Source organism: Mobula birostris, chromosome 13 (assembly GCF_030028105.1).
Source record: "Mobula birostris isolate sMobBir1 chromosome 13, sMobBir1.hap1, whole genome shotgun sequence".
NCBI lineage: Eukaryota > Metazoa > Chordata > Chondrichthyes > Myliobatiformes > Myliobatidae > Mobula > Mobula birostris.
The window spans coordinates 18,150,315-18,272,210 of record NC_092382.1 but is presented as its reverse complement, the minus strand read 5'-3'; the positions used below and the strand labels follow the sequence as shown (position 1 = coordinate 18,272,210).

The 121,896-nt window shown below is 46.0% G+C and overlaps 4 protein-coding genes across 4 annotated transcripts; 2 read left to right on the top strand and 2 right to left on the bottom strand.

Annotated features, from left to right (window-relative positions):
- Positions 1–1,559: 1,559 nt before the first annotated feature.
- On the top strand, positions 1,560–7,986 carry LOC140208479 (uncharacterized). Its single transcript, XM_072277166.1, has 2 exons — positions 1,560–1,626; positions 5,756–7,986. The coding sequence occupies exon 2, from the start codon at positions 6,247–6,249 to the stop codon at positions 7,213–7,215; it is 969 nt and encodes a 322-aa protein (XP_072133267.1). The 5' UTR covers positions 1,560–1,626; positions 5,756–6,246; the 3' UTR covers positions 7,216–7,986.
- Positions 7,987–13,657: 5,671 nt separating this feature from the next.
- Positions 13,658–75,629, bottom strand: LOC140207830 (uncharacterized). Its single transcript, XM_072276389.1, has 5 exons — positions 75,544–75,629; positions 72,073–72,233; positions 68,287–69,575; positions 31,420–31,593; positions 13,658–16,893 (listed from the first exon to the last, which is right to left on the bottom strand). Exons 3-5 carry the CDS (start codon positions 69,250–69,252, stop codon positions 15,580–15,582), a joined length of 2,454 nt encoding a protein of 817 aa, XP_072132490.1. The 5' UTR covers positions 69,253–69,575; positions 72,073–72,233; positions 75,544–75,629; the 3' UTR covers positions 13,658–15,579.
- On the top strand, positions 36,943–45,591 carry LOC140208474 (uncharacterized). The gene is made up of 2 exons (XM_072277153.1): positions 36,943–36,979; positions 41,819–45,591. Exon 2 carries the CDS (start codon positions 42,185–42,187, stop codon positions 43,388–43,390), a length of 1,206 nt encoding a protein of 401 aa, XP_072133254.1. The 5' UTR covers positions 36,943–36,979; positions 41,819–42,184; the 3' UTR covers positions 43,391–45,591.
- A 27,102-nt stretch (positions 75,630–102,731) lies between the features above and the next one.
- Positions 102,732–105,315, bottom strand: LOC140208472 (uncharacterized). Its single transcript, XM_072277151.1, has one exon. It carries the CDS (start codon positions 104,935–104,937, stop codon positions 103,663–103,665), a length of 1,275 nt encoding a protein of 424 aa, XP_072133252.1. The 5' UTR covers positions 104,938–105,315; the 3' UTR covers positions 102,732–103,662.
- Between the last annotated feature and the right edge of the window lie 16,581 nt (positions 105,316–121,896).

The window sequence follows — 121,896 nt, the reverse complement described above, 5'->3', positions numbered from 1 at the left end:
ACCTGGAGTACTGTGTGCAATTTTGGTCTCCAAATTTGAGGAAGGACATTCATGCTATTGAGGGAGTGCAGCGTAGGTTCACAAGATTAATTCCCGGGATGGCGGGACTGTCATATGTTGAAAGATTTGAGCGATTGGGCTTGTATACTCTGGAATTTAGAGGGATGAGAGGGGATCTTATTGAAACATAAGATTATTAAGGGATTGGACACGCTGGAGGCAGGAAGCATGTTCCCGCTGATGGGTGAGTCCAGAACCAGAGGCCACAGTTTAAGAATAAGGGGTAAGCCATTTAGAACGGAGTTGAGGAAAAACTTTTTCACCCAGAGAGTGGTGGATATATGGAATGTTCTGCCCCAGAAGGCTGTGGAGGCCAAGTCTCTGGATGCTCTCAAGAAAGAGATGGATAGAGTTCTTAAAGATAGTGGAATCAAAGGTTATGGGGAGAAGGCAGGAACTGGATACTGATTGTGGGCAATCAGCCATGATCACAGTGAAAGGTGGTTCTGACTCTAAGGGCTGAATGGCCTACTCCTGCACCTATTGTCGATTGTCTAAGTGTCTTAAAAGACCCTATTGTATCCACGTCTACCAATGTCTCTGGCTGTGCATTCCACACACCCACCACTCTTTGACATCTCCTGTGCGCCTGGGTCCAAGCACCTTAAAACTATGCCCCTCGTGTTAGGCATTTCAGCCCTGGGAAAAAGCCTCTGGCTATTCACACGACCAATATCTCTCATCATCTTATACACCTGCATGATTTTCTCCAGGCTGAATAAGACGATGAGCTCCCTGTGTATTTGAAGTTCTTCAGTGCTGTGAAATAATTTAGCTAAACTCCTTCTTCGCTGCTCTTTTCAACGTTTTTGGTCATTTTCACTCATTTCAAAGGACTGTGCCTCAGACAGCTGGGTTGTTGCAATGCGCCTCTAAAGTCTGACAGCAGACTAGCAAATGAATCTTCGATGGAGCAGATTCAGAAACCAATGAGATGCCGGCCTGAGTCAGGGCTTTGAGGCTCCAGAGAGCGATGGGGTCTAGAGTTTATGGGGAGGAGGAGGAATCTGACCAGCAGGATGTGCCTATAAATCAAAGATGAGAAACATTTAGAAACATTGATTGAAAAAAAAAGTGGGTTCTGCAAAATACTGGAATAAATCAGCAGATCAGGCAACGAATGTGGAGAGGAATAAATAGACAACATTTCTGCCGAGCCCCTTCAGCATGCCTACACTGCGTACTCCTCTGCTTAGTCGCTGCCTGAACTGCAAAGTTCCTCTAGCATTTTGTGTGTGTGTCTCTGTACTGTATTTCCAGCAACTGCAGAATCTCTTGTGTTTTATATCTACATTTGTAAGAGGATTGTACTTTGGCATTAGATACACGTTGATATTGAGTATATTGTTTATGGGAGCCGCTTTCTGCGTTAAAACAACTGCTGAATTTTCTATACACACAAAAAAAGCTATGGACGTGGAACTGGTGCTTGCAGAAACTTTTAATGGCACCGTGATTACCAATAAAGCCCTGCGATATAAAGTTCGCCGTCGCCGAAGCACCGATCAAATGCGCAAGCGTCAGGGCTGTTCCGTTGCCGAATATCACGCATGCGCGCAGTACACGGTAAGCTTAAGGAGATCGGCTGTAGGGAGACTGTTGCGGGGTGGGGAGAAGGGAGATTGGTGGGGTTTCAACACCGACTTCGGGACAGTTGCTGTGAGCTCCGGACTCCGTGACGCGAAATCCTGGGACAGTCCTGCTCTCTTCCCTCTCTCTCAGCCCCACCATCCGTACACGGGCTCCGGGGAGCTTCCGGCTGAGAGGGAATGGGAACCGATGGATCTCTCAGACAGAGCTGAGCTCCAGCTGTCTAAATGCAAGGATCGGGAACTCGGAGAAACGGAACAAAATCTTTTACATCAGCTGTTGTGAAAATCACCTTCGTTCTGCCTCCAATCACAACCAAGAGAAAATCTGCAGAGAGGGCACAGTTTTAAGGTGCTTGGAAGTAGGTACGAAGGAGATGTCAGGGGTGTTGTGTTCTTTATACGTACCGTGGGTTACTAATAACAAACCATATTCTGCAGAATTGAACTTCTACTTAACAGCAGCAAAACCACGTCTTACACTGCCATGCTTCTCTATCATTCTTCATTTCTGCTCATGTTAGTAACTCTGTCCAGTCACGTCCTGACACGTGATATCACCACAAGGGGTAAGTTTTTTTACACAGAGTGGTGAGTGCGTGGAATGGGCTGCCGGCGACTGTGATGAAGCCGGATAAAATAGGGTCTTTTAAGAGGATCCTGGATAGGTACATGGCACGTAGAAAAATACAGGGCTATGGGGAACTCTAGGGAATTTCTGAAGTAAGTAATGTCTGGCACAGCATTGTGGGCCAAAGGGCCTGTATTGTGTTGTATAAATGGGGAAGTCACTTACCCATGACCTCTGGTTGTCGTCCCACCCAACATCAGTGGAAAAAGCTGCTTGCATTTACCCTATCTATACCCTCATAATTTTGCCTACTTCCAACAAAGCCTTTTTTTAGGTGAATAAGATGATGAGGGGCATTGATCATGTGGATAGCCAGAGGCTTTTCCCAGGGCTGAAATGGCTAACACGAGGGGCATAGTTTTAAGCTGCTTGGAAATAGATACCGAGGGGATGTCAGGGGTAAGTTTTTTTTACACAGAGAGTGGTGGGTGTGTGGAATGCACTGCCAGCAGTGGTGGCCGAGGCAGATAAAATAGGGTCTTTTAACAGCCTCTTAGATAGGTACATGGAGCTTAGAAACATAGAGGTCTATGTGCTAGGGAAATTCCAGGCAGTTTCCAGAGTAAGTTTCATGGTTGGCACATCATTGTGGGCTGAATGGCCTGGAATATGCTGTAGATTTCTATGTTCTATGTTGAACAGCAAAATTACTTTGGCTACCCTACAATGCTCTGATAACTCTCCCGTCACTAAGGATGAATTAATTATCTCTGCTGGGGCCCCGACGATTTCTGCACTTGCCTCCCATGGGGACCGAGGGAGCACCTTGTCATGCCCTGGAGATTTATCCACCCTCTTCTTTAATCTGTACAGGGTCCACGATTTTAATGCCGCTTTTCCACACTCTCATTGACACTGTGTCCATCTGAGTAAATAGAAATGAAAAAAATATTTAAGATCTTCCCCCATCTGCTTTGGTTCCAGCCATGGATTGCCATTCCGGTCTTCCAGAGGACCAACTTTGTGCCTTGCAATCCTTTTGCTTTTAATCTATCTCCAGAATCCCTGAGGATTATCCTTCATCTTTTCTGCAAGGGGAATCTCATGCCTTCTTTTCGCCATCCTGATTTATTTCTTATACTCCATTTCAACCTGCCTGCCTATCCCTGTTATGCAACTCCATTTTGTGCTTCATCAGGGTCTCAATATCTCTTGAAATCTAAGGTTCCCTACAGTTTCTATCTTTACCTTTTATTCTGACAAGCACATACCCGCTTTGTACTTTCAAAATTTCGCTTTGAAGGCCTCAATTTACCAAGCACACCTTTGCCATAAAGCAGCCTGTCCCAGGCCACAGTTGCCAGATCCTAGTGTCATAATTCCAGGTGTTGATCCATGCCCTGAACACATCCGCCTTTCCTACGCTGCTCCTTGTATTGAAATATACAGGGCTCAGCATATTCACTGCACCATGCTCAACTTTTTCATTCCTGACTTTGTCTGAGGACTGAACAACAACTGTCTCCGCAAACCCTGCACTATCTATTCTGTTATTCAGGCTCCCATTCCCCCTGCAACTTCAGTTTGACCCTCCCCCACCACCACCTCCCATAGCAGCTCTATCACCCCTTTGGCTTTCATCTCCCAGATCAATAAAAAGGAGGTGCATACCTGGTACAGGCAGATTGGAACAAATGGGGTACTTGTGAGATACAGGAAATTCAAGTGAACACTTATGAAAGACAAAGAAGGCATGAGGTTACCCCAGCAGGCAAGATGAAGGAGAATCCTCATGGATTCTGCAGATATGTTAAGAGTGAAAAGATTGCAAGGGAAAAAATTAATCCTCTGCAAGATCAGAATGGTAATCCATATGAGGAGACAAAATAGATGTGGGAGATTTTTTTTTACTCACGAGATGAACACAGAGTCTATAGAAGTGAGGCAAAGCAGCATCAAATTCCTAGACCCTGTACAGATTACAGAGGTGGAATATGGGAGGTGGATCAAGAAGGTTTGGTCACTCAGCACTCAAGATGAGATAGTAAATTGGATGAGACACTGTCTTTGGGAGAAGCCAGTGTGTGGTAGCAGATGGCTGCCTCTTGACCGCATCCTGTGACTAGTGGTGTGCCACAGGGATCAGTGCTGTATCTGTTATTGTTTGTCATCTATATCAGTAATCTGGATGATAGGGTGGTTAACTGGATCAGAAAATTTGTAGCTGACACCAAGATTGGTGGTGTAGTCGTCAGCGAGGAAGAGTATCATGGTTTGCAGTATGATCTGGACCAGCTGGGAAAATGGTTTGGGAAATGGAAAATGTAATTTAATGCAGACAAGTGTGAGGTATTGCACTTTGGTATGACCTACCAAGGGAGGTCTTTCACAGTGACTGGTCAGGCATGGAGGAGTATTGTAGTAAGAAAGGGTCCTGGGAATACAAGTCTTTAATTCACTGAAAGTGGTATCACAGTGAGATAGAGACAGAAAGAAAGATTTCAGCCCATTGGCCTTCATGAACTAGAGTACTGACAACAATAGACGGATGTTATGTTGACTTGTAGAAGGCACTGGTGAAGCCTAATTTGGAGTATTGTGTGCGGTTTTGGTTACCAACCTACAGGAAAGATGTAAAAGAGGTTCAGAGAAAATTCACAAGGATGTTGCCAGGTCTGTAGGACTTGAGTTATAAGGAAAGATCGAACAGGTCAGGACTTTATTCCTTGGAACATAAAAGATTGAGGGGAGATTTGATTGGGGTATACCACTATTATGAGGGACATAGATAGGGATTTTACCACTGAGATGGTGTGGGACTACAACCAGAGGCCATGGGTTAAGGGGGAAAGGTGAAACATTAAGGGGAACATGAGGGGAAACTTCTTCGCACCAACGATCATCCAGGTGTGGAATGAGCAAAGAGCACAAGTGGTGCATGCAAGCACGATTTCAACATTTAAGAGGTTTGAGTAGGTGCCTGGATGGTAGGGGTATGGGAGTGGGCAGTTTAAATAGTTCAGCACAAACCAGATGGCCCAAGAACCTGAAATAATACAAAAATTCACTTTAAGTCCTTTTCACAGCTGTGCAGACCAACCATTCATCTCAGCAGGAATTTTTTAATATGGCGTTAACACTGTGGCACTTTAAGTTAATCATATGTAAAAGAAAATCCCAAATGCATGTCAAGAAAGACTATTTGCGTGATACTGTTTCAGTTACTGTGGGGCCAGGCACCCATGCTGCTCAGCGGGAACAGGGAATAATACCAATGGAGAGAGTCAAACTGAGCCAGGTCACAGATTGGAGATGGCAGAAATGCCCCATTTTTATAGAGACAGGAAGAGCATCAGAGAATTGATGGTCATTCCAGATACCAGCACTGTGCCCATGCAGAAGATGATTTCTCTGTCCATCTTGGGTTGAATCTCACTGTAACAGTGTGATACCAGATCAAACCATGGCAACTCAAGTAATCTCATCTGAAATGTTGTCCTACACACACTAATGGATTTTGTTATTCTTTTTACAGATTAAAAATGAGAAGGAATTTGTCCCCAGGAATCTCAAACACGACACGCCAGTTTTGCTGTCTCTGTCTAGACATTTAAGAAAAGGAGCAAGGGATTCAATCAGCCATCCTTCCTGCTCAGAAGGTGGGGAGGGATTCACTCGTTCATTTGACCAATTGGTACACCCATTATTTTACACAGGGGAGAGGCCGATCACGTGCTCGGACAGTGGGAATGGATTTACTCGGTCATCACAACTGAAGGTACATCAGCAAGTTCACACTGGACAAGGCCATTCATCTATTCTGTGTGTGAGGAAGGATTCAGTCGGTCTTCCCACCTGTCGACACACCAGTCAGTTCACATCGAGCAGAGGCTGGTCATCTGCTGAATTTGTGGGAAAGGATTCACTCAGTCATCTGACACAAAGGCTCACCAGCGTGTTTACACCGGCGAGCGGCCGTTCAGCTGCTCGGACTGTGGGAAGGAATTCACTGAGTCATCCAACCTAATGGCACATCAGCGAGTTCACACTGGGGAGAAGCCGTTCACGTGCTCAGTCTGTGGGAAGAGATTCACTTGGTTATCCACACTACAGAGTCATCAGCGAATTCATACTGGGGAGAAGCCATTCACCTGCTCAGTCTGTGGGAAGAGATTCACTGATTCATCCAACCTACAGAGACATCAGCGAGTTCACACTGGGGAGAAGCCGTTCACCTGCTCAGTCTGTGGGAAGAGATTCACTGATTCATCCACCGTACAGAGTCATCAGCGAGTTCACACTGGGGAGAAGCCGTTCACCTGTTCAGTCTGTGGGAAGGGATTCACTCAGTTATCCAAACTACAGATTCATCAGCGAGTTCACACTGGGGAGAAGCCATTCACCTGCTCAGAATGTGGGAAGGGATTCACTCAGTTATCCGCCCTGCAGAGACATCAGCGAGTTCACACTGGGGAGAAGCCGTTCACCTGCTCAGTCTGTGGGAAGAGATTCACTGATTCATCCAACCTACAGAGACACCAATTAGTTCACACAGGGGAGAAGCCGTTCACCTGCTCAGTCTGTGGGAAGAGATTCACTGATTCATCCACCCTACAGAGTCATCAGCGAGTTCACACTGGGGAGAAGCCATTCACCTGCTCAGAATGTGGGAATGTATTCACTCGGTCATCCCAACTACTGGCACACCAGTCAGTTCACACTGGGGAGTGGCCATTTACCTGCTCAGAATGTGGGAAAGGATTCACTCAATCATCCACCCTACTGACACATCTGCGAGTTCACACTGGGGAAAAACCGTTCACCTGCTCAGTCTGTGGGAAGAGATTCACTCAGTTATCCAACCTACAGAGACATCAGCGAGTTCACACTGGGGAGAAGCCATTCACCAGCTCAGAACGTGGGAAAGGATTCACTCAGTCATCCAACCTACTGGCACACCAGTCAGTTCACAATGAGGAGTGGCCATTGTTATGAATCCCTAGATTTTGTTTCCTGTGGACTGTCATTTTGAGAGAGAGAGAGAGAGAGAGAGAGAGAGAGAGAGAGAGAGAGAGAGAGAGAGATATTAAGATTAAGAATGGAAATCAGTCTGACTTGCAGCTTGTTTAGTTTTAACCGAGGACACAGACACTCAGAGTCAGACTGAGATGAAGGAGGATAAATGGAAGGATCAAAACAAGGGAACTGGTGGCCAAGGGTCACTGTTTAGAACTTTCCTCTGCCCACAAGGGTGCGTTAATTATCGATTCAGCGAACATCAAATGTGAGGTTGTCACCTCGTTTGATCCATACGAGTGGATATGATTTGGGGTATCCTGTGAAGACCACTTATGTGTTAACCCTTGCCTGGGTGTGGTGTGGGAATTCACTTGAAGACGATACCCCTTGTGACAAGTCACCTTCAGTGATAATTTGTATGTGGATTTGGAACGACGATGGATAAAACCTACAGCGACTGTTCTTTCGTTTTACCACTGTGGAATTCGACAGAATTGCCTTCTCTTGACATTTACCCTGCACTACAAATATCTCTCTCTCATCACCTATTCTGTGGTTGAACTGAACTTTCATAGTTCACCATCTCAAGACTCCAAGCCTTGTTTCCCCTGAGCTCAATAGTTTGGGAGTTATATTTACACACAAGTACACATAACACTGTTAACTTTTGTTTATCTTGCTAATTACTATATTGTTAGTAGATACGAATAAAGGTAGTGGATTTAACATCAAAAACAGACTCTAAGTGTAGTCTATTGCTGCTGGCTCATTTCTAAAGCGTTACGGTTCATAACAAAATTGGGACTTGCATCCGGGATAGGAACAGATTTGGAGGCGTATTGATTAATTATCGATTTCATTGGAGAAATCCCTTTTGATTTATTTGTGTGTGGAAAATCAGCAGCAATGGATGTTGATAGATTTCTGGAAGCGCCAACCTCTGAGGCACTAAAGGACACCAGAAGAATTGAGTTGTTGAGTATTGCAAAAAGGTTAAAACTTGCTAAGGTGAAATCGACAATGAGGAGGTCACAGATGCAGAGGATAATAGCTGAACATTATGTATCTGAGGGTGTGTTTAAAGTGGAGGAGTTGGAGGTGTTTCCTGGAAGTAAGCCTAGTGAGCTTAGGCTCCCGTACAAGTTAGAAAAATTAAAGATGGAGGCTGTGGAAAGGCAGAGGCAGGTTGAGGCTAGAGAGGCAGGAAAACAGCCATTACTATTCTGCCATCATCCATGCTAGTGTCCCCTTCCAATCAACTTTGGTGAGCTCTTCTCCCATACCTCCGTAGTTCCCCTCACTCCACTAATAATGATGCATCGTGTTGTACCTTTCCCTTCTCAAAGTGCAGGGTGAATTGTAACATGTTATGATCACCAAGTCCACGTTTCCTTTACCATAAGCTTCGTAATCAAACCTGGTTCATTACACAACACCCAATCCAAAATTAACTTTTCCCTAATGGGCACAATTACAAGCTGTTCAAAAAGGCATCTCATTGGTATTTTCCAAATTCCCTCTCTTGAGATCAAACACCAGCCTGATTTTCATAATCAACCTCCACCCATCCCACTCATGGACTGTTTGTTCCACTCCCATCTGGGTAGACTACGCAGCATCCTCACCAGGACGGCCAGCCTCTGGGACAGCTACTTTCCCCAAGCAGTAAGGCTGATAAATATCTCTACCCACTAACCCACCCTTCCACACCACCAAACACCTCTACTTTATCATTTCCTGTCTCTCATCTTATTTGCAGACATACTTTTATTTATTATTTTATCATTTATTATTATATTGTAATTTGTCCTCTACTGTGCCTATTTTCTTGTTTATTATTTATTGTAGTGCCCTGCACTGTTTTGTGCACCTCATGCAGTCCTGTGTAGGTCTGTAGTCAAGTGTAGTTTTTGTGTTATTTTACGTAGTCTAGTGTAGCTTTGCGTTGTGTCACTTAGCCTAGTGTAGTTTTGTGTTGTTTCATGTAGCACCATGGTCCTGGAGGTATGTTGTTTTTACTGTGCACTGTAACAGCAGTTTATGATCGAAATCACAATAAAAAGTGACTTGACTTGACTATACCGAGTGTCACTTTATGGACATACAATCAATCCGTGCACAGTTTACAAGCTGTGGATATATGTTTTTACTATTGTGTTTTTGTGCTGCATTGGAGCCGGAGTAATAATTATTTTGATCCCATTCATATTTGTCTGCTGGAAATGGAATTAAACTACCTTGAATCTTGAATAAACATTTCAGCAGTCTGCAGCGTCACATTTCTGTCTCTCAGTGTTCCTGCGGCAGAGCGTCACCTGGTGACAATGGAGTCCACAAATCAGGGGCTCCTGTTATTGTGGCAAATCACCACCAAGTGGCAGTGTTGTCCACAAGAGGGAGAGGTTTGCAGTGATATGGAGGGGTGCAGGGGGCTGGAAGCCAACTCTGCAAGTGGATGAAGTGCCAGTCCTGCCCCAAACCACTCTCCCCACCACCAGTCAGGGCCCCAAACAGTCCTTCCACATGAGGCAACTTTTCAACATCGTGCCTGTTGGGGTCATCGACTGTTTCCAGTTTTCCAGGTGTGGCCTCCTCGACATTAGTGAGACCCGATGTAGTCTCTGCATTCTGCACTCTGTCCCGATGAGATTCTGCAGATATTGGAGATGCAGAGTAACAAACACAAAATGTTGGAGGAAGTCAGGAGGTCAGGTAGCTTCTATAGTGGTGGATAAATCAAAACAGAGATTTCCTGCAGAGACCCTTCATCAGGACTGGAAGTGGGGAGAAGCTGGAACAAGATGGTGCGGGAGTGGAAAGAGTCCAAGCTGGTAGATGACAGGTGAAGTCAGGTAAGAGTGAAGGTGAGTAGGTGGGGGAAGTGGGAGATGAAGTGGGTGGGGGAGGTGGGAGATGAAGTGGGTGGGGGAGGTGGGAGATGAAGTGAGACACTGTGAGGTGGGAGGTGGAAAATGCAAAGGGCTGAAAAGAAGGAATCTGATAGGATAGGAGAGCGGACCATGGGGAAAAGAGGAACCAGAGGGAGACGATCCACAGTGGAGAAGAGAAGTGGGGAGACAGAATGGAGGAGACGGGCGTGTGGGTTGATGAAAAGAAAAGGTGGCGGTAGAAGTTAAAGATATCGATGTTCATGCCGTCGGGTTGTAAACTACCCGGATGTAATATGAGGTGTTGCTCATTTAACCTGCAAGTGGACTCATCGAGTTAGTTAAACAATGAACCGGAAGGGAGAGTGGATTAATAGTCTTCCCCTGGCATCCCTATTAAATCATTCCTCTCTCACCTTGAACTGGTGCCGTCTGGTTGTTGATTCCACAAAAGTGGGGCAAAGGACTGCGCACGTTCCCCAGTTCTGTACACTCAGGGTCTGGGACACCTGCATCATGTCAGCCTCAATCTCCTGCAGTTCAAGGTGTGAAGTCCCAACCTGCCCAGCCTCTCTCCAGAACTCAGTCCCTCGAGTACCGGCACCATTCTCGTAAATCTCCTCCGCACTCATTCCAGATTGACGTCCTCTCTCCTACAGCAGAACGACCAAAACTGAATACAATAGTCCAGGCGCGGATACCCTAACCCTAATGCAACCTCACTAGCCTCTTCTTCAGACTATGAGCTATGAGATATGAGACAGAGGCTGCTCAGCCAATCAAGTCTGCTCCACCATTCCTTCATGTCCAATTCATTATCCCTCTCAACTCCATTCTCCTGTCTTCTCCCCTTAATCTGTGAACATCCATTTAAAATACACTCACTGACTTGGCCTCTACTCCATCCGTGGCAATGAATTCCAAAGATTTACCACTCCCTGACTCAAGAAATTCCTTCTCAGCTCTGCTGTCAGTGGATGCTCTATATATTGAGGCCGCGGCCTCTGGTCCCAGACTCACACAGCGTAGGGTGCATCTTCTTCATAGCCACTCTGTCCAGGCCTTTCAATATTTGATAGGTTTCAATGAGATCCCCTCTCTTTCTTCTAGACCAGTGAGTACAGGGTCAAATCCCCTCTCTTTCTTCTAGACCAGTGAGTACAGGGTCAACGCTCCTCATACGTTAACCCTTTCATTCCTAGAATCATTCTCATGAACCTTCTCCGGACGCGCTCCAATACGAGCACATCTTTTTCTCAGACAGGAGGTCGGAAACTGGTCACAATACGCCAACAGCGATCTGACCAATGTGTTATAAAGCTACAGTGTCACATCCTTGCTCTTATATGCGAACATTACAGTTGTCATCCTTAATCAACTCAATCTGCAAGCAAACCTTAAGGGACTCCTGCTCACGGACTCCCAAGTACCTATTTCTGATTTTTGTATTTTCTCCCATTTATTTTTTTTCTCTCCGTCTTTATTCTTTCTACCAATTGTACATGACCGGACATTTGCATACACTGTATTTCATCTGCTACTTCGTTGTCTGTTCTCCAACCCTATCAAAGTCCTTCTGCAGACTCCGGCTTTCCTCCAAACTACCTGTCCTGTACCTATCTTTGTATCAACTGCAAAGTTCATCACCCAGGTATCAATTCTGTCATCCATATCATTCAGATTTAATATGAAAACATGTGGTCTCAATACTGACCCCTATGGAACACCATTAGTTAGCGACAGCAAAACAGAATTCTCCACATTATTCTGACTCTTTCTCCCTTGTCAGTCAGCCGATCCAATCTTCGACCCATACAAGTATCTTTCCTGTAATTCCATGAGCTGTGATCTTGTTCAGCAGCCTCACATGCAGCCCCTTAGAAACATGGAAAACCTACAACACAATACAGGCCCTTCAGCCCACAAAGCTCAGCCGAACATGTTCTTACCCTAGAACTACCTAGGCTTACCTATCGTCCTCCAGTTTTCTAAGCTCCATGTACCTATCCAGGAGACTCTTAAAAGACCCTATCATTTCCACCTCAACCACAACCGCTGGCAGCCCATTCCACGCACCCACTACTCACTGCGTAAAAAACTTACCCCTGATATCTCCTCCGTACCTACTCCCAAGCACCTTATAACTGTGCCCTCTCATATTAGCCATTTCAGCCCTGGGAAAAAGCCTCTGACCATCCACATGATCAATGCCTCTCGCCATCTTATACAGCTCTATCAGGTCACCTCTTATCCTCCATCACTCCAAGGAGAAGAGGCTGAATTCACTCAACCTATTCTCATAAGGTATGCTCCCCAATCCAGGCAACATCCTTGTATATCCTCCCTGCACCCAATATACCTCATACAATGTATTTTGTCTGCTACTTCATTGCCTGTTATCCAAACCTATCGAAGTCCTTCTGCAGACTCTCGCTTTGCTCTAAACTACCTGTCCCATACCTATCTTTGTATCAGCTGCAAAGTTCATCACCCAGGTATCAATTCCGTCATCCGTATCGTTCATATTTAACATGAAATGATGCTGTCTCAATACTGACCCCTACGGAACACCATTAGTTACTGACAGCAAAACAGAATTGCCCACATTATTCTGACTCTTTCTCCCGTCAGTCAGCCAATCTTCGATCCAGACAAGTATGTTTCCTGTAATTCCATGAGCAGTGATCTTCTAAAGCAGCCTCACATTTATTCCACATCTGACTTTAGCTTCTCCTTCTCTAATGTCAGGGTGAATTTGATCATATTTAGATCACTTGCCCCTAAGGGTTCTTTGAACGTAAGTGACCTAATTAATTCTGGCTCATTACGACACCCAATCCAGAATAGCTGATCCCCAAGTGGGCTCAACCACGAGCTGCTCTAAAAAAGCATTCTGTAGGCATTCTAGGAATGCCTCCAGTTGAGAACAATACACCAATTTTCCTTTTCACCTGCATGACAATCCTGCATGACTATTGTAAGATTGCCCTTTTGGCAAGCATTTTTAATCTCCCATTGTACTTTGTGGACCACATACTTACGACTGTTTGGGGGTTTCTATACAATTCCCAACGGGGATTTTTTTTACATTTGCTGTCCCTTAATTCTACCCACAGATTCTACACCTTCCAACCCTATGCAACCTCTTTCTAATGATTTTATTTAAAATTTTACCAACAGAGCCACACAACCCCACTAACAGCTTGTTCTTGGCTTGTTCTTTCAAGAAACATATAAGTATCTGGGAAACAAGAGGACCTGCAGATGCTAGAGATCTAGAGAAATACACAAAGTGCTGGAGGAGCTCAGCATGTCAGGCAGCATCTATGGATGGGATTCAACATTTCCGGCCAAAACCCTACATTGGGACTCTTGATACCCATGTATCTGGAATATCAACAAGCAAAGACAGTAAAAAGTAGTGCGAAACAGGGAAAACATTTGACAAAATATAGTTCAAGGCTTAAAAACCTGCCAATCAGAGCTCAATAGTTAACAAATACAACAACAGCAATAAACAATTTCATCAATACCGACATTGACTTTATTTTAATGAAAATATCTTGATTCAATTTCAATCAGCAAAATTTCCAAAGGTAAATAAAAACTGAAGTGATAACTTTAGAAAAGACTATTTACACTCAAACCCACTTAGATTAACACTACCTTGGACAGAAGGAGGAAGAGAAATAACACACATGAAAAACAAAAATCACACAACAGTCAGATAAAACTTGAAAGTATATTTTTTCATCAAAACTGAACTGGATTCAGCACTCCCTGTGTGTGTCTGCAATCATGATAAGGAATACAGCCCAGAAACTCAAATGAGAGGCTAACTCAGAAAAAATGAATCATCACTGTGGAAGAAAACATTAACCAGTGGAATGAGTATGACCCTCCATGGGAGACATCCCAACGATCTGAGCAGACGAGATGTTGACAAGGAAGCATCGAGCACCTGAGAGTTGGAGACCTCTTCCCAGAAACAGAGGGGTTCCTTGCAGAAATGCAGGACAAGGTGGTTAACAAAAGGAAAAACAAAATTGAAAATACATGAAATACAAACAACGCAGTAAGTGCAGAAAATGCAAGAGAAACCAGACACGATCCAACACATTCCAGGATCCTGCAGCAGTTTAACTCAATCTGATTACTTACAAAGGTACAATCAAGTGGCAAATATCATTCACCAAAATCTTACTTTAAAATACAAACTCATGAATGACCACAACTTCATTGAAGCACCATAAATTCAAGCCTGATTCAGTTTCAGAGTCAAAATCTTACAAATTATATGATAATCAATACATTACTACTAATACTACAAATGATAACCATCCAGATATAATATTACAGGATAAACAAGCAGGAACAACTCCCTCAATAGATATAACCATTCCCCGCACACACATGTTCCTCGACCAGTGGAGCACCTCACCACAGGCATTGTTTGTGTCATCAGTCAGACAACCGAATTATTTTCTCAGTCAATCGGCTTCGAAATATTGCTACTCTGTCATTCGTTGCCACACCCCACTGCTGATTCCCTTCTCCTCACCATGCATTCTTACCCCGACCATCATCCAGAGCCCCAAGCTCTGCCCTGCGTGGACCCGCCTCTGGTTTCTGACCCTGCTCCGTTGAACAACTAACTGATGGCTTCCCTTTCTGCTTTCAGTCTTTAGAGGACAGTGGACAACTCTTTAGAAGCAGGGAAAATGACCCATAATGTGGAAATGAGTCGTGAATAACGATGTTAACTCCCAATGTCATTCTTCTTCAGCCCAGAGATTAGAGGGGCGAAGAACATCTCAAACAGAACTGCAGTCAGCTCAACTTCTTCAGTCTGCAGGAAATTCAAGGGAAACCTCTTCACCCACAGAGTGGTGACTTTTGGAACCCATCACCACAGGGAGAGTGAGAGATGAACAATAGGGGAGGATTTAAAAGGACTGTCATGGAACAGAATCACTGGCAGGGTCCAGCCAGCCTGAGTTGACGCTCTACTGTACACTAGGTATGTTATAAATTCACTAAGTACCGGAGACAGAGTTTAAAATAGAACTGATTTATTTGTCTCAGATCCAGAATATTAAACTCCAGTCCCATTAAAGGTGAACGTGCAGCAGAAGAAACTCCTCCCATGCCCAGTGACCAGGGTGCAGAACTGGGTGTGGTGAGCAGCAGCAATAATTGCAGAGTTCAGCACCGACAGTCACTCTCGAAATTGCATTCAGCAACAGTGATGGACAAATATCCAGCATGCAGCTCATTGAAACTTTCTCCTCAGGTGAACCCGGTAATGTGTCACAAGGTTAGAATATTGAGAGAATCTTTCCCCACATTTACAGCAGGTGAACAGCCTCTCCCCAGGGTGAACTCAATGATGCACATTTGGTGGAAATGGCTGAGAGAAACTTTTCCCAAAGTCTGAGCAGGTGAACAGCCTCTACCCAGTGTGAACTTGCTGGTGTCTCAGTAGATGAGATGACTGAGCAAATCCCTTCCCACACACTGAGCAGGTGAACGGCCTCTCCCCAGTGTGAACTTGCTGATGCCTCAGCAGATGAGATGACTGATTGAATCCCTTCCCACACACTGAGCAGGTGAACGACCTCTCCCCGGTGTGAACTGACTGGTGTCTCCGTAGGTGAAATAATAAAGTGAATCCTTTCCCACAGTCTGGGCAGGTGAACGGCTTCTCCCCAGTGTGAAATTGGTGGTGTCTATGAAGGTCGGCTGATCGAGCGAATCCCTTCCCACAGACTGAGCAAGTGAATGGTCTCTCTCCAGTGTGAACTCGCTGGTGTGCTATTAGGGTGGATGATCGAGTGAATCCCTTCCCACAGTCTGAGCAGGTGAACGGCCACTCCCCAGTGTGAACTCGCTGATGTGCCCGTAGCTGGGATGACTGAATGAATCCCTTCCCACATTCTGAGCAGGTGAATGGCTTCTCCCCAGTGTGAACTGACTGGTGCCTCCGTAGGTGAGATAATAAAGTGAATCCTTTCCCACAGTCTGGGCAGGTGAACGGCTTCTCCCCAGTGTGAAATTGGTGGTGTCCATGAAGGTCAGCTGATCGAGTGAATCCATTCCCACAAACTGAGCAGGTAAACGGTCTCTCCTCAGTGTGAAATTGCTGGTGTATCAGTAGGCTGGATGATTGAGTGAATCCCTTCCCACAGTCTGAGCAGGTGAACGGCCTCTCTCCAGTGTGAACTCGCTGATGTATCTTCAGTTTAGATGATTTAATGAATCCCTTCCCACAGTCCGAGCAGGTGAACGGCCGCTCCCCGTTGTGAACTCGCTGATGTGCCAGTAGTTGGGATGACCGAGTGAATCCCTTCCCACAGTCTGAGCAAGTGAGCGGCCTCTCCCCAGTATGAACTGACTGGTGTCTCCGTAGTTGAGATAATAAAGTGAATCCTTTCCCACAGTCTGGGCAGGTGAACGGCTTCTCCCCAGTGTGAACTTGGTGGTGTCTATCAAGGTCAGCTGATCGAGTGAATCCCTTCCCACAGACTGAGCAGATGAACGGTCTCTCCCCAGTGTGAAATTGCTGGTGTATCAGTAGACTGGATGATTGAGTGAATCCCTTCCCACAGTCTGAGCAGGTGAATGGCCTCTCTCCAGTGTGAACTCGCTGATGTATCTTCAGTTTAGATGATTTAATGAATCCCTTACCACAGACTGAGCAGGTGAACGGCCGCTCCCCGGTGTGAACTCGCTGGTGAGCCATTACATCAGATGACTTAGTGAATCCCTCCGCACAAATTCAGCAGACAACCAGCCTCTGCCCAGGGTGAACTGACTGGCGTGTCCACAGGTCGGAAGACCGATTGAATCCCTTCTTACACACAGAACAGGTGAATGGCCTTGTCCAGTGTGAAATTGCTGATGTACCTTCAGCTGAGATGACTCAGTGAATCTATCCCTGTAGTCTGAGCAGCTGAATGGCCTCTCCCCTGTGTAAAATGATGGGCATGGCAGTCGGTCAACCCCTCCCCACAGTCTGAGCCGGAAGGATGATCGAGTGAATCCCTTGCTCCACTTCATAAATATCTGGACAGAGTCAACAAAGCTGGTGCATTGTGGTCGAGATTCCTGTAGATAAATTCCTTGTCATTTCTAACCTGTAAAAAGATTTACAAAATCCATAAATGGGTGTAGGACAACATTTAAGATGAAATCACTTGAGTTGTCAAGGTGTGATCTGGCACAGTGAGGTTCAGCCCAAGTTGGAGACAGAAATCATCTTCTAACTGGGCATAGTGCTGGTATCTGGAGTGACCATCAAATTCTCAGATGCTCTTCCTGTCTCTATGAGAAAGGGGCATTTCTGCCATCTCCAATCTGTGACCTGGCTCAGTGTGACTTTCTCCATTGGTATTATTCCCGGTTCCCACTGAGCTGCATGGTTTCCTGGCCCCAGAGTAACTGAAACACTCTCACACAAATAGCCAGCAGTGCATTCCACACACCCACCACTCTGTGTAAAAAACCTACCCCTGACATCCCCTCGGTATCTATTTGCAAGCACCTTTAAATTATGCCCCCTCATGTTAGCTATTTCAGCCCCAGGAAAGAAACCTCTGGCTCTCCACACGATCAATGCCCCTCATCATCTTATACATCTAAAAAAGGCTCTAAACATAAACAAGAAATTATACATTGCTTTGAGGATTTGTAAGAAGTATACAAAAATATGAGGGTATAGACAGGGTAAATACAAGCAGCTTTTTCCACTGTGGTTGGTTGGGATGACAACCAGAGGTCATGGGTAAGTGGGGAAGGTGAAAATTTATCTGAAACATTTGGAAAAGCTCTTTACTGAAATGGTCGTGACAGTGTGGAATGAGATGTCAGCACAATTGGTGAATATGAGCTCAGTTTCACCATTTAAAAGAAGTCTGGATGGGAGCCTGGATGGTAGGGGTATGTAGGGCGATGGTCCCAGTGCAGGTAGTTACATTAGACAGCATAAATGTTTTTTCGGCATTGACCAGACGGGCCAAATAGCCTGTTTCTGTACTGAACCTCTCCTTGTTTGTATGACAGAGAAGCTGGACAAACTTGTTTGGAAGGGAAAACTGGTAGGTGTGACACCGGAACAGCAATGTTTGGAGTTTCCGGGAGCAATTCAGGAGGTGAGTGATCGATACATTCCAAAGAAGTGGAAGCATTGGAGACGCAGGAGGACACAACTGACACTTAAATGAAAAGCCAAAGCCAACATAAAAGTCAAAGAAGGGGCAAACAAAAGAGCAAAAACTTTTGGGAAGCTTTCAGAAACCAACAGAAGACGACTAAAAAAAAATCAAATGAGCTCAGGGCGTGGAATGATGATTAATGAGTCAGTCATTAATGAGTCTTGGTAGTACCCAACAGTCTGAGGCATTTAGAGGAACAAAATATCTGGGGCCTCAATATCTCCTAAAAGCCAAGATACCCTGTACCAGTTATCTTTCAACTTTTATTTTGACAGGCACATACAAACTAGACACCCTCAAAACTTCACTTCTGAAGGCCTCCCACTTACAAAGTGCACCTTTACCAGAAAACAGCCTGTCCCAAACCACACTGGTCAGATCCTTTCTGACACCTTCAGAATTGACCTTCCTCCAATTTAGAATCTCAACCCATGATCCAGATCTCTCTTTTTCCATCTATATTTTGAATTTCATGGCATCATGATCACTAATTTCTGTCACCAACCCTAATCATTTCCTAACAGCTTATTTCACACTTCTACGTCGGGAATTCTATGAACTGATTAAGGGTACATTTGACAAACTCTACCCAATCTGGTCCTTTTACAGTATGGGAGTCCCAGTCAATATGTGGAAAGTTAAAATCACTTACTGAATCAACCTTTGTTTCTTGGCATGGTCTGCAATCTCTCTACAAATTTGTTCCTCTAAATCCCTCAGACTGTTGGGTGCAACCAAGTCCTAAAAATGGCTACAATATCATAATTCCCTGTCCTGAGCTCATCTGGCTTTCCTACGATGCTTCTTGCATTGTGATATACACAGCTCAGCACATTCATCGCACCATGCTCAACCATTTGATTGCTGACTCTATCTGAGGTCTAAACAAGATCTGACTGGTGTCAAGAAAACAAACTCTCCCTCATTGTCACAAAAACAAAGGAGCTGATAGTGGACGACAGGAGGAATGGAGACAGGCTAACCCCTATTGACATCAATGGATCTGGGGTTGAGAGGGTGAACTGCTTTAAGTTCCTCGGCATAAACATCACCGAGGATCTCACATGGTCTGTGCGCACCGGCTGTGTTGCGAAAAGAGCACAACAGCACCTCTTTCAACTCAGATGGTTGAAGATCTGGGATGGGGCCACAAATCCTAAGAACTTTTCACAGGAACACAATTGAGAGCATCCTGACTGGCTGCATCACTGCCTGGTATGGGAACTGTACTTCCATTAATCGCAGGAACCTGCAGAGAGTGGTGTGGACAGCCCAGCACATCTGTAGATGTGAACTTCCCACTATTCAGGATATTTACAGAGACAGGTGTGTAAAAAGGGCCCAAAGGATATTGAGGACCCAATTCACCACAACCACAAACTGTTCCTGCTGCTACCATCCAGGAAACGGTACCACAGCAAAAGGACCAACAGGCTCCGGGACATCATCTTCCACCAGGCCATCAGACTGATTAATTCATGCTGATACAATTGCATTTCTATGTTATATTGACTGTCCTCTGTACAAACTATTTATTCTAAATTACTGTAAATTCCACATTGCACATTTAGATGGGGACATAATGTAAATATTTCTACTCCTCATGTATATGAAGGATGTATGTAATAAAGTCAATTCACCCTCCCCACTATCTGTTCTGTCATTCTGGCTCCCATTCCCCCAACAACTTATTTTAACCACATCACCCTCTCCCCACACTAGCACTAGCAAGCCTCACCACTGGGATATTAGTCCCCTCTTGTTCTGTTCCCCTCACTAACGAATCCCCTCTCACCCCTTTGACTTTCCTCTGCCAGGTAATCCCCCCAACAGTTTCTAAAGTGGTTCCACCTGTTGTTGTGCGGGATGGACACAAGAGTACTCTGCGATGGTGATTTAACCTCATTCCCCTTCCCGACTCTCACCCAGTTTCCCGTGTCCCGCACCTTGGGTGTAACTCACCTTTCTTCATGTCATATCTATCACCCCCTACAACTCCCAGCTGATCCAGAATTCATCCATTTCAAGTTCCCACTCTGTAAAGTGCAGGGTTACAAGCTGCAGCTGGATGCACATCTTGTAGGTGAGGGCATCAAGGACACTGGAGGTCTCCCCACCTTCCCACCAATGTCCCCTCTAATTTGTAATGACCAGTGTGCACATAAATCCTGTATTGTGCATTCTTTTATCCAGTGACAACATGTGCACAGTGAATTTTATATAGAGAGGTATTTATTTTAACAGCTAGCAAAGCACTGTCGATAAGAACTTTGATCTCCTCTGGGTTCGATGGAGTTCATCTGCACTCTCACACAACCGATATAGCAGGCCTGTAATGGGTAACGAAGGATTTTCCCACCACAGCTTTTGCATATTGTCCATATGTGGTGTGCTTGCTGAATTATGCTTTAAAAAGTCAGATTTCCAAATACCACTCCACTTCGTCACACCTGTAAATTCTCCAGTAACTCTTGCATCACCACAATAGACACAGGTAACACCAGTTTCCACATTCAACATAAATATTTTCCTGAACCCTCCTGAGGAATTGAGCATATATGAAAAAAAATATTTTGAACCTATGTAACCTCTATCTAAAAGAATAATTGGGACCGAACAGGAATTTTTGAACTGAAGTAAACTCTGCCTTCAGTGGTTAGCTAAGACAAGCTTAATAACAGTTCTCTGCGGCTTGCAGAGAGACACACAGACAGCTGATAACATTATACATTGTACCCTCACTTCAGAAAAGGAAGAATTGATAAATTGTACATCGTACTCTCGTTTGTCTGGGGGAAAGGAGGACTCAATGATACAGACAGGACTGAACATCTGACTGTAATTCAGTCACAGCCTTGCAAAGAGAATAACTGATAAGGACTGGACAGTACATCCATCTGTAAATAAAACTTTGATTTCGCGAACTCTCTTATCTAACTAATTAAATTTTGCACCAACAGACTTGTTGGGTGTACCAATTCAAATAACATCTTGCAAGAGTAATGTATGGGGCTTACTATGTGTAAATATACAGCTGTAACCTGACTAAGTCAATCCACTTGTCAGATGGTGGCAGTGCTTACGTGCCTTCCCTTTGACAACTGGGTCTCAATCTCCCGCAGGAAAATGCACAATAAACTGTGGTGACGATAAGAAGCTGGTCTCCCGTGTTTTATTCAGATTCAAAGTTAACATTTGGCATCATAAAAAGGATCCCAATATAGGGAGTACCAAGCAGACGGGCTGAGTAAGCGGCTGGACCACTCTGGGGACTGCGGAGACCGACCAGGCGCCCAACAGGTATTTTACCTTTTGTCTCTCTCTGTTCGTTCCTTTGGAGGAACAGTCCCTCGCCCGAGGCTGATCGTATACGTTGACGGGATCGGGAAAGAATCTGTCAGGAGGCTCGTATAAGGAAGGCAAAGTTTTACTTAGTGGGCAGGAGGTATTACCTGGTAAACTTTACTCAGTGGACAGGAGGTAGACTTGCCGGGTAAATTTATCAATTGAGCAGGAGATGCCAGCCGGGTAAAGTAATGAATTGGGCAGGATGTGCCGGCCGGGTAAGTTTATCTGATTGTTACTTGAGCAGGAGGCGTTGTGCCGGATAAATTACTCAGAGAACACGGGTCAACTGCAGTCGATTGATACGCTTGGAACAGGAGCAGACCCACACAATGTGTGTGAGAGGTTTCCAGACAAGGAAAAAGATTTGCGAATGTTGACTGCAGTGCTCAGTAAGCAGTTGGGGGACAAAATGTGGCCACTGGGATCGTCTGCAGTACACATTTACCTCATGAGAACAAGCAGTAAATTAGATATGGCACAACAACTGTGGAAAGAAGTGGAAATTGTTGAAAAGGGAATGGAAGGAAAAGGCAGATGTAAAGTGGAACAGTATATTATTAGCAAGTTGGAGGAATAATGCATGTGACAAAGGAATAGAGTTATGTACTGCAGAAGAAACACCAAAGGTTGGGAGACACTAAAAGTGGAGCGTGAGTGGGAGGATGGGAGCTGAAAACAAGAGCAGGAAAACAGCGTAAGCAAACCAAGGCCTAGATAGGAGATAAGGGCAGGAACGTCAGTCTGAAGTTCAGGGGATGCCTCTGAGGAGGAGTGCAAACTGTGGTCCCGGACAACATGCCAGAAAGACCCCGACCTAGGTTTTTGGATCACCCCAGCGGGACAGATTTGTGTTCCTACACAGTTCTTATCAATATTGGTCAATTATATACATAATTGTAGACACCTGGAAAAGGAGGGAATAGTTGGTAACCTGTACCCTGCACACCGGGTACGACTCCCGTACCAGATGGACCTTTTTCGTGTCTACAAGTTGATTTTATTGAATTGCCTAGAGCATATTGCTATAGATACTGCTTAATTATAGATGTGTTTAGTAGCTAGACTGAAGCTATTCCAGCTACCAATAATACTGCTTTGACTGCTGTGAAGGTATTATTATGGGAAATAATTCCTAGGTACGGCCTGCCAGAGATGCTGAGCTCTGACAATGACCCACACTTTGTGGTGAAACTTAACGAAAGGGTATGTAACGAACTAGCTATGAAGCGACAATTCCACTGTGTACACCACCCACAGGCCGCTGCCGTAGTAGAAAGAGCCAATGGCACTCTGAAGAGTAAATTGGCCAAACTAACAGCAGAGACTGGACCCACTTGGTTGAAGGTCCTACTGTTGGCCCTGTTCCACATGAGGGTGACTCCACAGGGGAAAACAGGGTTGTCACCAGCTGAAATCACTTATGGACGGCCCATGAGGACACACTGGGGACCAAGACCTTGTGTACCATTGCTCCCAGAAAGTCTACCAGCAAAATTAGATGTGCATACTCTAGTGGAAGAGATGGGGAAATATATATGCCAACTAACCAAAATTTTCCAAGCATTACATTCACAGCTACGACAGGCTTAGAAGGAAGAGAACTACCCTGCAGAGAGGAGTGACTATCCCACCATAGAACCTGGGGATTTTGTCCTGATGAAGAACTGGGATCGAGGGAATCTCAGACCTCGGTGGAGAGGACCACATCAGGAGTTACTGACCACTCCCACGGCTGTGAAACTGAAGGAGCAATCTCGGTGGATAAATCGAACAGACTGCAAACATGTTACTGAAGGAACTGAGTAGAAGGACTCTCTCGGACTAAAGGAAAATGTATTGGTTGATAGTGGTATCCGTGTTTATGTCTTTGAGTGGGCTCACCCCAGCATCCGGGGGCCCCCGTTTTAACACCTTTCTGTCTCTCTATCACACCTATGCCAAACAGGTAGAACTAGGTGTCTGCTGGGTTTGTGTCACAATTCCGCAGCATGGTAAAACTATGATTCCAATGTCAGTAATCCCGCTCAACCAGAGTGAGGAACACTCAGCCTGGCTTTTCTCAAGTAACACCTGGGGAAGTGAGATGAGGAACTGTGGTCCAGTCAAAGATGACCATGGCTGTCAGTGTTTTGAGGAATGGTATCTCAGGCCCCCACTAAATGGAAATTCCTATACTGGGAAACATGTATCCTGGGCATACTTGCAGGTGCCCAGCAGCGGAGAGGAATAACTGAGACTGAGCGATTTTGGATAATCACTTTTCTCTTCTATGGAGTAGCCAGGAATTCACGAGAGATGATCAATTTGGCTACAGCACTTGAGGAGCTGGCCACAATACTACAGGGGCCCTGACAGAAACACAGGCCCAAGTAACAGAAATATCTACTGAAATGATTGCAATCCGGCAAACCGTCCTACAGAATCTTATGGCTTCAGATTTTATCCCAGCTGAGAAAGGGGGAACCTGTGCTATTATTGACACAGAATGCTGCACCTATATCCCTGATGAGTCTACTAACATTACACCCCTCTCCGAGCACACTGCCGAGGAGACTGCAGCATTAAGAAAGTTGGACAGGATTTACATGGGGTCACCAAAGGGTCAAAATGATGGTCTTCGAAGGCCTGTTCACTCATATGTGGAGCATGATATTGCATTATGGCCTAATAGTTCTACATGTCATTGTTATAATTATTGTTGTACGCTGTTATTACCCACTGATATGTCAATGCTGTACTCGGTTGCTTTCTCTGTGAAAAATTACTGCTTTGTTGATCATGTAATGATCAAAAGGAGGGAATGATAAAGTATATAAAAGGGTTAACACGTTGTTAAACGATAGCAGCCTGTTTTTCTGAAAGAAACTGCTGATGACCAACAGATGTGCTGAGCCACGCTGAGCCATATTTTTTCTTGAGGGTGGCTAGCTGGGGTTTCAGGATGCTTATCTCCTTGTGCACTCATGCACAGAGATAGGACAGCTTCAGTCTGTTCTGTGTGTGTAAGCCATTATGACTATTTTGTAATTTGTCTTTAGCAAATAACTTTGACTCCAGCCTGTCTTGTGTGGGGGGTATCTGGACGGATATATCTGTGGTGTAAGGGGAATTGTTAGTCAGTTAGTGGATTGGGCAGGAACAGTCATGGACTGTTCCTGTTTGAGCGAATAACTGAATAGCCCCGGGTGCTTGGAATAAAGAGTTTGTACTTATACGATCTCTGAGTGACTTTATCCGGATTCGACTTCCACAGAATGGGAGTGGTTTTAAAGGGCTGGGCTGCTGGAAGCACATTACCAGACCTGGAGTGATTGCAGCTGGGTCTGACAGAGGCATAACTGGTTCTTCTGGGAACATTCAGTCTCACCCCAACTATTTCCTATCATCCTTTGTACAAGTATGCAATGTCTAAAGGACCAGTGTTTGAGTAAATGAGACTCACCAAACTTTCCCCTGACTGAATCACTGGATTCTCCGAGTCAGATGGGTCCTCTCCAGCTGATACTCTCAACCCTCGGGCTGATTCACTTGTTGCTGTTCCCTCATCTTCAGTCGTGGTTTGCTTCCAGTTGGGGTTTTTCTTCCAATAAATCTCTCAGCGCAGGTCTAACGTGAAAGATAATGAAGCACAATAACAATAAAAAGGAGTAAAAAACATTTCTGCTTAATGTTACTAAGAACAAAACTCACTGAAATTTAAACATTGAAGGCAGATATAATGATCTCAGCGAACAATCTATTATTGTCCCTCACACGTCACAAAACGATGTGGGATAAGAACAACCCATCATTCAGTCATGGTAAGACATAAGTCACAGGAACAGAATTAAGTGATTCGATCCATCTGGTCTGCCTCACCACTCAACCATGGCTGATTTTTATTCCAACACCATATTCCTGCCTTCCTCCTGTAACCCCAAAGTTACTTAGCAATCATGAATATATTAATCTCTGTCAAAAATATACCCAAATGGCAGCCTCAACCAAAATCTGTGGCAACAAATCCTACAGATCGGACATCTTTTGGCCAAAACATTTTTCTCATGTCAGTTTTAAAGGGAAGCATGTTTATTCTGAGACTGTGCTGTCACATCACAGACTCTCCGTCTAATGGAAACATCCTCTCCATGTCCACTGTATCCAGGCTTTTCAGCTTTCAAGAGGTTTACTTGACCATACATCTCTCCACCACCCCAACTGTCCCTCTGAACTCCATCCAGCACAGGCCCAGAACCAAGAAATTCTCCTCATACATAATACCGATCATTCCTGAGATTATTCTTGTAAACCTTGTTTGCAACAACTGTACAAACACATTTCCAGGAATAATAGACAAATTGGTACCAGGATAATTTAGGGGGAAATGTTGTGCTTTCTTTACTGTTTTACTGTTACATACCTTGTGGGCATCTTGTGACTGTCTTATGACCATGAAGTAATGGAGTATCTTGTGAGCATGATGTAATTGCGTTGTGATGGTGGGGTCAAGTAATTTTCCCGCCAGTGTGAGGTCATGTGATGACCTGTTCCAACAGGTATACATGGGGAAACCCCTGTTGTTACGGAGTTAGTTCGTCAGTTTTGGTTCGTCAGTTACTCAGTCAGTTAGTTTTGCTGCGTAATCATCTCATGACGTAGTTTCGTTTCAAAGCAAAGTTTTACTTTCTATCTTAAGGTAAAAACGTTGTGCTGGCAGTTTCGCCAATCGCTGCCGGGTTTTGTTTGTTTACCTTTGCAGTCTAGTGTCGGAGAGTGAAGACCTTTACCAAACTACAGGAACCTGAAGGATTGAGTAAAGGTTGTGTCATTTGGCAGTTTCATAAAAGATCGACCTTATTGAATCTTCATTCAGAATTAGTGATCTGCATCTGAGATAACCCCTGCAAGCTTGGGAAAGGTTTGTGCAGTGTTCAGCATCCAGAAAAAGGTCAGTTCCTTTAATCCGTTTTATTTCCTTTGACGTGAATCCTTTGGACAGAATCAGCAGTAACGTCACATCTTTGAAGAAATCCGTTTCCAGAGAAGTCTCTCCTTATTGACTGCGTAAATCACTTGGACTTTCAAATTTACCACTTTAAGACTGTGTTCGAATTTACCTCTTTAAGAACTGTTCCAGAGTTTGGCTGTTTGTTAAATTGCCATATAGCAGTTAACTTCCGGTTAAGTTAGTCGTTAGTTTACTTTTCACTATTGTTAAGCAGAGTTTAATAAATATTTAAGTTTGTTTATAAAACCTGACTCAATTCTATATTCATAGTTGCCGACCACGTAACACTGCGATCACAAAACAAGCCATTTCCGTTTCCAAGTGAAACCAGGTTTATTTCAGGAAATATAAACCAGTCCAGGGTGAATGTAATAAAAGGAAACTAGAATTACCAGAAACACTCAGCAGGTAAGGAATAGCTGTGGGGACAGGAACACACTTTACAATTCAGGTTAATAACGTTTCATCAGAATGACTTCAAACATTTTCAGTTTTTAGTGCCAATCTCCAGCAACTTGAGATTCTGTCTGATTTCCACCGAGTGACAGACAGGGGGGATTTCCAAACACAGTTTGAACACCAAACTCATGGGTCTATTTCTACTGCTGTAAACACGGAATAGTCCATTTACTCATAGCCTCTCCTCAGATTAGCAGTCATTGCTTCCAAAGGAACTCCAGAAATAAACATCTGATCCCAGACCAGAAATACTCGCTCAACGCCTCATAAACCCAAGCAGCTCGATCCCCGGGTCCATTTTACCTGGAGCAAAAACTGTGATACCCCAGGATCCAACCTCACACAGCTGAACCTGCCACTCACTGACCCTGAAAATCTCACACATCACCCCCGCAACTCAGACTGGGTAGTGCAATCTGGGATTTCCACACAACCAATGTCCAGCTGCTCGAAATTTCTGCTTCATTGCAGAAGGACGATCATCCTGCCCCATCTGTAGAAGCACTAACCAAAGTCAAAACCGAAACAGTGACAGTTCCATATGCCTGGAATGTAGATCACAGGACTCTCCCAGTACTCTTTGCTGCCAGGAAAATGCTGCAGTGTGTCAGCCAGTCACAGTTCAAAAACCAGCACCTCCACACCAATGCACAACACAACTGGTACCTGATGACCCTCTGGCATTCCAGCTAACAAAAACTGATTCTGGAAATAACTCAGCAAGGCCAAAGGTGCAAAAGAACACTTCACAATAACAACAAGGGTTAGAAGAAAAATTGCTGATATACAACATTGAGGAGGTGGGACACAGGGTGACCGAGGTTGACCCAGATGGTTGATGTATATCGCTGAAGCAGGGCATGGGGGGTGGGGTGGGGTGAGGAGACTGGACAGAGGTTGAACAAGATGGGCAGAGATGAGCACATGGCACCAGGTGGGAGAAGGGATCAAAGACAATCATTGATGATCCTCCAGCAATACACAGATACTGAATTAATAGTACATACTACTGTATAAAAGATCCTAAAATGACAAAGTTAGAACAAACAACAAGAAATTTGCCACATATACTTTGACCCTCACCAAATTTTTATCAACACACCATAGAAAGTTTCTCATCCGGACACTTCACACATTTCCATGGTAACTACTCTACCCGTAACTGTGATGAACTCCAGAGACCTTTGGATACAGATCAGCACATCACAGAAACCATTCTGCCCCCTAGAATTCCCAGTCCCTCGGTAAAGCAGGCAGTGAAATCAAAGATCCCCACGACCTGGGACGTTCTCCTTTCTCACCCACCCCAATCGGGGAGAAGTCTACAGCCGAAAGCTCAGGGACAAATGTGAGGAGCCTCAGGAAGCGAGGCGAGTTGGGGGAAGTTAACGGGACTCAGTGGTCAACATTAGATTTCCCCAACACAACATAGAGGAAACATAGAACATAGAATAGTACAGCACATTACAGGCCCTTCGGCCCACAATGTTGTGCCGACCCTCAAACCCTGCCTCCCATATAACCCCCCACCTTAAATTCCTCCATATACCTGTCTAGTAGTCTCTTAAACTTCACTGGTGTATCTGCCTCCACCACTGACTCAGGCAGTGCATTCCACACACCAACCACTCTCTGAGTAAAAATCCTTCCTCTAATATCCCCCTTGAACTTCCCACCTGTTACCTTAAAGCCATGTACTCTTGTATTGTGCAATGGTGCCCTGGCTATCCACTCTATCTATTCCTCTTATTATCTTGTACACCTCTATCATGTCTCCTTTCATCCTCCTTCTTTCCAAAGAGTAAAGCTCTAGCTCCCTTAATATCCGATCATAATCCATACTCTCTAAACCAGGCAGCATCATGGTAAATCTCCTCTGTACCCTTTCCAATGCTTCCACATTCTTCCTATAGTGAGGCGACCAGAAATGGACACAGTACTCCAAGTGTGGCCTAACCAGAGTTTTATAGAGCTGCATCATTACATTGCGATTCTTAAACTCTATCCCTTGACTTATGAAAGCTAACATCCCATAAGCTTTCTTAACTACCCTATCTACCTGTGAGGCAACTTTCAGGGATCTGTGGACATGTACCCCCAGATCCCTCTGCTCCTCCACACTACCAAGTATCCTGCCAGTTACTTTGCACTCTGCCTTGGAGTTTGTCCTTCCAAAGTGTACCACCTCACACTTCTCCGGGTTGAACTCCATCTGTCACTTCTCAGCCCACTTCTGCATCCTATCAATGTCTCTCTGCCATCTTTGACAATCCTCTACACTATTTACAACACCATCAACCTTTGTGTTGCCGGCAAACTTGCCAACCCACCCTTCTACCCCCACATCCATGTCATTAATAAAAATCATGAAAAGTAGAGATCCCTGAACAGATCCTTGTGGGACACCACTAGACACAATCCTCCAATCTGAATGTACTCCCTCCACCACAACCCTCTGCCTTCTGCAGGCAAGCCAATTCTGCATCCACCTGGCCAAACTTCCCTGCATCCCATGCCTTCTAACTTTCTGAATAAGCCTACCGTGTGGAACCTTGTCAAATGCCTTACTAAAATCCATGTAGATCACATCCACTGCACTACCCTCATCTATATGCCTGGCCACCTCCTCAGAGAACTCTATCAGGGTTGTTAGACACGATCTGCCTTTCACAAAGCCATGCTGACTGTCCCTGATCAGACCATGATTCTTGAAATGCCCAGGGATCCTATCTCTAAGAATCTTTTCCAACAGCTTTCCCACCACAGATATAAGGCTCACTGGTCTATAATTACCTGGACTATCCCTACTACCTTTTTTGAACAATGGGACAACATCCGCCTCCCTTCAATCCACCGGTACCATTCCTGTGGACAACGAGGACATAAAGATCCTAGCTAGAGGCTCAGCAATCTCTTCCCTCGCCTCATGCAGCAGCCTGGGAAATATTCTGTCAGGCCCCAGGGACTTACCCATCCTAATGTATTCTAACAACTCCAACACTTCCTCTCCCTTAATATCAACATGCTCCAGAACATCAACCTCACTCATATTGTCCTCACCATCATCAAGTTCCCTCTCATTGGTGACTACCGAAGAGAAGTATTCATTGAGGACCTCACTCACTTCCACAGCCTCCAGGCACATCTTCCCACCTTTATCTCTAATCGGTCCTACCTTCACTCCTGACATCCTTTTGTTCTTCACATAATTGAAGAATGCCTTGGGGTTTTCCTTTACCCTACTCGCCAAGGCGTTCTCGGGCCCCCTTCTTGCTCTTCTCAGCCCCTTCTTAAGCTCCTTTCTTGCTTCCCAATATTCCTCAATAGACCCATCTGATCCTTGCTTCCCAAACCTCATGTATGCTGCCTTCTTCCACCTGACTAGATTTTCCACCTCACTTGTCAGCCATGTTTCCTTCACCCTACCATTCTTTCTCTTCCTCACCGGGACAGATTTATTCCTAACGTCCTGCAAGAGATCTCTAAACATCAACCACATGTCCATAGTATATTTCCCTGCAAAAATATTATCCCAATTCACACCCACAGGTGTGAGCTTTATAGCCTCATAACTTGCCCTTCCCCAATTAAAAATTTTGCTGTCCTCTCTGATGGTATCCTTTCCATGATAATGCTAAAGGCCAGGGAGCGGTGGTCACTGTCCCCTAGATGCTCACCCACTGGGAGATCTGTGACCTGACCCGGTTCATTACCTAGTACTAGATCTAGTATGGCATTCCCCCTAGTCGGCCTGTCCACATACTGTGACAGGAATCCGTCCTGGGCACACTTAACAAACTCTGCCCCATCTAAACCCTTGGAACTAATCAGGTGCCAATCAATATTGGGGAAGTTAAAGTCACCCATGATAACAACCCTGTTATTTTTGCACCTTTCCAGAATCTGCCTCCCAATCTGCTCCTCTGCATCTCTGCTGCTACCAGGGGTCCCGGAGAATCGCCACCCATCGGGGACTGTGAGCACACACCACGTGATCTTGCGTCACAAAGCGGAGGGCGGGGCTAAATAGCCTCACGTGACCAGTTGGCGGGACTTCCATTTCAATTCTGCGGAAATAGACAGCCTGCGCTCCTGGTTTGGGTCGTTCAATGCAGATTAAGTGAAGTCGACACGTTTCTGACGAGCCCAGATAACTGGGTACTAAATGAGTAATTGGCCCGCCGTTCGGGGCTGACGGCCAACATCAGATCTCCCCGCTCGGGATCGGTCTCAATACTCACCGATGGGAAAGTGATATCTTCGGCCCGCAGACAGTGATCCCGACCCCCGGCTCCCCGACCAAGGAGGCGATCGTCCCTTCCCGATCCCGCAGACAACCCGCTTCAGCACTGAGCGGAAAGGCAAACACCGTCCGTCTGGCGACAGTGAGCATGCGCGGAGAGATTATTGCGTCTCCGGAGGGCGGGGCCTCGGGAACAGACCCGCTGCTGCTGCCCGTCTGCGGTTAAATGGGCGGGGCGAACGGGATCACGTGACCGGTGGGGTCCCACAACCCAGGGAGAGACTCCAGCGACCCGCCCGCCACTCTGTGTTATGTACCGGCAGCGATAGACCACAAACTCAGTCTGTATTAGTATAAACTACTATCTGTATTAGTATAGAGAAAATTAAACAAACTACTCTTCTAAACAGAAGTTAACAGTGTTATGCGTTTTGTGGCTGCAAAAATGTCAAGTTTAGGAACAGTTCTGAAAGTTTCACAATGGCAAGTTTCAGTTTTCCACGGAATGGGGAAACTTGTAAATCCACATTAAAATGCAACGAGGAAGTAATCACAAAGAATTTCGCAGGTTCTACACTGGGAAAACGAAATACAAATCACAGAAGATTTTCAGTTGTCGAACCGTATTCCAAAGTGTGTGTGTGTGTCTCTCTCTCTCTCCCCCTCGTCCTCTCTTTCTCTCTCCTCTCTCCCTCTCTCTGAGACTGACAGCTCCAGCAGTCAGTGTACTGACGTCATACTCCCGCCTCCTGCAGCCTCTCTTAAAGTAACACCCACAGCAAAATGAAACCTCTGATCTCGTAACACTTGCCCCTCACATCTCCTCTCACTCTAAATGTATTAGACATTTCAACCCCCAGGAAAAATATGTCATCTGTCCGCTCTATCTATTCCTCTTGTAATCTTATAAATGTCCATCCAGTCTCACCCCAGCCTGCGCCGCTCTGGAGAAAACAACACAAGTTTGTCCAGCCTCTCGTTACAGCTCTCTCAACCACCCGATCAATCTGTGCAGTCTCTTTCAGGGAGCTGTGAACTTGGATCCAAATCCCTCTGCTCATCGACACTGTTCAGGGACTTTCATTCAACAGTGTACTGTCCCTCTACATTCGACCTACCGAGCTGCCAAGATGATCATCACTAATCAAATCTCACTGAGTTTTCTCAGGTCCTATTAAATGTATTCCCAAGTGCACAAGTATGAGAAGGTACAGGGACAGAGAAACACCCAATCCCCCACCGGGGAAGAGATACAAAATCCTTAAAGTGCGTACCACCAGGCTCATGGACAGCTTCCTGTCTGCGGTTGTAAGCCAAATGAATGGTCTCCAGTCCAATAAAATGGACTCGAACTCACAATGTAACTGGACGTGACCCTGCCCCATATGTCCATCTGCACTGCACTTTCTCTGCAGCCATAATGCTTTGTTACAGTTATTGTTTTGTCGTATATCAGCTCAATGTACTGTTGCAATGTATTGATCTGTGTGGATGGTAGGTCGGGCAAGATTTTCACTGTAGCTCAGTACGTGATAAGAATAAACAAATTCTCCATTTTAATTGTGTGGAAATATTAGACAGACTGAGCTTCTGCTTTGGAACCACAGAGGGAAACTTGACTCAACTGAGGAACACAAATAAATAGAAAAGGCTTCGATCTCGTATTACGATCTGCGGTAACTGGGATCAGGTGACCGGTGATGGGTCTCCCAGACCAATTATCAGAATCAGGTTTAATAGCACCGGCAGGTGTCATGTAATTTGTTGTCTCTGCGGCAGCAATAGAACCTAATTCATAGCAATAGATTTTAACCCCCTCTGTGATGGGGATTTACAGACATTCACCACCCTCAGAATGGAGACATTTCCCGGACAGTCCACCCCCTTTTTTCAGAGACTGGGATCCCTGGTTCAACCGGTAATAATGTGCATTTCAATGTGTTCACCTCTCAGTCCTCGATTCTCTAAATGAAAGGGTTATCGCATTTGATCTTTCTTCATATGATGACCCCACCACTCCAGGGATCAGTCTGGTGAATCTTCATTGCACTCTCTATAACAAATACTCTCTAACCTCTTTGTTAATCCTCTATGGAATTAATTTCCATCTTCTGCAGCCCCGTGTTGCCCCAACCACTCACCTCCCACCCCCGTCACTATTTCCACCTTCCCACCTCCCCCCTCACCTGGATCCACCTCTCACTCCCCAGTTCTTGCCCCATCCCCACCCCTCACCTCTTTTCTCTGACTATTTCCCGTCCACTCTCAGTCCAGAGGGAGGGCCTCGGCCCGAAATGTTGACGGTCCATTTCCCTCCACAGATGCTGCCCGACCCACTGAGTTCCTCCGGCAGTTTGTTCTTTCGTCTGTATGACCCGTGTTAGCGAGGGGAGTGGGATTTTACACCATATTCCAGGTATAGTCTCAACAAAACACAAATAATTGTCACTTTGCCCGGACCATTGGCCCCGCTTGCAGGGCAACAGTCTGCCGGTGTTTGCCCCCCAATGTGGTGAATCCCTCTGCTGGCCACCAACATGGGCTCAGACATTTCCACAGATGAACCCCTCCTGTCCCCACCGGGACAAACATCCTGTCCGCCCCCTCTCTGACCATCTTCATTCTTTCAATAAAATCCCCCTCTCCCTCCCCGGGGAACCGGCATCAAACCGACGGGCCGAGCGGTCTCCTCCTACCTCTCAGCGACACATCAGACTCCGGCCGCAGGAGACGCTTTACAAACGCCCCAACTTCCCTCGGAGGGAAATGGAAATAAATCAGAAAGCGGACATTTACTTCGGGATTTGTTTGGCTCTGAGGAAAGATCGGCGCCGAAGCGGGAGACGGCCTCTCGGCTGGTCCGCCTCTGCTATTGGTTATATACAAACCATAGGCTTGCTCTGCGGCTTGATATTCTAAATTGGAGATCTCTGGGGTACTCCAAACGCTACCTCCTCCCAGTCTGAAAACGACTCCCTCATCCAGCCACACAGTAGCGGCAGTTCATCGATCTCCAAAGAGAAAGCCTAATAACCTACTCCTGAGGGTCAATACAATTGCTGTCTCTGAGTTTACCTCCGTCAAATGCCAGGAGGGACATAGTAATCAATATGTCTCCAGTCGCAGCCGTGTAAATAAAATGTGATATTAGTAGGTGTGTGGCGGATGCCGAGAATGCGAAGGAACAGACAAACTGAGCCAAGTCGCAGACTGATGAAGGGGAGGAATGATCCATTTTGATACAGAGAAAGAAGCAGAGAGTTTGATATTGTGCCTGATGCCAGAACTGTGTCCAGTTAGAAGATGAAGTCTTGTTCCTCCAAATTGTTTTGAGCTGTGACAGTGTTTTTAATCAGAAGACACCATGGAGACTAAAATTATCTGAGTTGAAATGCTGTCCACCCACTGACGTGCTTTGTAAACTTTTAACAGTGTAGAAAAGTCAAAGGATTTGTGTATGGGAAACTCAAACACAACAGCACGTTCGTCCCGCTGTTTCTGTCAGTTCACCAGCGCTTGAATGTCGCCGATCCTTGAATGTGGGGACGGAGATGCTGGAGAAGACGGCGCCCCACTCGCTGCAAGGAGAGCCCGGTCACGTGTCCGTGTCCGTGATCTGATTGGATACATTGCCATGACGTTGATAGCAGTGTGATGTCATCCACTGGCTCTCATTTTGGAAGGGATTCAGTCGGACATCCCAGATACACCAACAGCTTCGCCCTGGGAAGCGGCCGTTCACCTGCTTCGTGTGTGCGAAGAGACTCATTCAGTTAACCCACCTTGTAATGCTCCGGTGAGTTCACAATAAATAGAGGCCACATTTCTGTCCGGAGTGAGCAAAGAGTTTTACTCAATCATCCCAGCTGCTGCAACACCAGCAACTTCACATCAGGGAGGAAGTTCAAATCCGCTCTGTGTTAAATGTTTAACAATCACGGTGACTGAACGCAGCTGTAGGTTCATGAGGGATTGTTACTGCCAGTTATTCTGCAGTTCTTGCGGCTGCTCATCGCACCCAGGACTGAACCCTGGTCACAGAGCATTGGAGGAGTCTGTTCTGCTGATGCTAACCTTAAACTAGATTGGTATTAACATCATGGATCTGTGAAAGATAAATCAGTTCTGTATCAAATCCCCTGTCAGAAGTACTTACTCTCTCTACCAAACTCACAGTTTATACTAGAGAGGCCGCTCGGCCCATCTGGACCCTGCCCATGTTTCTGTTCCACATCAGTATTTTAAAATCTATCCCTGCCGTTCCTCTCTCACCCTCCCTGTGCTGACAAGTTGCAACTAATCACCACTCCCTGGGAAAAGAGATTTCCCTTGAATTTCATAGAATCATAGAAATCTGCAGCACATTACAGGCTGTTCGGCCCACAATGTTGTGCCGACCATGTAACCTACTCTGGAAACCGCCTAGAATTACCCTCACAGATAGCCCTCTATTTTTCTAAGCTCATAAAAGACTCAATTGCATCCGCCTCCACCACCGTCACCTGCAGTGCATTTCGTACACCCACCACACTTTATGGAAAAGCATTCCCTCTGACTTCTGTCTTGCAACTACTTCCAAACACCTTAACACTATGCCCCGAGTGTTAGCCATTTCAGTCCTGGGAACAAGCCTCTGGCTATTCCACGACCAATGCCTCTCAACATTTTATACACCTGTATGAATTCTCTGCATTGTTTTCTCCAGACTGAATAAGACGATGAGTTCCTTGTGGTTTTGACATTCCCCAGGGCTCTGGACTAAGGAGGTTAAACTCCTTCTTCCCTGCTCTTTCGAACGTTTTGGGACATTTTCACTCATTTCAAAGGACTGTCCTTCAGACAGCTGGGTTGTTGCAATGCACCTCCACAGTCTGACAGCAGACCAGCGAGTGAGTCTTCGATAGAGCAGGGTCAGAAGCCAGAGTCGCCAGCACGAATCAAGGCTTTGGGGCTCCAGAAAGAGATGGGGTCTGGAGTTTACAAGGAAGAGGAGGAATCAGACCATCATGATGTGGCTACAAATGAAAGATCAGAAACATTTGCGGACTGGTTGATTGAAAAAAAATCTAGTTATTTTCTGAAAAATACTGGAAGAATTCAGCAGATCAGGCAGCAAATGTGAAAGGGAATAAATAGACAACGTTCCGGCCGAGTCCCTTCAGCACGCCTAGAATATGTACTCCTCTCCTTAGTTGCTGCCTGAACTGCAGAGTTCCTCCAGCATTTTGTGTGTGTGCGTCTCTGTATTACCAGCAACAGCAGAATCTCTTCTATTTTATATCTGCATTTGTAAAGGATTGTACTTTGGCATTAGATACACGTTGATATTGAGTATATTGTTTATGGGAGCCGCTTTCTGCGTTAAAACAGTTGCTGAGTATTCTATATACACAAAAAAAAAGTGAGGTATGGACATGGAACCGGTGTTTGCAGAAACTGTTAATGGCACCGTGATTACCCATAAAGCCCTGCGATAAAACTTTCGCCGGCGCTGAAGCATTGATCAAATGCGCAGGCGTCAAGGTTGATGACGTCGGTGAATATCACGCATGCGCGCAGTATACATTAGGCCTCGGGATCACGGCTGCGGGATCGGCTGCAGGTAAGCGGGTATCTCGGGGCGATGTTGTGACTCCGGACTCCGTGACCCGCAATCCCAGGACAGTCCTGCTCTCTTCCCTCTCTCTCAGCCCCACCATCCGTACACGGGCCCCGGGGAGCTTCCGGCTGATGAGGGAATGGGAACCGATGGGTCTCTCAGACAGAGCTGAGCTCCAGCTGTCTAAATGCAAGGATCGGGAACTCGGAGAAAGGGAACAAAATCTTTTACATCAGCTGTTGTGAAAATCACCTTTGTTCTGCCTCCAGTCACAAACAAGAGAAAATCTGCAGATGCTGGAAATCCGAGCAACACACACAAATTGCTGGAGGAACTCAGCATTAGTACTCTTTTCCATAGATGCTGCCTGGCCTGCTGAGTTCCCCCAGCATTTTGTGTCTGTTGCTTGTTCTACCTCCTCCTGTTCTGGACTTTTCTACCCGTGAGAACATGTTTTTTTTATTTTTTTATTTTATTATTTTCTACAAGCTACAGCGTAGAAGAAAAAAAATCAATAGTGTAAATAGAAGGATCATTGTAATACAGACAAAAATAGCAATAATACATATCTTAACAAATGAGCAAGTCACCCATATTAAAAATGAAAAGTTAGAAAGGAAAGCTCCCAACCCAACCACGATCCAACTCCAAGCCAACCATTATAAGTATAAATATTTAAAAGGACATTTGAAATAAACTTCTATCACCCCAGAACTATATATTGTAGTAAAAAGAGAAATGAATGATTAAAAAAAAAGCAGCCTGCTACCTAATCAAAGAACGCTGGAAATACAGGCTCTGACTATCAAGGGAAGAAAAAAAAATACACTTGTCAATCTAGGTGAGAGTTATGAAAATATTTTAAAAAAAGGTCCCAACACCTCATGGAACTTTATATCCTAATTTAAAAGTGAATAGTAAATCTTTTCAAGATCTAAACAAGACATTCTATCCCTGAGCCATCGAACATGCGTAGGGGGAACTACATCTCTCCACTTAAGGAGTACTGCACGTCCAGCTAAAAGAGAGACAAAAGGCAATGTTTGTCATTTAGCCGGGATCAAATGCTTGTCAGAGTCTTGAGAAATACCAAAAAAAGCGATCAAAAGATCAGGTTCCAAATAACAGGAACATGTTTTGACCCATTCTCTCTGGGTACATAATGAAATCAAACACCTTTGTCCTGGGCAACAAGTAGCTTTCACATCACAAATGTGCCAGACTCCAATGAGACAGACTACTGCCCTTCCCTTCATATTCATTGGCATTGCCATCACTGAGTTCACCACCGTCAGTCACCTGGGGAAATATTTGTGTACAATACAGAAACTGGTGTTACCTGTGTGTATTGTGGTGATGCAAAAGTTGCTGGAGAATTTACAAGTGGGAAGAAGTGGAGTGATATTTGGAAATCTGAGTTTTTAAAGCGTAATTTAGCAAGCAAACCACATATGGACAATGTGCAAAACCTGTGGTGAGAAAACCTTCATTACCCGTTACAGGCCTGCAACATTGGTTGTGTGAGAGTGCAGAACTCAATCAAAGCCAGAGGAGATCAAAGTTCGTACTGACAGTGATTTGCCAGTTGTTGAAATAAATACCTCTCTATAGAAAATTCACTGTGCAGATGTTGTCACTGGGTAAAAAAAAAAAAAAGCACAATACAAGCTTTATGTGTACACTGGTCATTACAAATTTGAGGGGAGATTGGTGGGAAGGTGGGGAGACTTCCAGTGTCCCCGATGCCCTCACCTACAAGATGTGCATCCAGCTGCAGCTTGTAACCCTGCGCTTTACGGAGTTGGAACTTGAAATGGATGAATTCCGGATCATCCAGGAGATAGATATGACATGAAGAGAGGTGAGTTACACCCAAGGTGCAGGACACGGGAAACTGGGTGAGAGTCAGGAAGGGGAATGAGGTTAAATAGCCATCGCAGAGTACGCTTGTGTCCATCCCACACAACAATGGGTGGAACCACTTTAGAAACTGTTGAGATTACCTGGCAGAGAAAAATCAAAGGGGTGATAGGGGATTCGTTAGTTAGGGGAACACAACAAGAGGGGACTAATATCCCAGTGGTAAGGCTCGCTAGTGCTAGTGTGGGGAGAGGGTGATGTGGTTAAAATAAGTTGTAGGGGGAATGGGAGCCAGAATGACAGAACAGATAGTGGGGAGGGTGAATTGAATTGAATTGCCTTTATTACATACATCCTTCCGATACATGAGGAGTAGAAATCTTTATGTTACATCTCTGTCTAAATGTGCAATGTGTAATTTATAATAAATAGTTTGTACATAGGACAGTGAATTAATCAGACTGATGGCCTGGTGGAAGATGATGTCCCGGAGCCTGTTGGTCCTTTTGCTGTGGTACGTTTCCTGGATGGTAGCAGCAGGAACAGTTTGTGGTTGTGATGAATTGGCTCCCCAATATCCTTTGGGCCCTTTTTACATACCTGTCTCTGTAAGTGTCCTGAATACTGGGAAGTTCACATCTACAGATGTGCTGGGCTGTCCACACAACTCTCTGCAGGTTCCTGTGATTAAGGGAAGTACAGTTCCCATACCAGGCAGTGATGCAGCCGGTCAGGATGCTCCCTGTAGAAAGTTCTTAGGATTTGCGGCCCCATCCCAAACTTCTTCAACCGTCTGAGGTGAAAGAGGTGCTGTTGTGCTCTTTTCACAACACAGCCTGTATGTACAGACCATGTGAGATCCTCGGTGATGTTTATGCTGAGGAACCTAAAGCTGTTCACCCTCTCAACCCCAGATCCACTGATGTCAATAGGGGTTAGCCTGTCTCCATTCCTCCTGTCGTCCACAATCAGCCCCTTTGTTTGTGTGACAATGAGGGAGAGTTTGTTTTCTTGACACCAGTCAGATGTTGTTCAGACCTCAGATAGAGTCAGCAATCAAATGGTTGCGAATGGTGAGATGAATGTGCTGAGCTGTGTATATCACAATGCAAGAAGCATCGTAGGAAAGCCAGATGAGCTCAGGACAGGGAATTATGATATTGTAGCCATTATTGGGACTTGGTTGCACCCAACAGTCTGAGGGATTTAGAGGAACAAATTTGTAGAGAGATCGCAGACCATGCCAAGAAACAAAGGTTGATTCAGTGAGTGATTTTAATTTTCCATATATTGATTGGGACTCCCATACTGTAAAAGGACTAGATGGGGTAGAGTTTGTCAAATATGTCCTTAATCAGTATGTAGAATTCCTGATGTAGAAGTGTGCAATAAACTGTTAGGAAATGATCCAGGGCTGGTGACAGAAATTAGTGATCATAATGCCATGAGATTCAAAGTAAATATGGCAAAAGGGAGGTCTGGACCACAGGTTGAGATTCCAAATTGGAGAAAGGTCAATTTTGATGGTATCAGAAAGGATCTGACAAGTGTGGTTTGGGACAGGCTGTTCTCTGGCAAAGGAGTACTTGGCAAGTGGGAGGCCTTCAGAAGTGAAATTTTGAGGGTGTCTAGTTTGTATATGCCTGACAAAATAAAAGTTGAAAAGTTACAGGTGCAGGGAACCTTGGTTTTCAAGAGATATTGAGGCCCTGGACATTTTGTTCCCCAAAATGCCTCAGACTGTTGGGTGCTACCAAGACTCATTAATGACTACAATATTATAATTCCACCCCTGAGCTCACCTGACTTTTAGTCGTCTTCTGTTCATTTCTAAAAGCTTCCCAATAGTTTTTGCTCTTTTGTTTGCCCTCTCTTTGGCTTTTATGTTGGCTTTGGCTTCTCATATCAGCCATGGTTGTGTCCTCCTGCGTTTTCAATGCTTTCACTTCTTTGGGATGTATCGATCACTCAGCTCCTGAATTGCTCCCAGAAACTCCAGCCATTGCTGCTCCGTTGTCACTCCCACCTTTTCCCTTCCAAACAAGTTTGTCCAGCTGCTCTGTCATAGAAACATGGGGAAGTTCAGTGCAGAAACAGGCTATTTGGCCCATCTAGTCAATGCTGAAAAAACATTTAAGCTGTCTACCTGCACCGGGACCATCGCCCTCCGTACCCCTACCATCCAGGCTCCCATCCAAACTCCTTTTAAATGGTGAAACTGAGCTCATATTCACCACTTGTGCTGGCATCTCATTCCACACTCTCATGACCATTTCAGTAAAGAGCTTTTCCAAATGTTCCTGTTAAATTTTCACCTTCTCCACTTAACCATGACCTCTGGCCATCCCACGCAACCTCAGTGGAAAAAGCTGCTCGCATTTACCCTATCTATACCCTCATAATTTTGTATATTTCTAACAAATCCTCAAAGCAATGTATAATTTCTTGTTTATGTTTGGAGCCTTTTTTGGTGTATAAGATGATGAGGGCATTGATTGTGTGGATAGTCAGAGGTTTATTCCCAGGGCTGAAATGGCTAACACGAGGGGGTATAGTTTTAAGGTGTTTGTTAATAGATACCGAGGGGATGTCAGGGGTAAGTTTTTTACACAGAGAGTGGCGGGTGCATGGAATGCACTGCCAGCTATTTGTGTGAGAGTGTTTCAGTTACTGTGGGGCCAGGAACCCATGCAGCTCAGTGAGAACAGGGAATAATACCAATGGAGAGAGTCAAACTGAGCCAGGTCACAGATTGGAGATGGCAGAAATGCTCCATTCTTATAGAGACAGGAAGAGCATCGGAGAATTTGATGGTCACTCCAGATACCAGCTCTGTGCCCAGTTAGAAGATGATTTCTCTCTCCAACTTGGGTTGAACCTCACTGTAACAGTGTGATGCCAGATCACACGTTGACAACTCAAGGGATCTCATCTGAAATATTGTCCTACACCCGTTGATAGATTTCGTAAATATTTTTACAGGTTAAGAATGACAAGGAGTTTGCCTATGGGAATCTCAAACACAACACGCCAGTTTTGCTGTCTCTGTCCAGATATTTAAGAAGAGGAGCAAGGGATTCACTCGATCATCCTTCCTGCTCAGACTGTGGGGAGGGATTCACTCGATCATCTGACGGACTGGCACGCACATCATTTTACACAGGGGGATCCCATTCATCTGCTCAGACAGTGGGAATAGAAACACTCAGTCATCTCAACTGAAGGTACATCAGCAAGTTCACATCGGGCAAGGCCTTTCACCTGTGGACACACCAGTCAGTTCACACTGCGCAGAGGCTGGCCTTCTGCTGAATTTGTGGGGAAGGAATCACTCGGTCATCTGAACTAATGGCTCACCAGCAAGTTCACACTGGGGAGCGGCCGTTCACCTGCTCAGACTGTGGGAAGGGATTCACTCGGTCATCTGACCTAATGGCTCACCAGCCAGTTCACACCGGGGAATGGCCGTTCACCTGCTTGGACTGTGGGAAGGGATTCACTCAGCCATCTCATCTGATGGTACATCAGAGAGTTCACACTGGGGAGAGGCCATTCACCTGCTCAGACTGTGGGAAGGGATTCACTCAGTCATCTCATCTGATGGTACATCAGCGAGTTCACACTGGGGAGAGGCCATTCACCTGCTCAGACTGTGGGAAGGGATTCACTCAGTCATCTCATCTGATCGTACATCAGCGAGTTCACACTGCGGAATGGCCGTTCACCTGCTCAGACTGTGGGAAGGGATTCACTCGGTCATCTGAACTGAACGTACATCAGAGAGTTCATACTGGAGAGAGGCCGTTCACCTGCTCAGACTGTGGGAAGGGATTCACTCAGTCATCGCATCTGAAAGTACATCAGCGAGTTCACACTGGGGACAGGCCGTTCACCTGCTCAGTGTGTGGGAAGGGATTCACTTCATCATCTACAGTGAAGGTACATCAGCGAGTTCACACTGGAGAGAGGCCGTTCACCTGTTCAGAGTGTGGGAAAGGATTCACTCAGTTAGGCCACCTACAAGCACACTGGTCAGTTCACACTGGAGAGAGGCCGTTCACCTGCTCAGACTGCGGGAAGGGATTCACTCAGTTATCCACCCTAATGACCCACCGGGAAGTTCACACCAGGAAGAGGCCATTTACCTGCTCAGTCTGTGGGAAGGGATTCACTTTGTCAAATCAGTTACTGAGACACCAGTTCGTTCACACTGGACAGTGGCCATTCACCTGCTCAGACTGTGGGAAGGGATTCACTCAGTCATCTGAACTGAAGGTACATCAGCGAGTTCACACTGGGGAGAGGCCGTTCACCTGCTCAGAGTGTGGGAAAGGATTCACTCGCTCATCCCACCTACAAACACATCAGTCATTTCACACAGGGGAGCGGCCGTTCACCTGCTCAGACTGTGGGAAAGGATTCACTCAGTCATCAGAGCTACAGAGACATCAGCGAGTTCACACTGGGGAAAGACCGTTCACCTGCTCAGCATGTGGGAAAGGATTCACTCAGTCATCCCACCTACAGAGACACCAGCAAGTTCACACTAGGTAGAGGCCGTTCACTTGCTTAGGGTGTGGGAAGGGATTCACTTGGTCATCTCAACTGCAGAGACACCAGCAAGTTCACACTGGGTAGAGGCCAACCTCCTGCTTGGACTTTGGGAAGAGAATCTCTCAGCCACATCAACCGGGTTTGCATCATTGAGTTCACACTGGGGAAACCCGTTCACCCTCTGTGAATGTGGGAAGCGATTCACTCAGTCATGTAACCTTGCAACTCTTGCTTCGGCTGGCAGTTCAATGTAGGGGATGATAGCTCCCGGCCCGGCCAAACTTAAGAAATCTCATTTGGGTGGATGCTGCACGATGTGTCCCCTGTTACAAATCCGTACCCCGAAATAACAAGCAGTACAGAATATGTGATTAAATGATTGAGCTTTATAATTTTTACTTTGACTATAGGGTTAGTAAAGAAAACAAAAAAAAAGAAAAAGGGCCCACTCCATTTGCGTCTTCTCATCTCTCCCCGGCAAAAGAACATGAAAATATCTCTTCCAGACTCACAAGGAAGAACATTTCTGACACTAGATCGTCCCACACTCCAAAACCCTGTTATCTCTAGTTGTAACCTAAACACTGCTGCTACAGAGAAACCATTACCTCAGCAGTGAAACATTACAGAGAGGCCATTACATTAACAGTGAAACCTTACAGCATGTTATACTTGTGACACACTGCCGGATTCACACTGGGGAGAATGTTTCAATAACCTGCATGCTGGATATTTGTCCATCACCGTTGCTGAATGCTATTTTGAGAGTGACTGTTGGTGCTGAACACTGCAATTATCACCACACCCAGTTCTGCACCCTGGTCACTGGGCATGGGAGGAGTTTCTTCTGCTGCATATTCACCTTTAATGGGACTGGAGTTTAACATTCTGCATCTGTGGCAAATTAATTAGTTCTATTTTAAACTCTGTTTCTGGTACTTAGAGTATTTATAATACAACTAGTGTACTCAGGCCTGCTGGACCCAGCCAGTGATACAGTTCCACAACAGTCCTTTTAAATCCTCCTCTGTTGTTCACATCTGTGGAATGGGTTCCAAACAGTCACCACTGTGTGGGTGAAGAGGTTTCCCTTGAATTTTCTGCAGACTGAATAAGTCGAGCTGACTGCAGTTCTGTCTGAGATGTTCTTTGCCCCTCAAATCTCTGGGCTGAGAAAGAATGACATTGGGAGTTAATCTCCTTATTCGGGGCTCATTTCCACATTATGGGTCATTTTCCCTGCTTCTGAAGGGTTGTTGAAAACACTCTCCTCTAAAGACTGAAAGCAGAATGGGAAACCATTAGTTGGATGTTCAGTGGAGCAGGGTCAGAAACCAGAGGCGGGTCTGCACAGGGCAGAGTTTGGGGCACTGGACGGTGGTCAGGGAAACAACGTATGATGATTAGAAGGGAATCAGCTGCCGGGCGTGGCAACGAATGACAGAGTAGCAACGTTTGGAAGCTGATTGACAGGGAAAATAATTCAGTTGTCTGACTGACACAAACAATGCCTGTGGTGAGGTGCTCCACTGGTCGAGGTACGTGTGTGTTGAGAATGGTTATATCCATTGAGGGAGTTGTTCCTGCTTATTTATCCTGTAATATTATATCTGGATGGTTATTTTAGATTATCCTATCTGTAATAATGTATTGATTATCATATAAATTGTGAGATTCTGTCCTTAGCTGGATCAGGCTTGAATTAAAGGTGCCTTAATGAAGTTATGGTGATTATTAATGAGTTTGTATTTTAAAGCAAGATTTTGGTGAATGATATTTGCCACTTGATCGTACCTCTGTCAGTAATCAGATTGAGTTAAACTGCAGCAGGATCCTGGAATGTGTTGGATTGTGTCTGGTTTCTCTTGGCATTTTCTGCATTTATTGCCTTGTTACTTTGTATGGTTTGTATTTTTGATTTTTTTTTTTCTTTTTGTTGACCACCTTGTCCCGTATTTCTGCAAGGAACCTCCCTGTTTCGGGGAAGAGGTCTCCAACTCTCAGTCAGGTGCTCGATGCTTCCTTGTCAACATCCAGTCTGCTCAGATCGTTGGGATGTCTCCCATGGAGGGTCATACTCGTTCCACTCGTTAATGTTTTCTTCCATAGTGATGATTCATTTTTCTGAGGTAGCCTCTCATTTAGGTTTCCTGGTCTGTGTTTCTTATCAGAATTTCATATACACACATGAAGCACTGAATCCTGTTCATTTTTGATGAAAATATATACTTAGAAGTCTTATCTGAGTGTTGTGTGATTTTATTTTTTTCATGTCTGTTATTCCTCTTTCTCCTTCTGTCCAAGGTAGTATTAATCTGAGGCTATGTCCACACTGGACCGGATAATTTTGAAAACGACGGTTTTGAGTAAAAACGACAGGCATCCACACCAGGCGTTTTCAAGATATCCCTGTCCACACTAAAATGGATATTTGGGAGAATCTCCTCCTACTGGGCATGCGCAGACACATCTACAGAAAACAAGCGAAGAGGAAACGGTATAATATTTACGTTTCCGCGGTGGCGTTGTGCTATTTCCATTGGTCAAAAACAAGAGTACCTACAACAACAGCGAAAGAAAGTTTTCAAAAATGTCTTCGAGGAATACAAAGAAAACCTCCACTGGAAAAAGCAGACGGACTTCTTCATTTAGACAGACAATGAAGTCGAGCTGTTTCCGCGAGTTACAAACAACTACAAGGTCAGCAAAGCAGTGGAGAACGTTGGAGGGAGATGTTTAACTCCGAAAAAGCTATTAACATAGAGAATAAAGTAAACTACACATGCATAAAGCCGTCCTCTACCCAAGATCAACAAGAGTGGAATCTTCTGCCGCCAGACCTGCACAGTATTTCTGAGATTAATATTTTTAAAGATAGACTGAAATCAATTTATGGGATCTGGTCAATAAAGCTCACTTCACAATTTACCTCTCACGCTGTTCACACTGACTGCGCGTTATAACAACCATCCGGCAGTGCTTGCACAGTACCAAGCAGCAGCAAAAAAAACTTTGTTGTTGTGGTGTTGTCATGACAGCGTTTTTAAACATCTCCGTTTACCCCGTCCACACTTCAACGCAAAGCAATCGTTTTCAAATTTACACACTCTGGAGAGTGTTTTCGAAAATCTCCATTTTCAGGGGAGGGAAATGCCATTTCAGTGTGGATGGAGGGTCAAAACGAAGAGAAAAAGCTTTGTTCTCAAAATTATCCGGTGTAGTTTGGACGTAGCCTAAGTGGGTCTGAGTGTAAATAGACTTTTCTAAAGTTGTCATTTCAGCTCTTATTTATCTTTGTAAGTTTTACTGATTGAAATGGGACCAAGATATTTTCTTAAAAAAATGTCAATGTCTGTATTGATGAAAGTGTTTATTGCCTTTGTTGTGTTTGTTAACTATTAAGCTCTGTTTGGCAGGTTTTTTTAAGCCTTGAACTAAATTTGGTCAAAGGTTTTCCCCATTTTGCACTACTGTAGCGGTGTGCGACACATAGCGCTAAAATAACCACACGGAGTCGGTGAGTTGGGGTTGCGGTTAAAGATTTATTTAACTTCGCGGCCTGCTTTAAAGCCTTCCCGTTCCCGCCCTCTCTGGGCGGGATTGCTGTGGGGAATGCATATTCCCAGCCCCTTTCCGCACGCGGGATTTTCCCCCTGCTGGTGAAGATGGCCTGGCGGCCTTTTTGGGGCCGGCCCTCTGTCTGCGCGCGCTGTTTCGTGAGCCGGTTTGTGTGTGCTAGAAAGTGGGTCGCCACATAACCACGCCCCCCAGAACCGGCGATACCTCCCCCAATGTCCACAGTCTGGATCGGCCTCTGTTTGGGAGGTCTGCCCCTGCGCCGCGGTGCCTGAGCCTGGACCGGCTGCGCCAAGTCCACATGGGCCGGTTTGAGTCGGTCCACCGTGAAAACCTCCTCTCTCCCCCCAATGTCCAGCACGAACGTGGAGCCATTGTTCCTGATCACCTTAAACGGCCCCTCGTAGGGCCGCTGTAGCGGTGCCCGGTGTCCGCCCCGTCGTACAAAAAGAAACTTACAGTTCTGCAGGTCTTTGGGTGCGCGGGTCGGGCTCTGTCCGTGCTGTGAAGTGGGGATGGGGGCCAGCTTACCAAGCCTCTCACGTAGTCTGTCCAGGACTGCTGTGGGTTCTTCCTCTTGCCCCCTTGGGGCTGGTATGAACTCTCCTGGGACGACCAGGGGTGCGCCGTACACCAACTCGGCCGACGAGGTGTGCAGATCCTCCTTGGGCGCCGTGCGGATTTCCAGTAGGACCCAGGGAAGTTCGTCCACCCAGTTAGGCCCTTCCAGGCGGGCCATGAGAGCCGACTTCAGGTGACGGTGGAAATGCTCCACTAGTCCATTCGACTGTGGTGGTAGGCAGTTGTGTGGTGTAGCTGTGATCCTAAAAGGTTGGCCATAGCCGACCACAGGCTGGAGGTGAACTGGGTGCCCCTGTCGGAGGTAATGTGGGCCGGTACCCCGAAGCGTGCTACCCAGGTTGCGATCAGTGCTCGGGCGCAGGATTCGGAGGTGGTGTCGGTGAGCGGGACTGCCTGTGGCCATCTCGTGAACCAGTCTATCATAGTTAGGAGGTACCGCGCTCCTCGTGACACTGGCAGGGGCCCCACGATATCCACATGGATGTGGTCGAACCTCCGGCAGGTGGGTTCGAACTGCTGCGGCGGAGCCTTGGTGTGCCGCTGCACCTTGGCCGTTTGGCACTGCATGCACGTTTTGGCCCATTCACTGACCTGTTTACGCAGTCGATGCCACACGAACCTGTTGGCGACCAGCCGGACAGTTGTCCTGATGGAGGGGTGCGCTAAGTTGTGAATGGATTCGAAAACCTGCCGGCGCCAGGCTGCTGGGACGATGGGGCGGGGTTGGCCGGTAGCTACGTCACATAGTAGGGTCCTCTCACCTGGGCCTACGGGGAGGTCTTGGAGCTGCAAACCGGAGACTGCAGTCCTGTAACTGGGGATCTCAGCGTCTGCCTGCTGTGCCTCTGCCAGCGCTGCATAGTCCACCCCCTGGGACAGGGCCTGTATGGTAGGTCTGGATAGTGTGTCCGCCATGACATTGTCCTTTCCCGGACATGCCGGATGTCCATCGTGTATTCGGAGATGTAGGACAGATGTTGCTGCTGGTGGGAAGACCAGGGGTCGGACACCTTAGTGAACGCAAAGGTAAGCGGTTTGTGGTCTGTGAACGCAGTGAAGGGCCTATCTTCTAAGAAGTACCTGAAATGCCGGATTGCCAGGTATAGTGCCAATAGCTCCCAGTTGAAAGCACTGTATTTGAGTTTGGGTGGTCGTAGGTGTTTGCTGAAGAATGCCAGGGGTTGCCAGCGACCCTCGATGAGTTGTTCCAGCACTCCACTGACTGCTGTGTTGGATGCGTCCACCGTGAGGGCAGTAGGAACGTCCGTTCTGGGGTGCACTAGCATCGCGGCGTTTACTAAGGCTTCGCTGGTTTTAACAAAAGCGGCCGCAGCCTCTTTATCCCAGGTAATGTCCTTGCCCTTACCCGACATCAGGGTGAACAGGGGGCGCATGATTCGGGCTGCTGAGGGGAGGAAACAGTGGTAGAAATTCACCATACCCATGAAACGTCGACTGTACTTCTTCCTAGAGATGCTGCCTGGCCTGCTGCGTTCACCAGCAACTTTGATGTGTGTTGCTTGAATTTCCAGCATCTGCAGAATTCCTCATGTTTAGGAAAATGGTGCATAGTTTTCTGAAGGTGGAATCTCATGTGGATAGGGTGGTGAAGAAAGCTTTTGGTATGCTGGCCTTTGTAAATCAGAGCATTGAGTATAGGAGTTGGGATGTAATGTTAAAATTGTACAAGGCATTGTTAAGGCCAAATTTGGAGTATTGTGTACAGTTCTGGTCACCGAGTTACAGGAAAGATGTCAACAAAATAGAGTACAGAGGAGATTTACTAGAATGTTCCCTGGGTTTCAGCACCTGAGTGACAGAGAAAGGTTGAACAAGTTAGATCTTTATTCTTTGGAGCGTAGAAGGTTGAGGGGGGACTTGATAGAGGTATTTAAAATTATGAGGGGGAAAGATAGACTTGACGTGGATAGGCTTTTTCCATTGAGAGTAGGGGAGATTCAAACAACTGGACATTAGTTGAGAGTTAAGGGGCAAAAGTTGAGGGGTAACACGAGGGGGAACTTCTTTACTCAGAGAATGGTAGCTGTGTGGAACGAGCTTCCAGTTGAAGTGGTAGAGGCAGGTTCGATTTTGTCATTTAAAAAAAATTCGATCAGTATTTGGACAGGAAAGGAATGGAGGGTAGAGGCAGGTAGATGTGACTAAATGAGAGTAAGCGTTCAGCATGGACTGGAAGGGCCAAGTTGGCTTATTTCCGTGCTGTAATTGTTATATGGTTATATGAACTTGCGGGTGTCTCTGTAGGTTGGACAACTGAGTGACTTCCTTCTCAGACCGAGCAGGTGAATGGCCTCTCCCCAGTGTGAACTGACTGGTGTGCTTGTAGGTTAGCTAACTGTGTGAATCCCTTCCCACAGACTGAGCAGGCGAATGGCCTCTCCCCAGTGTGAACTCACTGATGTATCTGTAGATCAGGTGATCGAGTGAATCCCTTCCCACAGACTGAGCAGGCGAATGGCCGCTACGCAGTGTGAACTGACTGGTGTCTCAGTAGGTGAGATGCCTGAGTGAATCCCTTCCCACAGTCTGAGCAGGTGAACGGCCTCTCCCCAGTGTGAACTCTCCGATGCACCTTCAGTTGGGATGACTGAGTGAATCCCTTCCCACAGTCTGAGCAGGTGAACGGCCTCTCCCCAGTGTGAACTTGCTGGTGTCTCTGTAGATCAGGTGATCGAGTGAATCCCTTCCCACAGACTGAGCAGGTGAACGGCCTCTCCCCAGTGTGAAATCGCTGGTGTTTCAGTAGGTCGGATGACTGAGTGAATCCCTTCCCACAGTCTGTGCATGTGAACGGCCTCTCTCCAGTGTGAACTCGCTGATGTACCTTCAGATGAGATGATAAATTAAATCCCTTCCCACAGACTGAGCAAGTGAATGGCCTCTCCCCAGTGTGAACTCGCTGATGTACCTTCAGTTTAGATGAGCAAGTGAATCCCTTCCCACAGACTGAGCAGGTAAATGGCCACTCCCCAGTGTGAACTGACTGGTGTTCTTGTAGGTGAGCTGACTGTGTGAATCCCTTCCCACAGTCTGAGCAGGTGAACGGCCTCTGCCCTGTGTGAACTCGCTGATGTATCTGCAGATGAGATGACTGAGTGAATCCCTTCCTACAGACTGAGCAGGTGAATGGCCTCTCCCCAGTGTGAACTCGCTGATGTATCTGCAGATCAGGTGATCGAGTGAATCCCTTCCCACAGTCTGAGCAGGTGAACGGCCTCTCCCCAGTGTGAACTCGCTGATGCACCGTCAGTTGAGATGACGAAGTGAATCCGTTCCCACAGTCTGAGCAGGTGAACGGCCTCTCCCCCGTGTGAACTCTCTGATGTTCCTTCAGTTGAGATGACGAAGTGAATCCCTTCCCACAGTCTGAGCAGGTGAACGGCCTCTCCCCAGTGTGAACTCGCTGATGTATCTGTAGATCAGATGATCGAGCAAATCCCTTCCCACAGTCTGTGCAGGTGAACGGCCTCTCCCCAGTGTGAACTCGCTGATGTGCTTGTAGGTTAGCTAACTGTGTGAATCCCTTCCCACAGTCCGAGCAGGTGAACGGCCTCTCCCCAGTATGAACTCTCTGATGTACCTTCAGGTTAGATGACTGAGTGAATCCCTTCCCACAGTCTGAGCAGGTGAACGGCCTCTCCCTGGTGTGAACTCGCTGGTGAGACATTCGGTCGAATAACCAAGTGAATCCTTCCCCACAAATTCAGCAGATGACCAGCCTCTGTTCGAAGTGAACTGACCTGTGTGTCCAGGTGGGAAGACCGACTGAATCCTGTCTCACACATAGAACAGGTGAATGGCCTTGTCTCAGTGTGAACTTGCTGATGTACCTTCAGTTGAGATGACGGAGTGAATCCACTCCCACTGTCTGAGCAGGTGAATGGGTTCCCTTGTGTAATATGATGGGCATGCCAGTTGGTCAGATGATCAAATGAATCTCTCCACACAGTCTGAGCAGGAAGGAGAATCGAGTGAATCCCTTGCTCCACTTCTTAAATATCTGGACAAAGACAGCAAAACTGGCGTGTTGTGTTCGAGATTCCCGTAGACAAATCCCTTGTCATTTTTAATCTGTAAAAAGATTTACAAAATCGATCAATGAGTGACGGACAACATTTCAGATGAGATCACTTGAGTTGCCAAGGTGTGATCTGGCATCACACCGTTACAGTGAGGTTCAACCCAAGTTGGAGAGAGAAATCATCTTCTAACTGGGCACAGTGCTGGTATCTGGAATGACCATTAAATTCTCTGATGCTCTTCCTGTTTCTCTAAGAATGGGGCATTTCTGCCATCTCCAATCTGTGACCTGGCTCAGTTTGACTCTGTCCATTGATATTATTCCATGTTCCCACAGAGCTGCATGGGCTCCTGTCCCCACAGGAACTGAAACACTCTCACACAAATAGCCGGCAGTGCATTCCACGCACCCACCACTCTCTGTGTAAAAAACTTACCCCTGACATCCCCTCAGTATCTATTTCAAAGCACCTTAAAACTATGTCCCTCGTGTTAGCCATTTCAGCCCTGGGAATAAACCTCTGGCTATCCACACGATCAATGCCCTCATCATCTTATACACCAAAAAAAGGCTCTAAACATAAACAAGGAAATTACACATTGCTTTGAGGATTTGTTAGAAGTATATAAAATTATGAGGGTATAGATAGGGTAAATGCAAGCAGCTTTTTTCACTGAGGTTGGGTGGGATGACAACCAGAGGTCATAGGTAAGTGGGGAAGGTGAAAATTTAATGGGAATATTTGGAAAAGCTCTTTCCTGCAGTGGTTGTGAGAGTGTGGATTGAGATGTCAGCACAGGTGGTGAATATGAACTCGGTTTCACCATTTCAAAGAAGTTTGGATGGGAGCCTGGATGATAGGGGTATGGAGGGCGATGGTCTCGGTGCAGGTAGTTGCATTAGACCAGGGGTCTCCAACCACCGGGTCGCAAAGCATGTGCTCCCGGGCCGCGAGGAAATGAGATGATTTGGCGATATGAGTCAGCTGCACCTTTTCTCATTCCCCGTCACGGCCACTGATCAGCCATTACACATGTGAGGTCATGACCCGCGCGTCATCTGTGTCAGCGCGGGAAGGAGATCAACTCCTCGAGCTTGCAAATGACGGCGGGCTGAGAAGTATGTTTGACATAACATCCCTGTCGGCATTCTGGATCAAAGTCAAGGCTAAATATCCTGAGATAGCCACGAAAGCACTGAAAACGTTGCTTCCATTTCCAACATTTTTCTGCGAAGCGGAGTTTTCTCCAATGAATGCAACGAAAACTAAATTGCGGAATAGACTGGACAGGAACTCACTTCGAGTATCGCTGTCTCCCATCATCCCTCGATAGGACCGTGTTGTTGGAGGGAAACAAGCCCAGGGCTCCCACTGATTCAGCGATATTGGTGTGTTCCAATGATCTTATATATTCATACGGGGAAAATATGTGCTGTGTGTTTAAAATCCAAACGTTACTTAAAATGTCATGATGCTATTGACTTACCTATATAACCATATAACAATTACAGCACGGAAACAGGCCATCTCTGCCCTACTAGTCCGTGCCGAACGCTACTCTCACCTAGTCCCGCTGACCTGCACTCAGCCCATAACCCTCCATTCCTTTCCTGTCCATATAGCTATCCAATTTTTCTTTAAATGATAATATCGAACCTGCTTCTGCCACTTCTACTGGAAGTTCATTCATCACTTACTTCAAGCTCCTCTAATAATTGACTTATCACTATATTCATGCGAGGAAAATATGTGCTGTGTGTTTAATATTAAAGTCGTTAGATAAACACTTTTAGAAACGAAATTGGGTGTATTAGCCATTTATCACCTATATTCCAGTCATGATTAACACCGCCCCCCCCCCCACTCCGAATAGAATCACGAAAAAGGATTTGCAGGAAAAATCGGTAGGCCACAACGCGCATGCGCACTGGTGCCCGCGCAAGGGTTCATGGTCATTGTAGTCTTTCTCTGGGTAAATGCAACGTATTTGACTGCTACTCTTGTCCGTTGGCAACCCTACCCACCAACCCCGCCCCCCCCCACCCCACCGGGTTGGCCGGTCCACAAGAATATTGTCAATATTAAACCGGTCCGCAGTGCAAAAAAGGTTGGGGACCCTTGCATTAGACAGCTTAAATGTTTTTTCAGCATTGACCAGATGGGCTAAATAGCCTGTTTCCATACGGAACTTCTCCATGTTTCTATGACACAGAAGCTGGCCAAACTTGTTTGGAAGGGAAAAGTTGGGAGTGACAACGGAGCAGCGATGGCTGGAGTTTCTGGGAGCAATTCGGGAGCTCAGTGATCGATACATCCAAAAGATGTGGAAACATTGGAAAGGCAGGAGGACACAACCGTGGTTGAAATGAGAAGCCAAAGCCAACATAAAAGCCAAAGAGAGGGTAAACGAAAGAGTGAAAACGATTGGGAAGCTTTTAGAAACCAACAGCAGACGACTAAAAAAAAAGTCAGAGCTCAGGGCGTGGAATTATGATACTGTAGTCATTAGTGAGTCTTGGTAGCGCTCAACAGTCTGAGGCATTTAGAGGAACAAAATATCCGGGGCCTCAATATCTCTTGCAAACCAAGGTTCCCTGCACCAGTTAACTTTCAACTTTTATTATGCAGGCACATACAAACTCTACACCTTCAAAATTTCACTTCTGAAGTCCCCCCACTTACCAAGTATTCCTTTGCCAGAAAACAGCCTGTCCCAAACCACACTTGTCAGATCCTTTCTGACCTTTCTCCAATTTAGAATCTCAACCCACGGTCCAGACCTCTCTTTTTTCCATATTTACTTTGAATCTCATGGCATTATGGTCACTAATTTCGGTCACCAGCCCTGGATCATCAACCTATTGCACACTTTTACATCAGGAATTCTACGTACTGATTAAGGGCACACTTGACAAACTCTACCCCATCTAGTCCTCTTACAGTATGGGAGTCCCAGTCAATACATGGAAAGTTAAAATCACTCACTGAATCAACTTTTGTTTCTTGGCATGGTCTGCGATCTCTCTACAAATTTGTTCCTCTAAATCCCTCGGATTGTTGGGTGCAACCAAGTCCCCAATAATGGCTACAATATCAGAATTCCCTGTCCTGAGCTCATCTGGTTTTCCTACAATTCTTGCATTGTGATATACACAGCTCAGCACATTCATCGCTCCATGCTCAACCATTTGATTGCTGACTGTATCTGGTGTCTGAACAACATCTGACTGGTGTCAAGAAAACAACCTCTCCTCATTGTCACAAAACATGCATCATTGCTGTCGCAGTTTATGTTCCACTGGATGCTAATGCTAAAGTAGCCATGAAAGACCTCAGTGCTGCTATTAGCAAGCTGCAGACATTGCATCCAGACGGAGCTTTGACTGTCGCTGGAGACTTTAATCATTGTAACCTGTGTACCGTGCTTCCAAGATTTTACCAAAATGTATTACGCACCACCAGGTGTAATAAAACCTCAGATCATGTGTACACAAATGTGGCTGACACTCAAACTAACTACCCTCCCCCATCTGGGACAGTCCGACCATCTTTCATTGTTTCTGCTTCCCAAGTATAGCCCGGTCATTAAACGTGTGAAACCCACAATGAAGACTATTAAGATCTGGCTGGAGGGGGCTGACTCTGCTCTTCAGCACCAATTCCAGCACACAGACTGGAGCACGTTTGCTGCCCATGCCACCACAGACTCTCAGACTAACATTGATTTATAAACCAACTCTGTCCTTGAGCACATCAACAAGTGTGTAGATAGAGAGACATTACTAAAACAAATAAGAGTTTTCCCCAATCAGAAACCATGGATGAACAGAGAGGTTCACCTCCTGCTCAAAGCCAGAGATTCAGCCGTCAGGTCTGGAGACGGGGAGGTTCACAGCTCAGCCAGGGCCAACCTGAGGAGGGGAATCTCTCAGGCTAAACACATATACAAACAGAGAATCGAGGAGCATTTCAACTCCTCAGACCCCCGGTCCATGTACATGGCATACAGGTCATTACAGACTTCAAACCTCCTAGTACTGTGCCCCCTTCCAGCTCTGCTACCCTCCCTGATGAGCTCAATTACTTCTACGCTCGCTTTCATCGAGGGAACAAGGAGGTCACCCTCAAAGCGGATCTCCCACCTGGTGAACTGTCTCTCTCACTTTCCACCTCCGATGTTTGTGCCACCCTGAGCAGGGTGAATGTACGGAAGGCAGCTGGTCCGGATGGAATACCTGGCCGTGTGGTCAGAGTCTGTGCAGGGCAGTTGGCCGGGGTCTTCACGGACATTTTTAATCTGTCCCTGGCCCGGGGTGTTGTCCCCACAAGCTTCAAGATCACCACCATCGTGCCAGTGCCGAAGCATTCCACTGCCACGAGCCTGAATGATTTCCGCCCAGTTGCACTCACCCCCATCATTGCAAAGTGCTTTGAAAGACTGGTTCTATCACATCTGAAATCCTGTCTGCCCACTACCCTGGACCCCCATCGCACCAACAGGTCAACAGAGGATGCCATCTCCACGGCACTTCACTCTGCCCTGACCCACCTGGACAGCCCCAACTCTTACGTCAGAATGAGGTTCATTGACTTTAGTTCGGCATTTAATACTGTGATCCCCTCAAAGCTGATCACCAAACTTCGCCAGCTTGGTATCAGCTCATCCCTCTGCAATTGGACCTTGGACTTTCTGACTAACAGACCCCAATCAGTTAAGTTAGACAACCTCTCCTCCTCCACTCTCACCCTGAACACCGGCGTGCCTCAAGGCTGTATGCTGAGCCCTCTTCTGTACTTCCTTTTCACCTATGACTGCGTTCCTGTACATGGTTCTAACTCCATAATCAAGTTCGCAGATGACACCACGGTGGTTGGCCTGATCAGAGGGGATGACGAGACAGCCTACAGGGACGAGGTCCAGCACCTGGCTGCGTGGTGTGCCGACAACAATCTGGCCCTTAACACCCAGAAGACCAAGGAGATCATTGTGGACTTCAGGCATGCCAGGAGCCACACTCACGTCCCCATCTACATCAACGGAACTGTAGTGGAGCGTGTATCAAGCTTCAAATTCCTTGGTGTCCACTTTTCCGAGGATCTCATCTGGTCCCTGAACTCCTCCATCCTGATCAAGAAGGCACAACAGCACCTTTACTTCCTGCGGAACAACAAGAAATCTCACCTCTGTCCCAGGATATGACAGACTTTTACTGCTGTACCATTGAGAGCATACTCACCAACTACATCTCAGTGTGGTATGGCAATTGTCCTGTATCAGAGCGCAAAGCACTCCAGTGTGTGGTGAAAACTGCCCAGCGGATTATCGACAGCCCATTGTCCACCATTGAGAACATCTACCATTAACGCTGCCTGGGTAGGGCGAAAAGAATTATCAAGGATACATCTCACCCTAACCATGGACTTTTTAACTCTCCTCCCATCAAGGAGGTGCTAAAGGAGCCTCCGCTCCCACACCAACAGGCACAGGAAGAGCTTCTTCCCTGAGGCTGTGACACTGCTGAACCTCTAGTCACAGCGCTAAGCAGTATTGCATCCATATTGTACTGTCTCAGTACTTTTATATTTGTGGGCTGTAGCACTTTTTTATTCAGTTATTTTGTAAATAACACGATTCTTTGCATTTCTGGTCAGATGCTAACCACATTTCATTGGCTTTGTATCTGTACTTGGCACAATGACAATAAAGTTGAATCCAATCTAATCTAAAAAAAACAAAGGAGCTGATTGTGAACGACAGGAGGAATGGAGACAGGCTAATCCCGATTGACATCGATGGATCTGGGGTTGAGACAGTGAACTGCTTTAAGATCCTTGGCATAAACATCAGCGAGGACCTGACATGGTCTGTACATACCGGCTGTGTTGTGAAAAAAGCACAACAGTACCTTGCTCACCTCAGACGGCTGAAGAAGCTTGGGATTGAGTCCCAAATCCTAAGAACTTTCTACTGGAACACAACTGAGAGCATCCTGACTGGCTGCATCACTGCCTGGATGATCTGGAATTGATCCATTTCAAGTTCCAACTCCATAAAGTGCAGGGTTACAAGCTGCAGCTGGACGCACATCTTGTAGGTGAGGGCATAAGGGACAGTGGAAGTTCCGCCACCAATGTCCCCTCTAATTTGTAATGACCGGTCTGCACATAGAGCTTTAAGTTCCTCGGGGTAAATATCACAAATGACCTGACCTGGTCCAACCAGGCAGAGTTCACTGCCAAGAAGGCCCACCAGCACCTTTACTTCCTGAGAAAACTAAAGAAATTTGGCCTGTCCTCTAAAACCCTCACTAATTTTTATAGATGCACTGTAGAAAGCATTCTTCTCGGGTGCATCACAACCTGGTATGGAAGTTGTCCTGTCCAAGACTGAAAGAAGCTGCAGAAGATCGTGAACACGGCGCAGCTCATCACACAAACCAATCTTCTGTCCGTGGACTCAGTTTACACCGTACGGTGTCAGAGCAGTGCTGCCAGGATAATCAAGGACGCAACCCACCCAGCCAACAGACTTTTCATCCCTCTTCCCTCCAGGAGAAGGCTCAGGAGCTTGAAGACTCGTACGGCCAGATTTGGGAACAGCTTCTTTCCAACTGTGATAAGACTGCTGAATGGATCCTGACCCGGATCTGGGCCGTACTCTCCAAATATCCAGACCTGCCTCTCGGTTTTTTTGCACTACCTTACTTCCCATTCTTCTATCTTCTATTTATGATTTATAATTTAAATTTTTAATATTTACTAATTTTAACTAATTTTAATATTTATAATATTTAATATTTGTAATCCAGGGAGTATGAAGCGGAGAATCAAATTTCGCTGTGATGATTATACATTCTACTACCAATTGTTTGGCGACAATAAAGTACAAAGTAAAGTAAATCTTGTACTGTTCATTCTTTTAACCAGTGACAACATGTGCACAGTGAATTTTATATAGAGAGGTATTCATTTTAACTGCTAGCAAATCACTGTCAGTAAGAACTTTGATCTCCTCTGGGTTTGATGGAGTTCATCTGCACTCTCACACAACCCATGTAGCAGGCCCGTAACGGGTAATGAAGGATTTTCTCGCCAGAGCTTTTGCACATTGTCCATATCTGATTTGCTTGCTAAATGACGCTTTAAAAAGTCAGATTTCAAACTATCACTCCACTTCTTCCCACTTTCAAATTCTCCAGCAACTTTTGCATCGTCACAATACACACAGGTAACACCAGTTTCTGTATTGTACATAAATATTTCCCCTGAACCCTCCCCCAGGTGACTGACGGTGGTGAACTCAGTGATGGCAATGCCAATGAATATGAAGGGAAGGGCAGGAGTCTGTCTCATTGGAGTCTGGCACATTTGTGATGTGAAAGCTACTTGTTGCCCAGGGCAAAGGTGTTTGATATCATTATGTACCCAGAGAGAGTGGGACAAAACATGTTCTCACGGGTAGAAAACTCCAGAACAAGAGGGGGTGGAACAAGCAACAGACACAAAATGCTGGAGGAACTCAGCAGGCCAGGCAGCATCTATGGAAAAGAGTACTAATGCTGAGTTCCTCCAGCAATTTGTGTGTGTTGCTCGGATTTCCAGCATCTGCAGATTTTCTCTTGTTTGTGACTGGAGGCAGAACAAAGGTGATTTTCACAACAGCTGATGTAAAAGATTTTGTTCCCTTTCTCCGAGTTCCCGATCCTTGCATTTAGACAGCTGGAGCTCAGCTCTGTCTGAGAGACCCATCGGTTCCCATTCCCTCATCAGCCGGAAGCTCCCCGGAGCCCGTGTACGGATGGTGGGGCTGAGAGAGAGGGAAGAGAGCAGGACTGTCCCGGGATTGCGGGTCACGGAGTCCGGAGTCACAGCAACTACCCGAAGTCGGTGTTGAAAACGCCGCCCGGTGAGACCCCCAACCCGGAGATCCCTTCTCACCTCAACCGATCATCCGGGGCCTTTTGTGCCCCGCGCGCTGGTGAGCTCGAGCTTGGTCGGTTTAACGGCTGGGCTACTAATCACGTGACCAGCCCCTCCCCCACCGCTGTCAACAGGAGTCACGCGCGGCGCTATTCCCATTGGTACGAAGCGATGTCAATCACTGCTTCCAGCCAATAGCGGAGGCGGACCAGCCGAGAGGGCGTTACCCCCGCTGACACCGTCTCCCGAACTTTCCGTCACGGCGGGACAACCGTCAAAGTGAATGTCCGCTTTCTGATTTATTTCCATTTCCCTCCGAGGGAAGTTGGGGCGTTTGTGAAGCGTCTCCTGCGGCCGGAGTCTGATGTGTCGCTGAGAGGTAGGAGGAGACCGCTCGGCCCGTCGGTTTGATGCCGGTTCCCCGGGGAGGGAGAGGATGAAGACGGTGAGAGAGGGGGCGGACAGGATGTTTGTCCCGGTGGGGACAGGAGGGGCTCATCTGTGGAAATGTCTGAGCCCACGGTGGTGGCGATTCACCACATTGGGGGGCAAACACCGGCAGACTGTTGCCCTGCAAGCGGGGCCAATGGTCCGGGCAAAGTGACAATTATTTGTGTTTTGTTGAGACTGTACCGGGAATATGGTGTAAAATCCCGCTCCCCACACTAACACGGGTCACACAGACCAAAGAACAAACTGCCGGAGGAACTCAGTGGGTCGGGCAGCATCTGTGGAGGGAAATGGACCGTCAACATTTCGGGCCGAGACCCTCCCTCTGGACTGAGAGTGGACGGGAAATAGTCCGAGAAAAGAGGTGAGGGGTGGGGATGGGGCAAGAGCTGGGGAGTGAGAGGTGGATCCAGGTGAGGGGGAGGTGGGAAGGTGGAAATAGTGACGGGGTGGGAGGTGAGTGGTTGGGGCAACACGGGGCTGCAGGAGATGGAAATTAATTCCATAGAGGATTAACAAAGAGGTTAGAGAGTATTTGTTATAGGGAGTGCAATGAAGATTCACCAGACTGATCCCTGGAGTGGTGGGGTCATCATATGAAGAAGGATCAAATGTGATAACCCTTTCATTTGGAGAATCGAGGACTGAGAGGTGAACACACTGAAATGCACATCATTACCGGCTGAACCAGGGATCCCAGTCTCTGAAAAAGGGGGTGGACTGTCCGGGACTGAGATGAGGGGAAATGTCTCCACTCTGAGGGTGGTGAATGTCTGTAAATCCCCACCACAGAGGCCGGTGAAGACTCAGTGATTGTCCTCACATAAAACAGAGGCCGGCAGATGTGTGGAGACCGAAAGTATCGAGGAAATGAGGATCGGGCAGAAACATGTGGCTGAGATGGGAGAGCAGCCATCATCTTGTTGATGGTTAGAGGGGCTGAATGGCCACCTCCTTCTGTTTCTCACTTGATGTTTCAGTGTTCCTGTCCAGTGAGGCTGGAGGAATGTGAATAGAAATTAGTGTTTATAAACATGGACAGATTTAAATGAAACCTGCACATTTCCGGTTTGGGTCTGAATTGTGTGTTGGACCAGGATGGGAATCGAGCCTGTGACTCTGTGACCTGGGGCTGGAGGGTAAGGGACAGGGAAGATCTGGAGGGAAGAAGTAAAAATGTATCTGGTGTAAATATGGAATAATGTGGGAAATTCGGCGGATGGGTCGGGCAGCGTGTGAGGGGCGAAGAGCAGAGTCACCGGATCAGATGGGAGACCCTCCACCCGTCACCTGATCCTGTTTCCTGTTCACGTTTTTCCACAAATCTGCAGCATCTGCCAGTCACTGCTGGAGTGTACGTGTAGCTTCATCTTTCGCCCGTTCAGACAAGGCAGTGAGATCCGGATCTGTCACATCCTCTCGTTGTGGGTGGACAATGATTTATTCTGCAATATTTTCAGCATGTTTCCATATAACCACATAACAATTACAGCACAGAAACAGGCCATCTTGGCCCTTCTGGTCCGTGCCAAATGCTTTCTCTCACCTCGTCCTCGGCCTCAAACCATAACCACTGGGCTGAGGCCTGGGATTAGGCCTCATTCCACTGTTTTTACCTGCTGAAGAGCAGCCAATGTTTCTGGCTATATGACCCATTTATGTGAGAACTTAGCCTTTTGTATTTATCTGAGCTTTTCATAAGTTTAGTTATACTTTAGTACAGTTTAGTTCAGCTTCACTCCAGAATTTCCAAAGCAACAACCCATTGAGTCAAATAGTTCCACACAATTAAAATAGTTTACAGTATTACATTTTTAAATTTTTTGTTTTGTACTACTTATATAATTTAACTATTTAATATGTATATTCTTATTTTAAATCAATTTTTAAAATCTATTGTTATGAATTAGGTTCTATTGCTGCCGCAGAGACAACAAATTACATGACATCTGCCAGTGCTATTAAACCTGATTCTGATAATTGGTCTGGGAGACCCACCACCGGTCACCTGATCCCAGTTACTGCAGATCGTAATGTGAGATTGAAGCCTTTTCTATTTATTTGTGTTCCTCAGTTGTGTTAAGTTTCCCTCTGTGCTTCCAAAGCAGAAGCTCAGTCTGTCTAATATTTCCACAAAACTAAAATGGGGAATTTGTTTATTCTTATCACGTATTGAGCTACAGTGAAAATCTTGCCTGACCTACCATCCACACAGATCGATACATTACAACAGTACATTGAGCTGATATACGACAAAACAATAACTGTAACAAAGCATTGTGGCTGCAGAGAAAGTGCAGTGCAGATAGACATATGGTGCAGGGTCACGTCGAGTTACATTGTGAGGTCGAGTCTATTTTATTGGACCGGAGACCATTAATTTGGCTTACAATTGCAAACAGGAAGCCGTCCATGAGCCTGGTGGTACGCGTTTTAAGGCTTTTGTATCTCTTCCGCGATGGGGGATTGGGTTTGCGGCATCTTTGAGTACATGGCCTGCTTTTCCAATGCAGGAGAAGTGTAGGAAGAGTCCATAGAGGGGAGGCTTGTTTCTATGATGTTCCCAGATGAGACCAAAGTTCTCTGCAGTTCCTTGCAGTCATGGGCAGAGCTTTAGACAAGAAGCTCAGAGACCTCGGCCTTCTCCCTGCCTTGTGCAGCTGGATCCTGGACTTCCTGTCAGATCACCGGCAGGTGGTAAGAGTGGGCTCCCTCACCTCTGTCTCTCTTACCCTCAGCACACATGCCCCACACGGTTGTCTCCTTGGCCCCCTCCTTTACTCTCTGTGCACCCATGACTTGTGTCACCACCCACAGCTCCAATCTGTTAATTAAATTTGCTGACGACACTACATTGATTGGCCTAATCCCAAATAATAACTTTCAATCGATCAAATGCTTCCTGACAAGGCTCGGTCCAAACAAACTTTTCACCCTTCTTCAGGAGATTAGTCAGAGGAAGAGCGATATCAGCAAAGTTCTTCCAGAACTTATGATAATATCCAACCATTCCCAGAAAACTTCCAAGAGCCTTCTTACCAGTCTGTCACAAAAACTGTGGGTCAACTGTCTAAGAAAAATAACAAGATGGCTTGAGTTGCAAAAATGGTTTCAGGTGCTTTTATTTACAAAAATAGTGGAAAATCAAAACTTGGATGTCCACATCAAAACAAGAAATTTTTTTAAAAATGCAATATATATATATATATATATATATATATATATACACAGCTTGCAGTTGTCACCTGTCTGGTTAACAGCCACCCTCAAATTAAACAAAAAAAGAACCCAAAGCGCTAAGCTGATCCCCCTAGACAAACCAAAAGCTAATTAACTCAATTATCTTCCATTTCAGGCAATCTGAAACTCTACCACCAGTTCTCACAATAAACACATATACTTCATCATAGGATTCACCATTTCCCGGTTAAATAACTTAAATAAACCCCATGAGTAATTAGGTAACATAACCCTTGTCCCAGGTAAAGATGGTATCCTCCACCATCGGCACACCTGTGCAGGTTGCTGCTGCCTCTATATAAGACAGCTCCATGCAGCAGCTCTGTTTCAGACCCAGTGACTGTGGAGGAGAGAGACGTCAGATTACCATGACACTTCGGCAAAACACTTACTGGAAAGATGAATATGAATAAATTGACCTGAGATAATAAAACTGTGACATAGTGTGTTTCTTTTTTTCATACCTATTACTGCTGGGGATGAGTGTAAAATTGTGACTGTTGATTTATTGTGACGCGTGCACTCACCACAATAACAGAGGGAAATAACGTGTGTGGATGACGCTTTGAGTGTTTTACCGAGTGTGCCATGAAACATCTGTAATCAGTGACCGGCCTTCGTCACACAGTCGCAATAGGAACTTCAGAAATTGCCTGGATTTTGCCTGCACAGGAGCCAACTTGCCTTGACCTACAACACAGCCAAGACAGATCACAGTGGCGTGGCCAAGTTCACTCTTAGCTCAGTCAGCTGTAAGGTTGGCCCTGGAGAGCCTGTCAAACAGCTCTTCCACTACAGACATATGCTCTTCCCAAGTGTCACTCCCTGTGACTAAGTCATCAATATAGGCATCTGTGTGTCCTAACCCTCAAATTACAGGATCAATCATTCTCTGGAATGTTCCTGGAGCATATTTCATTCCAAATGGTGAAACATTGTATTCATACAACCCAGAAGGTGTCACAAATGCAGAAATTTCTCTACCTCAGTCCGTCAATGGAACACACCAATACCCTTTCAACAGATCAATCTTTGTAAGAAATTACCTTTTCCAACCTTATTGATGCAATCATCCACCCTAGGGATAGGATAGGCATCTGTTTTTGTTACTGCATTTACCTTCCTATAATCAGTGCAAAATCTAACACTACCATCAGGTTTGGGCACAATAACGCAGGGTGAGCTCCAATCTGATGTTGAAGGCCTAATAATACCATTTTTCAGCATATATTCAATTTCTTGCTCAGCCAATTTCCATTTCTCTACGTTCATGCGATATGGGTGTTGTTTAATCGGTTTGGCTTGACCAATATCTACGTCATGTACTGCGACCCTGGTTTGCCTGGGAACATCGGGAAATAAATCTTTAAACTTCAGCTGTTGTTGTTGCTTTGGCTGCAGATGAGCCAACTTGTTGTCAATGTTTTTGAGAACAACCGAGTTCATTAGCCTAACTGGGACCATGTTTGGCTTGTGAAAAGTCTCAGACGAGTCAATTGTTTCATTCTCAGGGTTGTCAGATTGATATGTTTGACAACACTCACCGATGGTGCCTGCTTGTCAGAATAAGGCTTTGTCATATTGATGTGTACCACCTGTGTTAGTTTACGTCGGTGGTGTGTTTTAATAACATAATTCACATCATTAATTTGAGAGACTATTTCATACAGTCCATTGAATTTCACCTGAAGTGGATTCGTCAACATTGGAGATAAGGCAACACATTATCCCCCACCTAGTATTTTCTTTTGTTTTGGTCTGCTTATCAAACCAACACTTCATTTTGTTTTGAGAAATCTTTATGTTTTGTCTCGCTAGACGACAGGCTTGGTGTAGTTTATTTTTGAACTTCAAAACATAGTCTAACAAGTTAACATGTACATCCCCATCAATCCACTGTTCCTTTAACAAGGTCAAAGATCCCCTCACTCTATGACCAAATACAAGTTCAAATGGACTAAAGCCCAGTGATTCCTGTACCGACTCTCTTAAGCCTCATTTATACTTGTGCGTCAAGTGTACGCCATAGGCATCATGTACCCTACGCCGTACCCACGCTGTAGGGTGACGTGCATCTCCTCTAAAAAGTAACTCACACGTCGCGGCGATGCAGACCGCAACAACTGTGATTGGAGACAATGAGCCAAATCGTTAAAATTTCTGTCCTATGAAATTTAGGAACTACAACTTGGTGAACAACTGCCCATTCCTCACTCGCAGGTATAGCAGGTGGTCTCCACTTCCCCATTAACACTCCATCCTTGAGATAATACCCTACTGACATTTTCTTAATCTCATCATCTGAGAGAGATGTTTCTTATGAAGCTTCAATCTCAGGGTCTCGGTTCTGTTTTGCTATAAACTCCTTCCCAGACAGGGATAAATCTTTCTCATCAGACTTACTACCTGAATCCTGTTGGAACAATGAAGGCAAAAAAGTCCCTGACAAGTCATCATAACCTGAATCCCAACTTTGGCTATCTTGGGTATCAGAATCGTGCTGCACAGAACCGTCTGCATCGGGAGAATTTTTAGCTGTACTTCGAGTTACTGCACAGGAAGGATAAATGTTAAAATCCATCTGTGGGTCGTCAGTGGTTGGTTTAGTTGTCAACTGCACTGCAGGAACAACTTTACCATCTGCCAGGTCATTCCCTAACAGCAAAGTAACATCTTCCACAGGTAAACTGGAGCATAATCCGATCCTAACAGGTCCTGAAACAAACCCTGACTGTAAAGTTACCTTGTACAATGGCACAGATACAATGCTGCCCCCAATGCCTTTAATAAGATTTACCTCACCTATCTCAGTCTCATCACCAAACTTTAGAACGCTGTCTAATATAAGTGACTGAGAAGCCCCAGTATCTCGAAGAATTTTCACTGATACCGGGGTTGACCCTTCCATTACTAATACAAACCCATTTGACATAAAATGATCGAATCCCTTAACTCGGTCAGACCTCTCAGTCCTTAACTGAGCCGCAACAGAATGTTCAGAACCCTGTGGGTTTATAGGTGCTTCAACATACAGATCAGAGGTATTTGGGACTGCCTCCTTTTCCTTTTTCTTCTTCAGGACACAACAATTAGCCATCATATGACCAGCTTTCTTACAATAGTAACAAGAGAGACCAGAATATTTCTCCTTCAACTGCTTCCCTTCATCCTTACTCTTGTCACTAGTCCCAGTTTTAATTTCTGGTTTACCCTGGTTATCCCTGCTACTCTTCTGGAAACTCTTACTCGGGGTAAACATAACCTTGTGGGTTAAAGCAAACTCATCTGCTAATCTAGCAGACTCCTGCAAAGCAGCAGCATCCTTTTCATCTAAGTACATCTTTATGTCATCAGGGATGCACATTTTGAATTCTTCAATTAAAACCAACTCTTTCAAGCTGTTAAAATCATCATTTACATTTTTATATGTGCACCAGTGGTCAAAACACACAAACTTCTCATAAGCAAATTCCATATAAGTCTGGTTCACAGCTTTCCTCAAATTTCTAAACTTTTGCCTGTATGCTTCTGGTACCAACTCGTAAGCCTTGGGCACAGCCTGTTTCACTATGTCATAATCAACTGCTTCAACAACTGTCAAAGCAGAATAGGCTTGCTGAGCCTTCCCCTTAATTACACTTTGTGGCCAACCCTCTTTTGGGCACTTTAAACTCTGAGCAACCTTATCAAAATGCTGAAAGTATTTATCAACCTCTGCATCATCAAATGGAGGTACCAATTTAACTTCCTGACTGCTCTCAAACTTATCACCAGAGTCTAACGTTATAACCCTTTGCTGCAATCTCTCCATCTTTTCCAGCTCGAACAGCCACTGTCTTTCTGCTTCCTCCCTGTTTTTCTGCCTCTTCTCTCTGTTTTCCTGCCTTTCTAGCCTCAACCTGCCTCTGCCTTTCCACAGCCTCCATCTTCAATTTTTCTAACTTGTACGGGAGGCCAAGCTCACTAGGTTTACTTTCAGGAAACACCTCCAACTCCTCCACTTTAAACACACCCTCAGATACATAATGTTCAGCTATTATCCTCTGCATCTGTGACCTCCTCATTGTCGATTTCACCTTAGCAAGTTTTAACCATTTAACAATACTCAACAACTCAATCCTTCTGGTGTCCTTTAGTGCCTCAGAGGTTGGCGCTTCCAGAAATCTATCAACATCCATTGCTGCTGATTTTCCACACACAAATAAATCAAAAGGGATTTCTCCAATGAAATCGATAATTAATCAATATGCCTCCAAATCTTTTCCTATATCGGATGCAGGTCCCAATTTTGTCCCCGTAACACTTTAGAAATGAGTCAGCAGCAATAGACTACACCTAGAGTCTGTTTTTGATGTTACATCCACTATCTTTATTAGTACCTACTAACAATATAGTAACTTAAGCAAGATAAACAAAAGTTAACAGTGTTATGTGTATATATGTGGGTAAATATAACTCCCAAACTATTGAGCTCAGGGGAAACAAGGCTTGGAGTCTTGAGATGGTAAACTATGAAAGTTCAGTTCAACCACAGAATAGTTGAGGAGAGAGAGATATTTGTAATCCAGGGTAAATGTAGAGAGAAGGCAATAATGTTGACTTCCACAACATCCATGGTGGTAAAACGAGAGAACAGTCACTGTAGATTTTATCTGTCATCGTTCCAAATCCACATACAAATTATCACCGAAAGTGACTTTTCACAGGGGGTATCGTCTTCAAGTGAATTTCCACACCACACCCAGGCAAGGGTTAACACATAAGTGGTCTTCACAGGATACCCCAAATCCGATCCACTCCTATGGATCAAACGAGGTGACAACCACATATTCAACGTATGTTGAATCAATAATTAACCCACCCTTGTGGGCATAGGAAAGTTCTAAACAATGACCCTTGGCCACTGGTCCCTTGTTCCGATACTTCCATTTTTCCTCCTTCATCTCCGTCTGACTCTGAGTGTCTGTGTCCGTGGTTAAAACTAATCAAGCTGCGAGCAATGTAAACAAGATGCAAGTCAGACTGATTTCCATTCTTAATCTCTCTCAAAATGACAGTCCACAGCAAACAAAATCTAGGGATTTATAACAATGGCCACTCCCCAGTGTGAACTCGCTGATGTCTCAGTAGGGTGGATGACTGAGTGAATCTCTTCCCACAGACTGAGCAGGTGAATGGCTTTTCCCCAGTGTGAACTCGCTGATGTCTCTGTAGGGTGGATGATCGAGCGAATCTGTTCCCACATTCTGAGCAGGTGAATGGCTTCTCCCCAGTGTGAACTCGCTGATGAATCTGTAGGTCGGATGACCAAGTGAATCTCTTCTCACAGACTGAGCAGCTGAATAGCTTCTCCCCAGTGTGAACTCGCTGATGACTCTGTAGGTGAGATGACTCAGTGAATCTCTTCCCACATTCCAAGCAGGCGAACGGCTTCTCTCCAGTGTGGACTCGCTGGTGTCTCTGTAGGGTGGAAGAGTAAGTGAATCTCTTCTCACAGACTGAACAGGTGAATGGCCACTCCCCAGTGTGAACTGACTGGTGTGCTAGTAGTTGGGAAGACTGAGTGAATCTTTTCCCACATTCTGAGCAGGTGAACGGCTTCTCCCCAGTGTGAACTCGCTGATGACTCTGCAGGGTGGATGACTCAGTGAATCCCTTCCCACAGACTGAGCAGGTGAACGGCTTCTCCCCAGTGTGAACTCGCTGATGACTCCGTAGGTTGGATGACTGAGTGAATCCCTTCCCACAGACTGAGCAGGTGAATGGCTTCTCTCCAGTGTGAACTCGCTGATGTACGATTAGGTTGGATGACTCAGTGAATCTCTTCCCACAGACTGAGCAAGCGAACGGCTTCTCCCCAGTGTGAACTCGATGGTGTCTCTGTAGGTCGGATGACCAAGTGAATCTCTTCCCACATTCTGAGCAGGTGAATGGCTTCTTCCCAGTGTGAACTCGCTGGTGTGTCAGTAGGTGAGATGACCAAGTGAATCCTTTCCCACAGACTGAACAGGTGAACGGCCGCTCCCTGGTGTGAACTTGCTGGTGTGCCATTTGTTCAGATGACTGAGTAAATCCTTCCCCACAAATTCAGCAGATAACCAACCTCTGCCCAGAGTGAACTGACTGGTGTGTCCACAGGTGGGAAGACCGACAGAATCCTTTCTCACACACTGAATAGTTGAATGACCTTGCCCAGTGTGAACTTGCTGATGTACCTTCAATTGAGATGACCGAGTGAATCCCTCCCCACAGTCTGAGCAGGAAGGATGGTCGATTGAATCCCTTGCTCCACTTCTTAAATATCTAGACAGAGACAGCAAAACTGGCGTGTCGTGTTTGAGATTCCTGGAGACAAATTCCTTCTTATTTTTAACCTGTAAAAAGATTTATAAAATCCATCAGTGGGTGTAGGACAACATTTCAGATGATATTACTTGAGTTGCCAAGGTTTGATCTGGTATCACACTGTTACAGTGAGGTTCAACCCAAGTTGGAGAGATAAATCATCTTCTAACTGGGCACAGTGCTGGTATCTGGAATGGCCATCAATTTCCTGATGCTCTTCCTGTGTCTGTAAGAATGCAGCATTTCTGCCATCTCCAATTTGTGTCTTGGCTCAGTTTGACTCTCTCCATTGGTATTATTCCCTGCTCCTGCTGAGCAGCATGGGTGCCTGACCCCATCATATCTGAAACACTTTCACACAAATAGTCTTTCTTGACGTGCAGCGAGGATTTTCTTTTATGTATTATTAACTTAAAGTGCCACAATTTTAAGTTTTAATGCCATATAAAAAATTCCTGCTGAGATGAATGGTTGGTCCACACAGCTGTGAAAAGGACTTAGAGGGAATTTTTGTATTATTTCAGGTTCTTGTCACAGTCACAGAAAAGGACAACACAGAAACAGGCCCTTTTGTTTGTGCTGAACTATCTAAACTGCCCACTCCTGTACCCCTACCATCCAGGTACCTAAGCAAACCTCTTAAATGTTGAAATTGAGCTTGCTTGCACCACTTGGGCTGACTGCTCATTCCACACCCGGATGACCATCTGTGTGAAGAAATTTCCCCTCATGTTCCCCTTAACGTTTCACCTTTCACCCTTAACCCATGGCCTCTGGTTGTCGTCCCACCCAATCCCAGTGGAGTAAGTCAGCTTGCTTTTACCCTATCTATGCCCCTCTATCACAAACAAATCGCCCCTCAATCTTCTACATTCCAAGGAATAAATTCCTGACCTGTTCAATCTTTCCTAACAACCCAAGTCCTCCAGACCTGGCAACATCCTTGTGAATTTTCTCTGAACTCTTTCAACCTCTTTTACAACTTTCTTGTAGGTAGGTGACCAAAACTGTACACAATACTCCAAAGTAGGCCTCACAACTGTCTTCTACAAGTCAACATAACGTCCATCTATTGTTGTCAGTACTTTGGTTCATGAAGGCCAATGGGCCAAAATCTTTCTTTCCATCCCATCTATGACACCACCTTCAATAGACAATCGACAATAGGTGAGGGATCATCCACAATCAATACCCCGTTCCTGCCTTCTCCCAATATCCCTTGACTCCGCTATCATTAAGAGCTCTATCTAACTCTTTCTTGAAAGCATCCAGAGAATTGGCCTCGAGGCAGAGCATTTCACTGACCCACAACCCTCTGGGTGAAAAAGTTTTTCCTCAACTCTGTTTTAAGTGGCCTACCCATTATTGTCAAATTGTGGCCTCTGGTTCTGGACTCCCCTAATATCAGTGAATTAAGGACTTGTATTCCCAGATCCCTTTCTTCTGCAAAACTCCTCAGAGCCCTACCAGTCACAGTGAAAGACCTACCTTGATAGGTCCTACCAAAGTGCAACACCTCACACTTGTCTGCATTAAATTCCATTTTCCATTTCTCAAACCATTTTCTCAGCTGGTCCAGATCGCACTGCACGTCATGATATCTTTCCTCGCTGACCACTACACCACCAACCTTGGTGTCGTACAGAAATTTGCTGATCCAGTTAACCACACTATCATCCAGATTACTGATATAGATGAAAAACAACAACAGATCCAGCACTGATCCCTGTGGCACACCACTAGTCACAGGCCTCCAGTCAGAGAGGCAACCATCTGCTACCACACACTGGCTTCTCCCAAAGACAGTGTCTCATTCAATTTACTATCTCCTCTTGAATGCTGAGTGACTGAACCTTCTTGACCAACCTCCCATATCAAACTTTGTCAAGTGCCTTGCTAAAGTCCATGTAGACAACATCCACTGCCTTGCCTTCATCCACTTTCCTGATAACTTCCTCGAGAGACTCTACAAGATTGGTTAGATATGACCTACCGTGCACAAAGCCATGCTGTCTATCCTTAAACAATCCACATCTATCCAAGTACTTACAGTATATATCTGGTTCCTGCACACACGTTCCAATAACTTTCCCACTACTGATGTCACCAATGTACAATTTCTTAGTTTATTTTTAGAGCCCTTCTTGAACAGTGGAACAACATTGGCTGTCCTCCAATCTGCCAGTACCTCACCTGTCACTAAGGATGACTTAAATATCTGTGCTTGTGCCCTGACAATTTCTGCACTTGTCTGCCGCAGAGTCCCAGGGAACAACTTGTCAGGCCCTGGGGATTGATCCACGCTAACTTGCCTGAAGACAGCAAACACCTCCACCTCTGTAATCCGTACAGGGTCCATGAAGTTGATGCTGCTTTGCCTCACTTCTATAGATTCTGTCACCATCTCTTGAGTAAATATGGATGCAAAAACATCTGCCACATCTATTTTGTCTCCTCATATGGATTAACGTTCTGATCTTGCAGAGGATTAATTTTTCCCTTGCAATCTTTTCGCACTTAACATACCTGCAGAATCCATGAGCATTCTCCTTCACTTTAGTCTGCTGGGGCAACCTCATCACTTCTTTTATTTCTTTCATAAGTGTTCACTTGAATTTCCTGTAACTCATCAGTACCCCATTTGTTCCGATCCACCTGTACCTGGTATGCGCCTCCTTTTTATTGATCTGGGGGAGGAAAGCCAAAGGGGTGATAGAGCTGCATGGTGGGAGGTGGGGGTGGGGGGGGGGGTGTTAAACTAAAGTTGCAGGGGGAATGGGAGCCTGAATAACAGAACAGATAGTAGTGGGGTTGTGGAGACAGTTGTTGTTCAGTCCTCAGACAAAGTCAGGAATGAAAAGGTTGTGCATGGTGCAGTGGATATGCTGAGCCCTGTATATTTCAATACAAGGAGCAGTGTAGGAAAGGCGGATGTGTTCAGGGCATGGATCAACATCTGGAATTATGACACTAGGATCTGGCCACTGGGGACTGGGACAGGCTGCTTTCTGGCAAAGGTGTGCTTGGTAAATGGGAGGCCTTCAAAGCAAAATTTGATAGTACAAAGCGGGTGTGTGTTTGTCAGAATAAAAGGTGAATATAGAAACTGTAGGAACCTTGGATTTCAAGAGATATTGAGACCCTGGTGAAGCACAAAATGGAGTTGGATAACGGGTATAAGCAGGCAGATTCTTATGGAGTATAAGAAATGCAAGAGAATACATAAGAAATAAATCAGGATGGCTAAAAGAAGGCATGAGGTTGCACTCGCAGAAAAGCTGAAGGATAATCCTCAGGGATTCTAGAGATAGGTTAAGAGCAAAAGGATTGCAAGGGACAAATTCGGTCCTCTGGAAGACCGGAATGGCAAACCACGTGTGGAAGCAAAGCAGATGCGGGAGATCTTAAATACTTATTCATCTCTGTTTACTGCATCTGTATTTACTAAGGAAACTGGCATGAAGTCCATGGAGTTAAGGGAAACAAGTAGTGAGATCATGGAAACTGTACAGATTGAAAAGGAGGAGGTGCTTGCTACCTTGAGGAAAATTAAAGTGGATAAATCCCCAGGACCTGACAGGGTGTTCCCTCGGACCTTGAAGGAGACTAGTGTTGAAATTGCAGGGGCCCTGGCAGAAATATTTAAAATGTTGGTGTCTACGGGTGAGGTGCCGGAGGATTGGAGAGTGGCTCATGTTGTTCTGTTGTTTAAAAAAGGATCGAAAAGTAATCCGGGAAATTATCGGCCGGTAAGTTTGATGTTGTTAGTGGGTAAGTTATTGGAGGGAGTACTAAGAGACAGAATCTATAAGCATTTGGATAGACAGGGACTTATTAGGGAGAGTCAACATGGCTTTGTGCGTGGTAGGTCATGTTTGACCAATCTGTTGGAGTTTTTCGAGGAGGTTACCAGGAAAGTTGATGAAGCGAAGGCAGTGGATGTTGTCTACATGGACTTCAGCAAGGCCTTTGACAAGGTCCCGCATGGAAGGTTAGTTAGGAAAATTCAGTCGCTAGGTATACATGGAGAGGTGGTAAATTGGATTAGACATTGGATCGATGGAAGAAGCCAGAGAGTGGTGGTAGAGAATTGCTTCTCAGAGTGGAGGCCTGTGACTAGTGGTGTGCCACAGGGATCAGTGCTGGGTCCATTGTTATTTGTCATCTATATCAATGATCTGGATGATAATGTGGTAAATTGGATCAGCAAATTTGTTGATGATACAAAGATTGGAGTTGTAGTAGACAAAGAGAAAGGTTTTCAGCACCTGCAGAGAGACTTGGACCAGCTGGAAAAATGGGCTGAAAAATGGCAGAAGGAGTTTAATACAGACAAGTGTGAGGTATTGCACTTTGGAAGGACAAACCAAGGTAGAACATACAGGGTAAATGGTAAAGCACTGAGGAGTGCAGTAGAACAGAGGGATCTGGGAATACAGATACAAAATTCCCTAAAAGTGGCATCACAGGTAGATAGTGTCATAAAGAGAGCTTTTGGTACATTGGCCTTTATTAATCAAAGTATTGAGTATAAGAGCTGGAATGTTATGATGAGGTTGTATAAGGCATTAGTGAGGCTGAATCTGGAGTATTGTATTCAGTTTTGGTCACCAAATTACAGGATGGATATTAATAAGGTTGAAAGAGTGCAGAGAAGGTTTACAAGGATGTTGCCGGGACTTGAGAAACTCAGTTACAGAGAAAGGTTGAATAGGTTTGGACTTTATTCCCTGGAGCGTAGAAGAATGAGGGGAGATTTGATAGAGGTATATAAAATTATGATGGGTATAGATAGAGTAAATGCAAGCTGGCTTTTTCCACTGAGGCAAGGGGAGAAAAAAAACAGAGGACATGGGTTCAGGGTGAGGGGGGAAAAGTTTAAAGGGAACATTAGGGGTGGGCTTCTTCACACAGAGAGTGGTGGGAGTATGGAATAAGCTGGCAAACGAGGTGGTAAATGCGGGTTCTATTTTAACATTTAAGAATAAATTGGACAGCTACATGGATGGGAGGTGTATGGAGAGATATGGTCCGTGTGCAGGTCAGTGGGACTAGGCAGAAAATGGTTTGGTACAGCCAAGCAGGGCCAAAAGGCCTGTTTCTGTGCTGTAGTTTTTCTATGGTTTCTACTCAGGAGGTGGACAAAGAGTGTATGGGAGTGTGGAAAAGCGGCATTAAAATCGTGGGCCCTGTACAGATTAAAGAAGAGGAGATGTTTGCTATCCTGAGGCAGATTAGGCTGGATAAATCTCCGGGGCATGACAGGGTGCTCCCTCGGACCCTACGGGAGGCAAGTGCAGAAATTGTCAGGGCCCCAGCAGAGATAATTAAATCATCCTTAGTGACAGGAGAGTAATCAGAGGATTGTAGGATAGCCAAAGTTATTTCGCTGTTCAACATAGAACATAGAAATCTACAGCATATTCCAGGCCATTCAGCCCACAATGTTGTGCCAACCATGTAACTTACTCTAGAAACTGCCTGGAATTTCCCTAGCACATGGACCTCTATTTTACTGAGCTCTATATACCTATCTAGGAGGCTGTTAAAATACCCTATTTTATCAGCCTCGACCACCGCTACTGGCAGTGCATTCCACACAACCACCACTCTCTGTGTAAGAAAAGATACCCCTGACATCCCCTCGGTACCTACTTCCAAGCACTTTAAAACTATGCCCCTCGTGTTAGCCATTTCAGCCCTGGGTAAAAACCTCTGGCTATCCACATGATCAATGCCCCTCATCATCTTATCCATCTGAAAAAGGCTCTAAGCATAAACAAGGAAATTATACATTGCTTTGAGGATTTGTTGGAAGTGTACAAAAGTATGAGGGTATAGATAGGGTAAATGCAAGCAGCTTTTTCCATTGATGTTGGGTGGCACGACAACCAGAGGTCATGGGTAGGTGACTTCCCCACTTATACAATACAGAATACAGAATACAATACAGCACAATACAGGCCCTTCGGCCCACAATGCTGTGCCGAACATTACTTTAGAAATTATCTGGAGTTCCCCATAGCCCTCTATTTTTCTACGCACCATGTACCTATCCAGGAGCCTCTTAAAAGACCCTATTGTATCCGGCTTCATCACAGTCGCCGGCAGCCCATTCCACGCACTCACCACTCTGTGTAAAAAAACTCACCCCTTGAGGTGATATCACGTGTCAGGACGTGACTGGACAGAGTTCCCAGCATGCGCAGAAATGAAGACTGATCGAGAAGCATGGCAGTGTAAACCGTGGTTTTGTTGCTGTTAAATAAAAGTTCAATTCTGCCAGAATATGGTTTGTTATTAGTAACCCACGGTACGTATAAAGAACACAACACCCCTGATATCTCCCTCGTACCTACTAACAAGCACCTTAAAACTGTGCCCTCTCTGAAGATTTTCTCTTGTTTGTGATTGGAGGCAGAACAAAGGTGATTTTCTCAACAGCTGATGTAAAAGATTTTGTTCCCTTTCTCCGGGTTCCCGATCCTTGCATTTAGACAGTTGGAGCTCAGCTCTGTCTGAGAGATCCATCGGTTCCCATTCCCTCATCAGCCGGAAGCTCCCCGGGGCCCGTGTACGGATCGTGGGGCTGAGAGAGAGGGAAGAGAGCAGGACTGTCCCGGGATTGCGGCTCACGGTGTCTGGAGTCACAGCAATTGTCCCGAAGTCAGTGTTGAAACACCCCCCAACCCCCCCTCCCCCTCTCTCCCCCCGCCCCCCTCACCCTCTCTCCCCCCCTCACCCTCTCTCCCTTCTCCCCCCCTCACCCTCTCTCCCTTCTCCCCCCCCACCCTCTCTCCCTTCTCCCCCCCACCCTCTCTCCCTTCTCCCCCCCTCACCCTCTCTCCCTTCTCCCCCCCCTCACCCTCTCTCCCCCCCTCACCCTCTCTCCCTTTTCCCCCCCCTCACCCTCTCTCCCTTCTCCCCTACCCCCGGAGAGTCGCTCTTACCTGCCGCTGCTCTTCTAAGGCCTTTGTGTACTGCGCGCATGCGTGATATTCGGGAACGTCACAACGCTGACGCCTGTGCATTTGATCGGTGCTTCGGCGACGGCGATATTTGTAACGCAGGGATTTATGGGTAATCACGGTGCCATTAAAAGTTTCTGCAAGCACCAGTTCCATGTTCGTAGCTCAGTTTTTGTGTGTGTATGCATAGAAAATTCAGCAGCTGTTTTAGCGCAGAAAGCGTTTCCCATAAACAGTATACTCAATATCAACGTGTATCTAATGCCAAAGTACAATCCTCTTACAAGTGTAGAGATTCTGCAGTTGCGGGAAATACGGTACAGAGACGCGCACACAAAATGCTGGAGGAACTCCGCAGTTCAGGCAGCTACAAAGCAGAGGAGTACACAGTCTAGACATGCTGAAGGGGCTCAGCATAAATATTGTCTATTTATTCCTCTCCGCATTTGCAGCCAGATCTGTTGATTTCCTCCAGTATTCTGCAGAAATTAACCACCTTTTTTTTTCAAACTGTTTGAAAATGTTTCTGATCTTTCATTTGCAGCCACATCCTACCGGTCTGATTCCTCTTCCTGCTCCTCCTGGTAAACTCTAGGTCCCATCTCTTTCAGGAGCCCCAAAGACCTGATTCAGGCTGATTTCTGACTCTACTCCATCGATGATTCACTCACTAGTCTGCTGTCAGACATTAGAGGTGCATTGCAACAACCCAGCTGTCTGAGACACAGTCCTTTGAAATGAGTGAAAATGATACAAGACGTTGAAAAGAGCGGGGAGGAAGGAGTTTAACCAACTTCATCCAGAGCCCTGAAGGACGTCAAAAGCACAGTGAGCTTATCGTCTTATTCAGCCTGGAGAGAAACATGCAGGAAATTCATGCAGGTGTACAGGATGATGAGAGACATTGGTCGTGTGGATAGCTACAGGCTTGTTCCTAGGGCTTTAGATTTAGATTATGAAGACACACAGTCCTCTCTTATTGTCATTTAGTAATGCATGCATTAAGAAATGATACAATATTTCCTCCAGTGTGATATCACAAAACACAGGACAGAACAAGACTGAAAAATCTAACAAAATCACATAATTATAACATATAGTTACAACAGTGCAACAATACCATAACTTGATGAAGAAGTCCATGAGTACAGTAAAAAGTTCAAAGTCTCTCAAATGTCCCACATCTCACGCAGACGGAAGAAGGAAGAAAAACTCTCCCTGCCATGTCAACCACAGTCCGACTCCGAGTCGTCCGAAAACTTCGAGCCTCCGATCAGCTTTCCGACACCGAGTACTGAGTATCATGTCTATCCGAGCGATTTGACTTCAATCTCGGTCGCCAACAGCAGGCAAAGCCGTGGATTTTGAGGCCTTCCCTCTGGAAGATTCACGATCGCGCAGTAACGACAGCAGCGATGGGGCGTTTCAGAAATTTGTCCAGATGTTCCTCTGTACTTTCACGCCCCTCTCCATCAAATCAGAATTGTCCACGGCCCCTATTTAACGGATACGATATCGTTTTTCACCGAAGGACTGCACGCGCTGCACTCGCTCCTCCCGCCGAACCGGCTGAACACGAGGGGGCAGAGTTTTAACTTGTTTGAAACTAGGTACAGAACAGATGTCAGAGCTAAGTGGTGTGTGTGTGGAATGCACTGCCAGCGACAGTGGTAGAGGCGGATACAATAGGGTCTTTTAAGAGACTCTTAGATATTATATAGATGTTAGATAGTACATGGAGCCTAGAAAAATAGAGGGCGATGCGGGAGGGTAATTCATGGCAGTTTCTGGAGTAAGTTACATGGTCGGCACAACACTACGGGCCGAAGGGCCTGTAACGTGCTGTAGATTTCTATGATTCCATGAAATTCAAGGGAAATCTCTTCTCCCACGGTGTGGTGACCAGCTGCAACCTGTCATCACAGGGAGGGTGAGAGGGGAGCGGCAGGATTGTCCGAACTTGAACTCCCAATGGGATCGCACCCCTTCTCATTCACTACCATCATCCGCACCCCCGTGGACTCCATCCCTTCCCACCCACTCCCACCATTTGCACTCCCAATGAGCTCTCTTTCCGTTCATTTCCAACGGGACTGCGACGCTGGAAACTGGAGGGGTTGCTGAAATCCCCATTTGCAAGAACCCGGGACACCATCAGCGACACGAAACAGCTTACCAGCAAAGTCACCGTGACCACACTCACGCTGAGAGAGAGAGGGGAGCGGGGAAAGGTTGGAGAAGGAGATGTTGGGAGGAACTCGGCCGGTAGAGTAGAGAGAGGGATAGACCGAGAGGCAGAGACGGGGGGATAGCGAGAGATCGAGAGATACAGTAGATGGGTGGCGAGATGGAAGGTGAGAGAGAAGGGAGAGAGAGGGTGAGAAGGGTGAGAGAGAAGGGAGAGAGAGGGTGAGAAGGGTGGGAGAGAATGCTGAGACAGCGGTAGAGGAAGAGGGATGGGGAGGCAGAGGGAGAATGGGGTTAAAAGGGAGGAAGAGATAGAGGTGAGAGTGGAGTGTCCTATCCACTGTGTGGGCGTTATTAGTCTGTCATCTGACATCACGGGATCTGTCGATGTCGCCGGTTTCTCCATCTATCGATTCGCGTTTGACCTGCAAATTCTGTGCGTGTGAACATGTTTTTTTTCTGCGTGATTACGAGTCAAGCAGACCTGTTCAGCTGCAATGGACACGATTAACGTTCTTAGTAAAACAGTGGTGACGGGGATGGGATCTGTGACACTCGCTCTTTTGGAATCGATGTTCACATTTGAACAATGACCATCATTGGACAAGCTCAGGAATATTATGATTCACAGACCACGGGAAGATTTACATTGAAATGTTTGGCAAGTTATTCGCGGCAAACAACATCACTGAGCCCAATCAAAAGGATAGTATCTTGCTTGGTTGTTGCGGTCCGGAAACACACAATATCGTCCGAGGTTTGATGAATCCCGATTTGCTCTCTTCGAAATCGTATGTGGGACTTCTGAGATTTGATCTCATTACAATCCTAAACTGTCCTATATTGTACAATCCTATATTGTGCAGCGTGTTAGATTCAGCTCTCGTTTTCAGTTAGAAAACGAACCAACAGCAACGTTTGTTGCTGAATGAAGAAAACTGACTGAACTTTGTGTTTACGTTGATGTTCGAGAAGTAACGATACGAGATCGCTCAGTCGTCGGCGTGATGTTCGCATTCAGCGTCGCTTATCGGCAGAATCGGAGCTCTCACTTCAGTCAGCTTTTGATATCGCAAATGGCATGCAAACGGCAGATAAAAATGCAGTTTTGTCGCAAGAGTCCCACGTACAAAGAGCGGTGACATCTCCATCACCTACAACTGCCGCAGATTGTACTGACGCTAACAAAGTGTCCCCAGCTAAGAATCAAAAGAATTATACTCCAGGGTTTCCGATGTTACCTTTGCGCTGAATTTCACCGGAAGCCTACAGACTGTTGACACCGAGACTCATTCCGCTTTACTTGCCGAAAGAAAGGACACTTGACCAGAGTTTGCCGATCTCGGCCTCCATCCAAATCAAAACGTTCCACAGCATCTGATCTCTTCTTATTGATCATGACGTGTCTGACCAAGCTACGTTCTGGTCAATGGTGACCAAGTCCACTTTCCCTTCATCAAATCCAATGCAAAAAAAGAGGTGTTGAAATTCACTGTTGATGTATGTCACCATTCCATAAATGCGGTGTGATCTGAAAGCTCGAAAGCGCTGGACAGTGCTGCCTTGAAAGCCGAATCCAGCCGTCGGGGTCCGGGTCGGAGATCCGAGAACGAGCCAATTGCCGGCGCCGACATAGAGGCGATTCGATGTGGCGGAACAGAGGCGAGCGGAGGCGAGGCAGAGACCGGCCCCGTGCCCGACAGCGAGGACAGATCCGAGATTTGATCGATTTTAAAGTGGGGCCGAATTGGAAAGATTGGAACGAGCAGAATCGAAGCGGTGAGGCCAGGCCCGAGGGAGTAACGAAACAGCACGGCCCGGGTCCGAAAGCGAGGAACGACGCGATGTTCAAACGTTTTCAACGACGGAACAGATTGGACGATGGACGGGACGCTTCGGCTCGGTGCTCCGCGACGTTTTCTCGGCGCTACGTTCAACAGAGGCAGGGACATGTTCTGGAATCGGTTGATGCAATATCTGGCTTCCTGTCCGTGGAGGGACTCAATTTTCCGAACTTCAGTTCTGAATGTTATTTGGTGAAGTTTATCGTTTGCAGCTTTGGTATTTTTGTGTTTTATTCTCTGCGCGTCGGGTGTTTGACGATTTTCTTTCTTAACCGGTCCTATTGGTTTTCTTTGTTTCGTGGTTATTTGTAAGGAGCCGAATCTAAATGTTGAAAAAGTATGATAAATGCACTTTGAATTTTGAACTGTGAACAGGTACGTCTTCCTCGACGGGTCAGCAGAGGAAAGGCCGAGGAGCTTCCATTTCCTGTGGGTCCGCAGCTCTGTAGGTGATGAGTTGGAGATGAAGAATTGATGCAATTACGGAAAAGTTTGAGAAGATTAGTGATGTACCCCGGACAGTGTGCGGGCTGTTGCATCCGGTCAGGTGTGGAGGCGCTAATGCAGAAGATCGGAAAAAGCCACAACGCGTTGTAAAGTCAGTCAGCTCCAGCAAAGGCATCAGGCTCCCCGCCATATTCAAAAAGCAATGTCTGAAGAAGACGGCATCCATCATTGAGGACCCTGAAGATCCAGAACACTTTGCATTGCTGGCATCAGTAAGGAGGTACCTGGTCACAAGACACACCCTGAACGTTTCACCAACACATGATCGCATAATGCATACAGCAACGTGGCATCGTAGGGACTCGGTTGTGCCCACGTTTTAGTCGATTCCAAGATCAATCTGACCCTTTCCGACTACATCACCCTCATCTTTCCCATTCATCCACCCGCCTATCTGAGAGTCTGTGGCATGTCCATAACGGAAATGACGCCACGCCGCTGATTACAGAGCGTCACACGTACACACCCCTCAGTGTGTAAAAGAAATGCCTCCGCCATCACCACAATACCTTCCGCCCAACTCCATAAAGTTATACCTCCGTGTATTCGCCATTTCCGCCTGGGAAACATGCAGTATCTCTTGCTGTACAATCGACCGCTGCCTCTTATCATTGTGTACACCTTCCCAACGTCACAGCTCATTTTCTGTCCTCCTAAAGCAAAACCCTAGCTCTGTCAACCACTCTTCATAATCCTGGTGTCATCGCAGTGAAACTCCTCTGCTCCATCTCTAACGATTCGACATCCTTCCTATAATGTGACCACCGGAACGGAACAGAAGACAGGAAGTGCGGATTCAGCAGGGTTTTCTAAGGCTACAAAATTATTTCACGGCTCTTACCCTCATTCCCCCGTCTAATGAAGACCACCGCAGCCTCTGCCTTTTGCGGCCAAACCAATTCTGAATCCACACGGGTAATTTTCCCTGGAACTGGTGCCTCCCACCTTCCTGAATGAGCTTATCGTTCGGCGAACATACCATACTAAAATCCATATCCACAACCTCCAATCCTCGGTTTTAAACAATATGTCTCGCCCATTCCTCACGGTATTCAATCATCTTCGTGAGACATGTTCTGCTCTTCTGAAAGTCCTGTCGACTATCCCTAATCAGACTGTGCTTCGGCAAATCAATAGAATACAATGGAACTGTATTGTCATGGCTGAAGAGAACAAAATGGCGGCGCTACTCCAGACCGCGCTGAACAGATATTTGCAATGCGTGCGGTCCGGATTCATTAAAACAAGAAAAAAACTGTATTTACATACTCAAATGATTTCAGTGGCACTCAGAGGCCATTGGCAAGGCAGGGTGTTGCATTATTCAGCACAACAATGGCCCTCGGATGAAGATATTTCCGTCTAATGGCATGGCGAAGATGTTTCCCTATCTCCCACCAGGTGGCAGGAAATTAACCAGACAGTGTCAGGGATCGGATGGGTTTTTACTGTTGCCGTGAGCATCCGGAGTTAGATTGTCTCCCAGTCCGGTAGTTGAGACCCGGTGATGATCGGAGCCGTCCTAATCAACCCTTTGAGTGGTTTGCAATCTGTCTCGCTGCATCTGGAGCACAGCACTGCCATTCCGTGTGTCAGTCTGCTCTCTACCGCACTTAAAATGTTGACCAGCTATTTCTGAGACAGATCAGCTCTCCCTAATCACCTCATATAGTATAGTCACTGTTGTGCTTTCGTTGCTGACGAGGTTTTGCTGATGGGCCGAGAGAACTCCTCGGTGATATTCATCCCCAAAAACCTGAACCTCTGAACACTCCGCATTACTTCACCGTTTAGGGACAGTGGGGCTTGTTCGAGACTTCTTGCATTTTTGAAGTCGATTACCATTTCTATTGTCTTCTTAATGCTGGTCGAAGTTTGAGGTTCATCCTCTCTATATGCAGATTCATCAGTGTTTGTGATGAGGCCAGTCACTGCTGTGACCTCTGCGACTATGCTGACTGAGTTTGTAGCAGGAGCGGGAGGGCAGTCATGGGCGAAGAGAGAGAGTAGAGACGTGTCTCTGTACACGCCACTGCGGGGCGCCTGTGCTGGAGTTTTGGGGGTTTGATGCGCACTTGCTTAGTTTCACCGTTCGGGTACGATGACTGAGGAGGTCTAAGTTCCAATTACAGGTTGATGTACCGAGACTTGTGGGGCTCCTGAACGTCATCTCCAGAAATTCCCCCCAAATTTGCCCGTCTCTGAAGTAAGAGTAATTGGTCTATCATTACCAGGGTTAATCCTGGTACCTTTCTTGAACAAAATAATGATATTTGTCAGAACCTCCCACCGTCTGATGCTTCGCACCTATTCCTGTGGCCACTGAGGACGCACATGTCATCACCAAAGCCGAGGAAATCTCTTCCCACGCATCCATTAGTATCATGTGCGATATTCCTTTCGGTCTCGGGGTCTTATCTATCCTCATGCTCTTCAAAATCTCCAATGCATCTTCCTTCGAAATCTTGACCTATTCCAGCATATCAGGCTGTTCACGCTGCCCCCACATTCATCAAGTTCCCTCTGGGATTCCTACTCTGTGGTCTACGGAGTACTGGGTTAATAGTGCTGGTCCACGGCATCTGATCTGTCCGGAAGCTCTGCACTGGTGAATACTGAAGCAAAGCGTTCATTACCGACCCGCACTACCGCCCCCGTCTCCAGGCGCATGTTTCTTTCCTCTAGTATCCTTCATCGCTTCTACCCTCTCATCCTCCTGTTCTCCTCCTCGCCAATGCACACTCCTAACACTAATGTCCACTGTTTGGCTCCTTCGTGATGACCTCGTAACTCTCCAGAACCCTCTCTGATGATCTCGGCTTCTTAAGCCTTAAGCATGCTTCTTTCTTCCTCGGGAATGGATATTCCACATCTCGTCACAGCCGTGACCCCTTCGAGTTAGCAAACTTTCTCCACCTCAGCGGGACAAACCTGCCCAGAACGCCAAGCAAGGGCGCCCGGAGCAACCTTCACATTTCTGTTGGGCATTTCCCTGAACGCATCCGGTCCCAGTTCACATCCCCAGGTTCTTGCCTCATAGCGTCATGATGGGTACTCCCCCAAATTAAACACTTCCCAATATATTCTGCTCATATCCTTGTCCATGGCTCTGTAAAAGTTCAGAGAGTTGTCGTCAGTGTCACCAAAATACTCGCTAAGCCTCGCATGTCTTAGTTGAGCTTATTCTCTTCAAGCATTGGTTTTCTAAATTATATCTAAACTTTTCTAAATTAAACAATACTACGTCACTGTTTGCATTCTTTTAGCGCTCCCTCTCTTGTTTATTTATTTATTGCGGGGGTCCTGGCAGAAATATTTAAAATGTCGCTGTCTGCGGGTGAAGTGCCGGAGGATTGGAGAGTGGCTCATGTTGTTCCGTTGTTTAAAAAAGGATCGAAAAGTAATCCGGGAAATTATAGGCCGGTGAGTTTAACGTCAGTAGTAGGTAAATTATTGGAGGGAGTACTAAGAGACAGAATCTATAAGCATTTGGATAGACCGGGGCTTATTAGGGAGAGTCAACATGGCTTTGTGCGTGGTAGGTCATGTTTGACCAATCTGTTGGAGTTTTTCGAGGAGGTTACCAGGAAAGTGGATGAAGGGAAGGCAGTGGATATTGTCTACATGGACTTCAGTAAGGCCTTTGATAAGGTCTCGCATGGGAGGTTAGTTAGGAAAATTCAGTCGCTAGGTATACATGGAGAGGTGGTAAATTGGATTAGACATTGGCTCGATGGAAGAAGCCAGAGAGTGGTGGTAGAGAATTGCTTCTCTGAGTGGAGGCCTGTGACTAGTGGTGTGCCACAGGGATCAGTGCTGGGTCCATTGTTATTTGTCATCTATATCAATGATCTGGATGATAATGTGGTAAATTGGATCAGCAAGTTTGCTGATGATACAAAGATTGAAAGTGTAGTAGACAGTGAGGAAGGTTTTCAGAGCCTGCAGAGGGACTTGGACCATCTGGAAAAATGGGCTGAAAAATGGCAGATGGAGTTTAATACTGACAAGTGTGAGGTATTGCACGTTGGAAGCACAAACCAACGTACAACATATAGGGTTAATGGTAAGGCACTGAGGAGTGCAGTGGAACGGAGGGATCTGGGAATACAGATACAAAATTCCCTAAAAGTGTCGTCACAGGTAGATAGGGTCGTAAAGAGATCTTTTGGTACATTGGCCTTTATTAATCGAAGTATTGAGTATAAGAGCTGGAATGTTATGATGAGGTTGTATAAGGCATTGGTGAGGCCGAATCTGGAGTATTGTGTTCAGTTTTGGTCACCAAATTACAGGAAGGGTATAAATAAGGTTGAAAGAGTGCAGAGACGGTTTACAAGGATGTTGCCGGGACTTGAGAAACTCAGTTACAGAGAAAGGTTGAATAGGTTAGGACTTTATTCCCTGGAGCATAGAAAAATGAGGGGAGATTTGATAGAGGTATATAAAATTATGATGGGTATAGATAGAGTGACTGCAAGCTGGCTTTTTCCACTGAGGCAAGGGGAGAAAAAAACCAGAGGACATGGGTTAAGGGTGAGGGGGGAAAAGTTTAAAGGGAACATTAGGGGGGGCTTCTTCACACAGAGAGTGGTGGGAGTATGGAATGAGCTGCCAGACGAGGTGGTAAATGCGGATTCTTTTTTTAATATTTAAGAATAAATTGGACAGATACATGGATGGGAGGTGTATGGAGGGATATGGTCCGTGTGCAGGTCAGTGGGTCTAGGCAGAAAATGGTTCGGCACAGCCAAGAAGGGCCGAAAGGCCTGTTTCTGTGCTGTAGTTTCTATGATTCTATGGTTCTATTGTTTGTTTCAGTGCTTTTGGACGTATTGCACTGCACACACATTTCACGACATTTACTGGAGACAGTAAACGTGATGCTGGTTCCGATTCTGATGATGGAAATGAGGAGCCAGTAATGATCCATAATATGCGCCGCCATTTACTGAGACCTTATTCGGAGCCAGAAAAGCCGATGCACATTCGGTATCGGTAATATTTGTCACAGAGGTTATTATAGAGATTTTTAACCTTCAACGTCAAAAAGCAGGGGTTACTTCAATACATTTCGTGTTGCCCTTGTCAATCACGCCCGCACAACGGGCTGCTGAGTTCACTGTGACTGAGGAAGTATGGACAAAGTTGGAATAAGGTGATGGAATCCGTGTGGTCTACAATGACATTGGGCAAATAACGCAGACTGTGCAGGCCCGCTGTAATGTTCATATAATGTGGGGTTGGTTTCAGGATAAATCGTGAGCTCACTCAGAGCTAACATTTGCTTTGAGAGATATGGAGCGAGATATCATACAATTAATATCAAATAAAATGAATGTGAAGGCAACAATAGAAGTAGATACGAGAAAATCTGCAGATGCTGGAAATTCAAGCAACATACATAAAATTCCGGTGGAACGCAGCGTTTTGTGTGTGTTAATATAAGCAGGTGATAGGTCATGACTGGCATTTCAATCCGGAGTGCGGGGAACAGCTTTAAAAACTTTCTGATTGTCTACTTTACTAGACGGTGTTCTGGACTGAGCTTTAAGTATTCCCCGCGGTGCCGAGAGAAACGGCGCCTTGTTTGTTAACTGACTGTAACTAACTCGAGTTATTGTGCAGCCTCTGTGTTTTATTCACCGGGGTATAGATTAATGTATAAAAGGGCAGCGAGGTCAGAACGCAGGCGAGTGGCTCTCAGTGCTAGCAGTGCGATTGTGTACAACACCCGAAAATGGCTCTACCAACAATCTTGCATGTAAGGGTTGTATTTTATCCTATTCTCGCAGCTTTCGGTGTTCCGGGTAAGTCGACACATCCTCTGTCTGAAATGTTAGGGACGGACTTCTATTAACAGTCATTTCACTGGGTGTTGTTTGCCGGCGAAACCGACCCAGCGCGGAGACACGGCAGACTACCGCTGCTGAACGGTTCGTCTCCGCTCCACACGCTGATGCAGGGTCAAGTTCACTGTCACCCCGACCTCCCATCCCGCCCCAAAAGTTCATCGTAGACGATGCTTCTGAAATTCAGGGAGATCAGTCCTCTCCGCTGTTCACCACTGTCAGCGTAAATCTGATACCGGCATTGTTGCAGATTGAAACGTATTTTGTGACCTAACTTTCGGTGAAGGAGCAGTAGAACAGGACGATTTGTGGGAGCGTTGCGGATTGTACCAACTGCCACCGTAGCTGAATTTTCTCTCTCTCTCTCTCTCACATCTCTCTCTCTCTCCCCCCCCCCACTCTCTGTCCTCTCTCTCTTTGTCTCTTTCTTCCTCTCCGTCCTCTCTCTTTCTCTCTTTCTTTCTCTCTCTCTCTCTCTATCTCTCACAGTCTCCATCCTTTCTCTCTCTCACCCCCTCTCACTCACTCTCTCGTTCTCTCTCCGTCTCTGTCTCTGCCTCTCTTTCTCCCTCTCTCTCTCCCTCTCCATTTCTCTCTGTCTCCCTCACTCTCTGTCCTCCCTCTCTCTCTGTCCTCCCTCTCTCTCTCTCTCGCTCACTCACACTCTCCCTCTCCTTCCCTCCCCGCTTAGTAGATTTCAGATCAAACCTTTCATTATCTGTCTTACCCTTACCAGTTGGGAATTATAGTAAATATAGCTAGCACAAGAATGGGGTGTCCAGCTGGAGATTTGAATTAATATCTCCCTATCGCACCTTTAAGATGATAATGAATGTGATCAAAATGGCGGATATATCCAAGTGAGAGCTTATTTATTGATAGTCGATTCTGAAATTATTCGAGTTTAAGCTAGATTGCGTACAAGCGACACTAGACGAGTCAGTGAAGTCCGATTCTGTTCACCGGGCCCTGCGCTCATTCACTGACTAAACGGAGGGAACGAGTGCATCGGTTTCACCCTGGGGCTGATGACCGACAGCGGGCACGGCCCCACTTACTCCGGGCCAGGACCGGCTCAATAATAATGAGTTCCGTTGAGTGGAATCTGTCGGCTGCACATCAGCCGATCCTCCTACAGCTGCTGTGTTCAGCTCTGTCACGGCTCTCATTCCCTACGGCTGGTGTCTGAATGGGGCTTCGAGGGTGAGAGCCATTGAAATGACGATCCCACGGGTAGGGAAAGTAGGGCGCAGGGGAGGTATGGGAGAAGACGGTGATCTCCTCTATTTTTCTGGGTTGTAATGGCAAATGAGCAGCAGAGCTGCCCCCTCTCGGTTACATCGCCAAGGTGACATCGAGAGCACGTCACCAGCAACTTAACCAGGAGCAGTGCTGCCCCCTCTCGGTTACATCGCCAAGGTGACATCCAGAGCACGTCACCAGCAACTTAACCAGGAGCAGTGCTGCCCCCTCTCGGTTACATCGCCAAGGTGACATCGAGAGCACGTCACCAGCAACTTAACCGGGAGCAGTGCTGCCCCCTCTCGGTTACATCGCCAAGGTGACATCGAGAGCACGTCACCAGCAACTTAACCGGGAGCAGTGCTGCCCCCTCTCGGTTACATCGCCAAGGTGACATCGAGAGCACGTCACCAGCAACTTAACCAGGAGCAAATGCGCAGTTCGAATGCAAACTGTTTTAGTTCACTGAATGAGGAGTTTTCATTCTCTCTTGGAACATATTTCCCTGGTAATTTTGCCAATCACTGTCGGAAAAGTATTTTCACATTGAATTCCGAGAACGCTTCTCCTTGCCCTGTTTGTAATTCACAATTTGTGACTCTTTCCCTAGCGAACCTATTGACAATGGTGGTCCTCTTTCGAGGGAATTGCGGCCTTTCCAAATGTATATCGCTCTACATGGCTTTCATGGCAATGGCAGATTTCCTGGTGATGATCGTCTGTGTAATTGTTTATCATATCGTCATGTACCAGTTTCCATTCTCCTTCCTGTCCTACACATCCGCCTGTAAGGTCGTCCTGTACTTCAATTCGACCTGCCTGCAAACCTCGGTCTGGTACACTGTCCTGTTCACAGCCGATCGGTTTGTAGCGATCTGTTGTCAGAAGCTTAAAACGAAATATTGCACGACGAGGACAGCTGTTGCCGGCATTATAACCGTGCCGCTCCTGATGCATTTACAGAACGTCCCATATCTATTTGAGTATAAGCCTGTGGGTGTAATTAACGGTATTCAACGGGGCTGTCAGCCGAGCTCGTGGTTCGTGACGTCTCTTGTGGGCGTCGCATTCTCCTTTCTGCAGAGTATTTTAACGGTTATATCACCTTTTGTTCTGATAACCCTGTTTAACTGTCTGACGGTAAGGCGCATTTTATTAGCCAGTAAAATGCGCCGCGGACTGCGCGGTCACAGCAGTCAAACACAGAAAGATCCGGAGATGGAAGGCCGCCGGAAATCCATCATTTTACTCTTTAGTGTGTCCGGCAGTTTCATTCTGTTGTGGCTGTCGGTCACTGTGATCTTTCAGATCACCCGACTCACAGCAACCGCGCATTACGACGGCGATTACACCGACTCTGCCTATGTCGCCACTGAAGCCGGCTACATGATCATGTATCTGAGTTCCTGCACGAACGCCTGCATTTATACAGCGACCCAGGCTAAGTTTAGAGAGGAAATGCGGCTGGTGTTAAAATCTCCTTTGACTTTATTTTTAAAATTGGTTAAAAAACACAGGTAAAGCAAAGCACATATTCCTAAAGGTCGAATGTTCATTAACTACTAATTCTCCGCATCGGGAATCTGTTATTGGGTCACGATGTACATCTGGGTTTTATGTGTTTGAGTATAATACGTCTCGCTATTAAACTGACATGAAATAATATAACACTCCATTTCCGTGCAGAAGCGTCCTTGATAGCCGTGACGTCACCAACAATCCTGGTAGCCGATCGCTCAGTTGATTTCAGTCACTCGTTGCGTTTGACGGCTGCGTTGACACTCAGGGCTCATTTGGCCGCTGGGTAACTCGGGTAAAGGTGGAGTCATCGGAATGACTTTTACACTGGCAGTGCAGATTCGCTGCGGTCAGCGCTGTGACAGAGCTACCTTCTTGTAGATTGCAGTGTGGAATCAATATTGCATAGATTCTGCCCCAGCTCGACTATGGCGACCTATGCCAATCCCCGGAGCCATAATCCAGCATGTATCCCTGTCTACCTTTGTTAACCAAGGGTTATCCAGGCACGTTTCCATTATTTTATTATCACCTGCATCCAGCACGTCTGCTGTAGACATAACCACGCCGCACTGGGCGAAAAAAAAACAATGTCTTCAGATCTGTGTATGGACGTGCCACTGCTGACATAGGAGAAGACAAAGTTATTGGCTATCTGTACAATATACACCTCCTCATAGTTGTATAAACTTTTACAGGGACCATTCATTTTATTTGCTATTTCAGACAATCAAACTTCTCCTTATAGTTTATCCCCTTTCCCACAGTCCAGGAAACAATCTAGTGAATATTGATCTTCCATCAGTTCTTACAACATCCTTCCCATGGCGTGGCAATCAGAATTGCACCCATTGCTCTCAGTCTGTTATAACCAGTGCTCCGTATAGCTGTAAGACCGAGTAGGCATTCTTCCACTCAAAGCCTCGGTGAACAATGCAAGAATAACAAAATATACCTTCGCTGTACTGTCCTCCTCCATTCAGAAAGGTGTGGCCTAGCATTGCAAGGTTACAACTAAAAAACGACCCCCCAAAGGTCTATATGTCCTCCCAGAATTTTATTTCACAATGTGGATAAGTCACATTTTGTTTCACATACTCTTTTACAAACAATAAAGGACCCAGCAGCAAATCTACAGCTCGCCGCTTATTGCCGGCGTCCGGGAGGAGAGACACGCTCGCACACTGCCATTCGCATCCACTTACCAAGCTAATTGTGTGACTAGTTTTCTCATTCATCTCGGCGTCCCTGCATCTGCCATGGGTGCTTTGTTAGGAACATTACTAAAGTCCATCCAAACTCTATCTACCTTCCTGCTTCGTTAAATCGTCGAGATCATTCCTTTAAAAGCACAATCATATTTGTGACACATGACGCCGCCAGCATCAGACCACACGGCCACGGCGTAGGGATCCGCATAGCTCTGCGTATGGTTCGTATGGTTCGCGGCGACGCCGTACCTACGGCGTCGATTTGACACAAGTATAAATAAGCCTTGTCTCCTTATTCGCTTCGTTGAACTGCCTTCCGAGCTGCATATACATATATTTTGTTAACCGGAATTTTCTCCCATGACATTCCCATACCGATATAAAGAGAACTCATCTCAGTATGAAGTGATAAGGGGAGCGATGTGGAAACGGTGAAGAAGGGAGAAAAAGACATTTAAGGAGGTACAGACGGTAAACGAGGTTTGGGGGATAAATTAAAGACAGGTGTTTGCATGACTAACTGCACAACTAAATCGAGATGGCTGGGTTTATAATTCTATGCACTTGTATCCAAATCACTGCAAGGTCCCGTCCAAATCAGTCCCACGATCCCAGAGCTCAGCGCTCTTTCAGTCACGCCCGCACGGCCCTCCCTCCTGACGTCATCCTTCAGCTACCTGAGGTGAAATTTCCGCAGTCCCATCCGTCAGCTCAGTAGCCTGCCTATCCCTTCCACTTCTGAGCATTCTCTCAGTGGAAAACTGGGCGAGATACGCATCCCGTCAACAACTGATCCACAAGAATGCGCCAAGCTATATGGTAATGGACACGTAACTGAAAACGTTCCAGGAGAACGAATGGGGCAAATAGAGCATAGCGTCCTGGGTAATAACTGGGGAATAGCGATCACACTGCGAAAATTCGCGGCAATCCGGGTGGGCATATGAAATACAAACAGAAGCTATTCCTTAAGGAGACATTATCACCGCTAATATTTTCCCTTGAAGAAGCATTTTCTTCTTCCGCATCTAATCTCATTGATTTATATAAAAAATGAATATTATGAAGTATTTCAAAGACTGCACCTCCGCAGAACTTCAGGTGAAATGCTGCAAACGTTCACTCCATTTCCTGAAGGGTATTCTCCCCGTCACAGTTCCAAATTATCCCGTTTCTTAACTCCCCACCTGGGAAAAATTCCCTCTGCATCCTTTCTTTTGCATCCTGTCGTCAGTGTGGAAGTTTGATTCAGTTCATTTCTGTCTCTTGTATTCACTCCATGGATCTCCTCAGCTCCGGCCTCCTGCATCCATTCCACACCCTCACACTCCTCCTTTGGAGCTTCATTCCATTCTCACAGTCTCCATGTCTCCGCCGTACTTTTCCAATGTTGGAAGATTCTCCACACAGGTTTCTCTGAAGTTCCATCCCTCTGCCAATGGAGAGAAATTCCTTCCTGCATCTCAGTTATTTCCTCTGCTTGTTCTCCCCACACCTCTCCCGAGTTCAGCACGGTGAGATCCGCCCGGTCTTCATGCTCTTCAATTTTTATTTGTCAGCAAGATTCTACCAACCTCCACAACTCTTTTTATTTTCTCTGCCACTCCACGTCTTTCAGCATTTTGAAAGGAACATTTTTTTTTTTACGTGATTTTCTGAAGTATTCGGCCCTCGCCACCATTATGTGCTGGTCCTGGATGAGACACATCCACTGTGATCCAGGGACATGGAGCTGAGCAAAATACCGGGCTGTGCGCTGGCGAAATTCTTGGCTGTCTCTGGAGTAGGTCTCTCCGCTGTGGGCCGAAGGGCCTGTAATGTGCGGTAAATATCTATGTTCTTTTTCAATCTTTTTATTAACTTTCAAAATTAAACATAACAATAATAGTAATGATACATAGAGATCGGGATTGCAATAATAACAGTTAACATGTACAAGCACAAATTCCAAGTAGCAAATATAGTTTAGCCTCGCAACCTCATAGTAATTGACCATGAAAAATATATTTTATAAAGAGAGAAAAAGAAAACTCTCTGAACTAAAAAGAAACTAAACTAAAAAAACAAGACATACAAATAAAGCTTGGGCTGTCATATTACATCGGCCAGAATTATTTTTCGTTAACTCCGCTCCTCTATACATAAACAACAAAAAACTACAAAGGATTCCGAAAGGGTCAACTTACATCATATGAAAATATTGAATCAATGGCTCCAAGTTTCTTCAAATTTAACCGAAGGATCCATAGTACCGCTCCTAATTTTTTTCCAAGTTTGGGCATGCTATCGTTTGGGAAAACCATTGAAATGTAGCGGGGGAATTACAATCTTCCGATTTAAATAAAATGGATCTTCTGGCTATTAATGTAACAAATGCAATCAGACGACAAGCTGACATGGATAAACGACTAGAGTCTATCACCGGTAGTCCAGAATTTGCAGTAATAGGATGAGGTTGTAAATCAATACACAGAACCACTGAAATAATATCAAAAATATCTTTAAAATATTTTTCTAAAAGAGGACAAGACCAGAACATATGTGTGAAGGAAGCTACCTCAGAATTACATTTGTCACAAATAGGATTTATATGGCAATAAAAACGAGCTGACTTATTCTTGGACATATGAGCCCAGTGAACCGCCTTGAACTGTATCCAGGCGTGTCTGGCACACATTGAGGAAGTATTGACTAATGTTCTATGTTCATACAGTTTTCTCACTCCATCCAGAGACAACAGTAATGGAGAGGTACAGCTGTTAATTTCGTGTACTTCATTGAACGTTTAAAGTCACGTCGCCTGTGTTCTGGACAAACGACAGGCGGATGAGTAACGGCTCCTGCTGATCGCCGGCCTTTTTGTTCCTGCTACTTTAATTCCCTATTCCTTGTAAGTTCTGATCTTTGTGTGTCCGGCCGCATGTACTGATATACAGGTGAAACACCCTGGTTTCCTTGGCTGCGTAAGTCGAAGGAAAACACTCTCAATTCCCGCCAAACTGGTGAGACTGGGACGGCTCGATCCCACCCCAAACCCCGGGTTGTGTGAATGCTGTGTAATTTGCTATCCTGTGACAAATAACAGACTGTACACTGCATACGATTAAAGGAATTATACTTATGAATCTTAACTGAAAGGTTAGTGAAGAATAACAAAAATAAACTGCCCAATTCCAATCAAACGGTCACACGTGCACACGTTGGAGCTCATCTGGAACTTCTCTGTCACTCGGGCGCCGGGTCCTCGGTCAACGTGAAAGCTCACACCACCTTCCGAACGTCGCTCGCAACCCATCTCGAACAAACGGGTCTCCCGCCGGATCCTGCGCTTCGACCGGTTCGCTACAGCGTCTCCTCTCCCCACCTCCCGCCGGACAAAACCCAAGCCCAATCTTAGTGTCCCTCACCAGAGAAACAGCCCCTTCATTCAACCATCCTAAATGGATAGCACACATTTCTCCTCATCTCTTATGTTCAACCATCAGCCAAAACAGCTGAAAACAAGCTGCTTTTACAGAACTGCCAATATGAAATACATACAGCGTAACAGTAAAAGTAATAACCAGGGCATTACACCCTCCCCACACCGAAATAGTCATGTCATCATGACTGGAAATAATTTGTCCTCTCACATTAATAACACCGCTTTCAATGGAATTTCGAGATGTCAGCAACTCCAATCATTTGTAAAAGGTAGTGACATATCTCACTGGGGGGGGGGGGGTAGTCGGAGCACTCTGTTACCCTGGCCCTACATAGGCAAGCTGATTCTTTGAGACCTCCTTACCCCATCAACTACTTCCGTTTCAGACACTCCTTGGGGTACCTCTGGTGTACATGACGAGGGTTCCCCCGCTCTATCACTCGTGCCTTCCTGCAACCCGGATCCCTCAGCTCAGCTTCATCCCCAGTTACTCTGGAGCCGAGACCCGCTTCCTGGTCCAGCTGCAAGCCTGCCTGAGCACTGCTAATCCCCCACCAACCCCCACCCCCCGCCCCGCCCAGGTCACCTGCCTCGGTGAGAGAAAGGCTGAGAACCCCTTCATCAATTTTTGGCAAGTTGGTGAAATGCAGCATATACCACAACCCCTTTACCTCATCCTCCGAGTCCTTCAGTCTCTCCGCGTTGTGGCAGAGTCCTCTTACTAGGTGTAGGGTCCAGGCCAGGCTCTGGGTTAACACGCACCTCTTGCCCCAGAGGTAGAAGGTGGTTCCGATGCAGAATCCTGACAGGTCCATTCCCATCCTCTGGTATCATTCAGAAAACTAGTACATTTTGCAGTTGACTCTCCATTACATAGGTCGTAGCCTCCCAGCGGTGAGCCAACTTATACTTCCCTGGTAGACCCAAATTCATCATAAGGACTCGGTGTCCAGGCATGCACTGGGAGAACATAACTTTTTGATCATCTTCTTCGTGTGCCTTGTGTGTTACACGCTTGGGCGGTCATGGCTTTCCACGTCGCAGCGTCAATGATATCTCGCACATTTAAATCTGATCTTTCCCAGTGTCCAAATATATTCTTCCTTGCATTTCTCCTCTGCGTTTCCCAGGCATATGGCCTTGTAATGTAAGGCATTCTATTTCTCCCTTTCTGATGACATGGCCAGGGAATTTAAATTTCCTCTCATTTAATGCTCTCATTAAAGATCTTTTTTGTATGGGCACGTTGGAGTACTGTCTCATTAGTTACCATATCTCTGTATGATATTTTCAGCATTCTTCTAAGAAACCACATTTCTGTTGCTTCTAAGTTTCTTTGGAGTTCTGGTGTTATAGTCCATGTTTCAGAAGCATACAGCAAGATTGACCAGATGCAACATTTTGGTACCCTAAGCCTTGTTGTCATAGAAATGTGTCTGTTGGTAAAAATGGGTTTCATTTTTTGGAAGTTGGTTTTGGCAATGGCAATTCTTCTTTTTTATTTCTACTTTACTTCCAGAATTTTCTGATATAAAGCTACTCATGTAATTAAAGCTGGTCTTTTGTTCAATCTCTTGGTTACCGATGTACAATTGGCAGTTGGGAATATCCTGCTGTTTTGATATTACCATACATTTGTTTTTTTTTAACAGTTGGTGGTTAGAACAAAATCTGCACTTGCTTGTACTACTTTGTCTAGGAGGATGTGTAGGTCTTCTGCAGCACTTGCTATTAGAGTGGTATCGTCTGCATATCTTATATTGTTGATGTTAACAACTCCAATTTTTATCCCATCGAGGCCTTCTATTTCTCTGAGAATCATTTCGTTGTAGATATCAAATAATTTCGGTGAGGCAACGCATCCCTGTCTAACTCCTCTTTGAATGTTAGTCCAACTGCTTATATTATCATACTTCTTTACCGCTGCTGTTTGATTCCAATATAAATTTTGAAGCAGTTGTTGGTTCCTTCCATCAGTGTCTAGTTTAGAGAGAATTTGAAAGAATTTTTCATGTTTCACTTTGTCGAATGCTTTAGTGAAATCGATAAAACATAAAAATACATCATTTTGATATTCAATTGCCCCTTCTGAAAGCATTCGTAGTATGAAAATTGTGTTCCTAGTTCGTTTATCCTCAATAAACCCACACTGCAGTTTAGAAGTTGCTAGACTTAACTTATTTTTCATTCGACTCAGAACAACTCTCAACAAAATCTTTATTATGTGGCTCATAAGACTGACGGTTCTATAATTTTCACAGTCAAGAGTTCCAGGAATTTTTGAAGAGTTATAAATACTGATTTCAAGAGATCGTCAGAGCATACAGCAGACTCATATATGAAATGAAACAGTTCATAAGGAATATCTATGCCCAGATCCTCCAGGGCTTGTATCATTTCCACTGAAATTTCATCAGGTCCAGTGGCTTTACCAGGTTTTAGGCTTTTCATTGCTTTAGTTATTTCTTCTTTGGTAATAGGTGGGCCAGAATTAGGGTGTTTAATATCCGGGGATTCCCCTCTATTTTCTTGAAAAAGCAGATCTATGTACTGAATACACCTCTCACATACTTTACCTGGGTCTGTTAGTATGGATCTGTCTGCTGATCTTATGCATCCTGTAGAAGTTTTCTTAATTACATTAATTTCCTAAATTTTCTTGTGCATTTCATTGTTATTGTTAATATGGCTTTCTACTTCATTGCATTTTTGATTCAGCCATTCTTCCTTTGCAATATTGCACACTTGTCTGGTCTGCCTGTCTCGTTCTCTGTGTTACACTTCATTATTCTTCTTTGTTCCATCAGATCTCGGATTTCTCGGGTTATCCACCCCTTGTTGGTATGTTGGATTTCTTGTACTGGGATTATCTCCTCTGCTGATTGCTGTACAGCATATTTAAATCTGTCCCAAATAGGTATGTTTCGTGTTCGGTGAGGTGCTCTTCTACAGCTGTTTTGAATTGCTGCTTAAGTATGCTATCATTTTTATGTTCTCCCAACATATACTCCTTTCTCTTTTTTCCACGTTTCAGTTTCTTTAAATTTGTGTTAATGGTAGCTATTACTGGATGGTGCTCTGCTCCTGGGTAGGCTTTACAATTTGTGATATTATTTCTAAAGCGTTCACTGATGGTAATGAAATCTATTTGATTCCTTGTCTATCTCCACGGCTAATCCAAGTACACAATCTACATGGATGGTTTTTATACCAAGAATTGGTGATCACTTGGTTGGTTCTGACAAACCAATCAGTAAACCTTTCTTCATTTTCATTTTCCTCCCCTAATCCAAATGTTTTATGATGTTATCAACGCTTTCCTGTCCACTTTGGAGTTAAAGTCTCCCATGACTAGATTTATATCCTGAGATTTACATTGCTCATAAGTACTGTCGAGACCTTCATAAAACTTGCTGATATCTTCTTCATCCGCATCATTTGTTTGCGCACAGGCTTGGATTACGCTAATGTTGAAAGGGTTATCCCTCAATTTAACTAAAAGCAGCCCAAGATCCCATAACACATTCTGATACGCGTTTGTTTAAAATAATCCCAGCTCCATACATACGCTGTTGACCTCCAGAGTACATGATCAGAGAACTATTCTCAGTGAATTTGCCACTATCGGTCCATCTAATTTCTGACACGCCGAAGATATCAACTTCCAACCTTTACATTTCAGTTAAAGTGTTGTCCAACTTCCTTTCTGGTAAAGTATACGGATGTTCCATGTTGCTACCCTTAGCCTTTCCCTATTGCTTACAGTCTCTGGATGACGGTCTGGTGTCACCTGCAGCACGTGACTACCCCGGCCGAGCGAGGTGTTGTTCTGTTCATTAGAATAAACCCCATTCACGCTGTTGTCTGGTTTCCTTCTTTTGTTTCTTTTCATGACTGAAGAGGCAGAAATTTCAACATTGGTTTGCCGTTGCCTTCTGTTGCCGCAGTGCTCATCTAACTAGAGCATTTGACCTCTACTGGTGTTCCCGATTGGGAATCATACACTAGGCATCGCCCTACCTTTGCTGTTGTTGTACAAAGACAATCCTCCACCACAGCTTGAAATCAATCTCCCTGCTGCCAGAGCCTTCAGTGATTTTAGGTGACACCACCAGCGTCGGTCTGGTTATTTCTCTGGTGCTAAACACTCGCCATAGACAGAGCTCCTTCAGCGAGACAGGCTGCACCCGGACCTGAGCCCTCCGTGAAGGCGGAGTTGTCTTGGGCGGCAGAAGCTATATAATCGCTATTGGCATTTCCTGATATTTAGTCAGGACCCAACCACCCCATACACCCCCATTGCTTAACAGGATAAAAATCAGAAGAAATACTGGCATGGATAGAGGAATGTCTGGCAGCCAAGAGGCAGCGAGTGGAAATAAAAAGAGCCTTTTTCTGGTTAGCTAACAGTGGCTAGTGGTCTCCAGGGGTCAGTATTCTGTCCGCTATTTTTCACATTATTTGTCGATGATTTGGATAAAGGAATTGATGGCTTTGTGGGAAGGTTTGCGGATGATACAAGGATAGGTGGATGCGTTGGTAGTGCTGAGGAAGCAATGCGATTGCAGCAGGACACAGACAAATTTGAAGAATGGGCAACAAAGTGGCAGATGGTGTACAATATTGGGAAATGTACAATAATGCATTTTGGCAAAAGCAACATTAGAGAACTATTATCTGATTGGACAGACGGTTCAAACAACAGAAGGAAATATAAGTAACACACATCAAAGTTGCTGGTGAACGCAGCAGGCCAGTCAGCATCTCTAGGAAGAGGTACAGTCAACGTTTCCGGCCGAGACCCTTCGTCAGGACTAACTGAAGGAAGAACGAGTAAGAGATCTGAAAGTGGGAGGGGGAGGGGGAGATCCAAAATGATAGGAGAAGATAGGAGGGGGAGGAATGGAGCCAAGAGCTGGACAGTTGATTGGCAAAAGGGATATGAGAGGATCATGGAACAGGAGGCCCACGGAGAAAGAAAAGGGGGAGGGGGGGGAAACCCAGAGGATGGGCCAGGGGTATATAGAGAGGGGCAGAGGGAGAAAAAGGAGAGAGAGAAAAAGAATGTCTGTATATAGATACATTTCAGATGGGGTACGAGGGGGAGGTGGGGCATTAGCAGAAGTTTGAGAAGTCAATGTTCATGCCATCAGGTTGGAGGCTACCCGGACAGAATATAAGGTGTTGTTCCTCCAACCTGAGTGTGGCTTCATCTTTACAGTAGGGGAGGCCATGGATAGACATATCAGAATGGGAATGGGACGTGGAATTAAAATGTGCGGCCACTGGGAGATCCTGCTTTCTCTGGCAGACAGAGCGTCGGTGTTCAGCGAAATTATCTCCCAGTCTGTGTCGGGTCTCGCCAATATATAGAAGGCTGCATTGGAAGCACCGAACGCAGTATATCACCCCAGCCGACTCACAGGTGAAGTGTCGCCTCACCTGGAAGGACTGTCTGGGGCCCTGAATGGTGGTGAGGGAGGAAGTGTAAGGGCATGTGTAGTACTTGTTCCGCTTACAAGGATAAGTGCCAGGAGGGAGATCGGTGGGGAGGGTTGGGAGGGACGAATGGACAAGGGAGTTGCGTAGGGAGCGATCCCTGTGGAAAGCAGAGGGGGCAAGGGAAAGATGTGCTTAGTGGTGCGATCTTGTTGGAGATGGCGGAAGTTACGGAGAGTAATATGTTGGACCCGGAGGCTGGTGGGGTGGTAGGTGAGGTCAAGGGGAACCCTTTTCCTAGTGGGGTGGCGGGAGGATGGAGTGAGAGCAGATGTGCGTGAAATGGGGGATACGCATTTGAGAGCAGAGTTGGTGGTGGAGGAAGGGAAGCCCCCTTACTTAAAAAAGGTCATCTCCCTCATCCTGGAATGAAAAGCGTCATCCTGACAGCAGGTACGGTGGAGTTGGAGGAATTGTGAGAAGGGGATGGCATTTTTGCAAGAGACAAGGTGAGAAGAGGAATAGTCCAGATAGCTGTGAGAGTCAGTAAGCTTCTAGTAAACTTCCGAGTCCTCGGAAATATGAAATATGAGTCTTCGGGCAAGACGCCCAGCAGGTTAATTTACAGGTTGAGTTTGTGGTAAAGGAGGCAAATGCAACGCTGGCATTTATTTAAAGTGAAGTAGCATATATAAGGAAGGAGATAATGCTGGTACTTTCTAAACTCTACTTAAGAGTATTTGGGACCCATATCTCAGAAAAGGTGTGTTGTCATTGGGGAGAGTACAGAGGATGTTCAAGAAGATGATTCCGGGAATGAAGGGGTTAAGATATGAGGAGTGTTTGCCAGCCTTGGTCCTGTACTCCTGCACTGACCTATGTTTAATAAACGCTGGCGGGGAGGGGGTGTTAAATCTCACTGAAACCCACCGAATGTGGAAAGGTCTCGATGGAGTGGATGAGGAGAGGACTTTTCGTATGATGGGGGTAGCCATAACAGAGGGCACAGCCTCAAAACTGAGGAGCGACCTTTTACAGTAGTTAAGGAGGATTTTATTTAGTCAGAGAGCAGTGAATCTGTGGAATTCTCTGACACAGACAGTGGTGGTGGCCAAGTCTATGGGTACATTTAAGGCAGAAGCTAATAGTTTGCTGATCAGTCAGGGCATTACAGGATGTGCCGAGGAGGCAGGTGTTGGGGTTGAGTGAGAACTGGGATCAGCCATGATAGAACGGCGGAGCAGACTCGATGGGGCTGAATGGCCTAATTCTGCTCCTTTGTCTTATGGTCTTATACTACTAGTGTCTTGCACAGTGAAGATTGACACAAAATACTTATTACATTTGGCCACTATTTCTTTGCTCTTTTACTAACTCGCCAGCATCATCTTCCAGCGGTACAATATCAACTCTTGCCTCTCTTTTGCTCTTTATATATCTGAACAACTTTTGATACTTGATATTATTGGCTCACTTACCTTAATTTTTCATCTTGTCTCTCCTGTGTGTGTTTTTTTTTCAGTTGTCTCCTGTTGGTTATGTATGTTTGTAAAAGCTTTCCAATCCTCTCATTCCCACTGTTTTCTTGCTATATTATATGACCCTGCTTTTGCTTTTATCAATAACAGGAGAAACTCTGTGGATGCTGGAAATCCAAGTAACACATACACAAAATGCTGGAGGAACCTAGGAGGCCAGGCAGCATATATGGGAAATAGTAAACAGGCGCCGTTTCAGGCCAAGACCCTTCATCAGGACTGGGGGAAAAAAAGATGAGAAGTCAGAGGAAGAAGTGTGGGGGTGAAAGAAGTGGTAGGTGATAGGTGAAACTGGGAGAGGGGGAGTAGTGAAGGAAAAAACTTCTTCAGACATAATTTCCTTAACAATTCTCGAAAGATCATTGCTAATGCGTCCACATCTCTTCAGCCACCTCTTTCAGATCACCATCAGGTCCAGGTGATCTATTTAAAACTTCAGACCATCTCTGTTTCCCAGGAACCTTCTCCTGAGTAAGGTAACTTTACACATTCTGACCACTGACATCTGCGAGCTCCATATTCCTGCCAGTGTCTTTGACAAGTATGAATGATGTACAATACTTATTCAGATCATCTGCCATCAGCTTGCACCCCCACCCCATTACTACCTCTCCAGCATCATTTTCCAGTGGTTTGATATCCACATCCGCCGCTCCTTTACACTGTGTGCAGAAGAAACTCCTCCCATGCCCAGTGACCAGGGTGCAGAACTGGGTGTGGTGAGCAGCAGCAATAATTGCAGAGTTCAGCACCGACAGTCACTCTCGAAATTGCATTCGGCAACGGTGATGGACAAATATCCAGCATGCAGCTTATTGAAACTTTCTCCCCAGTGTGAACCTGGCAGTGTGTCACAAGTGTAACATGCTGTTAGGTTTCACTGCTCATGTAATGGCCTCTCTGCAATGTTTCACTGCTGAGGTAATGGTTTCTCTGTAGCAGCAATGTTTAGGTTATGTCTAGAGATAACAGGATTTTGGAGTGCGGGGCTATTCAATGAGAGAAATGTTCTTTCTTGTGAGTTTGGAAGAGAGATTTTCATGGTCTTTTGCTGGGGAGAGATGAGAAGATGTGAATGGAGAGAGTGGGCCCTTTTTCTCTATTTTGTTTACTTCAGTAACCATATAGTCAAAGTAAGAATTATAAAGCTCAATCGTTTCATCGTACATTGTGTACCGTTTGTAATTTCAGGTGTCACGTACTCCATGACGGGAATGAAGAACCAGCAGAGATGGAAAACACTTTGGAGTCCAGTATCATTAGAAACTAACAATATTTATTAGTAACTATGCAATACAGTAATATAAATGTAGATAAACCAAAGAGGTTAGTAATGATTACATAAAAGTAAGTGTGGAATATATATGTACAAAAAACCAAGCTTCTTTAAGTCTAAGGGTAAAAAGATACAGTCTTACGATGATGAGTAAAGTTCAGTTCAGTTCAGGGTATTGAGTTTGGCAGTGATGGAGAGAGAGAGAGAGAGAGAGAGAGAGAGAGAGAGAGAGAGAGAGAGAGAGAGAGAGAGAGATTTGAGTCTTCAGGTGAGCTGATGCCGTCGATCTTCTCATTGTCCTTCAAAATCCTTTAAAAGTCATTGACTGTAACTTTAACAAAGGGGACCGGTTTTCTGTGGTGGACTCATGGACAACTCCCCACCAGTCAACCCCTTTCCTCTTTCCACTGCAAGAGCGACAGATCAATCCGCCAGATCGATCCTCCAAAACCCACTTTTCCTGCAGCCACAACAATGCTCATTCAGTGTCCAAACATGTGTCTGAGATCTATCATCGGACTTCCTATTTTACCTTCCCGTGCTGACCATCAACTGTCATTCAAATAACTTCTCCCTCCTCTCTCTGTGAAAGAAATCCAAGCAGGCAAAAATCCTTGAAGAAAGTGTCAACAACCTGCTGAAAATCATAACATCGAGTGTCCATTAAATAACACCACCTTCAGTCACCAGAGCAAGTTACGAGCTGCTCAGTGCTGTCTCCAACTGAGCAGAAATCCTAAAGTTAACCAGTTCTTTCTCGTGCCTTCAAGTGACAGTCCAACAGTTAGTCTTTGTCTCTCTCTCTTTCAAAACAAGATATCGATGTTAAGTAACTCTCTCTCTCTCTCTTTTCAAAAGCACAGTCAATAGGGGTAATTGAGCACAGTTCATAGGGGTAATTCAGGACCACGTCACACAGGGTACTGATTTGTAACAGGGGACACATGGCGCAGCACCACCCAAACGAGATTTCTGAAGTTTGGCCGGGCTGGGGGGCTATCAGCCCCTATATTAAGCTATTAGCTGAAGTGAGAGTTACATTATGTTAGATGACTGCGTGAATCGCTTCCCACATTCACAGCAGGTGAACAACCTCTCCCTAGTGTGAACTCAATGATGCACATTTGGTTGATGTGGCTGAGAGAATCTCTTCAGAAAGTCTGAGCAGGTGATCAGCCTCTCCCCAGTGTGAACTCGCTGATGTACCTTCAGATAATATGACTGAGTGAATCCCTTCCCACAGTCTGAGCAGGTGAACGGCCTCTGTTCAATGTGAACTCGCTGATGTACCTTCAGTTCAGATGACCGAGTGAATCTCCTCCCACAGTCTGAGCAGGTGAATGGCCTCTCCCCAGTGTGAACTCGCTGATGTAACTTCAGTTCAGATGACCGTGAGAATCCTTTCCCACAGTCTGAGCAGGTGAATGGCCTCTCTCCAGTGTGAACTGTCATGTGTACCAGTAGGTTGGATGACTGAGTGAATCCCTTCCCACAGTCTGAGCAGGTGAATGGCCTCTCCCCAGTGTGAACTCTCTGATGTACCTTCAGATGAGATGACTGAGTGAATCCTTTTCCACAGTCTGAGCAGGTGAACGGCCACTCCCCAGTGTGAACTGACCTGTGTACCAGCAGCTGGGATGACCGAGTGAATCCCTTTCCACAGTCTGAGCAGGTGAACGGCCACTCCCCAGTGTGAACTGACCTGTGTACCAGCAGCTGGGATGACCGAGTGAATCCCTTTCCACAGTCTGAGCAGGTGAACGGCCTCTCTCCCGTGTGAACTTGCTGATGCACCTTCAGTTCAGATGAGCAAGTGAATCGCTTTCCACAATCTGAGCAGGTAAATGGCCTCTCTCCAGTGTGAGCTCGCTGATGCACCTTCAGTTCAGATGACCAAGTGAATCTCCTCCCACAGTCTGAGCAGATGAACGGTCTCTCCCCAGTGTGAACTCGCTGATGTAACTTCAGTTCAGATGCCCGAATGAATCCTTTCCCACAGTCTGAGCAGGTGAATGGCCTCTCCCCAGCATGAACTGACATGTGTACCAGTAGGTTGGATGACTGAGTGAATCCCTTCCCGCAGTCTGAGCAGGTGAATGGCCTCTCCCCAGTGTGAACTCTCTGATGTACTTTCAGATGAGATGACTGAGTGAATCCCTTCCCACAGTCTGAGCAGGTGAACGGCCTCTCTCCAGTGTGAACTCGCTGATGCACCTTCAGTTCAGATGAGCAAGCGAATCGTTTTCCACAATCTGAGCAGGTGAAAGGCCTCTCTCCACTGTGAACTCGCTGATGCACCTTCAGCTGAGACGAGCAAGTGAATCCCTTCCCACAGTCCGAGCAGGTGAACGGCCGCTCCTCGGTGTAAACTCGCTGGTGAGCCATTAGGTCAGATGACCGAGTGAATCCTTCCCCACAAATTCAGCAGATGACCAGCCTCCGCCCAGTGTGAACTGACTGGTGTGTCCACAGATGGGAAGACCGACTGAATCCCTTCTCACCCACAGAACAAGTGAACGGACTTGCCCAGTGTGAACTTGCTGGTGGATCTTCAGTTGAGATGACCGAGTGAATCCATTCCCACTGTCTGAGCAGATGAATGGGATCTCCCCCCCCCCCCCCGTGTAAAATGACGGGCATGCCAGTCGGTCAGATGATCGAGTGAATCCCTCCCCACAGTCTGAACAGGAAGGATGATCGAGTGAATCCCTTACTCCACTTCTTAAATATCTGGACAGAGACAGCAAAACTGGCGTGTTGTGTTCGAGATTCCAGTAGACAAATTCCTTGTCATTTTTAACCTGTAAAAAAAATTTACAAAATCCATCAATCAGTGTTGGACAACCTTTCAGATGAGGTCACTTGAGTTGTCAAGGTCTATTCTGGCATCATATTGTTACAGTGAAGTTCAACACAAGTTGGAGAGAGAAATCATCTTGTAACAGGGCACAGAGCTGGTATCTGGAGTGACCATCAAGCTCTCTGATGCTCTTTCTGTCTCTATAAGAATGGGGCATTTCTGCCATCTCCAATCTGTGACCTGGCTCAGTTTGACTCTCTCCATTGGTATTATTCCCTGTTCCCACTGAGCTGCATGGGCTCCTGGCCCCACAGTAACTGAAATACTCACACAAATAGCCGGCAGTGCATTCCACGCACCCACCACTCTCTGTGTAAAAAAACTTACCCCTGACATCCCCTCGGTATCTATTAACAAACACCTTAAAACTATGCCCCCTCGTGTTAGCCATTTCAGCCCTGGGAATAAACCTCTGGCTATCCACACGATCAATGCTCTCATCATCTTATACATCTAAAAAAGGCTCCAAACATAAACAAGGAAATTATACATTGCTTTGAGGATTTGTTAGAAGTATACAAAATTATAAGGGTATGAATAGGATAAATGCAAGCAGCTTTTTCCAGAGGTTGGGTGGGATGACAACCCGAGGTCATGGGTAAGTGGGAAAGGTGAAAATTTAACAGGAGTATTTGGAAAAGCGTTTTACAGAAATGGTCGTGAGCGTGCGGAATGAGATGTCAGCACAAGTAGTGAATATGAGCTCAGTTTCACCATTTAAAAGAAGTTTGGATGGGAGCCTGGATGGTAGGGGTCTGAAGGGCGAAGGTCACAGTGCAGGTAGTTGCAGTAGACAGCTTAAATGTTTTTTCCAGCATTGACTAGATGGGCCAAATAGCCTTTTTCCATACTGAACTTCTCCATGTTTCTATGACAGAGAAGCTGGCCAAACTTGTCTGGAAGGGAAGAGTTGGGAGTGACAACGGAGCAGCAACGGCTGGAGTTTCTGGGAGCAATTCCGGAGCTGAGTGACCGATACATCCCAAAGAAGTGGAAGCATTGGAAAGACAGGAGGACACAACTGTGGATGAAATGAGAAGCCAAAGCCAACATAAAAGCAAAAGAAAGGGCAAACAAAAGAGGAAAAACCTATTGGGAAGCTTTTAGAAACCAACAGAAGACGACTAAATATAAAGTCAGATGAGCACAGGGCGTGGAACTATGATATTGTAGTCATTAAATGAGTCTTGTTAGCACCCAATAGTCTGAGGAATTTAGAGGAATAAAATATCTGGGGCCTCAATATCTCTTGAAAGGCAAGTTCCCTGCACCAGTTACCTTTCAACTTTTATTTTGACAGGCACAGACAAACTAGACACCCTCAAAATTTCACTTCTGAAGGCTTCCCACTTACAAGTACTCCTTTGCCAGGAATCAGCCGGTCCCAAACCACACTTGTCAGATCCTTTCTGATACCATCAAAATTGACCTTTCTCCGATTTAGAATCTCAACCTGTGGTCCAGACCTCCTTTTTGCCATATTTACTTTGAATCTCATGGCATTATGATCATTAATTTCTGTCACCAGCCCTGGATCATTTCCTAACAGCTTCTACGTCAGGAATTCTACTTACTGATTAAGGGCACATTTGACAAACTCTACCCCATCTAGTCCTTTTACAGTATGGGAGTCCCAGTCAGTATATGGAAAGTTAAAATCTCTTACTGAATCAACCTTTGTTTCTTGACATGGTCTGCGATCTCTCTACAAATTTGTTCCTCTAAATCCCTCAGATTGTTGAGTGCAACCAAGTACCAATAATGGCTGCAATAACATAATTCCCTGTCCTAAGCTCATCTGGCTTTCCTACGATGCTTCTTGCATTGTGATATACACAGCTCAGCACATTCATCGCACCATGCTCAACCATTTGATTGCTGACTCTGTCTGAGGTCTGAACAACATCCGACTGGTGTCAAGAAAACAAACTCTCCCTCATTGTCACAAAAGCAAAGGAGCTGATTGTGGACGAGAGGAGGAATGGAGACCGGCTAACCCCTATTGACATCAATGGATCTGGGGTTGAGAGGGTGAACAGCTTTAAGTTCCTTGGCATAAACATCACCAAGGATCTTACGTGGTCTGTACATACCGGCTGTGTTGTGAAACGAGCACAACAGCATCTCTTTCACCTCAGACGGTTTTAGAAGTCTGGGATGGGGCCACAAATCCTAAGAACTTTCTACAGGGACACACAATTGGGAGCATCCTGACTGGCTGCATCACTGCCTGGTCTGGGAACTGTACTCCCCTCAATCGCAGGAACCTGCAGAGAGTGGTGCGGACAGCCCAGCGCATCTGTAGATGTGAACTTCCCACTATTCAGGACATTTACAGAGACAGGTGTGTAAAAAGGGCCCAAAGGATATTGGGGACCCAATTCACCACAACCACAAACTGTCCCTGCTGTTACCATCCAGGAAACGGTACCACAGCAAAATGACCAACAGGCTCCGGGACATCATCTTCCACCAGGCCATCAGACTGATTAATTCATGCTGATACAATTGCATTTCTATGATATATTGGCGATCCTATGTATAAAATATCTGTTGTAAATTATGAAAATTACACATTGCACATTTAGATGGAGATGTAACGTAAAGATTTCTACTCATGTAAATGACTGGCGACTCTGTGCATGCTCTGCTGAGCAAACTGCCCTCTCCACTGTCCTATACACAAGAAACCCTTCTAAACCTCCAATCTGCTACATCTAGCAAGATCAACAACACCTTGGCGAAGCTACTGACCCAGCTGGAGACCACCACGCCAGAATTGCTTCTTAGACTCCGGACCACACCTGGACCTAACCAGCGAGGCCCACCACATTCCCGGAGATCTGTGGTCTGCTACCGTGCCGAAGCACTTAGAGACACGGCCCATTTCGACCAGCAACTCTCCAGAGCAGACGACCACACAGAAGTGACGGCAGAGACCTCAAGGAACCCCAGACGCTTCCCCAGGGCGACCACCATAAAACCCCATTGGTGGCTATCCACAGCTGCCGGAAGTGAGGCCTCCGCCGCCGACCTCGGAAATCGAGCCCGAGGCTCGGCTGGAGCAGAGGCCTCCACAACAGTGACTCGGCTTACGGACTTGTTTCAACCAGGAGCCCGGCCATCCGGGATTAAGTGTCGGCTTCGGGGCCCGACCCAATCGACAGCCCGGGCCCCCGGCAGCTGGAAGTGGCAGCGGAGCCTCCCCCGTCACTTGGTCCGACCTGGAGCTCCCAACGACGAAACCCACTGATCCAACCCAGTGGGATGCGTCCACCAACCTCAAAGAGCTGACAACAACACACTGCATCGATGGAGACCTGGAAAGATGCACTATTTACCAAGGAAACGTGGGAAAAGAACTGGGCTGCTGAACAGATTGAAGCCAAGGGGCTTCAGAGTCCCTATGCCCACCAACCTACCAGCTAATGTGCAAGCCAGAGAGAACAAGGTGAATGATCCTAAAGGGAGACTCACCTACTGCAGGGAGATGCAGAACTGCTGTGTATTCTGTTTCACCGAGACCTGGCTCTCCCCTGCCACCCCCGACTGTGCTATCCGACCAGAGAGATTTTCGATCCATTGCAGGGACCACACGGCATCTTCGGGCAAGGCGAGGGGAGGTGGTGTCTGCCTACTGATCAACACTGGGTGGTGCTCGGACACAGTGGCACTGACAAGTTCCTGCAGCCCGGACCTGGAACACCTGTCGGTGAAGTGTCATCCCTACTATCTGCCACGGGAATTCACCTCGGTCATACTGACAGCGGTCTACATTCCCCCCCAGGCGGACGTGGAGTGTGCTCTGAACATACTGTATGCCAACATCAGTGAACTTGAGACCAGGTATCCGGAGGCTTTGCTCATTACAGCCGGGAACTTTAACCAGGCCAACCTCAGAAAGGCGCTGCCAAAGTTATACCAACATGTCTCCTGCCCCACTAGAGGCCCGAATATACTTGACCACTGCTACACAGCAGTCAAGGATGCCTACCGTTCCGTCCCACGACCTCACTTCGGAAAATCGGACCATCAGGCCGTTCTCCTCCTCCCGGCTTACAAACAGAAACTGAAGCGGGAGGTCACGGTGTCAAAAGTAGTGTCACATTGGACGGAGGAAACGGATGAGGTCCTCCGTGACTGTTTTGAATTGGTGGACTGGTTAGTATACAAGGACTCGGCAGCTAACCTCGATGAGTATGCCTCAGCTGTCACGGACTTTATTTGGAAATGCACGGGGGACTGTGTGTCTCGCAAGATGATCCGGGTATTCCCTAACCGGAAACCTTGGATGAATTATGAGGTCAAGTCTCTTTTAAAGGCTGGAGCTGCGGCTTTTAGGTCCGGGGATACCAGTCGCTACACAGAATCCAGGCGTGAACCCCGGAAAGCCATTAAGGGCGCCAAGAGGCAATATCGAGCCAAGTTGGAAGCCCAGGCTAACCAGAGGGATGCCAGTAGACTATGGCAGGGTCTAAGTGAGATCACTGGGTGCAAAGAAAAGGCTGGGAATATCAATAACTGCGGCACTTCTCTTCCTGACGAACTTAACCTATTCTACACAAGATTCGAACAGAAGAGGAGCGTCCAGCTCCCTCCGGATGAACCGGACCTGGTGACATCGAGATTCATCGTCACTCAGGAGGACGTTAGAAGGGCCTTCCTGAAGATAAATCCAAGGAAGGCGACGGGCCCAGATGGCGTCCCAGGATGGGTTTTCCGGGCCTGAGCAAGCGAGCTAGCTGGAGTGTTTGCTGACATCTTCAACGGCTCCTTGCTTCAGTCTAAGATCCCCTCGTGTTTTAAGAAGGCAACGATAATCCCAGTGCCGAAGAAGAGCAAGGTGGCGTGCCTGAATCACTATCGACCTGTGGCTCTGACATCAATTGCTATGAAGTGCTTCGAGAGATTGGTTATGGCACACATCAACCACAGCCTACCGGTCAACCTCGACGCTTTGTAATTCGCCTACTGGAGCAACAGGTCAACGGCAGATGCCATCTCTCTGGCCCTACATTCCTCCTTACAACACCTGGACAATAAAGACGCTTACGTAAGACTCCTTTTCATTGACTACAGCTCTGCTTTTGATACCATCATTCCAAATAAACTGATTCCTAAGCTCCGGAACCTGGGCCTTAGCACTCAGATCTGCAGCTGGATCTTCAACTTCCTCACAGACAGGACCCAGGCTCTAAAAATAGGGGACAAACTACTCAGCCCCCTGCTGTACTCACTGTACACCCATGATTGTGTAGCCAAGTTTCCTTCACACTCAATATATAAGTTTGCTGATGACACAACAATTGTAGGCTGTATCTCGGGTAATGACGAGTTTGAGTACAGAGAGGAAATTAAGAACCTGGTGGCATGGTGCGAAGACAATAACCTATCCCTCAATGTCAGCAAGACGAAGGAATTGGTTGTTGACTTCAGAAAGAGTAGCGGACTGAACGACCCAATTTACATTGGTGGTGCGCAAGTGGAACAGGTCAAAAGCTTTAAGTTCCTCGGTGTCAATATCACAAATGACCCGACTTGGTCCAACCAAGCAGAGTCCACTGCCAAGAAGGCCCACCAGCACCTTTACTTCCTGAGAAAACTAAAGAAATTTGGCCTGTCCCCTAAAACCCTCATTAATTTTTATAGATGCACCGTAGAAAGCATTGTTCTAGGGTGCATCACAACCTGGTATGGAAGTTGTCTGGTCCAAGACCGGAAGAAGCTGCAGAAGATCGTGAACACGGTGCAGCACATCACACAAACCAATCTTCCATTCGTGGACTCACTTTACACCGCACGCTGTCGGAGCAGTGCTGACAGGATAATCAAGGACACAACCCACCCAGCCAACACACTTTTCATCCCTCTTCCCTCTGGGAGAAGGTTCAGGAGCTTGAAGACTCGTACGGCCAGATTTGGGAACAGCTTCTTTCCAAATGTCATAAGACTGCTGAATGGATCCTGACCCAGCTCTGGGCCGTACCCTCCAAATATACAGACCTGCCTCTCAGTTTTTTTGCACTACCTTACTTCCCATTTTTCTATTTTCTATTTATGACTTATAATTTAAATTTTTTATATTTACTAATTTTAACTATTTTTAATATTTAATATTTGTAATCCAGGGAGTGTGAAGCGTAGAATCAAATATTGCTGTGATGATTGTATGTTCTAGTACCAACTGTTTGGCAACGATGAAGTATAAAGTATAAAAGTATAATTGTCCACCATTGAGAACATCTACCATAAACGCTGCCTGGGCAGGGCGAAATGCATTATCAAGGATGCATCTCACCTTAACCATGGACTTTTTACTCTCCTCTCATCCAGTAGGTGCTACAGGAGCCTCCGCTCCCACACCAGCAGGCACAGGAAGAGCTTCTTCCCTGAGGCTGTGACCCTGCTGAACCTCACATCACAACACTAAGCAGTATTGCATCCGTATTGTATTGTCTCAGTACTTTTATATTTGTGTGCTGTAGTACTTACTTTTTATTCTCAGTTATTTTGTAAATAACACTATTCTTTGCATTTCCTGTCAGATGCTAACTGCATTTCATTGGCTTTGTATCTGTACTTGGCACAATGACAATAAAGTTGTATCTAATCTAATCTAAAAAAAAAGCAAAGGAGCTGATTGTGGATGACAGGAGGAATGGAGACAGGCTAACCCCTATTGACATCAATGGATCTGGGGTTGAGAGGGTGAACAGCTTTAAGCTCCTCAGCATAAACATCACCGAGGATCTCACATGGTCTCTGCATACCGGCTGTGTTGTGAAAAAAGCACAACAGCACCTTGCTCACCTCAGACGGCTGAAGAAGTTTGGGATGGGCCCCAAATCCTAAGAACTTTCTACAGGGACACAATAGAGAACATCCTGACCGGCTGCATCACTGCCTGGTATGGGAACTGTACTTCCCTTAATCGCAGGAACCTGCAGAGAGTGGTGCGGACAGCCCAGCACATCTGTAGATGTGAACTTCCCACTATTCAGGACATTTACAGAGACAGGTGTGTAGACAATAGACAATAGGTGCAGGAGTAGGCCATTCAGCCCTTCGAGCCAGCACCACCATTCACTGTGATCATGGCTGATCATCCACAATCAGTACCCTCCTCCTGCCTTCTCCCCATATCCCTTCACTCCGTTATCTTCAAGAGCTCTATCTAACTCTTTTTTGGAAGAATCCAGAGAATCAGCCTCCACTGCCTTCTGAGGCAGAGCAATCCACAGAACCACAACCCTCTGTGTGAGAAAGGGCCCAAAGGATATTGGGCCCCAATTCACCACAACCACAAACTGTTCCTGCTGCTACCATCCAGGAAACGGTACCACAGCGAAAGGACCAACAGGCTCCAGGAAATCATCTTCCACCAGGCCATCAGACTGATTAATTCATGCTGATACAATTGCATTTATATGTTATATTGACTGTCCTATGTACAAATTATTTATCATAAATTACTATAAATTACACATTGCACATTCAGACAGAGACGTAACGTAAAGATTTCTACTCCTCATGTATATGAAGGATGTATGTAATAAAGTCAATTCAATTCACCCTCTCCACTATCTGTCCTGTCTGGCTCCCATTCCCCCTACAATTTATTTTAACCACATCACCCCTCTCCCCACACTAGCACTAGTGAGCCTTACCACTGGGATATTAGTCCCCACTTGTTCTGTTCCCCAAACTAACAAATCCCCTATCACCCCTTTGACTTTCCTCTGTCAGTAATCCCCCCAACAGTTTCTAAAGTGGATACACCTGTTGTTGTGCGGGATGGACACAAGATTACTCTGCGATGGCTATTTAACCTCACTCCCCTTCCTGACTCACACCCAGTTTCCTGTGTCCTGCACCTTGGGTGTAACTCACCTCTCTTCATGTCACATGGAGGTAGAACAAAGGTGATTTTCTCAACAGCTGATGTAAAAGATTTTGTTCCCTCAGAGGGAAATGGAAATAAATCAGAAAGCGGACATTTACTTTGGGTGTATCTCACTTTACTTCATGTCATATCAATCACCCACCCCAACTCCTGGATGATCCGGAATTCATCCATTTCAAGTTTCAACTCGTTAAAGTGCAGGGTTACAAGCTGCAGCTGGATGTACATCCTGTAGGTGAGGGCATCAGGGACACTGGAGGTCTCCCCACCTTCCCACCAATGTCCCCTCTACTTTATAATGACCAGTGTGCACATAAAGCTTTTACTATGCATTTTTTTTAACTCAGTGACAACATGGGTCGAGTATACTTTAAGTAGAGAGGTATTCATTTTAACAGCTAGCAAATCACTGTCAATAAGAACTTTGATGTCCTCTGGGTTTGATGAAGTTCATCTGCACTCTCACACAACCTGTACAGTAGGCCTGCAGCAGGTAATGAAGGATTTTCTCTCCACAGCTGTTCCACACCATCCATATGCGATTTGCTTGCTAAATGACACTTAAAAAGGTCAGATTTCCAAATATCACTCCACTTCTTCCCACTTGCAAATTCTCCAGTAACTTTTACATCACCACAATACACACAGGTAACACCAGTTTCTGTGTTGTACATAAATATTTCCCCTGAACCCTCCCCCAGGTGACTGACGGTGGTGAACTCAGTGATGGCAATGCCAATGAATATGAAGGGAAGGGCAGTAGTCTGTCTCATTGGAGTCTGGCACGTTTGTGATGTGAAAGCTACTTGTTGCCCAGGGCAAAGGTGTTTGATATCATTATGTACCCAGAGAGAGTGGGACAAAACATGTTCTCACGGGTAGAAAGTCCAGAACAAGAGGGGGTGGAACAAGTAACAGACACAAAATGCTGGGGGAACTCAGCAGGCCAGGCAGCATCTATGGAAAAGAGTACTAATGCTGAGTTCCTCCAGCAATTTGTGTGTGTTGCTCGGATTTCCAGCATCTGCAGATTTTCTCTTGTTTGTGACTGGAGGCAGAACAAAGGTGATTTTCACAACAGCTGATGTAAAAGATTTTGTTCCCTTTCTCCGAGTTCCCGATCCTTGCATTTAGACAGCTGGAGCTCAGCTCTGTCTGAGAGACCCATCGGTTCCCATTCCCTCATCAGCCGGAAGCTCCCCGGGGCCCGTGTACGGATGGTGGGGCTGAGAGAGAGGGAAGAGAGCAGGACTGTCCCGGGATTGCGGGTCACGGAGTCCGGAGTCACAGCAACTACCCGAAGTCGGTGTTGAAAATTCTCGCCCAAGATACTCGCTCACCTGCGTCCGCTCCTGCTGCCGTTATCCCGAGGCCTTTTGTGTACTGTGCGCATGCGTGATATCCGGGAACCGCAACAATCCTGACGCCTGCGCATTTGATCGGTGCTTCCGCGATGGCGAAATTTTTTAACGCAGCGCTTTATGGGTAATCACGATACCATTAAGTGTATTTGCAAGCACCGGTTTCATGTCCGTACCTCAGTTTTTTTGTGTGTGTATCGAAAATTCAGTATCTATTTTAACGCAGATGCAGATATGAAACACAAGAGATTCTGCAGCTGCTGGAAATACAGACACGTAAACACAAAATGCAGGAGGAAATCTCCAGTTCAGGCAACAACTAAGCAGAGGAGTACACAGTCTAGGAATGCTGAAGGGGCTCGGCCTAAAAACGTTGTCTATTTATTCCTCTCCACATTTGCTGCCTGATCTGTCGATTTCCACCAGTAAATTGCGGAAATTAACCACCATTTTTCTATGAACCACTTTCCAAATGTTTCTGATCTTTCATTTGTAGCCACATCCCGCTGGTCTGATTCCTCTTCTTCCTCCTCCTTGTAAACTTTAGGTCCCATCTCTTTCTGGAGTCCCAAAGCCCTGACTCAGGCTGGCAACTCGTTGGTTTCTGACTCTACTCCATCGAAGATTCACTCGCTAGTCTGCTGTCAGACTTTAGAGGCGCATTGCAACAACCCGGCTGCCTGAGGCATAGACCTTTGAAATGAGTGAAAGTGACCCAAAACGTTGAAAAGAGTGGTGAAGAAGGAGTTTAAACACCTTAGTCCGGAGCCCTGGGGAACGTCAAAACCACAGTGTGCTCATCGTCTTATTCAGCCTGGAGAAAATCATGCAGGTGATTAGAGGCATTGGTCTTGTGAATAGCCAGAAACTTTTTCCCAGGGCTGAAATGTTTAACACGAGGGAGAATAGTTTTAAGCTGCTTGGAAGTAGGTACAGAGGAGATGTCAGAGCTGAGTTTTTTTAAACACAGTGGTGTGTGTATGAAACCCACTGCCAGCGACGGTGGTAGAGGCGGATACAATTGGTACATGGAGCTTAGAAAAATAGAGAGCTATGTGGTAGGTTTCTTGAGTTGGTTACATGGTCGGTACAACACTGTGGGCCGAAGGGCCTGTAATGCGGCGTAGATTTATGTGATTCTATGGAATTGAAGCGAAATCTCTTCTCCCACGGAGTGGTGACTAGTTATAGACTGTCATCACAGGGCGAGTGAGAGGGGAGCGGCAATGATAGGGCAGTGACAGAAACATGGGCAGGGACCGGATAGACTGAGTGACCTCTCTAGTGTACGTTGTGAGTTCTGCTGAGACAGTAAGTACCTGCGACACGGGATTTGATACAGAACTGATTTATCTTTCACAGATCCACAATATTAAACACCAGTCTAGTTTGAGGCTAACATCAGCAGAACAGACTCCTCCAATGCTCAGTGACCAGGGTTCAGTCCTGGGTGAGATGAGCAGCCGCAAGAACTGCAGATTCTGACAGTAACAGTCAGCTGCCTTCAGTCACCGTGATGGTTAAACATTTAACACAGAGCTGATTTGAACTTCCTCCCTGATGTGATATTACTGGTGTTGCAGCAGCTGGGATGATTGAGTAAAACTCTTTACTCACTCCGGACAGAAATGTGGCCTCTATTTATTGTGAACTCACCGGAGCATCACAAGGTGGGTTAACTGAATGAGTCTCTTCGCACACACGGAGCAGGTGAACGGCCGCTTCCCAGGGCGAAGCTGTTGGTGTATCTGGGATGTCCCACTGAATCCCTTCCAAAATGAGAGCCAGTGAATGACATCACACTGCAATCAACGTCATGGCAATGTATCCAATCAGATCACGGACATGGACACGTGACCGGGCTCTCCTTGTAGCGAGTGGGGCGCCGTCTCCTCCAGCATCTCCGTCTCCACATTCAAGGATCGGCGGCATTCAAGCGCTGGTGAACTGACAGATACAGCGGGACTAACGTGCTGTTGTGTTTGAGATTCGCATACAGAAATCCTTTGCCTTTTCTACCTGTTAATAGTTTACAAAGCACGTCAAGTGGGTGAAGGACATTTCAGCTGGGATAATTTTAGTCTCCGTGGTGACGTCTAATAGAAACTCTGTCGCAGCTCAAAACAGTTTGGAGGAACAACACCTCATCCTCTAAATGGCCACAGTTCAGGCATTCGGACACAATATTAAACTCTCCTCAAAACAAAGGAAAAAAAAATCAAACACCAGATGTGCACTGAGAGAAATATCGCGCAAACAGCTACAGTGCACGAGCGTGCACGGCCACGAGACAGTCGTCACTGTTGTCTCGGTTCAGCGCAGAGACGAGTAAACCTGAGAGGGGTTCAGGGGAGCGAGGGAGTGACGGACGCGCTGACGTGTGTCGGGAGGGGAGGGGATGACGGAGAGTGGGAACTGTATAGAGGAGTAAGGGGTTGTCGGAGACGGCGAGGGCGTACGGGAGGAGGGGGTGCCGGAGGCGGGGGATTGTTTGTAGGGATGGGAGGGTGCGACAGATAGGCTAAAGTGTATAGCGAGTGGAGGGGTGACGGAGGCTCTGAACTGGAAACGGGAGAGAGGAGTTCACAGAGGCTGATTGCGGCGCAGGGCAGGTAGGGGTGACAGAGTTGGGGAGGGCTGCGGAGGCGGGTGGAGGGAATGCAAAGTGGTGTAGAGTTGGTAGAAATGGCGGAGAGGGGCGAAGGAATGTCCATCTCTCACCGATTTTCCTTCCCTCTCTGCTCCAGAGGTCGATAAAGGATACACACACAAGTACTTCCAACCTGAAATGTTTGTTGCGCTTTGTGGAGACCCGCTGCTGACTCGCATTGAAAGGAAATGACACGGGGAACAATTGTCTAGTTCGATAACTCTGCATCCTATCCCAGAGAATCCTCCGCAGTAATGTGCATATCCCTGACGTGAGGTGGGTCCTTATGTTCCAGGATCATCCACCCGGCTTCTTCAATGCTATAATAACTTTTATCACTGGCTTTCTGGGGCATTGTTTGTGGTTAGAGAGAACACAAATGCATTGCTGAAGTCCCCAGTAGTGTTATCTGCTGGATCTCTCAGTAACGTGCAGTGTAGCCCCCCAGGCTCTGGAAGGTTATCCACCTTAATGCTCTTTAAGAGACAGGGCACGATCTCCTTACTGGTGCGGTACAAATTTAAAAGGCATTTTCGATACGTACAAGATACTGAAAGTTTAGTCACAGACTTTTCCAGTCGGGAAAATACCTTTCAGCCCAGCTGCCAAAGCGATTGAGATGTACTTTCAGCTGATTCCTTTTTTCAGAGGAGATGGGTGAGACGTCGGCAGACGAAGCGAGTTTAGCTAGTCACCTGGTCCGCATAGATGGGCTCGGCTGAAGGGCCCGTGTGAACGTTAAAAGGGAAGGATCTCGTCCGAAATATCGAATCTATATATCTCAATAAATCCTGGCTGACCTGCTAAGTTTCTTGACATCAACCGAGATGCAACACAAAGCGTCATAGGAAGTCACTCCAGCCTGTGGCCATCAAACTTTACAACTCCTCCCTTGGAGGGTCAGACATCCTGAGCCAATAGGCTTGTCCTGGACGTATTTCCTGCATAAATAATTTACATATTACTATTTAACTATTTATGGTTTTATTACTATTTATTATTTATGGTGCAACTGTAACGAAAACTAATTTCCCCCGGGATCAATATAGGTATGAATATGACTATGGCTATGAATATGACTATTATGCATTCTGTTCTGGTTAGCATTCGGTAGAAAAGATGTTTTGCGCTGGAAGACTGCAGAGGAGATTCACCGGGATTGCTGGGTAGATGTCATGGGGTGAGATTGGGTTGTGTTGATGTCTGGTGTTAATCTACAGAGGGACCTTGGGATCCAGTTCACAGCTCCCTGACAGTGGCTGCACAGGATAATGGGATGGTAAAGAAGGCGTATGGCCTGTTTGCTTTCAGTAGTCGCGGCACTGAGTTCCAGTGTCAGGGAGTTATGTTGCAGTTTTATAAATCTCTCCTTTAATCACATTTGGCCTATTGCATTCTATTAGAGGAAAATGAGGATGCTTTGGACGGTTAGTAGAGAGGCTTAACAGGATGCTGCCTGGATAAGTGGAGACTGGGTAACCTAGGGTTGTTTTCCCTGAAGCAGCGGAGACTGTGAAAGGCCACACAGAAGAGTCTGGGAACATGGGATGCACAGACAGAGCGGGCAGACGGCATCTATTTTCCCTGAAGGAAGAGGGCATGCATTTAAAGTGAAAGGGGGAAACCGCATCACATACAAGAGAAAATCTGCAGGTGCTGGAAATTCAAAACAACACACACACACACACACACACAGTGCTGGAGGGACTCAACAGGCCGGGCAGCATCTATCGAAAAAATAAAAGTGCAGTCGACGTTTCTGGTCGAGACTCCTTTACTCCTTTTGCGCACTATCTATCTATCTATCTATTTATTTATTTATTTATTTAATTTCGTGTCATTTAGCATCACTTCCATCCTCTCCTGCTGTAATAAAACAACTTATGCAAGCCAGTGATGTTAACGCTGACTCAGAATGTTTAAACGAGATGTCCTTTACAAGTTTTTTTTTCCTTCTTATTGTGGCGGGTGTCTGGAAGGATTGCCGAATGTGATGGTGGAGGCCGATTCGATGAAGGTTATCAGATACCACATGAATGTGTAATAATGGAAGGATGTGCACCTTCTGCAGGCAGAAGGAACTGGTGTAGTTAGTCATGAACTTGTCAGTTCGGTTGGTTCAGAGTAACGCAGTGGGCAGGAGGGCCTGTTCCCGTTCTATACTTTTCCATGCAGGCGACACCACGGCTGTGCGGTGCGTGGCCAAATGGTTAGGGAGTTGGGCTCACGATCTGAAGGTGTTGTGTCTGTGAGGAAGGCACTTAACCACACACTGCTCCAGTCCAGCTAGCTGAAAATGGGTACCGGCAAATGCTGGGGGTTAACCTGGTGATAGACTGGTGTCCTATCCGGTGGGGAGGGGGGGGGGTAGTACTCGTACTGTCAGTCGCTTCACGCCACAGAAACCGGCGTAAGCACCGGCCTGATGGGGCACAAGGCTCGGGACAGACTTTAATTTTAACTTTTAACACCACAGCTGCAGTACTGTGTGCATCTCTGGTCGCCCGACTCTGGTAGGACGTGATTAATCTAGAAAGGCGCAGAAATAATTCACGAATTTGGTTGCCGGGATCGGAGGACCCGAGTCAAAAGGAGACTGTACAGTGACTGTGCAATGATCCCAACACCGGGGTCGATGCAGCACCGATTCTGCCCTCCGGCACCACAGGCCCGGCGGGCAGATTCAATTGTAGGTGACGTTAATGGTGGCAAATGGCACAACTGGTCCGTAATTGAAGCGGTGTGACGTAATTCACAAACACCGTCATTGAGTTGTTGTGCTCGCAATAAAAGGTGGTGCGTGTCGTAATGACCAGAGTGAAAGGGGATTACGACAAAATCTTGCGAACTCACAGTATATGTGCTCTGATCTCAAAATTTGTACCCGTCCCTGCAGACCTACAGTAGTGATTGCAAAATTAAGAAAAATACATGTGAATTGCCTCCCCTCCCTGAACTCCAGCCACACAGTGACTGTGGGTAGAACTTACCAACAGGATGGGTCACTGTAGTGGAGCTGTATTATAGACTCCAGTAGTCAGCGGGAACCTGAACTCTCACCGTCCAGCTTCCCAGAACCTATGGCAACTTTAATCGTTTCCATCTGGTTGTCTCTCAATGTCCGAAGTTCCAAGCAATAAATACCCAGACTGGACAAACTCTTCCGATAACTCAGACACCCTAGTCATGGCATATTCCTCGAAAATCTTTTCTGCTGCTTCCAGTTTAACCGCGTTCCGCTCTTTTCCAGTCTCTCTCTCTCTCTCTCTCTCTCTCTCTCTCACACACACACACACACACACACAAACACACACACACACACACACACACACACACACACACACACACACACACATACAAACACACACACACACACATACACACATACACACACACATACACACACAAACACACACACATACAAACACACAAACACACACACACACAAACACACACACACACACATACAAACACACACACACACACACACACACACACACACACACACACATACAAACACACACACACACACACACACACACACACACATACAAACACACACACAAACACACACACAAACACATACAAACACACACACACACACACACATACAAACACACACACACACACACACACACACACACACACATACGCACACACACACACACACACACAAACACACACACACACACACACACATACAAACACACACACACACACACACACACACACAAACACACACACACACACACACACATACAAACACACACACACACACACACACACACAAACACACACACACACACACACACACACACACACACACATATATATATATATATATATATATAGACACTACAATATCGCACTTCTCCAAATCTCACCAACATCACACGTGCTCCACTCTCGTTTCATCACGAGAATGTAAGGGGAATAGTTTTTTGGTTTCCTCGTAATGGAAGGAAAGGTCTGTACTTTTTATTAAGCACATAACGCGAACGGGGCGCGTTTTATTCGCAAAATCTTACGAACTCACGGTAAATGTTCACTGATCCCAGAATTTATACTCGCCCCTTCAATCCCGCAATCGTTTTGTTCCCATTAAGAGGTGGTGCCTGACATAATGACGAGACTGTAAGAGGATTGATATTCTTTTCCTCGTAATTCAGCTGAAGGTTTGAAACTTTTACAAAGCCATTAGAACGACTCGGGCGCGGTTTATTCACAAAATACTGCGAACTCATAGTAAATGTGCACTGATACCGCTAATGGGACCCGGCATTGCAGCCACCGAAAATGCACGTGAATTGCTTCTAATCCCTCAGCTCCAGCCACACAGTGACTGTGGGTAGAACTTACCAACAGGTTAGGTCACTTTCGTGGAGCTGTATTTAGTGGTCCAGTAATAAGCGGGAACATGAACTGTCGCCGTCGAGCTTCACTGAATCTATGGTAATTTTAATCATATCCATTTGGTTGCCTGTCACTCTCCGAAGTTCTAAGAAACTGACGAAACTCTTCCTATAACACAGCCCCCTAGTCATGCCAACATTCTCGAAAATCTTTTCTG

What these genes read in the sequence shown, in the direction of transcription:
- LOC140208479 (XM_072277166.1), top strand. Translation starts at nt 6,247, where the DNA reads ATGGCACATCAGCGAGTTCACACTGGGGAGAAGCCGTTCACGTGCTCA.
- LOC140208474 (XM_072277153.1), top strand. Translation starts at nt 42,185, where the DNA reads ATGGCTCACCAGCAAGTTCACACTGGGGAGCGGCCGTTCACCTGCTCA.
- LOC140207830 (XM_072276389.1), bottom strand. Translation starts at nt 69,252, where the DNA reads ATGGCACACCAGCAAGTTCACACCAGGGAGCGGCCGTTCACCTGTTCA. An exon ending in CTGGGGAGTGGCCATTGTTA is followed by an intron (nt 31,594 to 68,286) that starts TAAATCCCTAGA and finishes ATTTAACCGCAG; the next exon opens with ACGGGCAGCAGCAGCGGGTC. An exon ending in CCTTGGTCGGGGAGCCGGGG is followed by an intron (nt 16,894 to 31,419) that starts GTCGGGATCACT and finishes ATTTGTGCGGAG; the next exon opens with GGATTCACTAAGTCATCTGA.
- LOC140208472 (XM_072277151.1), bottom strand. Translation starts at nt 104,937, where the DNA reads ATGGCTCACCAGCGAGTTTACACCGAGGAGCGGCCGTTCACCTGCTCG.